At 47.9% G+C, this 144,179-nt stretch overlaps 1 protein-coding gene and 1 pseudogene across 1 annotated transcript; one reads left to right on the forward strand and one right to left on the reverse strand.

The window, feature by feature from the left end:
- Nucleotides 1-20,120: 20,120 nt before the first annotated feature.
- Nucleotides 20,121-84,241, reverse strand: LOC129381980 (uncharacterized). Its single transcript, XM_055065305.1, has 5 exons — nt 83,780-84,241; nt 69,961-69,987; nt 62,240-62,316; nt 46,101-46,190; nt 20,121-20,418 (listed from the first exon to the last, which is right to left on the reverse strand). Exons 1-5 carry the CDS (start codon nt 83,881-83,883, stop codon nt 20,186-20,188), a joined length of 531 nt encoding a protein of 176 aa, XP_054921280.1. The 5' UTR covers nt 83,884-84,241; the 3' UTR covers nt 20,121-20,185.
- A 49,055-nt stretch (nt 84,242-133,296) lies between these two features.
- LOC126519220 (uncharacterized) lies at nt 133,297-136,034 on the forward strand (annotated as a pseudogene).
- Nucleotides 136,035-144,179: the final 8,145 nt, after the last annotated feature.

The raw sequence follows: 144,179 nt of genomic DNA on the forward strand, positions 1-144,179 counted from the left end.
ATAGCGACCTTCCATAAAAATCAATTGTTCAGTGCCATCCCACAATTTTACTTCATTGATTTCTTCCGATTCTTCTTTGTTGGCCTGTATCGCCACTCTAGACAATGCATCTGCATCAGTCAAAAGGGGTCCAGGTCTGTGGGAGATGGTGAAATCGAACTGCTGCAAGTAGTTCACCCATATGGAGATACGTCCCTTAGGTTGGGTCATATTCAAGAGATCAGTGAGGGCCTGGTGGTCGATCAACAAAGTAAAATTCGCACCTTCTAGGTGTAGTTGACTTCAGATGGCTTGAGGGTGTAGTTGTAGTAACCTACTACGTGTCGCTTTTCTCAGCCGGATGCTTCTGGATAATTCTGGTACAAGACTGCACCTGTTCCATAGTGTGAAGCGTCGGTATTCAGTTCAAAGGGTAAAGTGAAATCTGGTATGCATAGAATAGGGTCAGCAGAGATTCGGTGCACCAGATCACGGTAGACCCTCTCACATTCATCATCCCACTCAAATGGAACTTTCTGCGTCAGGCGCCTGAGGCATCTTGTTTTTATGGCAAAGTCTTTTGTGAAAGGTCTGAAATGTACCGCTAATTCCGAAAACACACGCAATGAGTGGACATCATATGGTTTTACCAGTCGGGATATCCTCTCGACGGACACAAGTTTCGTGCTTTTGGTAGTCCCATCAAAGACTCTTCCAAGAAACACAACTTTTCTTTGAAAGAATGCACTTTTCTTGAAATTCCCTTGAGGTGTGCCAAGCTCAAGGCATTTAATATCTGAGACAGGTGTTCCTGATGCTCAGCCTCTGTTTTGGAGAAGACGATAATATCGTCTATGTACACGTTACAAAAGACACATAGGAAATGCTTCAGGACTTCGTTCATAATCTTCTGGAACCATGCTGGCGAGTTTTTCCAGCCGCAAGGAAGCCGGTTATACTCGATGAGATCGAAGGGCGTGACAAAAGCTGTGTACACTTTTGTTTTCCAGTTAGCAGGATCAGCCAGAAACCGTTGCAAAAGTCAATACTGGAAAAATTGCGGCAACCACCTGTCTCATCTATAATCGTGGCTATCTACGGCATGGGAAGTGGTATATATTCTGTCTGGCGATTGAGAGCCCAGCCCTGTAATCTGTGCTGTCTAAACGTTCCATCTTCCTGCGGTGCAATTGGTATGGCAGAGGCGAACGGTGACACCAAAGGTCGGATTATATCGGCGTCTAGCATCTCCTGCAATTCCTTTTTCAATCATATCTTGCGCTCTCATGACATGTTATAAGGTGAATTTCGGATGACGGTCTTGTCAGTTAGTTCTAAAGACACCTTGTGTGACTTCATCGCTTGTGGATAGCTTCCTATGCATACTAGTTCAGGGTCTGTTGTTGCAATATCCTTCGCGCACTTGACAACGCGTAGGTTATCTTTTCTACCCTGCCGTGTCTCTTTCCTTGATAGTCCTTCGACTAAAACCGCATCATTCCAGTACACGTTCGTGTTTAGTTTTTTTTTATATCTGGTCTGGATAGCAGAAAGTCGTACGTCACACCCTGTATCACCAGTATTTCACTATTTCATTGCCTTGGAACTCGATGTTTACTGAGGCCCATGATTATGAATTGTCACTTTTTCATCGTAACCTTACACCCGTAGTACTCTTCCACTATGCAGGTGACTTGCATCTACCAGCTTGGCATTTATTATAGATATAGAAGCACCGCTGTCAACCAAAGCCGTTATATGTCTGTTTCCCACTTTGACAGGAATGTGAAGTAGGCTAGAGCAAGTTAAATAAACAGTCTCAGTTGTGGTCATCGGGTCGGAGGGATCACCCTTGTTTATTAGTTTTTTGCTGTCGGAAACTCTTGAGCGTCTGAATGTAGGGGAACAGGGTCGTTGTCGACGTTATTCACCCGACCTCTGGGAGCGCGCCAACCCAACTTCTCTGTGCTGCCTGCAAGGCGGCTTGGTTCACGCTGATTACGGCTTTACCAATCCCCGCCGGTCCGTCTGAAGTGACTGCTTGAGTTAGCGATTATATTAAAGCGAAAACTTTACTACGCCAGCCAGCTAGCCATTTCGGCTCGTCGCGCCGTATGCCGTATGCAGGCAGCCGTATGCTGTATGCCATATTATGCCATATGACGTGGCCGACGGAGGACCTTTAGCCGCCGTTGCCTAGCAACGCCGCAGCCGTGCTCGAACAGATGGCGCTGCCGTCGCCACTCGCTCCACCCACATGCTGGAGTCGGTTGTCGGCTGCGCCAAAATAATAGAGACTTTTAGCTCAGCGGGTTTACGTTTCGCCCCGCTCGCGGTCTCCACCGTTGCGCCAGCGGAGCGGCTCGCGAAAAAAGAATTTTAGCCCGGCGGATCACTCACCCGCTCGAGCGGGGTAAAGAGCGGGGCGCTCTGCTGCCCCACCTAGTGGTCCGAATAGGAGTTACTGAGAAATGAATTTGAATTACGCTTGCTTTTATTATGCAAGAAATGTTGAATAAAGATATATTACATGTTCTCAGTACATCATTTGTTAATAATGTACTGAGTACTAATGTACGGGTCAGCGCCGCAGTCACCGTCGTCGATGCAGAACTACCGGCGTTCATGTTCGCGGCTGCCATCTTGCATTTCCCATGCACGCCCGCGCGCGCTTACGCACACTCGCGCGCTGCGTATACCCTCCGCTGGGGAGTGCTTTCCAGCGGGCGTAAACGCTGCTCCGTAAAACCGCTGGCCGCCTCAGCGTGGTGCGCATGCGCAGTCGCGTCCCCGCTCGCCCGCTCCGCTCCGCTGGCCGTAAACCCGCTGGGCTAAAACTCTCTAATGTAGCGTTCCTAGTTAAAGGACACAATAGACGTAAAACATTGCTGTGGAACTGGCGTCAATCTTGTCTGCCTTTATTGTAAGTTCATTCTCCCCTTCTCCTGTCCCCAGGTTCCTGCGCTTCTTCATCGTCTATTCGAAGGCTCATACTGCTTCACACACACACACACACACACACACACACACACACACACACACACACACACACACACACACACACACACACACACACATATATATATATATATATATATATATATATATATATATATAGAGAGAGAGAGAGAGAGAGAGAGAGCGAGAGATGGCTAGCCTTCCCGCTCGAAAAATACTTGGTACGCCACTGCATACCTACTAACATTTAGGTAGATACCATAAATTAAACCCAATTTTAAATAACTTCTGCCCGTCGTGCGGGTTCTGACCTTCGTCACCTCACGTAACATGGGAGTGCGACAAAACTGGTCAAACTATTCACTCACCTTTGGTACTCATTTTGCTTTGGATGCCCAGGAAGGTCATCCTCACTCCTGCTGACCTTAAGGTTCAGAAGGGCCTTTTAGATCAAGCTGGGCGGGTCGCAATGACCCCCGTAGTCCTGGAATACAGACCCATCCAGGAGCCCTCCCCTCCCTTGCTTATCATCAATAAATGTTCATTAACTAACTATCTAAATAATTAATTAATTAATTATTAATTATTTCATTATTCATTCATTCATTCATTCATTCAAGAGCATCTAAGTTTTAATACAAAGCTTTCTGTGCATCTACGTACTTTACAGATGCTTGTTTCTGTCTTGCCCAGGAAAAGCAAGCTCATTACCGAATATAGCACTACCTACTTAGGAGATACCCACTTGTATAAATGACTAAAATAATTTGATGGAATCACTGTGACATGATGGATGACACCAGTTTCGAGATATTTTTTTAACAAATTGTGTGACTAACTACATGAACGGGCCAGTTACTTTTGGAGTTCAGTGCATAAAAGAACGTTTTGTTTAAAAGGTTGGAACAGTGCAACTGGTGTCATTCTGGAAATTCATCACAAGTGGAAACACCTTGAAAAGCCACCGGCTACAATTCGGAACTTAGAATATTTGCCGTAAGGTAACTTATTAAAAAATAATTTGTGAATTTTCTTTAACTATATGAATATATGATTCGATTTTTCCTGCAATAAGGTCCGCTTGTCTGAATTATCCAGCTTAAGGACTAGAATTATGTTAATTGCAACCGGCGATCTTTTAGAATCCCGGGAAACTTAAAAGAGTTCACCGACGGTTACGATACTCCCTAATGCGAAATTTGAGGGAAGCTTGTGTGTTCTGTGCGCATCGCGAATGCACGGCCGGACTTTTCTTTCAAGAGGGGAGCCAGCCTTCATTACTTTTATTGCTTTCTCTTTCACTGGCCCCCCGCGGACTCCCAGCTGTGCGCGAAAGAAAGGGACCGCTCCCTCCGTTCGGTTCCTGGAAGTGACCCAGTGACGACGCTTCGGGGTGTCGGGTGTTGTTTCCCGGGCCTGGGGGCGGCGACGGGGATGGAAACTGCGGTTGGAAAAGCGCGGGACGGGCAGACTCGCCCCACCAGCCCTAGAGACCGGACCACTTTTTTACGGGGCTAAAACTGAACGTTTTGTGTATTTTTGACTTGCTTTTTTTGACCTTCTCAGTGTAATTAAAGTTTGTTTTAAATGTTCAACTGCGTTCGACCCGTTATCTAGCTGGACAGCGGACGCTTTGATCCCGTCAAGTGCGATCCGCGAGGCCAGCATAGTAAAAAAGTGAAGTCGACTGCCATCGGCCGCCAACTCAACGCCCGCTGCAGTGGAATACGTCGCACGGCAAGACCTCCGGTTTGACCATGACATCCGCCTACTGCAAGGACACGGCATCGCCTACAAGTTGAGCAGCTGACGGCACACAGGGCAACGACAAGGTGGGCTCGTTTCATATTTCATCGCGCAGCTTAGCAGGCTTCACCACATACGTCCGCTTTGAGTGAGATACGTCGTGAAGCACGCACACCAAAATGGATCAGGACAAGCTGACGCCTGAAACGTCTCAAATTATGACAGCAGAGCATGAAGCTTCCGCGGCAAATATTCGACCACAAAGAGCAACTACGTTTTCCATGAAAGCTAAAGAAACGTATGAAACGAGCCGCGAAGAGCACTGCCGGAGAATAGACGCTGCCTGGAAGAACGTGGAGACAGCTATCTTCAAAGTGTCATGTGCGAAAGAGGAAGACGTTAACAACGCCGCAACGCAGCTTCGCGCAAGCTATGAGCGCTACGAGCACGTCGCCGCCAGATACTCTACCTTCCTCGCCAAAACCAGCAGATCTGAAGCCCAGCAGGAATTAGAACTTCAGAAAGCAATCGACGCAGATCGTTATGTGACTGTAAGCGACAAATTACGTGAGGCTACAGAACGAGAACGCGACCGCTTACAAGAGGTAACATCGCAGCACTCTCTATCGGCCCACTCAAGCGTTTCTTCGAGGTCACGACGATCGGGCTCGTCAACAATCAGCCTAGCCGCCGTACAAGCACGCGCACAAGCCGAAGCCGTCCGCGCCAGAGCAGAGTTCAGTCGCAGAGAGGCCGCGATGCGTATTGAGAAGGCAAGGATTGAGGCTGAATTGGATATTTTGCAGCATGAAAAAGAAGCGGCAGCTGCAAACGCACAGGCGAATGCGCTCGAGGCAGCCGTGGAGCAAGATGGCGGGGAGCGCATGCGCACGCTCCCTCCTGAGGACCGAACGCTGCAGACTAGGAGTTATATCGATGAGCAGCAAGCCCTACGCAACTCTGCGCTCGTGTTTACTGAGGAGGCCGTTACCAACTCTAGCGACGACGTAAACAATGCTCACACGTTGCCGAGGGCCAACGCAGCTACGAATAATTCGATGTGTCTGCGAGCTGATGAACGTCCACCTGACTACAATGCTGCCCCTGACAACCCAAGTTATAAGCATGCTGGAGCTACTAGTCGACCTATGGACTTACGAGTTGATCCGCAGCCGCTTGTGTACGCCCCGGCACACAACAGTTCAAGCTCAGAGCTAGCCGGTGTCCTTAAATTCCTGTGCCGCAAAGATCTTGTTTCAAGCGGTCTTATCAAGTTTGATTATCGACCTGAGAACTTTCGTGCTTGGAAATCATCGTTCAAGGGTGTTGTCAGAGATCTAGGTCTTTCTGCCCAAGAAGAGCTAGACCTTCTCATCAAATGGCTTGGCCCTGAATCGTCACGTCAGGCTCGGAGGTTGAAATCAGTGCATGTCGATGACTTTTCAACGGGCTTGAACGTCGTGTGGAAACGGCTAGACGACGTCTTCGGGCGCCCTGAGGCAATTGAGGATGCACTTTTGAAGCGGCTGGAAGACTTCCTGAAGATATCTTACCGGGAAAATACCAGACTCCAGGAACTTGGCGACCTCCTGCTAGAACTCGAGGCTGCGAAAGCTGACCCGTATCTTGCCGGTCTTGGCTATTTGGACACCGCAAGAGGGGTGAACAAAATTGTCTCGAAGTTGCCATCTGGACTTCAAGAAAATTGGATGTCGGCGGGGTCGAAATACAAGAAAGATCATGACACTGCATTTCCACCCTTTTCTTTCTTTAGCAAATTTGTTAGAGATCAGGCCAGCATGAGGAACGATCCGAGTTTCATCTTGCATCCACAAAATGCCTTGCCTGATTTCAATCAAAGGAAGGAAGATAATGCTACCAAGACCACGCGGCAAAGATCATCTGTGTCAGCGAGAAAAACAGAAGTGGATCCTGCTTCTGCCAAGATTTATCAATATGCCACTGCTAACCAACAGCAACCTGAATCGGAGGACTTGAAAAGGTGGTGTCCATATCACAAGAAACCTCACCCTTTGGAAAGGTGTCATGCCTTCCGCGAAAAACCCTTGGAAGAGCGGCAATCTTTCATAAAGAAGCAAGGGATCTGCCTACGATGCTGCTCATCCAAGAACCACATGCAGTGGCAATGTCAGGCAGTTGTGATGTGCCTCATATGCGACAGCGCCGACCACGCCACAGCGCTTCACCCAGCATCACCAACCTCAGAGCCATCAAGGGCTAGTGGGTCTGATGACAGTACCACAGATGACTCAGAAAGAAGAGTCACATCTAAGCGTACTGAAGTGGCAAACGCTGGCAACAGCACAAAGTCGTGTGCTAAAATCTGCCTCGTAAAGGTGACCCATGAGACTCAACCTGACAAGACAGTCAGAGCGTACGCGATTCTTGACGATCAGAGTAATCGCTCGTTGGTTAGGCCAGAACTACTAAACGATTTCAAAGTGAAGGGGACGCCTACGCAATACACGCTCCGCACTTGCTCTGGCAGTACAGAAGTGGTTGGAAGAGTCGCTCATGGTTTTTTCGTGCAGAGCATTTCAGGCGAAGTTAAGTTCCCTCTTCCGCCTCTCCTCGAGTGCAAGGCAATTCCAGAAAACAGAGATGAAATTCCAACGCCTGACGCTGCAAAGCACTACCCGCACTTGAAGTCTGTAGCAAATCACATTCCGCCTCTTGAGGAGGCTGGAATACTGCTCCTCCTTGGCCGGGACATCCTAAGAGCTCACAAGGTTCGTCAGACAATCAACGGACCCCACGACGCGCCGTATGCTCAGAAGCTCGACCTCGGATGGGTCATTGTCGGCGACGTTTGCGTTGGTCGAACGCGGAAAACGGGCAGCGTCAACGTGTTCAAGACCCATGTACTGGACAGTGGGCGACCATCTCTTTTTGAGCCGTGCGCAAGACATTTCTTTGTAAGGGAGGCGCCGATTCTCTACTCTGCGGATAAGTTCTCAAAAGATTTACAATTGGCAGCAACATTGGATGACACCCTGGCCCCGAATCTTTTCGAAACAACAGAACTTGACAACCAGCGTGCTCTCTCCATCGAAGACAAGACATTCCTCAAGATAATGAATAGTAAATTCACCCAAGACAAATTAAACAATTGGGTCGCCCCTCTCCCCTTTCGCACACCGAGAAGTCGACTTCCGAACAACAGAGAACAAGCTCTGTCTCGTCTGCTCTCGCTACGGCGTACCCTGCGAAAAAATCCTGAAACAAGGGAACGTTTCGTGAACTTCATGAACGAGCTATTCATCAAGGGTCATGCAGAGGAAGCTCCACCACTTCACGTGGACGAAGAATGTTGGTATCTGCCCATATTCGGCGTTCACCACCCCCAGAAGCCTGATCAAGTCCGAGTCGTATTTGACTCCAGCGCTCAGTATGAAGGGGTATCTCTGAACAACGTTCTCCTGACCGGCCCTGACCTGACGAATAACCTTGTGGGGATCTTGATACGCTTCCGGCAAGAACCAGTTGCGGTTACAGCGGACGTCCAGCAAATGTTCTACAGTTTCATTGTTCGCGAGGACCATCAGAACTACCTGAGGTTCCTCTGGTTTAAGGGCAACGATATCTCCAGAGAAATCATAGAGTGCCGAATGAAGGTTCACGTTTTCGGCAACAGCCCATCGCCAGCTCTTTCAACGTATGGCCTTCGACGGACTGCCCAACAAGCTGCCCCACGATTTGGTGAAGATGCCAGGAAGTTCGTTGAAAGAGATTTCTACGTCGATGATGCGCTTAAGTCTCTTCCGAGCGAAGAAGATGCCATTAGTCTACTGCAAAGAACGCAGAAAATGCTTGCAACAGCTAACATAAGGCTGCACAAGATAGCTCCGAATAAGCAGAATGTGCTGAATGCATTTCCTCGAGAGGACCACGCCCAGGGACTGAAGAACCTCGACTTCGGCACAGACGCGTCGCTTACGCAGAGAAGTCTCGGTCTACTGTGGGACATAGGCGACGATAGCTTCGTCTTCAGGGCTCCTCGTCAGGACAGGTCATATACGCGGCGAGGAGTGCTGTCGACCGTCAACAGCCTTTACGATCCACTAGGGTTTGTGGCTCCAATAACGGTTCAAGGCAAGTACCTTCTCCGTGACCTCGTAACGAAGGGTTATGACTGGGACACGCCGCTTTCGGACGAGAAGAAGCAGAGATGGGACGAGTGGAAGAACTCTCTCCAGACACTACAGCACCTTCACGTGCGAAGAACGTATGCGCCAGTCTCGACGCTTGAAGCCGAAAGTAGGGACATTCATGTATTTTCAGACGCGTCCACAAGGGCCGTAGCAGCGGTGGCATACGTATGCGTGACTGACAAGCAAGGAAACAGACACGTCGGATTTGTCATGGGAAAGGCCAAACTTGCTCCACAACCAGAACACACCATCCCAAGGCTTGAGTTGTGTGCAGCAGTGCTTGCTGTAGAGATGACCGATTCTATACTACGAGAATCGGACTTCCAGCCGAACTCGGTCACGTTCTACACGGATAGCAAAGTGGTCTTGGGTTACATATACAACGAAACAAGAAGGTTCTACGTGTATGTGGCCAACAGGGTGCAGCGGATACGTAGCAGCACGCAACCTGAACAATGGAAATACGTTCACACTGACGAAAATCCTGCAGACCACGCCACTAGAGCGATTCCAGCGGCACAGCTTAAGAGCACGAACTGGTTGTCCGGACCTGATTTTCTCTCACGACGAGAAGAGGAAGCACGGTCGTCGAGCTTCATCCTCCTAAATCCTGACGAAGACAAAGAAATAAGCCCTGAAGTCTGCACTCTGGCGACGGAGGTGAGCAAGCGACAGCGACTCGGAGCGGAACGCTTTCGTAGGTTCTCGAACTGGAAATCTCTCACTCGTGCTGTAGCAAGTCTGATCCAGGTTGCCCATCGCGCAAAGAACGCATCACAGGGAGAGGTAGCTCCCGTTGAGGCGCTCTCCAAAGCCAGGCTCGTCATCATTCGCGCAGTACAGCAGGACGCATTTTATGAAGAGATATGCTGTATCCAGAGAGGAGAGCAGGTTCACAAGACAAGCTCGCTTCGAAGGCTTGACCCATTCTTAGACGCCAACGGCTTGATCCGCGCCGGCGGCCGCTTGAACAGAAGCGACCTTCCAGACGATGAGAAACACCCTCTCTTATTGCCGGGTCGGCACCATGTGGCGACGCTTCTCGTGCGCCACCACCATGAATGCGTGCAACACCAGGGCCGACACTTCACAGAAGGAGCCGTACGAGCTGCTGGGTATTGGATCGTCGCAGGTAAAAGGTGCATCTCATCTGTGCTGCAAGCATGCATTTCATGCAAGAAGCTGCGAGGGCGCTTTCACGACCAGAAGATGGCTGACCTTCCGGCAGACCGAATCAGCACAGATCCTCCTTTCACGAATGTTGGAATCGATGTTTTCGGTCCCTGGATGATTGCCTCTCGCCGAACGAGAGGTGGTGTTGCAAACAGCAAGCGCTGGGCAGTTATTTTCACTTGCTTAGGCATTCGCGCAGTGCACATTGAGCTGATCGAATCAATGGATACGTCGAGTTTCATTAATGCCTTCCGAAGGTTCCTAGCAGTGCGAGGGCCCATCAAGCTAACACGCTCTGACTGCGGGACCAATTTTATCGGAGCTTGCAGAGAACTTGGAATCAGCGCAGAGGGCATTCATCGCTCACAAATAGGCAGGTTCCTCAGCGGAAACGGCTGCAAATGGATATTCAATCCACCGCACGCGTCCCATATGGGTGGTGCGTGGGAGCGGATGATCGGCATTGCACGCCGCATTCTTGACTCAATGCTCATGCAGTCACGTCATCAACGACTCACGCATGACATTCTCGCAACTTTTTTGGCAGAAGTTGCGGCCATCATTAATGCCAGGCCCATAACTCCTACTTCGTCTGACCCCGAAGATCCCACAATCCTAACTACGGCGACACTCTTAACCCAAAAACACGGAAGCGCATCTGTAACAACTGGGCAGTTAGATACAAGCAACCTCTACAAACGGTATTGGCGTCTCGTGCAAAACCTGGCTGACGAGTTCTGGAAGCGCTGGCGCACAACGTATGTCACTACTTTGCAGCAACGCCGAAAATGGCAAGCAGCAAAACCCAACCTCAAAGAAGGCGACGTCGTTCTACTTAGGGATAAAGAAGCAACCCGCAACGACTGGCCCGTTGGAGTGATTACACGAAGCCTGCCCAGCGCAGATGGAAGGGTGCGCAAGGTCGAGCTGAAAACAGCCAAAGACGGGGTTGTGAAAACATTCTTCCGACCAACAACAGAAGTTGTGCGTTTGCTGTGACCGTGATATAGTGGTGGCGTCTTAACAACGAAAGACACCAGACGGGGAGTGTTCTGTGCGCATCGCGAATGCACGGCCGGACTTTTCTTTCAAGAGGGGAGCCAGCCTTCATTACTTTTATTGCTTTCTCTTTCACTGGCCCCCCGCGGACTCCCAGCTGTGCGCGAAAGAAAGGGACCGCTCCCTCCGTTCGGTTCCTGGAAGTGACCCAGTGACGACGCTTCGGGGTGTCGGGTGTTGTTTCCCGGGCCTGGGGGCGGCGACGGGGATGGAAACTGCGGTTGGAAAAGCGCGGGACGGGCAGACTCGCCCCACCAGCCCTAGAGACCGGACCACTTTTTTACGGGGCTAAAACTGAACGTTTTGTGTATTTTTGACTTGCTTTTTTTGACCTTCTCAGTGTAATTAAAGTTTGTTTTAAATGTTCAACTGCGTTCGACCCGTTATCTAGCTGGACAGCGGACGCTTTGATCCCGTCAAGTGCGATCCGCGAGGCCAGCATATTGTGCGTGTTTTTATTTCGCGATATATTTGCTGGCGCGGGCAATATGTTTCGTGCGGCAGGTTGCAAACGGAGCGGTGTGGCGCGATTGCTTCGCTAATCGGAAGAACGCGAGAAGCAGCGCGTGGGTGACATGTGGGCACAATTCAGAGCAACCGCCCTAGACAGACTTTCTAGACGACGCACTAAAGTTTCTTGATAATTTGAAAGTACCGCCACTCTATGAACCGCCGCGCGACCTCCTCGCCTCCTCCTCGCCCCTTGCGGTTGATGAAGGAAGACTAAGGTTGTAAAGCCTACTGCAATAAACTTTAATCCACGCTAATCCACCATTAACCTTAATCGGCCTTAATCTTCCTTAGTATACCTTAATCCATCTAAATTCACCATAATCCACCTTCATCCTCTTTCATCGACCTTTTTCCACGGTAATCCTCCTTCATGCACCTTAATCCAACCTAATCCTCCTTCATTCATCTTAATCCACGATAACTCTCCTTAATCCAGCGTAATCCACCTTCATAGACTTTAATTCACTCTGATCCTCCTTAATGCACCTTAATCTTCCTTAATCCACCTTAATAATCCTTCATTCATCTTAATCCACGATAATTCTTCTTAATGCACCCTGATCCACTTTCATCGACTTTAATCCACCCAATTCCTTCTTAATCCACCCTAATCCTTCTTCATTCACTTTAATCCCACCTAATCCTCCATAATGCACCTTTAGCCACCTTCATTTACTCTAATCCACCTTAATTATCCTTAATACTCCTTAATTCATCTTAATCCGATCATTAATCAATCAATTCTTAAGTTTGTTAATCAGTAGTCATCTCTTATACACGGCTGCACATGCTCTGGTTCGCGTCCGGACATCCTTTGGTCAAGCGATAATTTCTGTAGCTCACAACGCGACCTTGAAACAGAGAGGCTTTCGCTTAATAAGCCACACACAAAGTCATGTGCCACAAGCAACACTAGATCAGAGGCACAAAGTAAAGCATCTCATCATGTGGCAGAAAAATTGTCTGGAATGTACAACTCGCCTCAAAGCTCCATTTACATCAGTATAGCCCGTTCCCACGGCTTTAAGGAAAAACCAACCGCCTCATAAACGTGCCGTGCGCATCCGGCGGGCGAGGAGAATCGAGGAGGAAAGAGCCGCGAGGAGGAGAGTGTCGCTAGTTTCAAATTATCGTGGGGCTTTACGACGCACGCTACTTTAGCGCCATCTTGTAGCCATTGTCGCCGCAGTGCGCGTCTCGTGCGGCACCACGCTTTTCTTCTCACGCTTTCGCCACACCCTCGTCTTCCGCTTTCCGCCTGGATCATGCTTCCACTGCACTCTCCTCCTCCACTTTCCTGCTCGCGCTGTCTTCCCTCTCGCCGGTTTTTTTCATCCTCGCTGCGCTCCGCGTTCGCTCTTCCATACGCTGCGCTCGTTCGCACGGTTTCGCCGGAAACTCCAGCAGTCGACGCAGGAACAGGCGCCTAAGAGCTGAGCTCTAAAATGATCACTCCGTATATCATTATTACAAGGATGTAGATCAAAGAAGTTTCGCGTCGAGCCATGTTGACAGTGCGCAGATCACCATATGTCATTTGCTGTTACGGCAATAAGTTGTACTGCATGTTGAGATTACCGTGAAGTGTCGAATTTTTGCGAAATCCAGTGGGACATTACCTCGATTTATGCCTGTTAATTATTCTGAATAAACGTATTTTTGCGATAGCAACTATACGAGCATTCAATGCATGTTCGCGAGGTTACCGCCATCGTGATACAACGGTATTGACAGCGCATGCGCGGCCGTAACTTGGAGGGTTAAGAGGAGGTCTCCAGACACGTAGTGCTCTCGGCTGCAAAAACGACGAAGTGGGTGCATTTGCTCAATTGACTGTGGAGCGTTCTGCCTTCCGCTGCTGGTAGGAGCACTGTACGTTCGCGCATTATTGCTCCTGGTGAACAGTGTATGCACCAGGTGGTGGCGCATACACTGGTGCGCCACCACCTTATTGTTGGAATGCCGTACGAGGAGCTTGAGTGCCACAGTAAACCTTGCTGTCGCTTTCAATGCTTATGAGTTTATAAGCAAAGCAATGAAAATTCGAACACACAAGCAATGCGAAGTAGGTTTTAGTAGATCAACAGAGGATAAAACATTAACATTGAATGAAAGAAATGACCAGAGTGGACCCGCTTCTATCAAATCAAATGGCTTTCTCCTGGATGCAACAATGACACAGATTACGGCTGCATTTAATGGTATTAACTTGTTTCTTGTTACTCCTTACTTGCACAACGGTTAGTCGGAGGCTGTTTTAAAGATTTATTGTTTTGAGAGCAAAGTGATTTGCAGCGATGTCAAATGCACTCGCCTATTTCTTCGAAGAAAATTGCGACCGGTGCTAGTGTTGAAGATGCAGGAGAGGTACAAAGTTTACACAGGTTCACTATCATTTATTATTACATCTCCTATCATGTCATATGTTCCATTTCATCAAACAAAACTGACAGAATTGCAGAATAAAAAACTTGTTTTTAAGGAACCATTTCATCGCACGCCACCTAAGTCAAAGTCAAAGAGTTTATTCAGACAACGTATGGTACAGTTGCCTAGGGCGCAGACCAGAAGACAAGTGGATGCCTGACAAGGAGTCTGCGCCCTTCTTGCTCCCATTCAAGAGCACAAGACATTCAGCGCATAAAATAAACACTAAACGAGATGGAAATACAGAGTGGGTGGTTAACACTGAAAGAGGAGTTATTTCATATTGTCGCGGTACAACGCGGACAGAACACAGGGAGACGTTCTTCACGAACAATAGGACAATATGTTCAAAAACAAGCAGAGCAGAGACACGTCTTTTTGTCATCACTCAATCTCACTCTGACCCACTAGGCGTAGTCCGTTAGTGCTCCCATCGTCATCGTCGTCGTCTGCATAGAATACACGCGTCATTTGTCCCTCCCTACGACAGCATCGTCCCGATGCTAGACAAGAAATGTCACTTGCGGAAGTAAAGGCCGCTAGCATAGTCATTCGCTCACATACGGCTTCATGCGGACAACGTGCACAAGTTAAGGACGGTGTGTGCGGCGCCGCGCACAGTTGGGATTATCGGGAACGACCTCGCAGGTGACATCACTGAGTCGCCGCAATGCCCGATATGGTACGAAGTATCGCCTTAACAGTTTCTCGGAGAGGCCTCGTTTCCGTATGCGTGTCCAAACCCACACTCTGTCGCCGACTTCATAGGTTACTATTCTACGGTGAAGATCGTAGCGGCCTGCGTCGTAGTCTTGCTGCTAGCAGATCCGCAAGCGCGCGAGCTGCCGAGCTTCTGCGCGTTGCGTAAACACATCGGCGTCCGTATCAGTGTCGTCAAAGTCGTGCGGAAGCATTGCAACCAACATCATTCGTACAACCCGTCCGTCAACAAAGGTAAACGGAGTGATGCGTGTCGTCTCTTGTTTCGCCGTGTTATATGCAAAGGTGATGTAAGGTAGGATGTCGTCCCAATTTTTCTGTTCAACATCCACGTACATGGAGAGCATGTCTTTTATGGTTTTGTTTAGGCGCTCTGTTAACCCATTGGTTTGTGGATGGTGGGCGGTTGACTTTCGATGGGCCGTTCCACTTAGTAGCAAGACGTGATCTAAAAGTGCAGCCGTAAACGCGGTTCCTCGGTCTGTTATTACGACGGTTGGCGCGCCGTGTCGCAACACCACATGCTCAATGAAAAAGCGCGCTACCTCGGCTGCTATGCTGCTCTGGATTGCCTTTGTTTCAGCGTAACGCGTGAGATAGTCGGTTGCGACGATAACAAAGCGATTCCCTGCAGTAGAAGTAGGATGTAGGCCCAATATATCCATTCCGATTTGATAAAATGGTCTTCGAGGGACCTGGACGGGTTGTAGGAAGCCGGCTGGTTTCGTCGGAGGCGACTTGCGCCTCTGGCAGTCGAGACAAGTGCGAACGTGATGTTTCACGACGGTGGTAAGTCTCGGCCAGTAGTACCTCTGCTGCACTCTGGCTAATGTTCGCGTGTAGCCTAAGTGACCAGAAGTCACCTCGTTGTGGCAAGCTTGAAGTACATCCGTACAAAGCGCTGCAGGAATGACAAGCAGATAGGGGGACCCGGTCGAAGAAAAGTTTTTCTTGTAAAGGACCTTGACCCGTAAACAAAACGACAACAGTCCTCTTGCGAAAACTCTAGGTGGTTTCGCAGATCTTCCCTCCAAGTAATTGATTAGTTCAAGCAACTCAGGGTCGTCCCGCTGTTGTTGCGCGATGGCGGATGTGTCCATAACACAAAGAAATGCTGAGTCTTCTGCTTCGGGCGGAGCAGGTGACTATCGGCGATCGAGACAAGCAGACAGCATACGTATGTCGTTTCCTTGACTTGTACGTGACAGTCATGTCAAACTCTTGCAGCCTTAGGCTCCAGCGCGCCAGTTGTCCAGAAGGATCTTTAAGGTTTGCCAACCAACATAGTGAATGGTGGTCGCTGATAACTGTGAAGTGGCGGCCATACAAATATGGGCGAAATTTCATAACCGCCCATACCACGGCGAGGCATTCTTTGTCAGTTGTGCAGTAATTAGCCTCTGTACGTGAGAGTGTTCTACTTGCATAGGCAAGCACTCGTTCTGTGTCCTCTTGCCGCTGCACAAGAACAGCTCCCAAGACAACATTTCTGGCATCAGTGTGGAGCAATGTAGAAGCGGTCTCATCAAAGTGAGCAAGCACTGGAGGTGTCTGGAGACGTTGCCGCAAGTCGCTGAATGCACCTTGCTCTTCGTCGCCACATACAAAAGCAATGTCGTCTCTCGTCAGGCGAGTTAACGGCGACGCAAGGCGCGCAAAGTTTGCAATATACCGCCGGTAATAAGCACACAGGCCGAGAAAGCGCCTAACAGCCTTTTTATCGGATGGTACGGGAAACTGTGCGACGGCTGCAATTTTTTCAGAATCCGGCCGGTCACCTGCGTGGCTGACGACGTGACCGAGAAACTGCAGTACAGCGAAGCGAAAGTGGCACTTCCGCTGCTCAGGGTGAGGCCGGTGGACCGTATGGACTGCAGAACAGCTTCAAGCCGTTCGAGGTGTTCTTCAAACGTTGCGCAGAACACGATGACGTGGTCGAGATACACTAAGCAAGTTTTCCCCTTCAGACCCGAAAGTGCGGTATCCATGAGGCGTTGGAACGTAGCAGGGGCAGAACACAAGCCGAAAGGCAAGACTTTAAATTCGTATAGGCCATCTGGCGTCACGAAAACAGTTTTTTCACGGTCTCTCGTGTCTACTTCGATTTGCCAATAGCCGCTTTTTAAGTCCATTGAAGAGACGTAACGTGCCTGTCGAAGCCTGTTGAGTGAATCATCTATGTGGGGAAGCGGGTATACGTCTTTCTTTGTCACCTTATTTAGCTTCCGGTAGTCCACACAGAAACGCAAGCTGCCGTCTTCTTTCTTGACCAGAACTACAGGAGATGCCCAGGGACTCGTTGATGGCTGGATCACGTCATCTTCAAGCATTTTGGTCACTTGTTGTTGTATGGCTTCACGTTCTCTAGGAGCCATACGATACGGATTTTGGTGAATTGGTCTTGCCGTATCCTCTGTAATTATTCAGTGCCTTGTTAGAGGCGTCCGACCGACGCTGGACGTCGACGCAAAGCAGTCGTTGAACTTGGCCAATAGCGTAAGAAGCCGCTCTCGTTCGTGCTGCGACAAAGCAGAGCTAACGTCAAGTACAGGAGCTGGGTCTTGCGTAGGCGCTTCTTCGAGTAGTGAACGGTAGCCACGAACATCCGCAACGCCGTCAAAATAAGCCATAGCAGTGCCCTTGGGAAGGTGCCTTCGCTCTGTGCTAAAATTTGTTAGCAACAGGATTGTGCGCCCGTCGGTGACATTCACGATTCCTCGTGCGACCGAGATACCGTGAGTAAACAACAACGTGGTTATTTGGTCGGCAACTCCTTCGCAACGAAACGGTAAATCACATGCTACCGATACAAGAGCACACGATCGAGAGGGGATGACGACGTCATCTTCTGCTAGACGAAAGGAGTTGTGTTGCGGCGATAAACAATGGACTAAACCGGAGCTCTTATAAAACGTCACCATGCGGTCCGGGATGGTAATTACGGCGCCATATTCTTTTAGGAAGTCCATTCCAATAATCTAATCTTTGCAGCATACAGGAAGGACGATGAAAGCGGCCATGAAGAAGAATCCCCGATGTTAACTCTAGCAGTACGTCTTCCAGTAGGCATCAGTAATTGGCCGCCTGCCGTCCTTATGTAAGGTCCCGTCCATGGCGTCTTTACTTTCTTCAGGCGGAGGACGGGCTCCTGACTCATTATAAAGAAGTCGGCACCATTGTAGACTAACGCTGTCACCGGCTGCCCATTCAGGAAAGCATCAATGTCGGCGCTCACAATTTCTTCACTGTTTATCGGCTTCACGTCATTCTGCAGCGAGAATGTTAGGGGCTTTTTAGTGTCTTGCGGCGGGCCTGCACCTCGGAGCTCCGCAAAAGTACGTCCAGTAAATGAAGCCATCTGACATGGAGGGGTTGGAGAGCGCGACCGACGGCCGAAATCGGACCGATCATTGGGCACGGATTCGTCACTCGGGTGCGCTATATGGGGTCCCTAAAAATCAGCGTCGTTGCGGCGTAGCATGGCGTCGTCATTTGCACGTCGACCATAGGACCATGGACGAAGAGGTGGAAATGATGTGTCACGATGCCAGCAATGATGCGAAATACGGCAGGCGCCTCCACAGTGAAAACAGAGTGGGCGCCTATCGACAGTGCACCATACGTCGGTTCTCCGAAGTTGCGGCCGTCCCGTAGCGTCGTTTTGCGGCGGTGACCTAGACGTGGCGAACGACGGCTGGCGGTATGACTGGAGCGGCATAACGGCTGCGCGCTTCGAAGCCTCCTTTTGCGGCGGCGACCAAGGAGCGGCTGTAGGAGGCTGGTGGTACGGCGATGTGGTTGCAACCGGTGGTGGACATCGGACAGCGGCGGCGTAACTCAGGGGTCGCTGGTGGTCTTGAAGATCGGTTACCGGAAACGCCTGCCGGATTTCGTCACGCACCACTTCGGCGATTGACGCGACGGGTCTATCTAGTGTCGGTGTCAGAATCTTTTGAATTTCCTCTCTGATGAGCTCTCTGACCAACTCACGCAAGGAGTTCTGATACTCGGCAGTCACTGCGGCGGCATTGATTGTAGTGCTGGTGGGCAGTCGATCGTATTGCCTGCATCTTTGATGAAGGGCCCGCTCAATAGCCGTAGCCTCTTTGATAAACTCAACGACAGTGACTGGCGGATTGAGCACAAACCCCGCGAACAACTGCTCTTTTACACCTCGCATGAGGTAGCGCAACTTCCTATCTTCGGTCATGTTCGGGTCGGCTCTACGAAAGAGGCGGGCCATGTCCTTGGCGAACATTGTGACCGACTCATTTGGTTGTTGCACGCATAGCTCCATCATTCGCTGGGCGCGATCGCGTCAGTCGGCACTCGCAAAAGTATTCGTGATCCTCTGCCGAAAGTCATGCGAGCTCGTGAGGCTACCTTCACGGCTCTCGAACCAAGTACGGCCACTGTCGTCAAAGGCGAAATAGACGTGGGAGAGCTTTTGCTGCTCAGTCCACTGATTAATCTGTGCGACGCGTTCATACTTGTCCAGCCAGTCTTCAATGTCTTCGAAGACTGCACCGCGATGCAGAACGGTTACCTGTTGTGGACTGGGAAACTGACTGCTTTGGGGTGCTTGTGGTGGACTGGTTTTGGCCATTGCGAGATGTGTGCAGCTCCTGGAGAGAGGTGGTTGACGAGCGGAGAACTCCGGGGCAAGGCCTAGCAGTCGACGACTAAAGCGATGCACGGGTGTCGTAACTGGTGACAGTGCGTCCAGGCTAGTTGAACGACTCCCAGGACTCCGCCGCATCAGACGCGGTCAGTACCCCGCACCTCCACCAGTGTCGCGGTACAATGCGGACAGAACACAGGGAGACGTTCTTCACGAACAACAGGACAATCTTGTCTTGTCTTGTGTCCCAGACAATGGCACATACCCACTATGGGGGATTGGCCAAGAAGCAGGCGGTTTTTCGTATGCTTAGTAGTAAAGCCAAACTAGATTTAAATTGTGGAGCATGAGACTAGAACTGTAATTTAGACGTATGATGAAAATATTGTGAATTTTGAAAAAGTAAGTTAACGTAAATAAATGAAATAATAGACAACCTGTTCAAAAAGAGACAGAGCAGAGACACGTCTTCTTCGTCATCACCCAATCTCACTCTGACCCACTAGGCGGAGCCCGTTAGTGCTCCTATCGTCATCGTCGTCTGCATAGAATACGCGCGTAAATATTTAACATATATGTACAATTGGGAACATACTGTAAGAAACAACAGAAAACAAAAACAAAGGAGTGGTCATGCCTGCAGTGACAACAGATACATAGTGATGCTATTTTTGAAACCTTTGAATCCCCTACATGGGGATTCAAAGATCTCCGTGTAGGAATATTGGTACACTAAAAAGAAGCAACGTATATGCAGCTACAAATGATCGATGATATTAAATTTTAAAACACATCAAATAACACCGTGTGTGAATTATTATGCCGCTTGCTGTTGTTCTGCCAGCTCTTCTGCTGCCTGCGCGGAGTCCTCTTCCTCTTGTGCTTTTTGGTTGTGTCTTTTCTCACGCTCATCGAATTCTATGCAGGGCTCATTTTGTCGGAAAACGTCGTGTACATCCCGCAGGCAGTCTTTCTCGAGGATGTTGAAGCACTTGTGCTCGCTTTTATCTCCATCGCCAGCTAATCCCCATAGTATGCACTGCTGCTTTCCTGAAAATGTGACAGAATTTGTAATGGAATGAGTTGTTTTGGGTTTCAGTAAAAACGGAGACAATATAAATGTCTCAAGAGGAATGGGCGCATGATCCTCGTTTAAAACCACTGTTTAATAATATAGCTAGAATTTTTTAAACGGTAGCGGTTCCGAGAGAGACCAAAGATTGACTCAGCTCCCAGGTGGCAATTGTGCCATTGACCCTGACGCTGTTAAAATAATAAAAATGATCACTAAGAAATGGTGAGAGAATGCTTGCACAACCGCAAGAATCGCAGCACTTTCTCTGTTGCTACCAGGGCTGGCTGCTTAAGCGCAAGACAGCTCAGGAGCATTAATATCCCCAACGTGTTATGGCATGCGTCTGCTGCAAAATAAATACGGAGCTGGCACAGCATATTGTAATAAAATGCCGATATATTCAGCCAGCCACAGTTGTAGGGAACTTGCTCCTTACAGGAGCACTGAAATTGGAAGCTGAATGGATAGCTAACTTGTCAGCCGTCGAGTAAAGCAGGATAAGCTTAGAGTATTGGCGTTAAAGGAAGAGAAGAGATGTGACTGGGTACATTACAGGCAAATATAAGAGATAAGCCACATCAGGAGGCTGATTGGTTATGATATGGTTGCGAATAAACAGCTCGTGCAGGTTAGGTGACTACTTGGCGCCATACCGTCTCAAAAGGAATGCATTTAGAACTCATCACCATGACAAAAAACTGCCGTGGCTTAGCTTGGTTAAGCCTGGTGATTGCGAAGCAATAGTGTGTTATTCTCGGATTAGCTGGTAGTATGGCTGGTGGTAGTCTTGGTTTATGCTAGTGTTACGGCTTACAGTGAATCATCTAAGCACCAGCACGTCCAGGTGCATCTCGGACTTGAGCACGCCGTTGGCGAACGCCCGTATCGAGCTGAAGGACGAGAGGTCCAAGTAGCGCATGACGACGTTCTCGATGCTCGACACCCGCCGAACTTCGGCGGCTGTGAGGAGGCCGCTGCTGATGTCGCGACACGCGAGGATGACTCGGGCGCCGCGCCGCGCCCCTGGTGAGAGGAGCGGGAGTTAGGCCGCCGTTGGTGGCTACCGCCTCGCCTCGCGACGGCGTGAGATGGGGCCCCGTTTTTACACAGCTGGTGTGACGTCACTCTAGGTGACGTGGTGTGACGTCACGCAGCGAGGTCACGCTATAGGTCAATGGTGCCTACCACCGCCTCGCCACGGAACGGGCTTAAGTGCGACCTAAAGTTGTATTGCTTCGCAATAAAACAAGAAACAAGCAAAATGGCGTTGGAGGAAAAGATGGCCTGCTGCATGCTACTTCGGAAAACTGACTTTCGTCCCCGGTGAAATTCTGGCAGCATTCTTCTCCTAGAAAGAAGCGCTTCCTTAATATGTCTATAAATGGAGCTATTGTTGCTAACAAAGAAGCAATTGTAGAATTTCTTCTGCAATTGTTTCTTCTGCTCGGTGTTTACCGATGATGATGGTAGAAGACCATGTTCAATAACAGCTCATGATGTTCCACCAATAAGTGACATCTCGATATCTAACGAAGGGATATTGTCACTGCTCCTTAATATTCATCCAAAAAGTCGTCTCGTATTGATGGCATACCAAACGCGTTTCTTCTGAGGTATGCTGAATGGTGCTCGAAGTTCTTGCCCATTACTTTTAAGAAATAGTTGTCCCAGGGCAAGCTTCCAAACGATTGGAAGGTTGCAAAAATTATTTCTATGCCAAAGACATCTAACTTTTCCCTCATTTCTTCCTATAGGCCCATTTTCCGTACTGCGATCATGCGCAAATGTTCTGGAACATATCACATTCAAGCACCTTTCATGTTTTCTCGAGGAACATAATTTAATCAACGACCGGCTCACACGGCTTCCGTTAAGAATTCTCTACTGTTACACAACTTCTGGAAACCGTTCATGATATTGTAGCTATTCGAGATGAACAAGGCCAAATTGACAAAAAGCATTTGATCGCGAATTGCATCCAAAGCTTCTTGCAAAACCTAAGCTTATACTGAAAAATGATAGTTCAATTTGATGGATTGAGGCCTACCTTTCTTACCGAAATCAAATAGGTACTATCGATAACGCATTCTCCGATTCACAGCCGGTGAGGTCGGGAATTCCTCAAGGTTCAGTGCTTGGGCCACTCTTTTGTAAATTTTAATTGACGACTTGACCCATGAGATTTCGGTTACTACAAGGTTATTTGCAGATGACTGCATTCTTTACATAGAAATATGTAGTCTACGAGACCAGGCTCCTTTAAACACAGCTTTAACAAAAATAACTTCTTGGTGTGCAACTTGGCAAATGAAGCTTAACGAAAAGAAATCGGTGACTGTGACAATAACACGTAAACGACTCCCTTTACGGTATGAATACTCAATAAATGGTCATAAACTATCGTTCGTTAATACCTGTAAATACTGAAGTGTTGTACTCAGCGCAGATTTTAGGTGGAATGATCATATTGCCTACGTTGAAAACAGAGCTATGCAGAAGCTAGGATTCCTAAGAATGTCCTTGCATATTGAACTGAATTGAACGTGTGAAGTTCAATGGCGCAAGGGACAGGTACGGCGAAAGAGCGCCATGCTAGTGTTAATGAGTTCGCAGTGGACTGATGAGTTCTGTGAAGTTAATGTGATTTGGCTGTAAAAGGGCTTAAAAAAGTTGATGTAAATTGCACCATATCTACGTGCAATAAAATTATGGTAATGACTAATGACGTGTACTATGAGCATTAAAATACATTGCCATTGCGAAAGAATGATGCAAAGTAGAAAATCTGTGAGATGCTAAAATTGGCTAGAGCACTACTGCCTCACCAGAGCCCTTGTAACAAGGGCCCAGAGGCATGTGCTATACAAAACAAGCATCATAGCAGCACCCTCTGGAAAGGGTGTGCACTACGAATTTAAAGCGCTTATAACATGCAGCATAACATCATTCAAGAAAGCGAGGACTGCTTTGGTTCAAAAAAGCGTTTCTTCACCAAGAAACATAGCGGGATGAAGAGGGACACGATACCGGTATGCGAAAGAAAAATGGTTCTTCCTGTCTCTTTTGCCTTCCCGACACTCCAGGAAGACGTGGAGGACGGTCAGCCTGTCACCCACATCTACCACAGGTTGGAGGCTCGTTACCAGTCAGGAGAAAGTTATGACTGCCATATGTGTGTCCTATCGTCAGTCTAGTGAACTGGACATCTGTTCTTCGTGTTTTCGTATTTGGGGGCCAGAAACCTAACTTCAGCTTAATAACGCGAAGCTTATTAGTCATTTCAGCGTCCCACTAGCGTTGCCAGTGGCTTCGCAGTTCGTTTCGTAGGAAAGGCTTCAGATCTGTGACAAGGACAGCAGCAGTAGGAACAATAGCTAGCGATGTGAGTGACGTGGCCATTTTTTCAGCTAGTACATTACCCTCGATGCCTCTATGGCCAGGTAGCCAGCATATTACTACATGTCTATGTGATAAATAAATGTTGCATAAGAGTGAGTAAAGCTCTATAAAAACGGGATTTCTATGCTTTTGAAAAGACATTAACGCTTTTACAAGGCTTAACGAGTCTCTGAATACGATTGCTGTGTCGAGTTTTAATTTCTTTATGTTTTACCACAGACAGTACTGCATAGGCTTCTGCAGTGAAGATATTTTTGGGGGGGTTCAATGCGTCAGATTTAGAAAAAGAGAGACCAACAGCAGCGTAAGATACGCCAGCATGTGATTTTGACGCGTCTGTGTAGAATTCGGAGCAGGAGTACTTCCACTGAAGTTCACGAAAATGCATAGCGATTTCGAGCTCAGAAGCGTGCTTTGTGACCTCTACAAAGGATACATCACATTCTATCACCTGCCACTTCCAGGACGGTAATAGCTTAGCTGGAGGCATTAGGCGATGTTCGAGAATTGGGGCAACCCTTTCTTCGCTAAGTTTTTCTATACGCAGTGAGAAAGATAGTCTTATAGAGGGTCTACTACAAAAAACTGTTGCATGCGTCAAGTCGTTAACGGTTGTGCAACACGGATGTTCCTGATTAGAGTGCACTTTGAGAAAATACGTAAAACTGATGTTCTCTAAAAATGGAGTGGCCACTCATCTGACTCTACGTATAGGCTTTCGACGGGGCTTGTTCTAAATGCACCAGTGGCCAGACGATTACCCAGATGAAGGACGGGATCTAGCACCTTTAGCACGCTCGGGCCGGCAGAGTGATATACCACAGTACCATAGTCCAATCGTGATCGATTTAAGCTCTTGTAAAGATTCAACAAACACTTTCTGTCGCTACTCCATGTTGTGGGGGATATGATTTAAGGAAGTTCATCGTTTTCAGACATTTTGCTTTAAGATATTTTATGTGTGGAACGAAAATAAACCTGGAGTCAAGTATAACTCCTAGAAATATGTGTTCTTTGTACACAGGTATTTGTTGCCCATATATTTCGGCAGTGGGATCAGCAGCAAGCCCTTTCTTCCTGGTGGAAAGAACGCAAGAACTTTTGTTGGGGTCCACTTGGAACTCGTTTTCGTCTGCCCACTTAGAAACTTTGTTCAAGTACTTGTCTCTCATACACTGTTAGGTTGCAGGATTTGAAATCTATTGTATGTCGGTTACGTAGACGGAATAAAAAATAGATGGTGGTAATGATGTACGAAGCGTGTTCATTTTAACGACAATGAGCGTGCAACTGAATACGCCTCCCTGGCGTACCCCCTTTTTCTGTATGAATGCACGAGAGAGTGCATTGCCTATTTTCACCCGGAATGTACGGTTGTGTAGGCAGCTTTCTATAATGTCTAACATAGCGCCGCGGATGCCCAGCGGCGACAGGTCGCGCAGGATTCCATAACGCCAATTTCTATCGTACGCCTTTTCAATATCGAGAAATACCGATAAGAAGGACTGTTTATGCACGAAGGCGACGCGAATGTTTGCTTCGATTCGCACGAGATGGTCGGTTGTAGAAAATCTTACTCTAAAACCACACTGTTTTAGTTCAAGAATTTCGTTTGATTCAAGGAAGTGTAAAAGTCGATGGTTTATCATTTCTTTCAAAAATTTTGCGCATACAACTCGTGAGGGCAATTGGGCGGTAACTTGTTACTAATGTGGGGTCTTTGCCTTGTTTCAGAATCGGAACGACACGGGCATTTTTCCATGCGGTAGGGACGTACCCTGCAGCCCATATAGCATAAAAAGTGCTAGCAAAGTAATTTGACTATCACTGGGAAGGCGTAATCATGTCGCACATGATCCTGTCCGGTCCAGGTGTAGAACTCCGATATGCAGTCAGGGAGGCTCTCAACTCGGCAATGTTAAAATGTGCGTTAAAGGGTTCATTGTGTCTGCATTTGCGGTCAATAGCCTTGCGTTCTGCTACTTGTTTGTGTTTCAGGAATGCCTTGGAATGATGATCAGAACTGGAAATGCGCTGGAAGTGTTGGCCAAGAGCGTCAGCTTGGTCTTCCAGGGGGTTCGCTTCATCGTTTACTAGGAGCAACGGATGAATTTCTTGTCCCTTTAGCCTTTTCAGTCCGTCCCATACTTTAGCTTCTTGAGTAAACGAATTTATACCTGAAAGAAACCTCTCCCAGCTTGCCCTCTTTGCCTGTCGTCGCGTCCTTCTTCCCTGTGACTTAATCTGTTTAAATTCTATTAGATTTTCGGCTGTAGGACATTCACATAGTTTGCCGCAAGCTATATTTTGTCATTTCTGTGCCTCTCTACAATCGTCATTCCACCAGGGGTGGTGTCTTTTGAATGAAGTGCCTCTTGTTTGAGGAATGAACGTTGCAGCGGCGTCAATGGCAAAAGCGGTAAAGTATGAAACAGCATGATCTATACTAAAATTATCCATGAAATCATGTGATAAGTGGGTAGATTCTCTAACACGTTCCTAGTTAGCTGAGGCCCGTTTCCAGCGAGAAAACCACCAATATTTTTCAGGTTTATAAGGAGGTAGTTTGCCGCACTTACCAGTTGATTACAATCTGGAGCGGCTATAAAAATATTGGTGTCATCCACATAAAAAACATATTTTAGTGAGGTCATTGATGTAAATAATAAAGAGCTGTGGGCGCAGAATGCTCCCTTGTGAAACACCTCTAATAATGGGTTTTAAGTCAAATTGATATGAGACAATTTTTACGAACTGCTGCCGGTAACTAAGGTATGACTGAATTAGTTAAAGAAAATGACCGCGGATTCCATATATATCAAGTTTTTTAAGTAGTGTGTAGCGATGAATGCATCCTAAGGCTTTACGGGAATCCACATATGTACCCAGTACTAACATTTGTTTTTGAAACTGTGATAAAATAAATTCCTTCTGTTCAAGTAACGCCGATTCCGTTGACTTGTTTTTTTATGAATCCAAACTGTTATTTTGGCCGTCCTCACACCAAGTTTCAGCCAATATGACGACATCAAAAAAAAAAAAAAAAAAACCTAGAGATAAGTGTTGACCTCTGTTTCCTTGTAATACAATGAATGGGTGTTTAATTGAAAACGTTTGGGGGAAGTTTTGTTATAACTTGCTTCAAATGTGCTTACCTCATCAGGAAGAAGATAACTGCGATGAGCAATGGCAAACATAAAAAATGATTTTCAGACACATGGCATGGGCGTAACAAGGAGAACTATGTAGGAAGATCACGTGCACTGCGCACTACAATCACTGAATCACCATAGCCTTTCCGCATCAGAATTTTACCATTTCTGTGCCAGACGTATTGGTGCACGTTTTGCTTCGCCCAATCTTTAGTTTGTTGTAGCAAGCGACGGTTATGGTTTGTCAAGTTTTCTAGAATGGAGGTGCTGCATTTGCTCTCCTTCAGTTTATGCCTCTTTTCAAACCACAGATGCGTCACTGCTTGCCTGGCGTATCTGACAATAACTCCGGTAATCTTACCAGATTTAGATGGTAGTCTGTGAATAGCATCATTATCTGCATCTTCCAGCCTGGACAAACCGATCCCGGGGCGCAGAATTCACTTTGCTTAACAGATCTTCATCAGTGGATACTTAAATTTCGTTAAATTCAAGGTTCAGTCTCGGCTCCGTCACTTAAGGTCATTAATATCAATTCGTAGTTTTTCATTTTCTACTTCTGTTCTGTGTGCCTTTATTCAAGGGCCTTCAGCCTCCTAAGCATATCTTTTGCGTCCTTTTCTTGAGTGGTGATTCGCTCTAGAAGTTCGTCATATTTTCTGACATCAGCTGCACTGATATTTCTATGTTTGACACAGTCTCTTTTATTGGCATCAATTTGTCTAGCTTTCCGTTTATACAAACTAGGATTGACATTATGTCGGATGTCTCCTTGTTAACTCTCTTTTCATTCAGGTTCTGTTCCTTGCACTTCGTGTTTTGCACGTTGCGCAAACCAATTTCTGTTCCGCTGACTTGTTGTATTGTTTTTTTCTGTTAGCGCAGCACAAGTTCCACAATGGTATGGGTGGTTACAGTCACCGCATACTACAAAACTTTCACCTGACGCGAGCATATCGTTACAGAAAAAGGAGACATCTGTTGTCATTGTACGCTTTGGTTGAAAAAAACAAAAAGTACTTAAAAAAGCACACATAGCAAGAATAATAGGGTTGCAGCTCCGGCAGCAAACAGATGTTCAAAAACCAAGCGCGAGAAGAAACACCAACCTGCATTAAACAAAGTTGCAGTTTAGCGTGGTTCCTTCCCACCGCCGCTGCCGCCAAGTGCGGTATGATCGGCGCTGTAGACCCTTTATCTTGCCGGTCGTCGGCCTGAACCGTCACGGGTGGTTCGGAGCAGCTAGATGATTTGGCCCGGTGATTTGATTCTGCATAGATGGGTCCCAGGTCCCGCTCAGACTGTTTCAGTGAAGGAAGCGTTATGGCAGAGTAGACGAAGCTGCGAAAAGCAGCGTTGAAGTTTATCATGGTTCCTTTCCATTGCCGCTGCCGCCAAGTGTGGGATGATCGTCGGCGCTGTACACCCTTTATCTTGCCGGTCGTCGGCCTGAATCACCACGGGTGGTTCGGAGCAGCTCAACGATTTGGCCCGGTGTGTTGACTCTGCGCAGATGGGTCCCAGGTCCCACTCAGACTGTTTCAGTGAAGGCAGCGATGTGGCAGAGTAGACGAAGCTGCAAAAAGCAGCGTTGTAGCTTAGCGCGGTTCCTTCCCACGCCGCTGCCGCCATATGTGGGATGATTGGCTCTGTCCACCCTTTATCTTGCCGGTGGTCGGCCTGAAACGCCACGGGTGGTTCGCAGCAGCTCGATGATTTGGCGCGGTGTGTTCATTCTGCACAGTGTTGCAAATGGGTGGCAAACCCCATGGGTAGCGTTGGCCTGGCGGCCTGGGGCACGGCTGGAAGCATCCGAAGGTCCTGGCAAAGGATGAGTCGACTGCTAACAGAACAACTTGTTTATTCTAGCATCGCAAAAGAGCGGCCGGTGAGGTCGACCGAAGTGGAGAAACGGGAGACCACGTTACTCGACTGAATAAATCAAAGCTTCTCTCTTGGCGTCCGGGGGCAGCTGCTTTTATACTCTCGGAGTCGAGGGCAAGAAGGAACGGCCTGGTAGAGGCGCACGTGACGGCGCCGCACGGACACGTTGTGACAAGTGACGTATCCGCCGGGCCGGCGCCGGTCAGACCTCCTCGCTTCACAGTTGGGAAGCTCCTCTCCCCGGCTGCCGCGCCTTGACAAGCGTGGGCACCAACATGCACACACACACGCACGCACACACACGAAGGCACGTGACATTGAAACATGCCTGGACGCGCTTGGCAGAAGGCGCTGGGGCAGCGCTGAACTGGCCAAAATGTCCGCCGCTGTGAACGAAGCCCCGGCGTCCATTGCATCCGCGCCGGCTATACCGCTCGTCGGAGGCGAAACGTAACAGACCGCCCCGCCGGGAGGAGATCCCGATGGTCAGGGGACTGCATCCGCTGTCCGGAGGGATGTCGCTCGATGATGCTCATAACCGTAGTCGGTCGTCCCTCGGCGTTTCTTGAGCTCAGCGCACCGAGAAGGCCTCGTTCTCACGTTCAGGCTCGCACAGGACACTGCAAAGTTACTTCGGGAGAGTTGCCTTTTTTTTGTTCTCGTTCCCAGCAAGCGTTAGAACTACGCCGAAACTCAACCGCTCAGTCAGCAAGTACGACACAACCCTCACTAAGCCATGCCAGGCTCTTTCCTCTTTTGTACTATTGCCTAGTTCCTTACAGTAGTCTAGCAGCACTCAGAACGCGTCCACAAATTGGAAAATTGCACTAGAAAGCACGTCATGACTGTTAAACACTAAACAAAAGCAATATGTTAGAAATCCTGCCTCAGGAAGAAAAACATCAGTAACAAACAACTTTGAGGCTGATTCCTACGTTAGGGGCCTCGACTTAAGCCATCGGCGTTACCGTTGAGACTCCCCTTTTTGTAACGCACCTCAAAGGAATATTGTTGCAAAGCGAGGCTCCAGCGCAGGAGGCGGCCATTTTTGGAAGAGATGGTCTGCAGCCATTGGAGAGGGCAGTGATCCGTCTCAATGATAAACCTCGAGCCGGCTAGGTAGCATGACAAATTCTGAACGGCCCACACGAGACACGCACACTCTTTCTCGGTGGCGGTGTACACCTGCTCACGACTGGTCAGCTTATGACTAGCATACAGGACGGGGTGTTCCACTTCTCCATTTTCCCGTTGGCGCAGTACAACGCCCAGGCCTCACTCACTAGCATCGCACTGAACAACGAACCCTTTTGTGTAGTCAGGCGATCGTAGCACAGGCTCGCTTGTTAGGGCGCTCTTTAGGGCGCTAAAAGCTCTTTCCCTTGTCTCATCCCAGACGACTGTTTGGGGCTCTGTTTTCCTTAGAGCATCAGTAAGGGGAGCCGCGATATCAGAGTACCTGGGGATGTACCTCTGATAGTAGCCGGCGAAACCTAAGAACGACCGAATATCGGTCTTCGTGCGCGGTTGCGGGAAGTCTCGCACAGTGGCCACCTTTATTTCAGAGGGGCGGCGACGACCGCGTCCAATCACGTGACCGAGGTAGACAACCTCGGCCTGTGCTAACTGGCACTTGGGAGCCTTGACTCTCAAGCCTGCTTCGCGCAGGCGGGTTAGCACTGCCCGCAAGCGTGCCATATGCTCAGACCAGGATGCGGAGAATATCGCTACTTCGTCTAAATACGGTAAAGCGAATTCTTCCTGTCCCCGCAACACTTTGTCCATGAGGGTTGAAAAGCAGTATGGCGCGTTCTTCAAACCAAAACTCAAAACTTTAGGACGGAATGTTCCCATTGATGAAATGAACGCCGCATACCTACTAGCCTCTTCTGTAAGTGAAACCTGCCAATAACCCCTGACAAGATCTAGGGTGGAAATAAACTGAGCGCTACTAACTTTTCCAAGGCGCTCCTCGATGTTAGATTCGGATAAATTTGATCCTTAGCGATGGAATTAAGCCTGCGGTAGTCGACGCAAGGACGAGGTTGCTTGCCCGGTACCTCAACTAAAATCAAAGGGGAGGTATAATCACTCTCCCCCGCCTCAATAACACCGAGCTGTAGCATTTTCTTTACCTCAGCCTCCATAATATCGCGCTGGCGGGGTGGTACCCGGTACGCCTTGGATCGCACTCGCTCTGGGGAGATAAGTTCTATTTCATGAGCAAGGACAGAAGTCCTACCAAGCCTCTCAGGGATCTGACCTTGAAACTCTTGTAAGAGCTGGTGTAGTTCGGTTTTCTGCTCAGGCGACAGCGGTGCTTTACTGATTAAGTCACTAATGACTTGATCGGTGTCTGACCTGTTCGAGCCTAGTCCCGGAAGCTCGACCGGAAGCTCGTCGGAAACGTTTACCATCATACACGCCACTGCTTCCCATTGTCTATAGGGTTTGAGCAGATTACAGTGGTAAACTAGCTGTGCTTTCCGTTTTCCTGGCAGACTCACCACGTAGTTAACGTCCGACAGTTTTTGAACAACCCGTGCTGGGCCCTCCCACTGCACGCTGAGTTTGTTTTTCAGGGATGTGCGCAATATCATTACCTCATCGCCCACCTCAAAACGACGGGCCCTGGCTGTCCGATCATAATAAACCTTGGCCCTCTGCTGGGCCTTTGCCATTGCTTCACCTGACAACTCCTGTGCCCTTCTTAAGCGTTCGAGGAGCCTAAGCACGTACTCCACCACGACTGGGTCGTCGCCCCTGCCTTCCCACGAGTCTCGAAGCATGCGAAGCGGAGACCGCAGCGAGCGACCGTACACCAGCTCAGCTGGCGAAAACCCCGTAGCCGCATGCGGCGCGGTCCTTAATGCAAACATCACCCCAGGCAGAAACAGCTCCCAGTCAGTTTGTTGTTCAAAACAGAACGCTCTCAACACGCGCTTCAAGACGGAGTGGAGCTTCTCAACGGAATTCGACTGTGGGTGGTACACTGAGCTGTGTAACAGCTTTACCCCACACCTTTCGAGAAAGGCTGTCGTCAAAGCGCTAGTAAACACTGTGCCCTGATCTGACTGGATTTCAGCAGGAAAACCAACTCGCGCAAATATGGAAAGTAGTGCATTGACTATCTCAACTGAACTGAGTTCTTTAAGCGGCACTGCTTCAGGGAACTTTGTCGCTGGGCAGATCACAGTCAAAATGTGTCTGTACCCCGTGGCTGTTACCGGAAGAGGTCCCACTGTATCAATAACGAGCCGTCTAAAAGGCTCCGTAATGATAGGTACCAACTTCAACGGCGCCCTCGATTTGTCCCCTGGTTTGCCCACCCGCTGACAGGTGTCACATGTCCTCACAAAGTGTTCTGCGTCACTAAAACACCCTGGCCAATAGTACTCTTGCAAGAGACGGTCCTTAGTCTTCTTAACTCCTAGGTGTCCGGACCCCGAACCTCCATGCGACAAGCGCAACAGATCCTGACGGTAGCACTGAGGCACGATCAGCTGATCGAACTCCACTCCCCTGCGGTCTACATACTTCCGGTACAGGACCCCACTTCTTTCCACAAAACGAGCATTTTTCTTGGCAATACCTTCCTTGACATTGCAGCGCATGTTTTCTAGGCTGCCATCCTTTTTTTTGCCGGCTGACTTTTAGCAACCTATTAAGTCCATCTGACGTAGGCGCGATGAGCAAATCTGCAGATAGCTCTTCTAAGTTTCCCGTGTCAGCCATTTGCTCTCCAGTATCTGGTGCCTTCAACGCTACAGGCTCAATTTTATTCAGTTCGGACGTGCTCTGAATATCAGGTTGCTGCGCCTCCGACCCTTTCTCATTGTTCGACAACGTAGGCCCCGCAACTACCGCCTTTGCAGCGAGCTCCCGAACTCTCGATCTGGTTAAGGCCTGAACGCTAGCCTCACCAAACAAAAGCCCCTTCTCGCGGAGGAGGAGATCGGACCTGTTCGAAAATAGGTACGGGTACTGGGGGGGCAGCATAGATGACACTGCGGCCTCCGTCTCAAGCGCTCCGAAAGGTCCTTCAATAAGCACTTTTGCTACGGGCAGACACACGCTATGAGCTTCCACGGCTTGCTTGATCCATGCGCACTCGCCCATGAGCATATCGGGTTCTACGTAAGAGGGGTGAACTACATCCATTGTAGCTGCGGAATCGCGAAGCACTGGCACTCTTTCCCGTTCACGAGGAGGTCTCGCATGTAAGGCTCCAGAAGCTTCATGTTCTCGTCAGTGCTGCATAATGACAAAAACACGACTTTTGTTTTTGTTTCTGGACACTGCGCCGAAAAGTGACCCGGCTTCTGGCACGTATAACACACGCGCGCTTGCCTCGTCTCGAACCGCTTTCTGCGTTCGGCTTCGGCTGCCGCCGTCTCCTTACGTTCGGTCGGACTGCTTTCACTCGCATCGGCACTACGTGTGTCCCCCCTTGCTCTCATGGGCGTGAACTTCGGCCTCTCAAACTTGGAGCCAAATTCACCCTTTTGACCGTCCTTAGCTCCGCGAGCCCGACGCGTCACAAACTCATCGGCTAGTTCGGCGGCTTTAGCCACCGTACTAACGTCTGGCCTATCCAAGACCCAGTACCGCACGTTCTCAGGTAACCGACTATAAAGCTGTTCCAGCCCGAAACACTGCAGAACTTTCTCGTGGTCACCAAACGCTTTCTCTTCTTTGAGCCACTCCTGCATGCTTGACATAAGCCGGTAGGCAAACTCTGTATATGACTCACTTCTGCCTTTCTCATTTTCCCGAAACTTGCGACGGAACGCCTCCGCTGACAGCCTATACTTTTTTAGCAGACTCGATTTCACTTGGTCGAAATCCTTTGCCTCCTCTCTCTTCAAGCGAGCGACTACGTCGGCCGCCTCGCCGGGTAACAAAGTGAGCAAGCGCTGTGGCCACGTTTCCCGAGAGAACCCCTGCTTCTCGCACGTCCGCTCAATGTTAACCAGGAACAAACCAATGTCTTCACCAAGCTTAAACGGCCGCATCAGGTCAGTCATTTTGAACGATACTCGGTCTCCTGCACCGTGTGCGTGACTTCCATTATGAGCGCGTTCCATCTCTACCTCGAGACGCTTCATTTCCGAAGCGTGTTGACGGTCGCGCTCCTTTTTTTGCTCTCTACGTTCGCGCTACTCTTTCTCTTTTTGCTCTTTACGTTCGCGCTCCTGTCCTTTTGCCGTCTCCCTCTCCCCAATGGTCTCAAGGCATTCCTACAGCTCGTCATCCTCAGCTTCTAACTGAAGAATAGCCCTTAGCAGTCCTGGTTTTCTGAGTTTGAGACATCCAGACCCAACTCTCTTGCCGGCTCCAGCAATTTCGGTTTGCGCAACGACTTCAAATCCATGGCTGCTCTGAATGCTGCTTTCTCTACTGCCTACTATTGTCTTGCCGCAAACTAACCCGGCAGCAACGACAACCACAATTACCAGCTCTGTTTCTGACACTAACAAAAGCCTGGCAAAACTCAGAAGAAGAAAGTCCCGCACTCACCAAACTTCGCAGCCAAGAATTCAGCGCAGTCGTTCCGCTGCAGGCAACCAGTCATCACACAGGGCTCGTTGCACTGCTCCCGGATGGTCGTTGTGCTGCTCAGCATACAGTCGACCGCATATCTTCGCTGCTGGCCTCCGTCGTCGTGATCTCACCGCTGGCAACCAGTTGTTGCAAATGGGTCGCAAACCCCATGAGTAGCGTTGGCCTGGCGGCTGGGGCACAGCTGGAAGCATCCGAAGGTCCTGGCAAAGGATGAGTCGACTGCTAACAGAACAACTTGTTTATTCTAGCATCGTAAAAGAGCGGCCGGTCAGGTCGACCGAAGTGGAGAAACGGGAGACCACGTTACTCGACTGAATAAATCAAAGCTTCTCTGTTGGCGTCCGGGGGCAGCTGCTTTTATACTCTCGGAGTCGAGGGCAAGAGGGAACGGCCCGGAAGAGGCGCACGTGATGGCGGCGCACGGACACGTTGTGGCAAGAAGTGACGTATCCGCCGGGCCGGCGCCCGTCAGACCTCCTCGCTTCACAGTTGGGAAGCTCCTCTCCCCGGCTGCAGCGCCTTGACAAGCGTGGGCACCAACATGCACACACACGCACGCACACACACGAAGACACGTGGCATTGAAACATGCCTGGACGCGCTTGGCAGGAGGCGCTGGGGCAGCGCTGAACTGGCCAAAATGTCCGCCGCTGTGAACGAAGCCCCGGCGTCCGTTGCATCCGCGCCGGCTATACCGTACGTCGGAGGCGAAACGTAACAACAGATGAGTCCCGCTGGGACTGTTTCAGTGAAGACAGCGATATGGCAGAGTAGGCGAAGCTGCAAAAAGCAGAGTTGCAGTTTAGCGTGGTTCCTTCCCATCACCGCTGCCGCCAAGTCTGGGATGATCCTCGCTGTCCACCCTTTATCGTGCCGGTCATCGGCCAGAAGCGCCACGGGTGGTTCGGAGCAGTTCGATGATTTGGCCCGGTGTGTTGATTCGGCACAGATGGGTCCCAAGTCGCGCTCCGACTGTTTCAGTGAAGGCATCGATGTAGCAGTGCAGACGAAGCTGCAAAATGCAGAGTTGCAGTTTAGTGTGGCTCCTTCTCATCGCCACTGCGCCAAGTGTAAGAGTGGGGTTTAAGAATAATATGCAGAAGACAGAGATAATGACCAATAGCCAGGCAAGGGAACAAGATTTGAGGCTTGCCAGTCAGACTCTAGAGTCTGGGAAGGAGTACGTTTACCTACGTCAATTACTCACATGGACCCTGATCTTGAGGAGGAAATGTACCGAATAAGGAGTGGTAGGAATGCATATGGCAGACAATGTCAGATCGTGACTGGAAGCTTACCACTATCATTGAAAAGAAAAGTGCGCAATAAATGCTTTCTACCGGTACTAACACATGGGACAGAATCGAATCCCGGCCACGTGGCCGTATTTGGATGAGGGCGGAATGAGAAAACACCCTTATACTTAGATTTAGGTGCACGTTAAAGAATTCAAGGTGGTCCAAAGTTCTTGAGTCGCCCACTACGACGTGTCCATAATTAAATTGTGGTTTTGGCCTGTAAGACTCCATAATTTAAATATGGGGAGAAACTTGGAAATTAACAAAGAAGCTCGAGAAGATCTTAAGTGCCGGGCAAAGAGCGATGGAACGAAGAATGTTTGGCGTAACTTTAATAGACAGGAAGAGAGCGGTGTGAATCAGAGAGCCAACGAGGATAACTGATATTCTAATTGACATTGAGAGAAAAGAAATGGAGCTGTGCAGGCCACGTAATGTGTAGGTTAGATGACCCATGGACAATTAAGGTTACAGAATGGTTGCCAAGAGGAGGGAAGCGCAGTCGAGCACGGTAGAAGACTGTGGGGGGTGATGGAATTTTGGAATTCGCAGGCGCTAGTTGGAATCAGTCGGCCCAAGACAGAGGTAATTGGAAACGCAGACGTGTCTTCGTCCTGCAGTGGACATAAAATAGGCTGCTGCTGCTGCTGCTGATGATGATGATGACAGTAGACTGCACCACGTTCTGCAATTGTCCACATCTCATGGTATTCTCTCCATAGCAGCTAGCGCTACGTAGACGCTGTGTGACATTGCACAACAGGCTTCCATGCTTAGGGGAACCCAACCAGCCACTGCTTTCTGTTTCAGGATTATCTTAGTGTGAATGCAATTTAATACAGGTTTATCGGAGGGCGTTAGCATCGCGTGTGCGCCCTAACACCATAACGGCTGCAAAAGAAGATTGTACATATTTTGCTCGAGCAATAAAATAATGTAATGTTATTATATATAAGCTAATCACACATACACCTCTCTGTAAGGAGATAAATTGCAAATTAAGCCGAAGTGACATCAAGCCGAAAGCGGCCTCTGTGTTGAGCTAAGAAAATTTTGAATATAGTACACCATCTGAAATCTTCCCACTTTGGGCCTAGGTGTTCTTAAACCGACAACCGATTTCGAAAATAGCGGTGATTCATTCCCCAATACATTTTATTTTTTGAGGAGACAAAAAGCAACCACATAAATCAACATTTGTTTATTTAAACCTATGTGGTAATTAAAAAATCAGGTCGTAGTTGGTGCATGGGGACAGTCGACGCTTTGATTGGTTCCACTATGTTTGTTTACGCAAAGCATAGGGGCACCAATGCAATATTTAAAATTCCGGGGCTAGGGGTAAGCCCACGCCCAACCGCAAGGGAGGAGTTTGCGTGCCCCGCATTTGTTGTGGCGGGACGGAATTCGCAAAGTCACCCTCTGCTCAGGTGTCCACGTTTGCAAGCTGCGCATTGTTCCGCTAATACGATCGGCCTAGGTAGTAACGAACCGGTTGCAAAATTTCTTTACCAGAGCATAACAAATCAGCACTCATGCCATCGCCGTCGTCCTCGCAGTTGTCGCCTTGAATGAATGAATGTATGGTTTTTATTGGCACAAGGGCCAGATACGGCCAAAGAGCGCCAGGTCCTGGGTGATGAGTTTGCAATGTAGGTATGAGTTCTATGAAGTTGGTGTGGCGTGGCTGTAAAGGAGCCTTAAAATAGTCGCTCTAGAGTGCGTAAAATCTATCTGTTATAAGATTATGTCGATGACACATGACGTGTTCTATGAGCATTAAAATCTATCGTAACAGAATGATGCAAAATAGAAAATCTATGAGATGGTAAAATTACCTGGAGCACTGCTGCCAGGCCAGTGCCCTTGAAACCCAAGGGCCTAGAGGCATGTGCTATACGAAAGAGCTATCACAGCGGCATCCTCCGAAGAGAGGAGACGCTACGAACATGTGGGGCTAACAACGTGCAACAAAACATCTTTCAAAAAACTTAGGACTGCGTTGGTGCCAAATAGCGGTTCTGGGCGGAGTAACATTACAGGATGAAGGGGGATGTGCTGCCGGTATGCTAGGGGAAAATGTTTCTTTCTCTCAGATTCGGCTGCCCGACACTCCAAAAGGACGTGGAGGACGGTCAGCCTCTCACAGCATCTACCGCAGGTTGGAGGATCATTTTCAGTGAGTAAAAAGTTATGCGTGCCAAATGTGTGTCCTATTCTGAGGCTACAGAGTAGCACATCTGTTCGCCGTGATTTTGTTACGGAGGGCCAAGAACGTAACTGTGGCTTTATCACGTGCAATTTGTTATTTACTTCTACGTCCCACATACGTTGCCAGTGGTTTTGCAGTTTCCTTCTTAAGAAAGGCTTCAGGTCTGTGACAGGGACAGAAGCAGTAGGATTAACTGCATGCAATGAAATTGATGTGGCCATCTGGTCCGCTAGAACGTTACCCTCGATGCCCCTATGTTCAGGCACCCAGCATATAATCACATGTTGGTTAGATATATATGCTTTACACAGGACGGAGTAGAGTTCAATAATTACCGGATTTTTGTGGTTACAGAATGACATCAAGGCCTTCACAACACTAAGGGAGTCCGTATATATAACTGATTTCTGGAGTTTTGATTTCTTTATATGCTTTACAGCCGACAACAGTGCCTAGGCCTCAGCCGTAAATATACTAATTTCCGGATGCAGTACATCGGATTCCGAGAAGGATGGACCGACGGCTGCATAGGACACCCCGTCGTGTGACTTCGATGCGTCTGTGTAGAACTCCATGCAGAAGTGTTTGTACAGGAGTTCCCGGAAATGCATTTGGATATCAATCTCTGGAGCGTGTTTTGTAACTTGCATGAAAGATATATCGCATTGTATCAGCTGCCACTCCCATGGAGGTAGCAGCTTGGCTTGGTGCATTAGGCGAAGCTCGAGGAGTGGGACATGCATTTCATTTCAACCTTTCTCGCTGCGTGTGAGCTCCCTCACACGCAGCGGGAAAGGCTGTCTTATGGAGGGACGATTGCGAAGGAGTGTAGCATATGTCATGTCATTAACGGTATTAAAACACGGATGTTGAGGATTAGAGTGGACTTTCAGAAAATATGTTTGGCTGATGTATGTTCTCTGCAGATGAAGTGACCACTCATTTGATTCTACATATAAACTTTGTACGGGACTTGTTCTGAAAGCGCCAGTGGCCAGTCGGATTCCTAGTGGTGGACTGGTTCTAGCATCTTTAGCGTGCTCGGGGCGGCAGAGGGATAAATCACGGCACCATAGTCCAATCGTGATCGAATGAGGCTCTTATAGAGATTCATTAAACACTTCCTGTCACGACCCCATGTAGTCTGGGATAGAAGTTTCATTATGTTCATTGTTTTTAGACATTCTTCTTTAAGAAGTTTAATGTGTGGCAGGAAAGTGAGTCTGTAGTCAAGTATAACACCTAGAAATTTGTGCTCTTTGTCTACAGGTATCTGTTGTCCACACAGTTCTAAGCAAGGATCTGGGATCAGGCCTCTCTTTCTTGTAAAAATACCACAAAAACTTTTGTTAGGATTGATCTTAAATCCATTTTTGTCTGCCCACTTTGACACTTTGTTCAGGCCATGCTGTACCTGTCTCTCGCACACTGCGAGGTTACAGGACTTGAAAGCTATTTGAATGTCGCCCACGTAGACAGAATAAAAGATGGCCGGTAGTAATGAAGCACGAAGCGTGTTCATCTTAACGATGAAGAGCGTGCAGCTGAGCACGCCTCCTTGGGGTACACCGGTTTCTTGCGTAAAAAGACGTGAAAGTATATTGCCGACTTTTACCCGGAAGGTACGATTGGACAGATAGCTTTCTATTAGGTTAAGCATATTACCATGGATGCCCATTTCTGACAAGTTTCTTAAGATTCCGCAACGCCACATTGTGTCGTACGCTTTTTTCATATCGAGGAATATGGATAAGAAAAACTGTTTGTGTACAAATGCGTCCCGGATATTTCCTTGAATACGTACAAGATGATCAGTTGTGGAGCGCCCTTCTCTGAAGCCACACTGATAGGGATCAAGCATTTTGCTCAGTTCAAGGCAGTGAATGAGTCGCCGATTAATCATTTTTTCAAATACCTTACAAAGGCAACTTGTGAGGGTTATCGGGCGGTAGCTTGCCACTGAGGAAGGATCTTGGCCTCGTTTCAAAACAGGGACCACAATGGCTTCTTTCCATGCACTTGGAAGGTATCCTACAGCCCAAATGGTGTTGAAAAGTGTGAGTAGTGTAACTTGAGTGTCATTGTGTATGTTTTTGATCATTTCATACATGATTCTGTCAGATCCCGGTGCAGAGGTCTTGCACGCGCTCAACGCAGCTCTCAACTCGTCAATACTAAAAGGACGGTGTTAAGGCTCATTCTCTCGACTTTTTCTTGTGAATGGCTTACGTTGTTCTATTTGTTTATATTTGAGAAAAGATTGTGAATGATTGGTTGAACTTGACACGCTCTCAAAATGCTCCCCAAGTGAACGTGCCTGATCTTGCAGGGTATCGCCTTGTGTGTTTACCAAAGGGAGGGAGTATGTTTGTCGCCCTCTTATCCTATTAACCCTGTTCCAGACTTTGGCCTCATCTGTATACGAGTTGATACCCGATAAAAACTTCTGCCAACTCTCTCTTCTGGCCTTTCGGCGCGTTCTCCTGCCTTCCGATTTTACTTTTTTAAAGTTAATAAGATTCTCCAAGTGGGGAGGCACGTAGCAATCCCCACGCTTTGTTTTGTTTCTTACGAGCGATCATACATTCGTCGTTCCACCACGGGACGCGCCGTTTGCATGCCAAGCCATTTACTTCAGATATGCATTTAGATGCGTCATCTATTATGAAGAGTGTAAAATACTCCACAGCATCATCAATCCCTAACAAAGACATGTCAGCCCATGAGATACTAGTTAGAGTTCGGAATTTCTCCCAATCGGCTGTATCGACCTTCCACCTACGAGCCTGTGATGGATATTCGTTTTCTTTAAGTGTTCTTAGTAGTACGGGGAAGTGGCCGCTGCCGTAAGGCTTGTTCGTAACTTCCCATTCAAGTTCAGGAAGTATAGATGGAGAAACTATGCTAAGATCTATTGAAGAAGAGCTTCTGTTTGCAAGAGAGTAATATGTGTGTTCCTTCTTCAACAGGCACGCACCAGAAGAAAAAAGGAACTGTTCAACAAGACGTTGTCGTGCATCTATACGAGGGTCGCCCCACACGTAGTTGTGTGCATTGAAATCGCCACGAACAACATAGGTTTCTGGCAATTCATCTATAAAGGACTGAAATTCATGTTTGCTTAGCTTGTAATGCGGGGGTATGTAAAGCGAGCAAATAGTGATAAGTTTGTTTAGCAGACCAACTCGAACCGCCACTGCTTCAAGGGCCGTTCGTAGCTGTAAACGTTGACACGCCATGCTTTCTTGAATTACAATTGCAACACCGCCCGATGATGCAATTGCATCATCGCGATCTTCGCGATAAGTAACATACTGTCGAAGAAAGTTTGTGTATTTTGGTTTTAAGTGTGTTTCCTGTAAACACAGCACTTTTGGATTGTGTGTGTGGATGAGTTTTTGCACATCGTCAAGGTTTCTAAGGAGACCTCTGACGTTCCATTGAATAATTTGTGTATCCATATTGGAAATAAATAGGTGCTGTGTGTACGGAAACGGAAGTGATGCCTTAGATTACAGAGCTCTTTCGAGGCCCTGTAATCGGGGTTTTGCCCTTTCTGAAGCGTTCGAGGGAGCCTCGCCGCTCCTTAGGCGTTTGGTGCGCCTTGAGGACAGGTGTATTGTCTATTGTCTCTAGTGAGGCTCCGGACACGTGCTCTTGCGAGCGAGAAGTTACCAGAGAGAGTCTCGCTTTGGAGGGCAAGACACCTGCGCCCACCAGCCCGGAGGTCGATGGTCACATCCTCTGAGGGATGTGGCTGCGCCGGTTGTTGCCAGCGCTGGAAGGGGCCGGGGAGGTTGGGGCCGCCTCGGTTGCGCCCACCTTCGGGGTCGATGGTCCCTTCTGCTCGGTTGATCGAGCAGCGCTAGCTGCAACCACCGTGGGGGCAGATGGCGTAAATGCCGACTCACTGCTTGTGGTTCGGACAGCCACCGGAGGCCATTGTGACGCTGCCCCCTGACGCGCCACTCCGGCAAAGCTTTTCATTGGCAGGTATGCTACCCGCCTGCGTGCCTCTTTGAAAGATATATTCTCTTTTACTTTAATCGTTAGAATTTCTTTTTCCTTCTTCCAGGAGGGGCACGACCGCGAGTACGCGGCGTGATCCCCGTCGCAGTTTACGCAGTGGAGAGCGTTCCCACAAGCTTAAGAGGTGTGTTCGTGGGCACTGCATTTCGCACAAGTTTGGCGGCCTCGGCAGCTTTGCGAACTGTGGCCGAAGCGCTGGCATTTGAAACATCGGAGTGGACTGAGCACGTACGGCCTAACACGGAGCTTGATGTACCCGGCCTCGATTGACTCGGGCAGGACACTTGAACCAAAGGTAATTATTAGGTGTTTGGTGTGGATCTCTTTACCATCTCGCCTCATCTTAATTCTTCTGACATTGATAACATTTTGCTCACCGAAGCCATCCAGGAGTTCCGCTTCAGTCAGCTGAAGCAAATCATCATCCGACACAAAACCACGGGTGGTGTTCGTTGTACGGTGCGGGGTTACTGTTATGTGGGTCTCCCCAAATGAGACTAGTTTCGGTAGTTTCTCATCTTGTTTCAGATCGCGGAGCTCCAAGAGGAGGCCACCACTTGCCCTCCTCGACACCTTGTAACCTGGACCAAAAACATCAGTCAAGGACTTTGAGACAAGGAATGGTGAAATAGTTCGCACTGCTTTGGTTGGCATTTCAGAATGAATAACGTGGAAGCGGGGCAATTCTGGATTTGGTGCCTGAAAAACTTGAAGACATCTTCGGTGCGCCCTCGTTTCTGAGGGCGATCCTCAAGGGAGGGGAAAGAAGTTTCCATGAAAATATGTATGCATTCGGTAACAGCGCCGACGGCCCACCAAGGAGCCCAACGAGGGGACGCGGCAGAGCTTGCATACAAATCTGCACGACGCCAGTCGTACGCCGTCACTATAACCGAATATGGTGTACCCAAAGTTGGATAGCCACACAGGGTTAACCCTTGCCGCCAAGGAGAAAGGAAGTAAATAGAAGAGAGAAGGAGACAGGAAAGGTCAAAAAGTGAGAGATAAGGACGAAGATTCGAGGAGGGAGACAGGAAGAGGCGACTGCCGATGTCCTCCAGGTGGGTCAGTCTGGAGGTGCCGTCTATGTGAAGCCGAGGCCAAGAGGTGTGTTGTCTCCGCCGGGGGGCCTTAACGGTCCAAACACCCAGCATCGGCTCAACCCCCAGCATCCCCCTTTCCCCAGACACGGCTAAGCCGCGCACGGCTACACGCGGGAGGGTCCAACCCTCTTGTCCTCGGGTGCGTGGTGTCGCAACACACCAAACGCCTGCTGACGCAGACGCCCTTGCGTGGTGTCGGCGCCTTGAGGCGGTCGTCACACACACATACATGCTTGCAAATGCGCACACAAACACAGGTTCTTGATTTGCACCATCGTGTTGGTCAATGTTATAACGGTTTGCAATACCAGAAGCGATGCTGGATAGTCTGAAAATTTCTTCGCGTATATTTGATTCCCACTGTGCGTTGGATCTCAGTCATTTTTTCTTATTTCTGCGCATTCCAGCTTCACCGCTTAGAAACCCGCCGTGGTTGCTCAGTGGCTATGGTGTTAGGCTGCTGAGCACGAGGTCGCGGGATCGAATCCCGGCCACGGCGGCCTCATTTCGATGGGGGCGAAATGCGAAAACACCCGTGTGCTTAGATTTAGGTGCACGTTAAAGAACCTCAGGTGGTCAAAATTTCCGGAGTCCCCCACTACGGCGTGCCTCATAATCAGAAAGTGGTTTTGGTGCGTAAAACCCAATAATTAATTAATTAAAAATTCACCGCTTAGAAAAAAGACACTGCGTAAAAACAGATAAGCACTAGAGGGCAGAGACATGCACAAGTGATGTCCGTGTTTGTGCCCTCTTGTGCAAGGTCTAGTTTTTGCGCGGTATCCGTTTCTTACGCCACGAAATAGCTTAACATCTACATTTATTGAGCTTCATTGCTTTGCAGATCTTCACCATAAAACTTAGGCTTTTGAATGACGTATATATTTACGTATTTTAAATCTAAAGTAGGAAAACTCGGTTTCCATCGCCCAAAATTTAATAATCAGCACTAAAGAAAGTGAGAAAAGAACTGGCAGCAGAGACGGCAGAAGGAAAAAAGAAAAAGAATAAAAAAAGGCGGATTCAGCGTACATGTTGGAATCTATGTAAAGCGAAACTTTCGTGAAGCGCCTAATGCTATAAATTTGCCCATTTCATTCTTGCGTTTTTGGCGTAAAGGAAACTGGAACGCGCATGTACTATCGCGTACCCGTTGTAGGTAATGTGACAAGTCTTGTATATATGCTTGTGTTTCTTCATTTCTTCTTAATTATTTTTAGCTGTTTCGGCCGCCTCCTGGCCAGTCCCAAGTTGCGGGTGCGCACTTTAGTACGGAAATTATAATCACCAACATGCCGCAATCATCTTTAAGGGATATTTGGCATTGACACGACATGTACCACGGGCTTCTTAGCCAATCCGCAGTTCGGGGCATGTGCCATTATATGTAGAGATATTGTACGGCAATCATATGAAAGTTAGTTGGCGTTGGCGCGATATGTACCTCCCGTTTCTTGACTCTTCCGAAACCAAGCCCTATTTAGATCCTGGTTTATTAGCTGCCTGCGCTTTCAGAAGAGGACGCCTCGGTTCTGCTCGTAGCATTAGGTTTTCGACACATGCACCATCAAAATTAGATATAGGCACTGGAATGCAGTACCGTCGTTGGGTATTCTGCAGGTGCGGTGAGTTAGCGACCACAACATTCTGCTGAGCATAAAGCTAAGTGCTCCATTCCTGGCTGTATTGGCACCACTACAAAGGAACTCAACACAGTGATGTTTCCGCAAATAAGCGGATGTACTTCAGTACTATGGTAAGTACGGGTGGGATTTGTAAATGTTGCTTTTTTACTTCCGTGAACACATGTATACATTTGTTCATGCACATACATCAAAGAAAGTGAGCTGTGTATGCTAAAGCGAACTGCGAATATATTTTTGTCCCGTATTACAACGAAAGGCGTGCATTCAAATACATGATCAAGTTTACCGTATGCACAATTTCGATTGTTGTATCTGAATAATTTTGTATGATTTTAGGTTCTCCAGAACCGAAAAACCTTTCTTCTAATTTAACATATAATGAAACACGTACATCAGCTATTTTCTACAGATGCAGCCATGTCATTGCAGCTGCGCAATAAACTACATTACAGTGTTACATTGAAAATAACTTTGTGTAACATTTCTGGCAAGTAAAGCATACCTGAGGTATAATAGACACAACACTCTTGTCTCCTTCTAGGCACGTTGTTTTTATTCTCAACACAATCGAATGCAGAGGTAACGTTATACTTAAATTAATAAAGAGTCGTTGCCCTGTAGTTCATATGAGAATTCTCAATGGTTTTGGGTAAGGGTGTGGGAATATTCGTAACTTCAAAATAACGAATCGAAAAGTCACATTGGTAAATGTGAATATTTTTTGAATACCTTCCGAATATTTGAAAAGGCTGACTGAGCCCAAATAAAAATAAAGTGGGAGAAAAATTATGGTAAGTTTTTCACACCCGTGGGCCTAGTATAGAAATAAAACATGAGAACTTGAACTTGTGTAGCGGAGCACAGTACTTCATATTCATAGCCATATTTTACAGTCTGCACCAAAATCATTCGCAGCCTGAAGAGCCCTGTGCTTTTAATATGCAACGTTTCATAACGTACAGTGTAATGACAGAAATGTGCTAACCTTAAGAATACTGGGATGTGAACATCGTATTATAGTAATTGTTATAAGGGCTGTTTATTATTCAAAAGCTATTCGAAATGTATTCGATATTCGATTCACTTCTTGCACTATCCGATTCGTATTCGATTCGATCTCAAAAATCACTATTCGCATACCCCTAGTTTTCGAGGCCTTAGTCACTGGCGATTTCTGTTGATTCTGTTAAATAGATGAATATGCTAATGGTCTGCTGATCAGTAATCGTACGTTGCTTTTTAAGTTTAGGCGTCTTGTTAACCTAGGTGCCTAGAGGTTGCTGCTCTTCCAAGTGACGAATAAAAAAATAGAGCCCTACTGGCAACTTCTTCATGATGAAGGGTGTTACAAAAGCAAGAAAGTGCTCACCATTGTACTCTTCACCAAAGGACACAACCATGCAGTCTTTTTGAGCGCCCAGAACTATGTAATCCACAGGGATATCAATCTCATATCCTTCTGAAAGCCCAGCAGTGAAGACAGGAGTCAGTGACAGGCCATATAATTGCCTTGAAGAACGGCAGAATTATTAGACAATATTGTGGTCACGTCTATTATTTCTTACGCATTCACTGTTTTGACTAAACATTACGCGAAGCGTCAGTTACGAATGTGTATACATTTTTTTCTTGAGAAGTAAAAATGAAAAAAAAAAGAGTGTGTTGTCAATGTTTTACAATTAAAAAAAGAGGAACATGTTCCTGTCGGTGTCAATAGCTCCTTCAGTTATACTCATAGGTCACACGCAGTGGCGGATATTGCAACGCTGTGTTCCGGCGATTGCATTATACGCAAAACAATTAACTCTCCCAATGACCACATAATCCTCAATAATCCTCTAATATCACTGCCAGAATGGTGCACTAAGTGGCAGATGACATTAAACGTAGCAAAGTCAGCTTTACTAAGAATAGCGAGGCAACAAAATATATTTGTCTTTTCTTACACTATCGATGACGCCCAACTAACTAATTTTAAATAGTACAAACATCTTGGATAATTGATATTATATGACCTGAGATGGGAGGCGCAGGTAAAGCATGCAATATCGTCATCCTTCTAGAGAGTGTTCTTTTATAAAAGGCGTCTCTATTAAGCACCACATAAAAACATCTCATAACCAATAGCACTTTGACAGATCAATACTTGAATACGTTAACGTCGTTTGTTTCCCGTCTAAAAATAAATTATTTATTAAACTAGAATGTGTTAAAAAAAAGCTGTTAGCGGTATATTTAAAGAATAGCGCTTATCTGATACCCCCTAATAATTAACTGACAAACCTGTAATCTTCATCTTACGTAACCGGCCTAAGTTCGCACGCGAAAAAAAAAAGATATTTCAGCTTTTCCATAATCGATTTAACACTGATAGTTGAAGGTACCCATCTAACCCAGAAGCTAGGTGTTCACGCCACAAGGGTCCCCAAACACTATAGGAATACCGTTTCAAGATCGACGGCTTCAATGAATAATTTTCGTCGTGCAATTAGAAAATAGATTATTCTGTCCACATAACTGAGATAATTTCCTGTCTTTACTGAAAAGCCCTTTACGGGTTTTGTAGAGATGAACTGTAGCACTGTAATCGGTCGCGTACACTTGTGTATCAGATGTTCATTAAGCCGTGTATTACTGCTTCATATATTTGACCAATGTCCTGACCATATGCATCTCGCTTCGTATGAAGTTCAAATAACTGATTGAACTTATTCATAATAAAACCACTCGCCAGTTCTTGTAATATGTTTGTAACGTGTGTGCCGTTCTTGCTAAAATCCCGTTTTGATTGACACTATACCTGAAGTAAATAAATAAATAAATAAATAAATAAATTGTTGTTGCGGCTATCAGACACGTACACGTCCCTGTCTTTTCTGCAGCGCAATAATACTTCAGTAATGGATAACCATCTTGCCCGGAATGCTGCTCTCATTGAATAAATTGTGATGAAGAAGAAGAGCATGAACTGAAGATGATGCAGTCCAACAATTTTCCGAGATATTTAACGGCATGGATTTTTGAATTTCGAAGAAAGAGAAACTTTCATCGTTTTCAAAATGGCTTTTCTGCAAGAAAGTTCAATGAGACAAGAGGAGTGCCCCAGGGGGCTGTTCTGTCCCCTGTACTATTTAACCTATTTATGAGCTAAGTACCACTGCACCAGGATGTGGATCTGTATGTATATGCGGATGACATTGCATTTTTCGCGACAGCCAGAGACATCAATTCCCTTCACCTGTCTTTGCAAACGTACCTCTGTACTCTAGAGACGTGGCTTCACAATCTGCATCTGTCACTAAACGTAAACGAAAGTGCATTCCTTGTTTTTTCGCTTTCCGGGCTGTTGCAGTGATCATTAGTATATGAAGAGAACCATGCCTCAGGTAAAGTCGCTTAAGTGCTTGGGTATAATATACGACGGAAAACTGAACTGGCGTTGTCACATAGAAAATATTACAACGAAGGGGACACGAGCCGTATGTTAACTACGTAGAATCAGTAACCGGCGTGCTGGTGTGCGAAGTGACACACTAATTATGATTTATCGTATGTATGTACGACCGATCCTACAATTCGGCTGTGTTTTGTTCTCCGGAAGTGCACGATATAAAATAAGACCACTTGTTCTTTTAGAAAGAGAAGCTCTTCGACTATGTTTAGGTCTTCTTAAATTCGTTGCTAATAATGTACTATACCAGGAAGCTCGCTACTCTTCACACGCGATTTCGCATGCTTATGGTTCAAACCTACTTCAGAACTTATGAATCTTCTCTACGACGTAGACAATATGCATTTATTAGTGAACCAAAATCATTTTTTGAAAACACGTGGTCATGGTTGCATACCCCACAGGGTGTATTTGTGCAAGCACAATTGGAACCTTTAAATGTTCACCTCAGAGAAATAACTGCGCTTGATAGGTCTCCAGGGTCGCTCAAAATTGAATTTGCAGACATTTTTCTAAACAATGCGAAATTTCTGCCCTAAACGTATTTAAATTTCCGTTTACAAGAATATTTGGCCCATTTCACAATAACTGTAATAGCGACTGATGCTTCTTTGTGTGAAGAGAAGGCAGGCATGGGTACCTACTCCCCATCCCTCGATTGGTCTTTCACACATAGCCTACCAGATTACACATCACTTTTTCAGGCCGAACTTCTGGCAAAAGTTCTGGCCTTGCGCAAATTACCTCTTTATACTACAAAAGTTATTATCGTCATAGATTCTCTATCTGTATGCCACACACTTAATGCGTCTCCAAAATCGACAGCATTGAACACGTTTTCTATATTAGCTCCTCCTCACTTGAGATTAGTTCATTTGGTATGGGTTCCAGGCCACCGACACATTCATATTAATGAAATAGCCGATTCCTTAGCACGAAATTCTTTGACAGGTCCGGTAATATCTGTGCTGCCGGCACATCACTGCACATCACTGCAGCCAGATATAGGCAATTTTCTTTGTGCGAAGACAAAAAAAATTCCTGTCATAGTTGTACCGCCACTTGCAGATTGTGCGGAGGGCCACATCTGACCGGTGACAAGTGTTGCAAGAATAGGTTCAAGGTCCCATACGTAGTTACAAGGAGACAATGGGAGCGCAAGATGGCCGAACAACAAGCGCAGCAGCAACAACGAGCATCTCTCAGAGCTGAGGAATTTCCATCGCTGATGTCAGCAACCGCAACACGTGCCGGTCCAGCTGGTCGCCGAGCGTCACGTTCCGTCTCGAAGCGCAGGGCCAGCGAAAGTAGACAGCGTAGCCTTAGCCGTAGGCGATCGCAGTCACGTGACCGCGTGAGCTGGGCCGATGCAGCAAGGCACGGTGCCAAGAAAGCACAGGGGGTTGCCACCACCACCACCACCACCACCTCCGATACCGCAACGACCAAGACCATTAGCACCAGCAAGACCGTCGATGGCAACAACAACAGCAAGACGAGGGAAGAGAGGACGTTGAAGGAAGCCAACGAGGCACTCAGGCGCAAAAACAACGAGCTCGGGACGAAAGTCAGTAGGCAAGAGGCCACTATTAGCAAGATGGCAAACGAGATCATGGAAATCAAGAAGCTTCTGACGAGCCGTTCCACCAATAACGAAACGCCCCAAGCGGTATCATGTGAACCAACACCCAGCATCAGCAGCGCTGTACCATCAACATCCGCTGAGAAGGAACCGGCACCCAAGAGACGAGCGATCGAGAACCTGAAGGAGCGCAAGCTCAACGACCGGGTGGACAACCTGAAAGACAAGGTCGACCAAATCGAGGAACATCTCGACGGGCTCAAAGATTATATTAAGACAACGTTCACCACGATGATTAACGACAGGTTCGCCGCCATCGAGCGGACGTGTCAGCAGTTAACGAACGCAATACAGCAAATAATGCGACAGTACAATCAGCAACAATCATGGCCACTCCAGCAACAGCAACTACAGCAGTGGAGGGTCTCGTGACCTGGCACTGGAACTGCAACGGTTTCGCTAGCAAGAAGGCAGTCTTGCAGCAACATATAACACAAGTAGCAAGCAAGCCTGATATAATCATGATACAAGAGACTCGCACTGATGCAGTGTCGCTACCCGGTTATCGGGTATACGCCGTCTCCAAAGGTCAGCGGCGGTAGAGGGATATGCACATTGGTTCGCAAGGGACTCACCTTCATTGAGCACGAGTTGCACAATAGTAAAATTGAATACACTCTCATCGAGGTCGTTGCGGGCAAGAAACAAAAGAACAGCACCTTTCTGCTTAACGTCTACAGTAGCCCTTCACACTGGAAGCAAAAATTCAAGACGCTCCTTCACAGAGCCAGCCCCGTGGCGGGGACTCACAGGCTCGTCGCCTGCGGGGACTTCAACGCGGCACACCCGGCATGGGGATATAACAAGCAATTGGCCAAGGGGCGAGACCTGTTCCAAGACTCATTAGACCTGGGCTTCACCCTCATCACAGACCCGACTGATCCTACAAGGATTGGGAACTCTGTGTCCAGGGATACGACGCCGGACCTCACGTTCGTGAAGAACGACGAGAAGGGGAATATCTCCTGGCGCAACACGGGGTCAGAGCTCGGCAGCGACCACTACATCGTAGAGGTCATCATACCGGATGAGGTCAAGGCCTCGGAGGACACCAGAAAACATAATTTTACGGATTGGGATGCCTTCCGTAGCCTGTTACCAACGGAGATGGAGGAAATCGAGAACATAGAGGAATCGTCAGCCCACATATGGGGGGGAGGTCAAGGAGGCGACCAAAATCATAGAAACGGATGAGCAGGTCGACAAGGTTGACAGCCGCCTCGTGCACTTATTCGAGGCAAAGCAATCTATTCTAAACAGGTGGAAGAGGCAACGACTAAATCGGCGCCTAAGGTAGAAGGTGGCGGAGCTGAATCGCGCCATCGAAGTTCATTGTCGGCTGCTCTGTACGCAACAATGGAATGAAATATGTAATGCTGTGGACGGGCAGATGCATTGCGGCAAAACCTGGAACTTGATGCGGCATCTGCTCGATGAGACTAAAACAAAGTCCCACCAACGCGACCGCCTCGCAAAGATCATTCACAGAGCAGTCAAGGAAAACGGGGAAACTGAAGTAATCAGACGCATAAACAGCAAGTACCTTCCGGTTACACCCACGGAAAGGCATCCTGAGTACGGCGGTCAAGCCAACGAGAAGCTTGACCGCGACATCAGCGTCGAGGAGGTGCGAGCGGCCCTGCACGAACTAAACAGCAAGTCGGCGGCCGGCCCGGATCACATCTCGAACAGAGCGCTCAAGAACCTCAGCGATGTGGCCATCGAAAACCTCACCGGTTACTACAACAAGTGCTGGAGTGCGGCGTCACTGCCCCAGCAGTGGAAGACTGCCAAGACCATACTCATCCCCAAACCAGGCAAGCCGCCGAACACGGACAACCTCCGGCCCATCTCGCTCACGTCCTGCGTGGGCAAGGTGTTGGAGCACGTCCTCATGTGTAGGTGGCAGGATTACCTGGAGGAGTCGGGACTATACCCCACCACGATCATCGGGTTTCGGCGTTCCCTCGGCACCCAAGACGCGATGATTCTGTTGAAGAAAGATATCATTGACGATGACACCCTAACGAAAGACAACAAGGCCATTCTGGGGCTGGACCTGCAGAGCGCCTTCGACAAGGTGAAACACTCTGCGATCCTAGCCCAGGTGTCCAGACTCAACATGGGCGCAAGAACGTACAATTACATCAAGGACTTTCTGACGGGGCGGACTACCGAGCTCTGCGCCGGCGATCTACGGCTCCAAGAGAAGAGGCTCGGCAGTGTCGGGACCCCCAGGGCTCGGTCATCTCGCCGTTGTTATTCAACCTCGTTATGATCGGGGTGGTCAAGCGACTCTCCCGCGTCGAGGGCGTCCGGCACACCATCTACGCCGATGACATCACGCTGTGGGTTCCGGGAGGCAGCGATGGTCACATTGAGAGCACGCTGCAAGAAGCCGTCGACGCGATCGAAGACCAGCTGAACGGTTCCGGTTTGATCTGCTCACCGAGCAAGTCAGAACTGCTGGTGTTACCACCGAAGTACGTCAGACGTAAGAAGAGCGAAGCGAGGGATTACGAGGCCATCAAGATCGTGACGGGGAACGGCCACGTGATCCCGGAGGTCGACAAAATCCGGGTGCTCGGCATGATTATAGACAAGCGACGGGGCAACGGCGAGACTATTTCCCGCCTTACAGCCAAGATTACCAACGCAATACGTCTCATCAGACGGGTTGCCAACCGCAAGGCCGGGGTGAAGGAGGAAAGCTTGATTCGGCTTGTGCACTCCTTCGTAATCAGCCACGTCACCTACGTTGCAGCCTTCCACAACTGGATGCAATGTGAAAGGAATAAAATCAACGCCCTGATACGCCGAGCTTACAAGGCGGCGCTCGGACTATTCGAGTGTACGAACACCAACAAGCTCCTGAGCCTGGGGGTACACAATACCCTCGAGGAAATTGCGGAAGCGCAACGGACTGCCAAGCTAAGCGGCTCTCTATGACCGAAGCCGGCAGGCGCATACTCCAATACTTGGGCTTCACGCCCGGAGCGAAAGCGGCGAGTAGCGACGTTTCTGTCCCGGACGCAACCCGGCGCCGGATTCGGGTGGACCTCATCCCGAGAAACATGAACCCGGAGTATAACAAGGAGAGAAGAGCGGCGAGGGCCAAGGCCCTCATCGACTTTCACGCCAAGGACGAGCACGCAAGGTTCGTGGATGCGGCAGAATACCAGGGAGACTGCGCGGCGTTCGTAGCTACCGTCATCGAGGCGTCGTCCGGCGCGACCAGGGCAGCGGCGAGCTTACGGCTCCGCGAGGCGTGTCAGGCGGAGGAGGTGGCCATTGCCCTGGCCATTGCCGACCCCGGGTGCCAGACAGTGTTGTGCGATTCGCGAAGTGCAGTGCGGAATTATGCAAAGGGCAATGTGTGTGGTGAGGCTGTGCGCGTTCTGTGCTCGGCTGACCTGCAACGACAGAATCGGTATGTTAGAATCAAGTGGTTCCCGGCGCACGCGGGCAGCGATGCGTCCGAGAAGCACGATAACCACAACGAGACGGCACACGCAGTGGCGCGAGCGCTAACCAACCGCGCCGCTGCAACCGACCGTCCAACGTGGTGTAGTGCCAAGGATCGCATGACGACGTTCAACGAACTCACACAGTTCCACCGCCTGGCTCGAAGGACTTTCCCACCCCCGCACCCGGGGCTGAGCCGAGCGGAGGCGGTGCTGTTCAGACAATTGCAAACTGGTTCTTTACCCACCCCAGTGTTAATGACTCATCTATACCCTAAATTATATGCGAGTGATGTGTGCCGCGTGTGCCAGCGGGAGAGGGCCACCTTGACGCACATCCTATGGGATTGCACAAAGTTCCCCAATGAGGCTATGACAAGTACAACGATTCCGCCGCGACTCGCGGCTGCGAGTCGCGGCGGAATCAAGCACAAAATCAAGCACATTATCAAAGGTATTGACGATTACGTCTTTCAGATGTTGCTTGCGAAAAGCCCGAGCAGCTAAGCGGAGCTTATCAAATTGTGTCAGAGCTACTACGAAGCCCGGAAACAGCGGGCCTTGACTCGTCGCCTTGTTACAAACGACGAGAGCCTCGCGGGCCTAGCCGTCAACTCGGACCAGTCAACACTGCTGCCTCATATCAAGGCGGTCATACGCGAGGAAATAGCTCGGCAGATCTCGCTGGTGCAGTTTGCTCAGAAGCAGCCCTAGTGACGTCCTGCTCCTTACCTATCACCCACTCTCCGGCAGGCGATCGAAGCACTAATTGCCCATGCTGTGCCAGTGTCCCATCAGCCCCATCCTGTGGCAGCTCCTCCCACACGCACCCAGGTCGTCGTAAGCCCTCGAACACACTGTTTCCACACTGCGTCAGCCAATGAAGACGCAGACTCCTCCCGTGCCCCTTGCAGTGGCCCCGTAGCCGCAAACCCTTGACGTACTCCGGACGGCAAAACAATTTGCTTTGCCTGTGGCGGCCCCGGGCATATCGCCCGCTACTGTCGCCGCCGCATGCCGTTGGCCATCTCATACGGCTATGAACCGACGACTAGCTATGCCGATCAGCCACTCGAGGATCAACTCCAAGCACTCCTGATCGTCATGCTTCCTTCGACCGACGATCTCCATCACCACGTCGGCGCTCTCTTCCCAACGCGTCGTCGTCCCCTGCCTACAGAAGAGGAAGACTAAACGCCGCAGTTCATGAGGCAAGAACTCTGTCACCGTCAGAGCGTCCAAGTACTCACATTTCTCCGTCGAACGTCATTACTATTTCTGTCGAAGGTGCGTCAACTCTTGCCATTGTAAGCACTGGTGATGCCATTTGCATTAGGCATGAAAGTCTTTGTCGCTCCATCCGGAATGTGACGACGCCAGTTGCTGGCGTAGCTCACCGTACCGCAACAGCGCAGCATGTTCAGCCGTTAGCCGCTTGTACTGCCAGAGGACGTTAATTGAGGATGTTATGTACATCGTTGAGCTCATTGTGCTGCCATCCTGCTCTCACGACGTAATTCTTGGATGGGATCTCCTCTCACGACACGAAGCCATCACCAACCGCGCGCAAGCAGATGTCGAACTTTCTCCTTTACGCGACCTCCATTTAGACGATTCTTCCGAACATCACCTCGAAATAGTCGCCGATTAGGAGACCGACATTCCAGCGCAAGCCGCTGTTCTTTTACCTGTGTCCTGCGGAAGCAGCTCTGGTGCCACTGTTTTGTTCGTCCCTTCTGAGACTTTCATCGCGAAAAAAATGCAGCAGATCCCATGCCTTGTGGTAATCGATGGAATGCGAAGCAGTGTGCTCCTACTACATTAACGAAACGACCATGGAGCACCGAGACGTAGGCGGCCCTTTCATGACCTACATGAAACGAATGTCATGACATGTTCATGTCGCGACCTATAATTTATGTTCGCCGTACACCCTTGTCCTACTATGCAAATTTTGGTATATACCAAGACATAGGGGGCTGTTTCATGGCCTACATGTACGCATGTCATGACATTCATGTCGTGGCCTATAATTTGTTCGTCACACACTATCCTCATAGTATGCCATTGTGGTACTTACCAAAGACACAAGCGGCTGTTTCCTGGCCCGCATGACACGCATATCATGACATTCGTATCATGACCTATTATTTATGTTCGTCGTACACTCTTGTCATACTACGTCGATTTCGGTACCTACCAATTTATTGAAACAGCCACGAGAACACCAAGACGTAGGGGGCTGTTTCATGACCTACATGACACACGTCATAATATTCATGTCATGACTGATCATTTATGTTCGTCATACACTTGTCATAATATGCGAATTTTGGTACATACCTAGATGTAGGCAGCTGTTTCATGACCTACTTGACACGCACGTCATGACGTATCATTTATGTTCGTCATACACTTTTGTCATACACTCTATGCCAATGGTAGTACATCCCAGCTAGCACAAAAGAGATATAATCATTCTTATTCATGGATATTTCGTCTTGACCGTTCAAAATCGAGATTGAAGAAGTCAGCATCCAGAAGAATTCAATCAAGCTGGAAAATCAGGCTATAAGGCGGATTTTGGGAGACGAATAAAATCGCGTGTTCTAGCAGCCTCCAAATTTTTGTTTTCCTTCTTGGCCGGAAATTCTGGCTGGAATTCACGAACATAGGTTTTTGTTTTTACTTCGCGCCGCGGTTAGAAGAGAACGCAGTTAATCAAGGGGCGGGTGTTTGCATTGTGGGGAGTATGCGTTCAAGGGGCACCGCTAGTTCCTTTATTTTGTTATGAACTTTGCAACAAAGAAGAAAAGTTGCGCTGACCTTTCGGACCGTCAGTAGAGGCGAAGAATTAATGACGAATGATGGTACTTGCGAGCCTTGTGGCTACGATTACAACTATATACCTGTTATACAATCGTACGTACGTATGGTTATGTTACCTTAATGGTGTATATTAAAACAACGATATTACTTGTAGTCCGGCTAACAAATGTTAAAATATGATTAGCTTTCGCGATAATGAAGTAGGCAGAACGTCGCATTGTTTCTAGGTACTGTTTCACATGGCGCGATCGGCGCGAAAAGGATCGCTCTGCCGCGCATGTCGCAAAGCAATTTTCGCTGATAGTTTTCACATGCGACTACGACAGCGCGTGGCAGCAACGGCCAAGACTTCCGTCTGATCACGAAGTATCCCTGCCTTCATTGTCAAATAAAAGCAACATGTAAATTAGTCAAACATTATAATTTTGTTATTATTATCTCAAAATAGAATAAGCACACCATTTTTCAACGTTTAAAAACGTTCAAAATTTACGATGGCTTAGTCGGCGAGTGAAACGCTGTACAACACCGCAAGTATGATCGTGCGACTAGTGCGGCGTCGACGGGGTGGTTCCGTTTTCTGCACTCTGGTTTCGTTGTTGCGGTACTATGGAAGCCACAGCTCTTCTCTCGGAGGAATATTTGCTTCTGCAAAAGAAGAAGCTACTATTGAACGTGCAAGCACCTGGAACAATTTGTAGCGATGAAGTGGACGATGGTGACGATCGAGTGGGTACGTGCCGACTGTTAAACACGGCGTCTCCTCGCGACCTGGATAGCGTGAAGCTTCTCCTTTTAAATGAATTGTGTGAGCTGGAGAAAAAGAAATCGTTCATGAAGCTCCTAAGCCACCGGGGCTGGTGGGTCCGCCCTATTTGGGAGAATCGGAAGCAGGAGTCGGATGTTGCACAACGGTGAGTTCTAACTTGTACAGGAAGCTTTTGTTCCGGGGCTCCCATAGATAGACATGGAAAAGGAGAAATTATTTCTGTTGTGCAGATGCCCTCGCTGATGTCGCGAGACAAGGAATACTTCAAAAAGTGCTACAGAATGTCACCGGAGACCTTTGAAACCCTGCACTCACTTGTCGAAGTAGGTTTGATAAGGCTTCACGTCATGCGGGAACCACTGCCCGGATGTGCACGGCTCGCTATTGCACTCAGGTAAGTATGCTATACCTAAGCAGAATTGGTCTCACTCAGTGCCTGGCACCACCTGCGAGGTAGTTATGTGACCTTACTATATATTTAACCATTTTGACGCTGTATGTATTTTATTTTACTCACACAATATTGCAGGCCAGTAATTTGGCCCTCGCAGGAGGGGATACAAAGGATGCCCTCCATTAAGTTATTAGCCCATCAATCTCTTGTGAGACCTAAGTTGGAATGTGCATGCGCCATCTGGGACCCTCCTAAACACAACCTTAGCAGGACACTCGAGTCGGTACCAAATTGTGCAGCCAGATTCATCTTTTCTGACTACTCATGTCATACAAGTGTCGCTCAGTTAAAATCAAAGGCTCATCTCCCCGAACTAGATAGGAGCCGCAAAACATTCAGACTTTGCCTTTATCATAAACTCTACCATACCCTTCCTCCCGACAACACCCTTATCAAACCAGCACACCGTCATTCAAGCCGCGTCAGCCACCATAAAGCAGTCTACCCGCCACATGCTCGGACAACTGCTCATCTTCATTCCTTCTTTTCTCAAACAGCCATCGCTGTTTGAAAAAAATCGCAAAATATTTGTTTCATCTGAAATATACAATGTTTTTCTTGACATTGCTAAGTGCTCAGTATATTATATATGGACTGATGTTGGTGGTATACGCTCAACTCTTCACCATATTTTAATTAGCTATGTCATCTGTGTAGTGAATGGAGCTTTCAATTTACCACAGCAAATAAAATTGGGGTGGTGCAACAATGCAACATCATTGCAGCTTTGCATTTGCAGTGCCGCGTTTACCTAATTCCAGGTACAACTTTACCTGAAACGCATTCTGTATTACTTTGAATGAGATACAAACGCCCTTCGTCGGAGAAAAGGTGCTGGGACACTGGCCGAGACCGTCCTCAGCACAGAAACCTTTAAAGCGTTGTTGCGCTTCTTGCGGAGGACAGGTCTCAGAGACCGACTTTAGGCGGTGCCGTATTCTCCTTTCTTTTTTCTCTTTTATTTTTGCTCTTGCTTCATTATTGCCTTTCTTTTGTAATATCTCTTTTCTACTATCTTTTATTCCCTTTGCCCCTTTTCCTGAGCACAGGGTAGCCAGCCAGTCTGAAAACTGGCTAACCGTCCTTTATTTCCGTCTATTTCTACTCCTTCCTTGAATGATGAGTGGTACCTTCTTTGGAAATTTTCAGGAGGATGCTGTCATATGCCAATCACGAACTAGCCAAGACAACAACCTCCTGAAAATGTGCAAAATAGGAAACTTTACCCTGCTGGTGATTTCTATGGGCAACACCTTCAGTTAGATTTAATGTATGTCTTCAAGAAAAACAGAGAAGCGAATTTCACTTGCGACCTGTCAATGTTAGAACAATGTTATAAAAGTGTAATGCTCAAAAATTGTGCGTTGGGACCGATATAGCGTTGCAGTATATTATTGCAGTATTGCAATATTTTATTGCCAAGTCATATTGAAAAACGAGCGCGTTCACTAAGAAAAGTTTGCATCAATTCACATGCACTTTCTACATGCCTACAGTATCTACAGAAAGAAGACCTGCTGAAGGAACTAGCCCAGAAACTTAATTTCGTACACAAGGAGCCCACAAGAATTTTGGTGCTTTCAGTGCATGAAAAAGCCAAGATGAATTTTGAAATGCAGGGAGGGTGGAATCTGTTTGACATTGCGTAGAGGCAGATGCGTCATACCTGAGAACGTGCATCGACAACATCGGAAAAATTCAAGCCTTATTCCCTTTGCATACTCTTCACAGTACCACCATAGTGCACCAGGATCTGCTTGTGTGTGTTTGGGTGGTGGTGGTGGTATTTTTTTCTTTGACGTTCAAGTGGGCATCTGTATTAACGGACGACTACAGTACAAAAGAACACAAGTGGGGAGAACTTCAAGTTCTGCGTCCCATGCCTCAAGCGACTGACAAAACTAACATTGTGGGCTGTTTTCAGTAAAGTGTGCTTCTACATAAAAAAAAAATGAGACTGATGACCACAATTAAGATGAGAAAACTGTCGTGCGTTGAGTGCTCTGAATGGTGTTGACCATTTGCGAGACTGGACACCTCTAGGGACTGGTGAAGGCATGAGCATTAATCTGTTTTTTTTTTTATGATGGTGCATCTAGAAACAATGAAAACGGTTAACATCCCCTTGCTTCTTTAGACTGTGTGATCATGGAAGTATGACTCATCATGTCTAGCCTTTTTTGTGGTAGAACATGCAATTTCGTCAGACTGTAGTTGTAAGCTTTACTTTGATTATTGCAGCTATTGTTCCCGCAGTGTGCTGAGCTGGGCTAGTTGGTGCGTGTATATAGTGGAATTGAAGAGTGCTATGGAAGAGATGAGGTCTGCTTGTCATCTTCACTTAGTCCTCTCTGTAGCTCTGTCCGATTCCCTTCCGAGTTATTTACTTGTAGTTTCTCTTCAAATGTCGTATAGGCTTTCACTTTTGTCTCCCCACAAAAGGGAAGGCATGTTTTGATGTCTTTTGCACGAGATGCACAATTATTTAGTCATCTTTACTTTGCGTAATTTATTCATGTGTTAATTGTTTATTGGTTCCCCTTACTTTTTTATTGCTGGCACATGGCTTCCTTTTGTCCACTTTTAGTGTATAAGGATTTTCTTACTCATATTAGTACCTGATTTCAAACTCTTCTGTGCAATATCATTCTTGTGTTCAAAATGTCAACTTATTCGTACAATCAGTATGAATGCAGTTTTTTTCTAGAGAATCCATAACGCGGAATTTAATTTATTTATTGAAGCGTTTATGCTAAGTATATTGTGAACTATTTGTGCATTTTAATTAATTGGTGAGCAGATTGCTTTGATACTGTTCACTAAATTGCAAAGATGGTTTGCACGTGTGTTATCAAAAACAGCTGTTTATGCTGATTATCTGTCTCCGTACATTCAGCCAGCACGCAATATCCACTATGTCACAGGGATTTGTGAATAATTGTAGTAGTCTCTGAGCTTCGCATAAATGCACCAACAAACTCGTATCGCTACGCTTCTTGTTTAGTGGCCCATTTTATAATAAAAATCTTGTTGCTGCATGTGTTTCGTGTATTGCGCAAACATGCAGGCTAGTGTGCTTCGATGTCGTCCTCGCACGCCACTCCGTACGTAGTACGGCGCAGCGGGCGAGGAAGACATCGAGGAACCCTACTGCAGGCCGTCGGCTGGCGAAAAGTCGCAGAGAAGAGGGTAAGTAAAGAAAGACGGGAGCGGAGGGTGGGGAGGGAAGCAAAAGAAGAAAAAGAAAACGTCTATCAAAATTCGCATTGTTAAAGGGTTCTATCCAGATAGTGAAAAGCTTGTAATGGTCCTACAAAATCCGCTTTCAAGAGAGCATTTTTCTAACGTGATTTAAGCAAGATTCTAGAACTTCGTGGAATAGTCACATCCACGGGACATGAGCAACAATATACGACCGTTTATCCCATTTTAAACAGACTGCACGGATCTTTTAGTGCGTCTTTGAGACGTTTATTTCATCTTGGCAAATCGGTATGGAAGCAGACTTCTATCGCTTTTGTGCTAGCTGGGATGTACCAAGTTAATGAAACGACCATGAGAGCCCCATGGCGTAGGCGGCTGTTTTATGACACACATGACACAAATGTCATGCCATTCAAATCATGATCTATCATTTATGTTCGTCGTGCACTCGTGTCATACTATGCCAATTTTGGTAGATACCTAGTTAACAAAACGACCATGAGAGCACCAAGACGTAGGCGGCTGCTTCATGACCTATATGAGAAACACGTCATGACATTCCTTTCATGATCGATCATTTTCTCAAACACTGTTGTCATAGTATGCCAATTTTGGTAGATACCTAGTAAAGAAAACGACCACGAGAGCACCAAGACGTAGGCGGCTGCTTCATGACCTACATGAGAAACGCGCAATGATATTCATTTCATGATCGATGATTTATGTTTCTCATAGACAGTCCTCATACTATGCCAATTTTGGCACATACGAAGTTAATGAGATGACCATGAGGGTACCCAGATGTAGGCGGCTAGGTAGATAGATACTGTCAAAGTGGCAAATGTTCGCCAAGAAATGCTTCGCATTTAAAAACTCTACAAGTATTCATAAAAAGGACTAATTCCCTTGATCCTCGCTGTATAATCTCAGTCAGTGCCAAGTTCAAGGTGTTTTACTAGGATTGCTAATGTACAGTTCAACTTCTGTGTAACATATTCCGGCATATAGCTTCTTGTTGTCAAGCTTATGTGTCAAAACGTAAACGCGTGCATTATTTACAAGAACAGTTATTTGCTTCTTAAATCAGTTTTCTTTAGTATACCCCTTGTATAAGACATACATAGTGCTAGCTTTAGTGACTGTTTAGTGCAGTATTGAGTGTCTTTTTTATTACTGAGTCTGTTTGATGTGACGAAACGTGTTGTTTATAAAAGGCGCCATAGTTAAAGATAATGGCCGGAATACATCTAACCAACCAGAACTATTTTACCTCCATCAAAATGAATGCTCTACGAACACATTTACATTCCACAAATCCGGGAACTCTGCTTTTCAATGCTGTGAAAATCAATTTACTGAAAGTATATCTTTCACCATGAAATTTGAGATACGCTAAGACATGTACAACCGATTAGGATGTTAAGAATAAACTGCGTATACTCGAAATTGATGTCGACAAAATTGGTGCGCTTATTGAATATTATTCAGACTGTTTGATGTGATCAGAGCAATCTGCCTAATTTATTAAGGCTTCTGTATTTTCAATAGCTCCTAGCACGATTGTGTTGTTGCGATTTGATTATTTTAACAAGATTTGTAACGTACGCTGGACGCGTAGAAATTGTGACTATTGTGTTGTGGCCATTGTGTTCAGTCGCGACGAATATTTATTTAGTTTTTAAAGCGCCTTCTTACCGTCTTTAAGCAATGGGTTGAGAGTGACCTTTACCTCGTAATTCTCCACAGTAACGTTAAATTCCACGAAGTGCTTTCTGAAAAAAAAAGTAGTGCAGGATTTTTTCAATAAATTGTTGCTGTTGTGGTGATGAACAACCACAGGGGCTCAACGCAAGCCACTAAACTAACTATTTATTGTACTCAGCACAATGATAGCGACAAGCACACCCGTCGAACGTCCAAATTTGATTTGAGGATCATACGCGCCGGCTATTTGTGAGGTTTGCGACAGGGCTAGTTGGTGTGGCATGTTGCTTTGGCTCCCAGCGCACACGGGGACAAAGACAGGGTAAGACTAAGACAAGCGCTGTCTTCTTCAGCGCGTGTCTTCCTCGTTTTCTGTCTGCGTCCCAGTGTGCTCTGTAAGCCACCGGCTATATACATATCGCTTAATGAACACTCCAACGTAATCGCTTGTGGCCTAAGGTTTAGAATGTACGCCAGTATTTAGTATTCACGTCGCGCACAGAATCTGATTACAGAAGGCTCGACGACAACATATGCAACAGATAGGTACCAACCGAGTCGAATCCGCACTTTTTAAAAGATAGACTCTTCAATAGCATTCGAGAAACTTCCGATACACAAAGGTGTGAACTGCGCTGAGCGATAACCTTTTACATTTGATAGGCGAAGAAAGACAGTCACTAGAAAAGATAGATAACTACTCGTACTCGACGTACGTCGCCCACATGTCTGCGAGGGCCTTGTTAATGTGTTCCGTAAGACCACTGGTCTAGACGATCGCCTCTAGAAGAAGTGAGACGTGCGGTCAGCATGAAATGTGTTTGCGCAAGAACTTTTTGGGACAATATTACTTTTTATATGGACAAGATTATTCTTACGTGTATTGCGTCTACAGTGCGCATCCGCATATAGGACAACGTTCATATAGTATCTCATTGTACCATAACATAATCACCCGCCACCTACCTTTCCCTGGGTATGGACAAGATTACTCTTACGTGCATTGCGTCTACAGTGCGCATCCGCATATTGGACAACGTGTGTATAGTATCTCATTGTACCATAACATAATCACCCGCCACCTACATTTCCCTGTATTTCCCACTTCCCCTTTCCCCAGTGAGGAGTAGCAGGCTAGAGACACGCTCTCCAGGCCGACCTCTCCTCCTTTCTGTTCATTAAAATCTACTCCTCCTCCTCCTCCGTAAGACCATTCGTCTACGGAGGGTAGGCCGTGGTACTGTGGTGACTTGTCTGGCTACATCGTAGGATGGCTTGAGTAAACTCTGCCGTAAATGCCGTTCCAAAGTCGGTGGTGAAAATTTCTGGGGCACCATGTCATATCAGGACATACTTGCCTAAGAATTGCGCCACTTCAGCCGCACTACCTTTGGGCAGGACTCTCGTTTGAACGTAGAGGGTAACGAAGTTGGTGACTACGACGGTCACTGATTCTCAGATGCTGAAGTCGGAAAGGGCCCAAGTGAGTCCATCTTGATCTGTTGGAGTAATCCGGGAGGAGGCTCAATAAGTTGCAACAGCCCTGCTGCCCTTGTCGGTGGTGCCTTACGCCACTGACAATCTCGGCAGGTCCTGATGTAGTGAGCGACGTCGGAAGCGAGAGGCGACCTTTAATACTTCTCGCACCCTGGGTTCTCTGACGCGCTATCTTCAAGAGTGTGCAGGAGAACCCAAGGTGTGCAATGGCCGGGCCGTCTGGCAGGGCGTAGAATAGCCGCAGTGATGATGGCACATCGATAAGGTAGGTGGCACAGGCCGGTAAACCCTTTCTCGCAGGGGCGTCGTTTCGCGAAGAACACGAAGACAATACTCACCTAAATACCCTCGCGACAATGTCGGTTTGGCCTTTCAAGTATTCGGCAATGCTTCTTAGCTTTGTGTCTGCACGCATCTGTTCGTCGAAGTTGTGGGCACTTGTTCCCAGGAGGGTGTCCTTGTTTTGGTCGTCATGCGGCGAGGGGCCGACGGTGGCGCGACACCGGTAATTAGTGTCAGAGTGTTTCCGTCCGTACTTGTTAATAAGGGTGATGGAAAATTCTTGCAGCCTGAAGCTCCATCCTGTAAGGCAGCCTGAAGGCTCTTTTCAGTTTGCTAGCCAAAATGCGTAGTGATCGCTCACGACCTTGAAGGGCGTATCGTATAGTTAAGGCCGAAATTTCGCAGTAACCCAAATCATGGCAAGACATTGCTCTTGCGTAGTAGAATAATTGGCTTCGGCTTTCAACAGTGAGCCGCTAGCGTAAGCTATGACCCTTTCAAGTCCGTTTTTCCTTTGGACTACCAACGCGTAGAGGCCTACGTTACATGCGTCTGTGTGAATTTCGGTATCGGCGTGTTCGTCGAAGTGTGCTAGTACTGGCCGTGACTGCAGGCATCGTCGGAGTTTTTGAAATTTTTATTTAATAATTTATTTATTTTCGAAAAGTGTTGGCCGTCTTGGCCGTAACGGGGTGGGTACAGCAAGTTTGCACATAGCGTGAAAAATGTAAGCACCTTACAAACATAAATTGGACATGAAGCAGTGAATGTTGCAAATACAATGCAATAACCACCAAAACAAATAACCAAATACAAATACAATATTTTGGCTAAGAAATACGTGCTTGTACCATTGTGACAGTGATATCGGAAGCAGCATAAAATAAAGACTATAGTATGTATTCTAGAACAGTGTGACAACGTTTGCACGACACCAGTAAGATTCAATTTCATAAAAGGTTTTTAACGCGTTCCTCAACGCCTTTAGTGCTACTCGACTGCAAAACAGACGCCGGTAAACTGTTCTATTCCTTAATCGTTCGCGGAAAAAATGAATAAGCGTACATGCCCAGATTTGCTTTTGTAATTGAGAACATGCAATGATTGCTTAACCTGACGTTGCTAGCCTGCCTGGGAGCAAGATAGATTGCGGTTTCAATATTGAAGTGGTCTTTTTATATATATAAAAGAAAAGAAATTTCAGTCTAGCCAACTTCCGCCGTAGAGCCAGTGGAGGTGAATCAAGCAACTCAAGCATTTCAGAAACAGAGTCAGTACGATAATACCAGGAAAGAATGAACCTTGCGGATTTTCTCTGTATCTTCTCAATGCGGTTTATTAATCCTGATTTAAACGGACCCCAAATGATACTGGCATACTCTAACGCCAGTCTAATGTAAGTTAAATATGCAATTAGCTTGACGGGTGTGGTGACTAGCTTTAATTTTCGGTGAAAGAACCATAACTTTTTTTCTGCAGCTTCAGAAATTCTGTCTCCATGCGATTTCCAACTTAAGTCTTTTGAAGATGTTAAACCTAGGCATTTTATTGTTTCAGTTTCAGTTAAAATTGTTGAATTCATCTCATAATTACAATCAAAAATATGCTTTGTTTTGTTTTTAACTCTGAGCATGACTGATTTAGATTCGTTAATTTTCATGTTACATTTCGCGGCCCAGACTTCTACAGCGTTAAGGGCTTGACTAAGTGACGCCTGATCGTTTTGGTTATTGATTTCACGATCTAATAAACAGTCGTCTGCAAATAACTGGATGGTTATGTCGTTACTTATGTGATGAGCAGTATCATTTACGTAAACTAGAAAAGGAAGTGGTCCTAAAACGGATACCTGTGGAACACCTGAGGTTATTTTTAGTTGGTTAGATTTGTTGCCCTCTATTTCAACGTATTGTGTCAGATATGTAAGATAGGAGCGGATCTACATAGCAACATTATAATTTATATTAATTTCCGTCAGTTTATAAATTATTTTGTTATGTACGACCAGATCGAGAGCCTTCGAGTAATCTAAAAGTATAGCGTCAACCTGCTTTCTATTGCTTAAGGAAGCTGAAGAATGCTTCGACATGTGGCGTTGTTTCTCAGTTGAACTCGACGTCATATTCTGTTAGATGGGTGAATGACGCGGTGATGTGCGAAACGTTTTCAACAAAGCGCCTGTAAGTGGCACTCAGTCCAAGAAATAAATGCACCGCCTTTTTGTCTACGGGCTACCGCAACTTTCCGATAGCAGCAGTCTTCGGTCGGGAGGAATTCAAGACTTGCTGATGACGTGATCTAAGAACGGGAGCTCTTCGTAGGCAAAGCAGCAATTTTCCTGTGTTACGGTGAGCCTGAATGGCTTAGTCGTGTCTAGTAGTGTTCCGAGGTGCGTCAGATGTGCTTCGAAACTGGCGGAGATAGCGACGACGTCATCCCTCAATACAAGGTCGGTCTGTCACATCAAGCCAGCCAACACTGTGCCCATAACGCTGTAGGACGCTCTAGAACGGTGCAGGTACTGAGCGAAGCCCGAACGGTATGACCTTGAACTCGAAGAGACCGTCCGGCGAAATAGAGGCCGTCTTCTAAAGATACCTCGTGTCGACTTCATTTGCCAGTAATCTAAAGAAATTAATTTATGGAGTTATACGTGCCAAAACCACGATCAGATTGTGAGGCACGCCGTAACGGGGGATTCCAGAAATTTGGACCACCTGGGGTGCTTTAACGAGCACGGAAATCTAAGTACACGGATGTTTTCACATTTCGCCCCTATCGAAAATTCGGCCGCTGTGGCCGGGATACGCAAGTAACCCGTCCTGAGATCCTTTGACAAAAAAAAAAAAAGAAAAACTTTGTATTATAGAGTTGGTTTAACGCATCGACTATCCGTGTGTTGGGATTTGGTTTGCCTAGGACTATGCGAGGTGGTTTGCCCAAGAGTACATTTAGAGTTGCACTGTTCAAATTATTCTATGCACCACTGAGGCGATTCCACAATGGAAAAAGAGACAACGAAGCTGGTTCTTAACGAAACATGAAAAGATACCTAGAACAAGCCGTCACACATACAGATCCACTAAACAAGATGAGAAGACTAATACAAACGTTCATGCAGCTCTATATGTTCTTATACAAATAAGCTGCGTACAAGAAAAGCTAGGTTCATGACCGTTTACAATAACTTGACATACGCCACTGCAGCTGCGGGGCGTCGGTCATGTGAAGAAGAGTCGCTGCTTTCCTCTTGAGGATTATCCGCAACTCGGCCAAGGTGTCGCATGACGGGCGGGTGAAGTTCTTGCCTTGAGTCGTACGTTTCTAGGACCAGCTAAGACCACAGGCTAGAGGTAGGGCGGAGGCCGTATCGTAGACGGTTCTTCCAGTCCCGCTGAAATCTTGAAGCACGGATCCTTGGCTCGACAGCTTCGCTTCTGCACTCGTTACTCCTGAAATGGAGCTCGGCCCCGCAACCCGAAAGCCTCACTTTTTCTGCTCAGAACAGCAGCAGTCTTCCAAAAGCCTTGCTTTCTTCGTCCTTCTTCTGCTCCCTCTTCAAGAACCCATGTGATTTCGTGAATGGATGAGGTGCCCCGTCTTGCGAGCTCTTTCTCTTGTTTTATAGCCATTGGCCGGCCGCCTCATCGCACACACGCGCACATTAGCCTTTATACATGACACCGGAGAAAAGACATACGCCTTCCTCCGTGATTTTCTTCGTGATATATGACGCACAACCGCACAGTTTCACACTTCTTCGCCAAAACTACAGGAGATGCCCACAGGCTTTTCGACGGCTGGATGATTTTATCGCGCAGCATTTTGTCAACTTGTTGCTTTATAGCTTCACGTTCTCGTGTCGAAAATCGGTAAGGGCTCTGACGGGCTCTACAACATGTGCGACATACGTAAAATAAGTGCGGATGTTGACAATGACTGCTCTGCGCACCGCATGTGCACGAGACGAAGTATTCGTATTTGGACAGTTCCGTCAAAGTCAATGTATTTGGTTCAAGAATGACCAGTATGAGGGAAGAGATTTGTAAAAGTTAACATACGGAACTCAGACCTACGGCACTTCAACCTTCTGACACCCCCTGGAAGTTCGCGGCCTTTCTGACTTCAATATAAAAGGAGGGCAGTGGCCGAGTGATGCTGTTTACCGAAGGCTTTGCAAAACTGGATTAGGAATATCCAGTAGCTGTGGAAAATTTCGCGCTGACGGAGTCTGTAGCTTATCCAAGAACATGCCAATGGTATGTATAAGAGACCGAAGCATCGCCGCATGTTTCCGGTATTCTTCAGGCAATTAGTCGGCACCCAGAGCTGTATTCGACTCTGCCGGAGTGGGCTATGTTCATTCAAGTCACTGTGGCTTTAACTGTAGCTTTGACTGTAGCTTGGGAAATGTAGGTCATGCTTCAGCATTTATGCACTCCGGCGCATTCTTGTCCTCAGGGATTGACTCAGCGGAACGTAGCCTAGGGGGCAGAGGAGGAGGTTTTGTGAGATGTGGCGTGCTCTTCACAAAGACATCGGTATTCAAGTCCGACGGTGTCGGGAACATCTCTTTCTAACGGCGGAAACAGCTTTCCTGTGAGACGGTCTATCGCCATCTGCTTCAAGTTCGCTTTTACCTTCTTTATACTGGGACTGTCCTCTGAGGATGCGTCTTGGGACCCAAGGAAATTGGCGCATTTCATGACAGTGGCTTCACTGAAAAGTGCAATATGGGGCTCGCCCCAGCGCGAGCAAACTGTCGTGTTCTCGCACACAGCGCTGACGTGTCCTAGCTTCATCCAATAAGGTCAATGTATTAGCCTTGGCATAAATGGTTCACATTGAAAAGTGGTCGATCGTTACGCAGCAGGAGAAAGCGTACACTCGCCAATTGAAATCAAGCGTATAGTGACGTTTCGGTGGCCATAAAGTGCATTTGTTTTGCGAACAAGGAAAACGGACGGGCGTCGAAATGTCAATATTAGTTATATTTCAAGTGGCAATTGTACGTTTCCTTCTCCTTCGGCCTTCCCTTGCCAGGCGATTTTTTGACATGCACTTGAATACGCCCCTTGACGCGTGAGGGAAGAGATTCGCCCTTGAATGTTATCTACAGACAGCGGGATGTGCGCTCAGCGGATGACACATCGCAGATAACCGGTAGAACAGTAGAGTTACAGAACAGGTGCCAAGGGAGTGAAAGTGCAGTCGAGGCCGTCAGAAAAATAGGGGAGGTGATAAAATGAGGAAATTTGCAGGCACAACTTTTGTCACGCAAGACAGGCGTAAATGGGAATCGCTGGGAGAGACCGTCGTCCTCCAGTGGACGTATAATAGGCTGATGATTATGATGGCAGCGGGACGTGACGAGGAGAGATAGCTGGGTTATAGCGACTGGGAATCCATTGCAATGTCATGTGGCGCCCGTTCTGCTTCGCTGGAGTTTGTAACTCGGTAGCGTAAAAAACATTTTGTAGGAGCATTTTTTTATTACTCTTAAGTAGTGTGAATCAAACTTACCGTTGAAGAGGACAACGAATATGTGCGACATAATACGAATAAAGTCAGAGTGAGATGATTTATTTTTCTTGAATTTTCTCTTCCAGAAAGGTACAGAAGCTAAAGGTATGGAAATACTTGACAGAGGCCTCTGTACCGGTTATACAGTATTTATTAGTATAAGTTGCAAAATTACTAGTAATTTGCTGATACACCTTTTTTACATTTTTCTTGCAAACAGCAGTTATTGCGGAGGAGTGTATCAACGGTGCACAAATTCTACAATATCAAGAAAACAAGTCAAGCGCACAGGGTGCTTCCAAATACATGAGTAATAAAAATTAGCCACCGATGCTGACGCCCTGCTGCAGTGTAGCATCATCAAAAAGTAAAACGCCATTGTACCAAAGCGAGAAAAAGAATTTACGTACCTCTTTATCATAGCTTTCTCACCAAGCCTAGAAATAAGACAAAAATCTTTGTTTAATGTTACTGCGCATAACGTCAACAAGAAAATAAGACATACTGTATGTGTCACATCGGAGTAGTATTGGTAATAGCCAAACCACTGTCGGTCACTGATGCATTGTTCATTGGGATATGTGCTGTTAAAGTGAATCTTTCTTGGCCAACCCTTCTGGGTTTGGCAAGGAAGCTAATGGCTATAGGTGGGTCGTTCTGTTTCTGGGGGGATATGTTTTTACCAGTCAAAGGGCATGTACAGGTTGTCCCTGCTAACAGTATTGTTTATTTTTATTTGTTTATTTTTATTTGTTTACTTACATATATTTAAGCAAGCGTTAAGCCCTCCCCATACGTGGGCCGATCCCGAAGATAGTGTAATGCTGGGCCGACCTGCGGCGGAGGTGAAGCAAGCGTTAAGCCCTCCCCATACGTGGGCCGATCCCGGAGATAGTGCAATGCCGGGCGGACCCGCGGCGGAGGTGAAGCAAGCGTTAAGCACTCCCCATACGTGGGCCGATCCCGGAGATAGTGCAATGCCGGGCGGACCCGCGGCGGAGGTGAAGCAAGCGTTAAGCACTCCCCATACGTGGGCCGATCCCGAAGATAGTGTAATGCTGGGCCGACCTGCGGCGGAGGTGAAGCAAGCGTTAAGCACTCCAAATGCGTGGGTCGATCCCGAATATACTGCAATGCCGGGCGGACCCGCGGCGGAGGTGAAGCAAGCGTTAAGCACTCCCCATACGTGGGCCGATCCCGAAGATAGTGCAATGCCGGGCGGACCCGCGGCGGAGGTGAAGCAAGCGTTAAGCACTCCCCATACGTGGGCCGATCCCGAAGATAGTGTAATGCTGGGCCGACCTGCGGCGGAGGTGAAGCAAGCGTTAAGCCCTCCCCATACGTGGGCCGATCCCGGAGATAGTGCAATGCCAGGCGGACCCGCGGCGGAGGTGAAGCAAGCGTTAAGCCCTCCCCATACGTGGGCCGATCCCGAAGATAGTGTAATGCTGGGCCGACCTGCGGCGGAGGTGAAGCAAGCGTTAAGCACTCCCCATACGTGGGCCGATCCCGAAGATAGTGTAATGCTGGGCCGACCTGCGGCGGAGGTGAAGCAAGCGTTAAGCCCTCCCCATACGTGGGCCGATCCCGGAGATAGTGCAATGCCAGGCGGACCCGCGGCGGAGGTGAAGCAAGCGTTAAGCCCTCCCCATACGTGGGCCGATCCCGAAGATAGTGTAATGCTGGGCCGACCTGCGGCGGAGGTGAAGCAAGCGTTAAGCACTCCCCATACGTGGGCCGATCCCGAAGATAGTGTAATGCTGGGCCGACCTGCGGCGGAGGTGAAGCAAGCGTTAAGCCCTCCCCATACGTGGGCCGATCCCGGAGATAGTGCAATGCCAGGCGGACCCGCGGCGGAGGTGAAGCAAGCGTTAAGCCCTCCCCATACGTGGGCCGATCCCGAAGATAGTGTAATGCTGGGCCGACCTCCAGCGGAGGTGAAGCAAGCGTTAAGCCCTCCCCATACGTGGGCCGATCCCGAAGATAGTGTAATGCTGGGCCGACCTGCGGCGGAGGTGAAGCAAGCGTTAAGCACTCCCCATACGTGGGCCGATCCCGAAGTTAGTGTAATGCTGGGCCGACCTGCGGCGGAGGTGAAGCAAGCGTTAAGCCCTCCCCATACGTGGGCCGATCCCGGAGATAGTGCAATGCCAGGCGGACCCGCGGCGGAGGTGAAGCAAGCGTTAAGCCCTCCCCATACGTGGGCCGATCCCGAAGATAGTGTAATGCTGGGCCGACCTGCGGCGGAGGTGAAGCAAGCGTTAAGCCCTCCCCATACGTGGGCCGATCCCGGAGATAGTGCAATGCCGGGCGGACCCGCGGCGGAGGTGAAGCAAGCGTCAAGCACTCCCCATACGTGGGCCGATCCCGAAGATAGTGTAATGCTGGGCCGACCTGCGGCGGAGGTGAAGCAAGCGTTAAGCCCTCCCCATACGTGGGCCGATCCCGGAGATAGTGCAATGTCAGGCGGACCCGCGGCGGAGGTGAAGCAAGCGTTAAGCCCTCCCCATACGTGGGCCGATCCCGAAGTTAGTGTAATGCTGGGCCGACCTGCGGCGGAGGTGAAGCAAGCGTTAAGCGCTCCCCATACGTGGGCCGATCCCGGAGATAGTGCAATGCCAGGCGGACCCGCGGCGGAGGTGAAGCAAGCGTTAAGCCCTCCCCATACGTGGGCCGATCCCGAAGATAGTGTAATGCTGGGCCGACCTGCGGCAGAGGTGAAGCAAGCGTTAAGCCCTCCCCATACGTGGGCCGATCCCGGAGATAGTGCAATGCCGGGCGGACCCGCGGCGGAGGTGAAGCAAGCGTTAAGCACTCCCCATACGTGGGCCGATCCCGAATATAGTGCAATGCCGGGCGGACCCGCGGCGGAGGTGAAGCAAGCGTTAAGCACTCCCCATACGTGGGCCGATCCCGAAGATAGTGTAATGCTGGGCCGACCTGCGGCGGAGGTGAAGCAAGCGTTAAGCCCTCCCCATACGTGGGCCGATCCCGGAGATAGTGCAATGCCGGGCGGACCCGCGGCGGAGGTGAAGCAAGCGTTAAGCACTCCCCATACGTGGGCCGATCCCGAAGATAGTGTATGCTGGGCCGACCTGCGGCGGAGGTGAAGCAAGCGTTAAGCACTCCAAATACGTGGGTCGATCCCGAAGATAGTGCAATGCCGGGCCGACCCACGGCGGAGGTGCAGTTCGCCATTAAGGGGCTCCCATACACAGCTTCGCTGATCATGCTTCTTAGCATAGTCGCTCATCACGTCTGCCGCTTTCTGCATTCTGGAATGAGGACGCCTCTCCAAAGCTGCATTCACCCAATTAAAATGTTTATTCTCTTTCTCTCTCTGGTCATCCTTCTTCACAGAGTGGAAAGGCACGGAGTTTTTTCTGCACAAGTCAACTTCAACACCTTCGCAATCATGACAGCTTCAAAATAAAAGATTCAATGAGTAATAATAACGCTCTATGAACCAAGTTAACTTATACAAAAATTACTATGAAGGCAGTGACCTAGTTTAACTTGGGAGTAAGTTCCATTTTTCAATTGTAAGAGGAAAGAAGCTATACTTAAATAGGTTAGTACGCCGTTGAAATGGTGCAATGTTAAGTTTGTGGTTATGCCTAGTAGGCTTCAATTGATCAGGAGGCAGATAGTTGTTCTATAATGAGTAGCATGGGGTGTTAATGATATTATGCAACAATTTAAGACCTTCTCAATCACGCGTCTCGGAGAGATGTTGTAGACCTAGTGCATGAAGCAGAGATAAGGGTAAGAAGGTTTAGCTATAACAGTGGTAAATGAAACGGATTGCTTTCTTTTGAACATATTCGAGGGTGTTAATGTCAGATACTTTATAAGGGTTCCAGATGGGGCATCCATAGTCGAGAATGATTAGGATGAGCGATTTATATGACAGGAATTTTGTTTCACGCGGAGCTTTTCACAATGTACGGTTTATATAACCTATTTGTTTTACAGCTTTATTGTATGTATATTCAAAATGCCTTGACCATGACTTGTTAGGTGTGAAGGTGAGGCCAAGGTACCTGTATTCAGACACCGGTCCAAGGGAAGAGCCATTAAACGAATAGTTAAACGAAGAAACGGAAGTGCGCTTACGAAAGGAAAGTGACTGTTTTTACAAAGTTTATATTCATTTGCCCTTTGTCTCACTACCTGCAAAATTCTGTAAAAGAATCCTTAAGTGAAAGGCGGTCAACATTCATGTTAATTGCGTTATACAGCTTACAATCGTCAGGATGAAGGCGAATTTTTGCGGACATATAATTCGGCAAATCATTTATATACAATAAGAACAAAAGTTGCCTCAGCCCTGAACCCTGGGAAACTCCGGACGTCACACTTACTACAGACGAATTTGAGGAAATAAACGAAACATTCTAGGAACGGGTGTGTAAAAAGCTAGCCATCCAGTTAACTAAGGAAGAGTTACCAAGTATAGCGCGAAGCTTACGGAGAAGTTTTGATGTGTAACAGTGTAGAATGCCTTGGAAAAATCCATGAAAATGGCATCCACTTGATTTTCAGTGTCGAGAGCGTGTGAAATGTCATGCGAGAATTCTACGAGCTGAGTTATCGTACTAAAACCACGACGAAGGCCATGCTAGGCATCACTCAAAATATTATTTTCATGAAACTCCATAATATATTTAAATATTATATGTTGAAGAAGTTTAGATGATTGACACGTTAATGAAATTGGACGGTAGTTTTATGGTTACAGCTTGTTGCCATATCTGTACAAGGGAAGAATATTTGCCAATGTTTAAACTAAAGGAACTGTCGAAGTAGATAAAGACTCTTGAAAAATTACAGCCAAGTACCGACTACTCCAAGCACAACATATAACAAGAAAGTCGTTGTTAATGCTATCAGGGCCACAGGATTTTTTAATTTTAAAGCACAAAATTCGATTCAGAACACCTTCGACAGACACGGTAATATCGCCAATTGAATATTGTGAGTCATGAATGAAAGTAGGCAAGTCAAAGTTATCAGTTGTGAATACCGATTGGATATATTCGGTGAATGCGGTGGCGATAATTAATGGATCATTGGAAGGGGCAGTATAACTGTATTTCTGGAGGCTGAGCAAGGTGCTTGCTCTAGAAATCCTAGAGCAAGGTAATCCTAGAAAAGTTAGGGTTCCAGCCCTAAATTTTCTAGGATTACTTTTCAATAGACCATGCTATGTAACCCTGAAATAGAAGTTCTCTGATGAAGTAATTTTGAGGCGGAGTTCCGCCGTGGCTACGTTAAATTCGGCTATTTTAAGAGGGCCACCGTTTCCTTTTAAACGCCTTAACCTAGTAGCGCGACGTGACAGGTGACGTATCTCACGCGAATTCAAGAGAAGATTAGGATTTCAATTTTTTTGTTTTCATAGGGACGAAGTGTTGGACGCAGCTTGCCACAATCTTTAAAGGAGCAACCAAAAAGTTCACATCACTGGATTCGCTCAGACGTTCGAAATCACCAAGAGAATCACACAAAGATCAATAATAGATCCGTCGTCGGCGTGTGAAAAATCAGGGAAAATAGAATAAACAAAAGGGTTGTTACAAACCAGGACGGAAATGGATAGGAGAACGGCCTTGTGGTCTGAAATACTATTAGTAACTTCAGATTCGAAACCATTGTCTAAAAGGCGGGAACTAAGAAAGTCTAGCTGCTGCGACTCTTGTGTTCGATTCAACAATTTGTTTTAAACCACAATATAATGAAAAAACCTAACAGTGCTTTGCTAATTTCCACATCATAGCCGGTGAGCGATAAAGATGCCCAGAAAATATCGGAGGCATTAAAATCACCAAGACAGATCTATCTTGACGAAGACAAGACGCGCTCGTGCACGAATGTCGTTAAAGCGAGGAGCTGCGCAATGTTCGATGATGGCGGGCGGTAGATAACGCCAAATATTACAGAAATTCTTCGGAAGGAGATCTTGCACCATACTGATTTGGTATGAGGTGACATAGGGGCTATTGAATATTTAAGGTCAGATCGCAAAAATAATGCAACGCCACCTCCTCTTCCATGATATCTAATGGTTCTAAAGACTGCAAAACCTGGAGGTGCTAATTGCCTTATCATGCAACCATGTTTCTGTTACGCCAGCAATATGTGGCGAATGGGCGGATATCAGTGAAAGAAAATGTGGAAACTTCCTAATTATGCTTCTGGCATTAACATTTAAGACGCGTACGAGTTCTTGTGGTTGGTTACTGAGCCGTCAGAGGGTAATAATGGAGACGTTGGAAAGAACTTTTGCTGGGCGAAGAAGAACCTTAGTGAGGGTGTTAGTATTATCGTCCCAATTGTACCTAATTTTATCAATAAGTGAGTGGTCAAAGCTTAAGTGAACGATGGAGCCATTATCCCGAAAGTGCTTAGATGCTTTCCATATCTTTTTTCGGATTGATCGTATGCGCATTGAAAAATCCTCGGAAACAGGGAAGTCAGAACCTTTAAGTTTGCAAAACTATTTAAGGACGTTTATTTTTTCGTGATAGTCGAGCGTTTCATGATAATGAGGTGTGGGCGATCGGCATGCCATCGACCAATCCTGTAGCACCTCTCAATACACAGGCAATTGATTTGAAGTTTTTCTTTGAACCACGTGGAAGCTTTAGACAGCGGAAGGTCATAGGTTTCATCAGATGTCGCAATGAAGACGTGCAGCAGCAAGTTGTTAGGGCGAGATCGATATTCTAGATCACCATCCCACTAAGCAAGTTCGTTGATTTCAATTTGTAGCTGCTGAAGTTCGCTATTCATGTTACTATTGTTTGCGGTAGAAGGAAGTGTGTCTCAGGGTGATTCTAATACGGAGACACGCGCTTCTAAGGCAGCAAACCTTCACATAACAACCTGATGGAACTCCCTGATGTCTGTTATTTCTTGTGAAATACGTTTCTGACACTTAATTCGGCAAGCATTTGAGACACAGAAGACAAATCAATATCCTTGCCATCCGTGGTACCGATTTCATCGGCAGTGGACGAGCTTCGCAAACGAGTATCAGCTACCGGGCAATCTTTACCTTTATCGATCTGGCAGGTCCCTAACAATGATAACAGACTCTCAAGGAGCTTGCCATAATTATACAAACGGCTGAATTGGGCGCAGAGCACGCCACATACTCTGCTCATGCGACCCGGGAAACATAGTTCAGCATACCATTATCTGGGTACCAGGGCACACTGGCATAACAGGGAACCAAGAGGCGGATAGGATAGCTCGAGGGCATACCAACCGGGCGTCCGACACATTCAGCCTTGAGGAATCCGAGTCAGTACCCATGGGCTACTCAGATATCCTAAATTATTATAAAGGGGTCAGACTGAAGTACCCACCCCCAGATAAGGATCTAAGCAGAGAGGATGCTGTTGCATGGCGACAACTGCAGACGGGTACTTTCCCGAATCTAAACCTTCTCAATAAAATTTTCCCTACACAGTATGAGGCTAAGTGCCCATGGTGAGGAGAGAAGCCAGATCTATACCACATATCATGGGCCTGTCAAAATATTGAGTCCCCAACTATCTATAAAATTAAAAACCCGAGTGCGGAACAGTGGGAGAGTATGCTTTCCAGCGTAAGCTTGAACGGCCAAAAGCGCTTAGTACAGCGAGGTCGCGCGTTGGCCATACTCAGTGGAGCCTTGGACTAGGGCACCAACCCTGTGATTGCAGACAGAAGAATCCATCAGAAGATGGAAGAGGCCGTCTGAAGCCGCGAAGATCTGTTTTCTAGAGCCCAATAAATGTTCTCCGATCCGATCCGATAACTTTGTTAGGATTTGGAGGCCCCGGATTGAGTTCCACGTCACCGCTCAAGAGGAGACTGTTCATACAGTAAATAAGGTCAGAGCACAGGGACACAAAACTATAAGCACATATGGAATTGTGTGGGCGAGAAGATAGCAGCAGAAAGCGATTATCCGAACGAATGCACTGGGCATGTTAGAGGTAGCCTAGGTGCGTGAAAAGCAGAAAGCGGCTCACCATCCCGCTAGCGCTGCTGTGAACTCGCCAACTGAAGAAGGCAGCTGCCGACGACGTTTTTATATGTCCTTCTGGGGAAGTCACCATGCCAGACTTGCCGACGATTGGAGGAGCCAGGATGACTTCACCGAGGGTGATGTCATGCAGACTATCAGCTGTCGAGGCGATGAACAGGCCAGGCTATTTTCAGCGAGACAGAGAGGGCCGTCCATATCCCCATTAGCCGAGTCATCCACGTGCTGAAATCTAGTCGAAGAAGGGCTGCCGGTGCCATTGGTATCGAGGCGAAGAAGTCGGGTCAGGTCAGGGACAGGATCGGCAAAGTAAGCCAAAAAGTGCGTAAAAAGCAGAAACCGGTTCAGCATCCCACTAGCGCTGTTGCGAACTCTCCCAATATCATTATCCAAGGTCTGAAAATGTGCCGCAGTTCTCCGGGACACCACCAAACACATGTTGTCTGGTAATGTATGGAGAAATCACAATATTTTAAAGCAAAGCGATATATGGCTAGCCGATTCCTCCGTCTGTCCGTCTGTCGGTCGCCTGTACCCCGAAAACTCCTCCTGCGCAACCCATGCGCAAAAAAAGAAAAGATAGAGAGGCGCGCGATTAGCTAACATCACCTAGATGGTGGAAGGCCTATTTACTCCGATCCATGATGTCACGTTATCTGGCCCAAAATTTCCGTCGACAAGGCCGGCGTGATGAAAGCGATGACGTCAAAATCCCTGCTGCATACTCAGGAGCATCCCCATTAGATTATATGGCAGTCGGGCCAGGTAACATGACGTCATGGATCGGAGCGAAAAGGCCTTGTGCTATCTAGGTGGTGTTGGTTCAGCTGCGCCGGTAGTGACGTCGTTGCTCACCATCGCAGCCGCACGCGCACGCAGCAGTTTCTCTCCGGCTCCGGAATGGGTAGGCCACGCGTCATGCGAACTCCTTAGGAGCAGGCAGCGTTCGATCAGCAATGCCACGAGCAGGACCAGGAACGAGCTCGTCTACGCCGTGCCGATCCTGCAGCTCAGGAACAAGAACAGGCTCATGCAGCCAAGCGCAAGCAGCAACTGTGTACCGAGGGTCCGGCAGCCTACTAAGCGGTCGTTTGATGAACCATCGAGTTTAACCCACGGATAAATACCGGGGCTGCACGTTTCAGGTTCGGTGGTTAACCCTCTGTACTGAGTGCTTGGACGGTAATTTTTTACAGCGAAGTTTTCGTTACCTTTTCCTTCAACTTTCCCACTGCTGCTGCTGTTGGTGCTGCTGTTGCTGCTGTGGCTGTGCTACCCGGCACAGCGCGTCAGCGGGTGGTTCAGAGCGTGGCAGAGAAGAAAAGAGACGCGAGGAACTCGTTTGGACCACACCGCGTCGAGTGTGCACAATGCCCCCCGGAGCTTCCGGGTCGTCGCCACATTAGCTTCTTGACGGCTGTAATTATCCGTGACCCTCCTCAAGCGCTTACATTTCTACCAACGTGCGACTCCAGAGGGAAGCTAGATAGAATGGAAGAGAGGAGGGGAGAGGAGGCAGAGAATAGGTAGAACCGACGCAGTTGCGAAACGATTGAATAACAGCCTTGCCACTCTTGGCTCGCAGTTCCCGTACAAATACAAGGGTGCGGGGATAGGGGAAAGGTTAGGGAAGACCTATAAAGCGAGATATAAGAAGAAAGAAGTAGCATGTGCTTGCTGCGGTAAAGCTAGGGAAACTAAACGATGGAGCATGTTTTAATAAAATGTGAAGACAACTGACCAGCGGTCAATTTAGGCACCACTGGCCTCTTTGAAGCTCTTGGGTTAAGCGAAAGCAGGGAAAAGCAAACATGTCCGCAATAGAGATTAGCAAGAGATGATTGGAAGATTGATGAAAGAAAAGTAGGGAAACGCCAAAAAACAGAGACGTAGGAAAGCAAAGTTCACAATAGGTGGTCAGAAAACTTGGTTGTGAGAGTTCATCGCGTGCTTTTTTCTTTTTCTTGTTTTTAACCTAGGTAGGACATTAGGCAGTATAATAGAAAGAGTTCGTGGCGCAACCCACCACCCCTTTCCAAAGGGGATGCTTATACCATCCATCAATCCGTGACGTGAGAAGGGAATGAAACGCTGGCTAACATTAAGTTCAAAGTACGGTAGGTTGCGTTTCTGCTATTTCTGAAAAATAAAACCATGCAAATATGTAGAGCGAACAAATTACGCAGGGCGTGCAGAAGCAGAGCCGCAATAATTAAAGCGCACCGCAGGGTCTAGGCGACACAACTGAAGCGGTCGCACGTCAAATCAAGATTTCTATGCCCGCCGCGACAGATTTGCAGCTATGGCATTGCTCGAGGTCGCGGATTTCACCGAGACAGCCGCATTACAACAGAGGCGAATTCAAAAAAGCGCTCGCGCACTTTGATTTACGGACAAGTTGAAGAACACCACGGTACTCAAATTAATCTGGAGTGCGCCACTACGGCCTGCCTCATAATGCGATTGTGGTTTTCGCACGTATAGCCCCATAATCCAATACAAGTTTAATGCTTCTGCCACGATGCAATGTGCCATCTGAGGCAATGACAATGCTCAACCCTCTCAGAGGTTATGAAATATGGCGCACAACAACGCCTCAAGCTGACACCTCTCCCTTTGTGTTTTGTGTACTACGCAGACAAACAGCAGTGGTGCACCCAAGGTAACGTTTAACATCTACTCACCGCCCTTGTGTTGGAGAAAACGTTGAAGAAATTAAACATTCGCCGTCAACATCACCGCTAATTATCGTCAATCAAAGCAAACAGCACAGAAAGCTGAAGCAGCAGAAGCTTGATGTGGGCGAGTTGGTTTTGCATACTTGATGAAAAGAGCGCTACGAAGACGAGGACTAAAAGAACAGCGCCGTGTCCGCCGTACATGTTGTTCTTTTAGTCCTCGTCTTCGTAGCGCTCTTTTCATCAAGCACAGAAAGCTTCGCTTACATCGATTCCCAGAGTGCGTGGGGTCTGGATAATTTTTTAGTCTTGTCCTTCTAAATTGCTTGGGAATCAGTCAAGCACACTCAGAAACATTATATGGGAGTGTGTCAGCAACTTAGATGTACCACCCTCTTCTCCGTCCCATGAGCAGTGGGAGATATTGCTTGTTCAGTTCCATACTTCAAGATCAACTCCTGCTGTTCGAGAGGGCCGGTCGAGCCAAGGTGGCACATGGTTACTTGAAATATGGATCCATTCCACATACTAAACTGCTCAGTATATATGGTTCCGAGTAGAGGAAGTTGACATAAAAATCTAATTTTGAGCACCATCATGCTAACCTATTTCGCGATTTGAGGCAGGGAGATCAGGCAGGAATCTAAATTTGAGGCAGGGAAAAGGTAATTTTGTAATAACAAACATGAGATGTACTGTGCCCATGTACCTAGAGTTGTTGCCTTGAGCACCTAAGCTGTGTACCTAAACAGCAAATGAGTTTTTTGTGTTTATATCATACCTATAGCTAATAATGTCTGACTTGGAAGGCGAATGAGTCTGCTCTAATGATGAGCTTAATTCTCAACTCGCCGTGTTGGAACCCTTTAGTCCTTCACCAACATTACAACGACACAACTGGTGGAGTGTCTCTTTCGTTGTGTACCGGAAACAGACAACCAGTGAGCCAAACCCAGCCGTGACGACTTCAACGTCACTACGGACCAGGAGACTATCACTAGACTAATGATTGAAGCCGGAGTGATGACCTCCACCCGAGGCGACAGTGGAAGACTATACCCAATCTGAATGTATGATTGCTCGAAAAACGGAAGAAGGCACACGCGCTATTCTGCCAATTTCTGTTTAGCATTGATTTACTATCAAAATGCCCTGCAAACTTCCTAAACAGGCACCTCGCTGAGTCATGCCAAAGTCAACAGCCACAAACACAGCTAGAGTGTAGCTCTCCATGATCGTGCTGCATGAACCCAGGGAGCCACTGTCTTTCAGCGGAGATTCGTCGGATTTCCATGAACCCTGGACTGGAGACGTATAAAGGGGTCTCTACTTTAAACAACTGGAACTCGAAAGAAAAGTTGTGTCACGTCTATTTCACCTTGCGAGACACCACCAGGACTTGGTCAGAAAATCGAAAGTCAACCTGAAGAACCAGGGACACGTTGTGCATCAGTTCACTACACACCTTTACGGCCATCGTACGAAAGAAATGGTCGAAGTCATGCTAGAAAGCTGAGTGCCGCTACCGAATGAGAACATGGCTGTCTTTATGGAAGAGATGACCAGCCTCTTCCACCATGCAGACCATGACCTCTAGGAAGGCAAGTCGTGGTCGCAAAAAAAAGAAGGTAATGTTTATTTTATGAAATGGGGATTGCAACGAGACCGCTTCACCAATACACGACCCGTCCAAGAATGTGGTAGACGTTTTATCAGAAAGCGCTACTATCCAGGAGGAACTGTAATTTTAAACCTGACAATATAACCGCAGCATTATGATACTAAACTGCTCCCGTATTTAAGCATAGCTCCCCAGATCTACGGGAGGCTATCACAGTAGTTGCGAATGAAGAGCTACGGAATGCATTCGAGGAATTCGAGCCGCAGGCGACTTCTAATGCTGACATCATCAAAAAAGGCCAGCAGTTACTTTTCAGACATTTTCAGACTGCAGTCCGAGTCCGAGTCCGACTGGAGTAGGAACGATGACATACGTTGCCCCCACCCGTCGTTATCTTCCCCCTCGGCACCTATTCCAGGGCTGCTTGAAGCCGCAATTCCATCGCTAGCTACCACAGACACCAGCACACCCGCCCGTCACACCACGCCCCTTTCCAAGGAAGAAATACGCTTCGCGTGCCTGCAGTGCTGTCCCTGTGAAAAACCAAGGTGCGTCCAGTGCCGATATCCTTACCGCGACGTGGGTCTGGGAGTGCTCGCCGTCAATGCACCCCGCCCATAATAATGCGAACAACTCGCAACAATGCGGAATACCTAGCAGCGGCTCAGTGAAGTCGGGCGAGTTGGTTTCCGCATCGCTTCGCACTCTTAACAGTCGTTATGAACTCAGCTGAGACCTCGACGACCCTTCCGTTCACTGATGCCAGATGCCTGCTCCTCGGCCTAGCGCCAGCCGTTTGCTGTCCCAACCCGTGGTCGGTCTGTGAGACGATGCTCGGAGAACTAACGGCCGCCACCCATGCAGTATGACTACTATTTGTGCAAATGCTGAAGATCGCCGAATGACAACTCTGTATGTATTGTCGTGACGACGTAGTCCGGACACTCCGGCATCCTTGGAATAAAGAATTGCTGCTCCACAAAGACCTCACAACGCAAAGAATCCACATCTTCGACTAATACCAAGCCGGGGGTTTATATCTCACCTGCGGGCAGTTGCTTTCTTTTCCACTTTCATTTCCCTTTGTTCATCATTTGTACATTTTAATAAGAACAACTCTGTTATTCTATGCTAATTCTTGGTATCATCTCCTGATGGCTTCATATGATTGTGACTAACAATGCAAAAACCTCTCCGTTTTCGTTCTTCTCGTTCATTACATAGCGAGGATCTCGACAGGGATAGATTCGATGTTTTTTAGGCAGCGCACGAGGCTTTATTGGCGAGTTACGTTTTGAAAAGTTCAAGTACCACGTGATGGCTGCCGAACAAAAGGTCTTGCGCATCCGCCGCCACGGCAGTAAGTTGTGGTACCTGGCTAACACTCTCAGGCCTAGAGTGTCCACATATATGACAACAAAGAAAGTAGATGGAAAAACAGTGACGTGGTAGCTCAATGGTTAAGAGTGTCGAACGCGCAAAGCGATGACGTCGTTTGGTATCCCACCCGCGACCAGCTGCTTTTTCGTCCGCTTTCAATTGCATTAGTACTTGTCAACAAGAACACATAATTTACCCTATGTCTTTCTTGGCGTCATTTCTGATGGATCTCTATATAAATATGGTGAAAATGAAAACGACGTACCATGGAACCCGTCTTTCGTATCCAAATGTTTCGGAGTGTGGAACATTTCATAATTGCTCTACAAAAAAGCGTGCTACGCTTACAGCAGGGAACCTTCCTTTTAAGAAAATATTGAGTGAAACACATGAAGAACAAATGATTTTAGGAGTGCTGTAGTGGGAATGCCGCAGGCACTAATGTTCCCGCATTTAGAAATGTACTTCCCTTACCAGTCCTTAAGTAATAGCGTAGTTAAAAATGTACTTACAGATGTGTAGCCGTGTCCGGAGCTTGTCTGAAAGCATGAAAAGAAAGAAATCCGGCCACGAAGGCATGTATATGTCCTTTGACACAGTACGCATACGTGAACATTAAGCTTAGTCACAGAAGAATGCAAGCATCGGTTTAGAATGTACAAGACACTTCGGTGTATGCTGGCTTCATCGCAAGAAAAAAAAGAAACTTGCGCATGCGTGGTTACTTATATTGCTAGTCAATTTTAAGCACAGAATGTAATACTGTGCTGAGAAATGTAAATCCAGCGTTACGAAAGTGTGCGAAGCTGTAGGGTAAAATTGTGTACAGCAGTGTAATAAACGCTAGAGCGTATTAAACTCTAATTATTGTCTTGATCAGGGCACTCTAGGCACGGACATAAAGACCGGATATTTTAACGCGACAGCGTTAAGGAATCAATCGTCACTTACAGCGCATACATAGACCATGGACCAAAAAAGACAGGACGACGAAGACAAGCGCTGTCTTTTTTGTCCCTGGTCTATGTATGCGCTGTAAGTGACGATTGATACCATGGAATATCAACTAGCCCGTACCGAACCCTTGCTTCAGCGTTAAGGAGCTCATGGCGCAGAAAAAGCGGTGTGGGTGGCGTTGGCCCTGAGCGAATGATCTAGGAAGGCAATTCAGAAATAAATACAACTTGCAAGATGGGCTGAGTGGGAATCGAACTAGGGTCTCCGGAGTGCGAGACGGAGACGCTACCACTCAGCCAAGGGTTCGATGGTTCAGATCAGGACAAAAGCGCCTCTAGTGAATGCGGTGTTGCCTTAGAAACGTGCCGTAGAAAGTTGTACTGCGGTGTATATAGGTAATTATTAGCATGTAAATTACATAAGTCGCAGTTAAACGAGAAGCGAAGTACGTTTCCGCTACATTTCTTCTGTGCTTGGCGCACACGCAGAGCCATCTTGCGACAAATGCAGAAGACCCCCTCCTCGCAATGTACGGCGCTACCCCGACAGGTGGCGCGCCACTAGCCCGCTTCTCCCCTTCGTCTCTTCAAGAGCATGCCGAGCGAATGAGTGGGCGGTGTGAGCGGGGTGCAATAATGCTATCGCATCCCACTCTTGAAGGCGAAGCTTAAGCGTCCTCCAATTTTTTGGCAAGAAAGTGCTATGGCCATCACACAGCGTGTGGCCGTTGAAGCAGTTATGGTCATCGCGGTCATTGCAGTACGTTAACAGCGCTGAGCAGTAAACCACCGTAAGCTAGCTAAATAAGCTTGCATTTTCACATGCAATAAACTTGTACAAATAAAACAGTAAAAGGGGCGCTACTTATAGATGTCAGCAATAAATTTCACCGACGATATTCCCTGACGCAAATTTCGAGCGCAGCTCTTTGGGTGTTCTGAATTCGGGATATATTACGGCAGAGAATTTGATTGTGAAAGACAGATTGCTCTCTGGGACGGCGGTCAGCCTCTCCTCGGGCAGCTCGTTTAGCAGAAACGGCAGACCAAGCATTTCTACAGGTTGGGTCGCGCATTGTTCAGAAAGAAAGCGTAAACATGGGATCGCGTGGTTCGCGCGGAGCGCATTCTCTTGGGGCGGCGGCGCTGCAGGCAGAGTACCGCATGCGCAGTGAGTCCGAAGCCCCCGCCAGCGCTTTGTTTCCTGGCCGCATGCTTAGTCGTGCCGGCACACCGCTTTTCACTACACCCTTTTCGCCATACCCTCCTCCACATTCCACATCGCGTCTTTCACCACGCCGCGACGCTCCACGTTCGCTTTCATCTTTCGCTGTGCTTGTTCGCTCTCTTACGTGACGCCGAGGCCGACGCTCACCGTAAGAACGGAGAGCTGCGCTTCAACTGACAATAAATGTGTGCTAAATCTGCCAGTGACCCTGACTTAAAGGCGTCTCACGAGAGGTATAACATTAGCGATTGCGGACAAAATGAATAATAATGACGGCTCGTTATACAGTTTCTCATTTTTATTAGCGCTGAAGCTTTTCGTACGTTGATGGTTTAAATTCACCTATTTCCGCACCGAAATGCTCAGAGGGTTTATAGATTCGCGTAAGGGAATGTTTGTGTATGAAAATTTCGCAAATTTGCGTCATTGGCTCTTGCACATTCTTGTCTTGTATGGAAATGCACAAGAATAAATATATAGAATAAAACGATCAGTGTAGACATTACTAGATATTGTCACGTGGTGGTGACGTAGAAGAACACAGTAGCAATACTGTGAAAGACAAAACTAACCTTTATTGGGCGAACCTGTGCCCACAAAAACAGGCTACACTTATAGCACAACGATAGCGGCGAACACGGTCGGCGATCGTCGAAAATCTGATGAGCGGGTCAAGCGCGTCGGCATTTATAGATCAGTCGTCCAATGTTCCAAAGTAATCACTGGGACCCGCGTGCCTTCCACAAAGCTCTGCGCCATTCGCGTCGCGCTTACATGCAATCAGATTACACATGATTCGGCGACAACAGACAGCGGATAGAAGCATCGATAACATTCTAGAAACTTCCGATACATGTAGACGCGTCCTGCGTTCAGCGATAACCTTTCTTAGACGTTCAAAGCGCTCACCCGTAAAAGATAAACGAGTTCACGTGTCCATTCCACCCTCTCAAAAGGCGCCGTCCCGCTGCTACAAACATAACAGGAGAGTAAAACACAAAAAGGACACTTGTTAACCAAACTAACAACAAAGAAACAAAGTCCAAGGTGACACAGTAAAAAAAAAAAGTTCAGCTATCCGACGTCCCCAAACTTCATTAGCGCTGGTGAAACGGCTTAAACGCATGAACTAATTCAGGCCGTGAGCGGCGCCGCTGTGAACGCGAAATGCCGTCTGGCACGACCTCATAGTCCAGTTCGCCAACACGTCGGATGACCTTGTAGGGTCCGAAATAGCATAGCAATAGTTTCTCACTGAGTCCTCGTCGACGTACTGGGGTCGAAACATAAACGCGGTCGCCAGGCTGGTACTGCACGTAGCGTCGTCGGAGGTTGTAGTGTCGGCTGTCGCTACGCTGCTGGTTGTTGATCCGTAGGCGTGCGAGCTGCCGGGCTACTTCGGTGCTCTGGAGATAGGTAGCGACGTCAAGATTCTCTTCGTCGGTCACAGGCGGCAGCATGACGTCGAGAATCGTCGTCGGGTTCCTGCCGTAAACCAGTTTGAACGGCGTGATCTGTGTTGTTTTTTGCACCGCCGTGTTGAAAGCGAAGGTTACGTACGGCAGGCCGGCATGCCACGTCTTGCGCTAGACGTCGACGTACATTGCTAGCATGTCGGCGAGGGTCTTGTTCAGGCGCTCCGTGAGACCATTTGTCTGCGGGTGGTAGGCAGTTGTCCTCTTGTGACTTGTCTGGCTGTATTCCAGAATGGCTTGGGGGAGCTCTGCTGTAAAAGCCGTTCCTCTGTCGGTGATGAGGACTTCTGGACCACCATGTCGCAGCAGGATGTTCTTGACCAAAAATTTCGCCACTTCGGCTGCGCTGCCTTTCGGTAGAGCGTTAGTTACAGCGAAGCGGGTGAGATAGCCTGTCGCCACGACGATCCACTTATTTCCGGAAGTTGACGTCGGAAACGGTCCCTACAAGTCCATCCCGATCTGCTGAAAAGGTCGGTAAGGAGGCTTGATCGGCTGTAGTAATCCCGCTTGCCTTGTCGGTGGTGCCTTGCGCCGCTGATGGTATCGGCATGTCTTCACGTAACGGGCGACATCGGCGGTTAGGCGAGGCCAGTAATACCTTTCGAAGATAGCGTCCGGGAGAAACCGAGGTGCCCAGCGGTCGGATCGTCATGTAGGGCGCGCAGTACTTCTGGACGTAGCGCCGACGGAACAACAAGAAGGTAGTTGCCCCGGACTGGTCAGAAGTTCTTCTTCAAGAGTAGATTGTTTTGAATCGTGAACGAAGACAATCCGCGCTTAAATGCCCTAGCGACAACGTCGGTGTGCCCTTCCAAATACTCGACGACGCCTTTTAGCTTCGGCTCTGCTCGTTGCTGTTCAGAGAAATTTTCCGCGCTTATTATTTGAAGCAGCAGAAGCTTGATGGGGCGAGTTGGTTTTTCATACTGGAAGAAAAGAGCGCTACGAAGACGTGGACTAAAATAAGCACATGTACGACCTTGTGCGTCGTATATGTTCTTCTTTTAGTCCGCGTTTTCATAGCGCTCTTTTCTTCAAGCGCTTATTATTCCAAGGAAGGCGTCGTCATCCTCGTCATCTTGCGGCGGCGGGTCAATGGGGGCGCGTGATAGGCAATCGGTGTCTGAGTGTTTTCTTCCGGACTTGTAGGTTACAGTGATGTCGTATTCTTGTAGTCTGAGGCTCCACCGCACCAGCCGTCCTGAAGGATCCCTTAAGTTAGCTAGCCAACACCACGCATGATGGTCGCTGACCACCTTGAATGGCCTCCCATATAGGTAAGGGCGGAATTTCGCTGTAGCCCAAATGATGGTAAGGCATTCCTTTACGGTTGTAGAATAATTGCCTTTCGCGTTTGACAGCGACCGGCTAGCATAAGATATCACCCATTCAAGTCCGCCTTTCCTCTGGACCAGGACGGCACCGAGACCTAGGCTACTGGCGTCAGTGTGGATATCGGTATCGGCGTCCTCGACGAAGTGTGCAAGTACCGGCGGCGACTGAATGCGTTGTTTGAGTTCTTGAAATGCATCGGCCAGCGGCGTTTCCCACTTGAACTCGACATCACATTTGGTTAGATGTGTTAGCGGCTCCGCGATGCGTGAAAAGTCTTTGACAAAGCGCCTGTAGTAGGCACACATGCCGAGGAATCTACGCACTGCCTTCTTATCGATGGGCTGCGGGAACTTAGCGATGGCAGCTGTCTTCTGCGGGTTGGGGCGGATTCCAGATTTGCTGATGAAGTGACCTAGAAACAGAAGCTCGTCGTAGGCGAAGCGGCACTTTTCCGGCTTCAGAGTGAGCCCTGATGACTTGATGGCCTCTAATACTGTTGCATGCTGCCTAAGGTGATCGTCGAAATTTCCGGCGAAGACAACGACGTCATCCAAGTAAACGAGACAGGTCTGCCACTTCAATCCTGCTAAAACCATGTCCTTCACGCGCTGAAACGTTGTAGGCGCCGAGCATAGTCCGAATGTCATAAACTTGAACTCGTAGAGGTAGTCTGGGGTGATGAAGGCCGTCGCTTCGCGATCTCTTTTGTCGACTTCTATTTGCCAATAGCCAGACTTGAGGTCCATCGACGAGAAGTATTTAGCGTTGCAGAGCCGATCCAATGCGTCGTCTGTCCGTGGGAGGGGGGTATACGTCCTTCTTCGTGATCTTGTTCAGACGACGATAACCGTCGCAGAAACGTAGGGTTCCGTCCTTTTTCTTCACCAAGACTACAGGAGATGGATGGATGGATGGATGAAAAACTTTATTAGGGTCCTTTAGGGCGCGCACTAGCGCGCAGTGGGCCGCTCCCACGTCGGGACAGAGAGACCGAGTCTCTCCGCCGCGTCGGGGGCCCGTTGGACAGCCCATAACTGTTCTTCGAGGTTGGGGCTGTGTAGGACCGCATCCCAACGTGAAGAAGTGTTGTTTTCATCGCTGTGTAACGCGGGACATCGCCAGAGCATGTGAGGTAAATTCGCTAAATCATTGCATAGTGCACATGCATTTGTTGTCTGAATTTCGGGGTACACCTGGTGAAGAAGTAGGGGGTTTGGGTAAGCCCCCGTCTGTAGAAGCCTTAGTGTCAAAGCCTGAGGTCTATTGAGTTTGCAATGCGGGAGGGGGTAGATCCTCCGAGCCAAGTAAAAGTGCTTAGTAATTTCGGTGTACGAGGAAGGAGAGTCCCGATTGTCAGTACCCCCAGCGTCACGCTGCCCGGTAGGTACGCGGTTGATGATCCCTCGCGCAGCTCCGTGTGCCGACTAGTTGAGGTTGGGCGGGGCACCCTCGATCTGCCCCATGTGGGCTGGAAACCAGATCAATGTGTGTGGCTTGATCTCCTTGCTTCCTAGTATCCTTAGGGCCAGCTCGGATATGGTTCCTTTGGCAAATGCCCTAACAGCTGATATGGAGTCACTGTAGATTGATGTCCTCTTGTTGTCCAATAAGGCCATCGCTATTGCAGCCTGCTCTGCAATCTCAGAGGACGTCGTCCGAATCGAGATTGCGTTCGTTATCTGCCTTTCATGATCTACGCTAACTACAGCGAAGGCTTGTCCATCGGCGTAGCGCGCTGCGTCTACGAAACTGTTCTCCGAAGCCCGTTCACGAGCCTTGTCCAGGAGAGCCTTCGCGCGCGCCCGACGTCTTCCCACGTTGTGCTCTGGATGGACGTTTCGTGGGATCGGGGCGACAATGATGCGGTCCCGCTGCTCTCGAGGGATGCTACAGAACTTTGTTTTGATTACTGTTGGGGGAACGCCCAGCTCCTGTAAAATGTGTCTTCCAGCTTGTGTGGTAGATAGCCTGACGAACTGGGCCCTCTCCTGTGCTTCCGCTATTTCCTGTAGCGTGTTATGCATGCCAAGTTGAAGTAAGCGTTCCGTGTGAGTGTATATGGGGAGGCCGAGATCTCTCTTGATTGCCTTCCTGATTAATGCGTTGAGCTTATCCCGCTCCGATCTTTGCCAGTTGTGCATAGCCGCGACGTAAGTGAAATGACACATTACGAACGCATGTACCAATCTCACGAGGTTATCTTCTCCGAGGCCTTGCTGCCGGTTGGCCACTCTTCTGATTAGTCTGATGGCATTGTCCGTCTTCTTAGTGAGTCGCAGCACTGTCTGGTTGTTTGAACCATTCGACTCTACCATCATGCCGAGAATCCGGATAGCATCCACCCTCGGAATATATCCGCCGTCGTTTGTGCGCAGTTTTATGTCGCATTCGGCGAGTGGTTTCCACCCCTTTGGTTTCGGGCCTCTGCGCTTAGGTCGATAAAGTAGCAGTTCCGACTTGTGCGGTGAGCACCGAAGGCCCGTGGACTCAAGGTATCTCTCGGTAGCATCAATCGCCTCTTGCAGGGCCGTCTCTACCTGTCCGTCACTACCTCCCGTACACCAGATGGTAACGTCGTCTGCGTATATGGTATGACTGATACCGTCTATAGAAGAGAGTGTCCTGGATAGTCCAATCATGACGAGGTTAAAGAGGGTTGGGGATATGACTGCCCCTTGTGGCGTACCCTTAGACCCCAGCTTGATCATGTCTGAAGTCAGGTCCCCGATCTTAAGGGTGGCTTCTCTGTTTGACAGGAAAGATCTCGTGTAGGAATGAAAGTGCTTCCCCAGGTTGAGACTCGAGATGGTGTTCAAAACGAACGAGTGAAGAACGTTATCGAAGGCCTTTTCCAGATCAAGACCTAGTATGGCTCTCGTGTCCCGCGTATTACAGTCAATAATGTGATGCTTGATGAGCTTCATCGCGTCCTGCGTCGAGAGTCCGACCCTGAAGCCGATCATATTGTGTGGGTAAATGTCGTGGTCCTCCAGGTAGCGTGAAAGCCTGTTTAGGATTGCGTGCTCAGCAACCTTCCCCACGCACGATGTGAGCGAAATTGGGCGGAGGTTATCGAGGCTGGGCGGCTTGCCTGGCTTGATGCCCACGGGCTTTTTGACGGCTGGATGATGCCGTCGCGCAGCATTTCGTCGACTTGGTGCCTTATAGTTTCACGTTCACGCGTAGAAACTCGATAAGGGGTCTGGCAGAGTGGTCGAGCACTCTTCGGTTATTATGCGATGCTTTGCGACTGGTGTTTGTGGAATCCTTCATGACGTCGAAAAGCACTCTTTGTATCGTTGAAATAGACTTCTGAGCTGTTGCTGCTTAATCATGGGGAGACTTGGATTTATGTCGAAGTCTGGTTCGGGAACTACAGTCGTCGGGATAGATGCGGCATAATCCGAGAGGACCAACGCATTGCTGCTTTCCAGAATTTCCTCGATTTATGCGATCGTCGTGCCCTTGTTTATGTGCTTGAACTCCTGGCTGAATTTTGTCAGCAACACTTTCATGCTTCCTCCGTGCAGTCGAGCGATCCCTCTTGCGACGCAAATTTCGCGGTCGAGCAGTAGGCCTTGGTCGCCTTCGATGACGCCTTCTACGTGAGCGGGTGTTTCGGTGCCGACCGAAATAAAAATGCTGGAGCGAGGCGGGATGCTCACTTGATCTTCGAGCACACTCAAGGCGTGGTGACTATGATGGCTCTCCGGCGGTATCGCTTGATCTTCCGACAGCGTTATTGACTTCGTCTTCAGGCCGATGATTGCGCCGTGTTGGTTCAGGAAGTCCATACCGAGAATGACGTCTCGTGAACACTGTTGGAGGATAACGAAGATGGCAGAGTAAGTCCGGTCATGAATGGTAATTCTTGCTGTGCACATTCCAGTCGGCGTTATGAGGTGTCCTCCAGCGGTGCGAATTTGAGGGCCTTCCCATGCGGTCATAACTTTCTCCAACTGCGGGGCGATGGGTCCACTCATGACGGAGTAATCGGCTCCTGTGCCTAATAAGGCGTTGGCTGCGTGGCCGTCGAGAAGCACGTCGAGGTCGGTAGTTCTTTGTCTTGCGTTACAGTTAGGCCTTGGCGTCGGATCGCTGCTGCATCGCGTTGACCTGTGGCTGGTACGTGGCGTCGTCAGGTAGTCTTTCATCGGCTGTCAGGACTGGGGGCTCAATCTCATCGCTCGTGATCCGTTGTCAAGATTGGAGTCCGGCATGAATTCGAAGGTAGCTGGCCCATGCCGTCGTCCAACTTATGCACGCTGAGGACGTTGATGAAGGGAAGGACTGCTTCTCATCGAGAACGAGGAATATGGGTTTATTTACAGTATTTACATGCAGTTCATCAGTTTAGCATGGCTGCAAGAGAAAGTACGTCAGTCAAACACGACTGCTTGAGAGAGTGTCTCAGTCCAACATGACTGCTTAAGAAAAGTGTGTCGAGCATGCGCACAACAGCAGTTTTTAAACGCTCGGTCCTCCCGCGATACAAGGTGACGCGAACATTCGTTTAGTTATGGTAAACTAGCCGCCCCTCTGCGGGACGGTTTACACACACACACACATGCACACACACACGTGTTCACGGTCCGAAACCGACACCACACCAATTTCGTAGAACTCGGAGCCATCCGGGTAGCGCGCCCGGGTAGCACATTCTCTTGCGTCTTGGTCGGCGCGTGGGAAGGAGCCCACAACGACGTTCCCGCGGCAACTCCCCCACCCGTAGCAAATCAGGCCTGCGTTGTCGTGTTGCGCACAAAGCCTGCTTCGTCGAACTCCTTCAGTGACAACGGCGACGAGGCTAGAGCGTAACGGTGGCGGTTTCAGCACAAAGCCTGCTTCGTCAAACGCATCCTAGCTGAAGCGACGGAGAGTGGAGGATGCGCGTATTGTTGCCGACACAAAGTCGACTTAGTCAGGCCGTGGCTAGAGGTTGGCGGCGGCGTCCCAAGATGAGGTTGCCACCGCTGGCGTAAATGGCTGGCAAACTTGCACTGCAGCTGGCCGTTCTTAACAGCGCCTCCATGGCCCGGAAAATCTCGACTGTCTAGCGCAGATAACCGCTGGGCAGGAAGAGAACGGCTGGTGGCCAGGGGGTGAGGCCTTGGCTCGCAGCGATCACTTGTGTAATGTCACCGCCCCAAGGCACCCAACAAGGACAGGCAACTGCAAAATGAACCCCACAACACGGCTCTGCGCCGAGATGACGTACATTGGCTCTCACTTTAGACCCCCTAGGCTTAAAAAAATAAGTGCAGCAACAAAAAAATGATGCATTTCGCTATGCCAATTTCTGGAGCAATGTCGTGCTGACAAATTCAGCAATATGGAGGGAATCCTGCTAAATGAGAGGGAATCTTCTTGGCTTAATAATATAAACACCAGTAACCCTAAAATTTAGGCAGGACCCTCAAACGCAGAATTCAAATTAGCCTGCTCAAACCATCCGCATTGCTATGCAACTTTCCCTTCTTATATCTAATGGAGAAGTTGTACTCTTGGAGAGTGAGGCTCCATCGGAGCAAGCGGCCATTTTTGTGTGACATTTGATTGAGCCACGTCAGAGGACAGTGGTCCGTCTCGAAGATAAACTTCGCTCCGTACAAGTAACACGACAACTTCTGGGCGGCCCAAACTAAACAAGCGCATTCCTTCTCTGAAGCGCTGTAGGCTTCCTCTCTTACATTTAGTTTACGGCTGGCATATAGGATAGGATGCTTCTCGTTATCGTCGCCGACCTGACTAAGTACCACGCCCATACCTCTGTCGCTTGCGTCGCATTGAACTATGAATTCCTTTGTGTAGTCTGGCGCGCGAAGCACAGGACGAGAAACCAATAGCGTTTTCAAACTTTGGAAAGCGTTCTCTTTGTCCTTATCCCAGTGTACGCTACTCGGTGCTCCTTTTCGGAGGGCGTCTGTAAATGGACTAGCCATTTGCGAGTAATTCGGAATGTACCATTGATCATACCCCCCAATATTGATGTCTGCTTTGCGTGGCTTCTGTGGCATTTTTAGTTGTCGTTCTAGCAATCAGCCTTTTTGGGCACTATTAGGAGTAGTAATGTCTCAATAAATAATAATCATCATAGGGAACATAATTGACATAAAATATAAAATATTTGGGAGCTGCATGGTGCAAGTGTTACAATTTCCTCATTGGAATGCAGTGCTTATGTGCATGCGGAGCAAGGAGAAGTATTACTCACATTATTGGAGCATACGTGTAACACTCCAACGTGCGCTCAGCTCCATTGACGTAGGCTGCATAAAATATTGACCGGACACAGTAACATTCACTGTCGATCCATGCTTCTTCAGAAATCTCCACGAGATCAAGTACTTCATGCCGCTGAACAAACTACATGACAAAAAAGTAGTTTCATGAACATCAAAATAATATTACATCTGAAGTGAAACAACCAAGCAAAAAGCTGAGATACACATTTTCACGAGTTGCTGGTTCGAATTCCTTACGTGTGTCTTCCTTCACCCGAATAATATTATTATGAAATTGTAGTTCATTGCAAGATGCACCTAAAGCACCCAAAATGTCCAGTAAGTCCTCGCGAATTCTTAAGCTAAACTTTTACTTAATCATACTACGAGCCCGTCAACCACATCGCTGTACTTTCTTGAATGTATGCAATCACCAGTGATTGCTGTGAATTGTACATCGACACTTGTCCAATGCGAATGCGCTTGACCCGCCTGATTAGATTCTGTGACCGATGACATAGTTTGATGCTATTGATATGATATGAGGGTTGCTTGTCGGCTTGCGAACAAGAATGCTCATAGAAAAATTGATTTTTATTACTTTAGTTGTTGTGGTTCTTCTTTGTCACTAAAATAAATAAATTCTAATATCCAGTGGAGGTGCTTCTTCGCTGTGCACTGGAAACGTCTGGAAAGCCGTGGCAGATCACCGATCGAGAAAACAAAATCACCATGGACCAGCCAGTGAGCCTGATGCAGCAAAGATTACCACCACAGTACAGAGACGCCTCACGAACAATAAATAAAAAAAACATCACAAGATCAACATACACTACAATAACGGCTTCCGTGTTGTTTGCAATGATCTTGACGCAATAACCGAAGCAGTCGCGGACCTTATGCAAATCTTTGACGAAGACCTTTGACGAAGCTGGGTGGATATATTTGTAATATGAACTGTAACTACGAGGACAAGTTGCGCCCTCTGTAGTTGTTATTGACGTGTGATGCTCGGGCACCGTTCGAAAACGGAGAGTAAAGCCAAACTAGATTCGACATATTGACGCGAAATAAGTTTGCGCGTGATGACACGGGACCCTTAAGGCGAGAACGACAAAGTTCGTGGTTGCGCGCGTGCTCTCCGAGGACCAGCCATCGCTAAAGGCAGACGTTTTTTTTTTTGCCAATCTGTCTGTGGTAAACTGTTTTAGTTGTAATAGCTGAGTGACATTTCTGGTGGAGGTGCGGGGTACGGTCGATGTTAAGATCTCCGGAGCATACCCCTGACCTAAGCCCGGCGAGTAGTTCAGCCGAGCTTACCCCTGTGCACGTACGTGCCAGCCGACGTCTCCAGGGACTCCAGCCACAGCACGGTCTGCTACCCGAACGAACTAGAATGACGAACCAACCACCACCTACCACTCCTGCAGCATCGCACGTTGTCGTCAATCACATCGGGACGCCGAATCTGTTCCGCGGAAGTGCTTCAGAGGACGCCGACGACTGGCTTGACCATTTCGACCGGGTTGCCAACCTCAACAAGTGGAACCACGAGCGTAAGCTACGCTACGTGTACTTCGCTCTTGAGGATTCCACGAAAACATGGTTTGAGAACCACGAGGCGACACTGACGACATGGGAAGAATTTCGTAGGCAGTTCCTCAATGCCTTCGCCAGGGCGGACAGGAAGGAGAGGGCGGAGTTAGCGTTGGAGGCAAGAATTCAAAGCCCGAATGAGCGAGTGACGGCGTACGTAGAAGACATGAATCGGCTTTTCAGACGTGCGGGCCCTTATATGACTGAAACAAAGAAGGTGCGCCATCTCATGCGCGGCGTCAAAGAGGAAATCTTTGCTGGCTTCATTCGAAATCCGCCGACGACACTTGCAGAGCTCCACCACGAAGCCACTACTATGGAAAAGGCCCTTCAACAGCGGGCCAGGCAAAACAACCGCGACGCCATGATTTCAAGGGAGCTCTCTGCCGTTACCCTCGGTAACGACGTTGGCGCCTTGCGAGAACTCATCAGGGCTGTTGTCAAGGACGAACTGCAGAAGATGCAGACGACCACTGCCCCTGTGTGACAACTTTCCATTGCGGAAATGGTGCGCGCCGAGGTCCGACAGGCCGTCCATATTCCTGGACAGTACGAGGCACCACAGCAGGGACCGCACGCCGAAATGAGTTACGCTAAAGCAGTACGCCGTCCGCCATCCTCCAGTGCGTGCAGCATGGTACACCCCACTCAACAAATGGACGTAAGCTTCAGGCCGCCTCGCAGCCCACCGCTCATCGCCGAAGCAAGGACTAGGAAGAGCGACGTCTGGAGCACCACAGACTACAATTCCTTTGTTTTCATTATGGCGAAGCCGGACAAATCTACAGAATGTGTACTTATCGTCATGTGGGGCCCCGTGGATTCTCGCCGAATGCACCTCGTCTACGACCTGGTGAGCGGCCGCCGGAGATAGAGAGTTTTGTCCCGAATCGTCACAATCTTGATCAGCGATGGCAGGAGCCCCGTTCGTCGTCTCCTGCTCGTTACAGGTGACCATCACCAAGCCAAGCCTTTACTCGCGGCGCTCTGAGACGCCTCTCGCCTATCCTGCGGGTCGGGATAACTAAGTTCAGCGACCTCCGGAGGTGAGGCCGCTGACGACGACCGTACGCAAGATCCTCCACTTCGACGACAACGACGAAAACAGATCGACGCAGACGTACAGACGGAGTCAAACACCTTACGAGAGGTAGTAACGTCGAAAATTCCCGTCACCATAGACGATGTAGAAATAACGGCGTTAATCGACACAGGAGCGGGCACCTCAGTTATGAGCATGGACCTTGCCTGCAAGCTGAAGAAAGTTTCTACCGAGTGGACTGGGTCGCAGATTCGCACTGCAGGAGGCCATCTGCTAACCCCGGTAGGAAGATGCACAGCGCAAGTGAGCATTCGTGGGTTTACGTACCTCGGAGATTTCGTTATCCTCCCAAGCTGTTCGAGGGACCTAATTCTGGGAATGGACTTTCTGCAGGCTAATGGAGCTGTGATTAACTTACAAAAGTCGCGGGTAACGTTTTCGACGGCGCAGGCCTTCGCAGAGAGCAGCACTGACGACACGTATGTCAACGCCTTGAGGATTGTTGACGAGAACATCACGGTGCCGCCAAGGGGCAGCGTATTGACCCTCGTCACCTGCGACGCATTCGGCGGCTATGAGGGTATTGCCGAGGCAAATATCCCGCTGCTGCTCGAAAGACACATCTGCATCGCCCGGGGCCTTGTTCGAATACAGCATAAGGGCTCGCAAGTTTTGTTGCCAAACTTCAGCCATGAGTATCAGCACGTCCCTCAAGGTACAACTGTGGTATTCCTGAACGACATTGCTGACTTCTCCGACATCGGCACGTTACAAGTGACTTCACCGGATGCAACAACTCACGCCAGCCTGAATACCCGAGTCCACATTAATGCTGACTTATCAGATGTACAGAAGGATCAGCTGCTGGGCCTACAGATAGAATTCTCCGGCTGTTTTTTCACGGAATCCAAAGTCCAGCGCACTTCCGTTACGCAACACCGGATCGTTACAGAGGAGTCGGCGTGGCCTGTTCGTCAGCATCCGTATCGCGTGTCACCTATGGAGCGGGAGGCGATTAAGCGTCAAGTTCGAGAAATGCTAAATGATGACGTCATCCAGCCGTCGACAAGTCCGTGGGCATTGCCTGTCATACTAGTAAAAAAGAAAGACAACACACTCCGCTTCCGCGTTGACTACAGACGGCTTAACCGAGTCGCCAAACGCGACGTTTATCCCCTGCCACGGATCGATGACGCTTTGGACCGACTGCGTCATGCTGAGTTCTTTACTTCGTTAGACCTAAAGTCAGGCTACTGGCAAATCGAAGTGGACGAGCGTGACCGTGAAAAAAACCGCTTTCGTGACTCCCGATGGGCTGTACGAATTTAAAGTGCTGCCTTTCGGTCTCTGTTCCACTCCTGCTACGTTCCAACGAATGATGGACACTGTACTCGTTGGAATAAAGTGGCAGACGCGTCTAGTGTACTTAGACGACGTTGTTGTGTTTTCCAGCACGTTCGATGAACATCTCGCCCGGCTACGAAGTGTCCTTACCGCAGTACGCAAGGCCAACCTCACCATCAAGCCTGAAAAATGTTACTTTCGCTTCCAGGAACTCAAGTTTCTAGGCCACGTGGTCAGCTCCCAAGGAGTACGACCAGACCCAGAAAAACTCGCTGCCGTTGCCGAGTTTCCTTGTCCTAAAGACAAAAAGGCTGCTCAGCGGTTCTTGGGCCTCTGCGCTTACTACCGTTGTTTTGTTGAAGGCTTCTCAAGGATTGCTGAACCGCTCACGAGACTGACGCGAGAAGATGTGCCCTTTGCGCGGACGGAAAACCAAGAGCAGGCCTTCACCGAATTGCGTAAACACCTTCAATCCGCTCCAGTGCTGGCGCATTCTGACGACACCGCGGCAACTGAAATACACACCGATGCCAGCAACGTAGTACTCGGGGCCATTCTGGTTCAATGGCAAGATGGCGCAGAACCTGTAATTGCGTACACGAGTCGCAGTCTGGCAAAAGCAGAAGCTAATTATTCAACGACCGAAACAGAATGCTTAGCAGTCGTGTGGGCCATCAGCAAGTTCCGACCCTACTTATACGGCCGGCCAATGCGAGCGATCAGCGATCACCACTCGCTCTGTTGGCTTGCCAATCTACGAGACCCGTCAGGTCGCCTCGCTCGTTGGAGCCTCCGCCTCCAGGAATACGACATAACTGTTGTCTACAGAACGAAAAAAAACCAGTCAAAAACACAAAGGACAAGAGGAGAGGTTCACACCACAACTACTGGACTATCAAATGAGGTTTATTAGAATCGGTGTAGTCCTAGCAAGGCCAGCAGAGCATGCGCAACTGCATCATCGCTAATCACATAGCATGAAAAGACAAGAAACGCTTTTATCGTGGCAAGGGCAAAGAAGAGCGAGAAATCTTGGAAGCGTACCACATCGGTTTATTAGGTGATGACTGCGTTAGTAAAACCTCGGTGCGCTTACTTGAAAAAGAATTTGAATTTCTAGGTCGGTCACGACAGAAGCGTTTCTTGTCTTTTCCAGTCGTTGTGGTGTGAACCTCTCCTCTTGTCATTTGTGTTTTTGACTGGTTTTTTCGTTCAAGTATGTACCAACTGGCCCAGATTTCAACCCTTCTGTTGTCTACAGATCCGGCCATAAGCATAGCGACGCTGACTGCTTGTCACGTTCTGCTATTCACTTGACATCCTCCGACTTGGAGCTAGATTTGCCGTTTCTTGGTGTCGTCGACGTGGTGCGCATGGCTGACTATCAACGTGCAGACTCTGAGCTGCTTCCAGTCATCCGATATCTCGAGGGAGGTGACGTTGTTGTCCCACGCCCACTTTCACGAGGATTGACGTCGTACTGCCTGCGAAACGATGTCCTGTACAAGAAAAACTTCGAGAACAGCCAGGAAACGTTCCTTCTCGTTGTTCCGACGGCAATGCGCGAGGAAGTTTTACAGGCGTGTCACGACGATCCCTGTGCCGACCACTTAGGCTTCGCGAGGCCATTAGCGCGCATACGGCAAAAATACTATTGGCCACACCTATTTTCGTCGGTTCAGCGCTATGTGCGAACGTGCCGTGATTGTCAGAGGCGTAAAGTTCCACCCGTCAAGCCTGCCGGCCTCCTTCTGCCTTTGGATCCGCCTCCGGCGCCGTTCCACCAAGTGAGGATGGACCTTCTTGGGCCGTTCCCCACATCATCCATGGAAAATTTAACTCGCTATGCGGAGACGAAAGCTGTGCCGCGGGGAACTGCTGCTGAAGTCGCCAGCTTCTTCCTCCACAACATCGTGCTTCGCCACGGTGCACCCGCTGTACTCATTACTGACCGCGGTGCAGCGTTTACAGCGAAGTTATTGCAACAAGTTGTCACACTGACGCACAGCGACCACCCAAAAACCACAGCCTATCATCCCCAAACTAACGGCTTAACAGAGTGCCTGAACAGAACATTAGCCGACATGCTCTCCATGTACATTGATGCGGAACACAAAACATGGGATGAAATTTAGCCATACGTCACGTTTGCTTACAATACCGCTGTGCAGGAGACCACCGAGTTTACACCATTCGAGCTTGTTTACGGACGTCGCGTTACAACCCTCTTAGACGCCATGCACCCGGTAGACCACAGAACCACAAGGAATGGCACCACTGAAGATTTTGTCGAGAAAGCCGAGGAAGCTCGCCAGCTTGCTCAGAATCGCATCCGCACCCAGCAGAATACCGACGCCTACCGTTACAACCGGACCCGACGGAATGTCCAGTACTTACCAGGCGACCGCGTGTGGACACCTATCCGACAACGTGGGCTCTCAGAGAAATTGTTGCACCGCCATTTCGGCCCCTATGAAGTTGTGCGCCGCCTCAGTGATGTGAACTACGAGGTAGTGGTGCCTTAAAGCTCTGATCCTGGTTCGAACCGACGCCGTCCCCATGCTGAAGTCGTCCACGTAGTACGAATGAAGCCGTACTACGCAAGCGAGGGATAAGCAACCCTCACAAATCGCTTCAGCATTGTGTACATTGCTGTATGTTTTTTCTTTAGTCTTTTCATGTTGGCACTCTTGCCCATAGTGCACGCCCGCTGCCCTTGAAGCGACCGGGCCGGTCGCTTTTGAGAGGGGAGAAATGACGCGAAATAAGTTTGCACGTGATGACACGGGACCCTGAAAGGGAAGCTGAAACACTTTTCGACAAAAAAAAAAAAATGAGTTCTCTGCGGCATTCTACAGTTTTGAGTCCCCTGAACACGAATATCTGGTTCAAAAAGGGCGGAAACAAACGCAAGCGGCTGTTTTTTCAAGAAAACGCGCACCAGCGCCTCAGGGCATCGCGCGAACGCCGCTGTTGGCCGTGATTGGTCGGGGCCGCTGTGACGTCATTCGCGGCAGTCGCCGGTCGGCGCCGCCGTTTCAGAGCGTAGCACGCTGTTCTGTTCTGGCTTCATAGCTGAGTTGTAAGCATTCTGGAACGTTCTCGCTGTCTTGGACAGCTTGTATTTTCGCCGTACATGTTCGAACCAACAGCCGATACGGAAAACGATGGCGGCAACGGCGGCAACGACGATATTGGGTGCGCCAACAGCGAGAGCGATGTGTGCACCTTCTCGCGCGTTGGAAATCTTAGCTGGTACGTATGTATTTTTTTTTTTTCATGTAGCTGCACGTTCCAATGACGGGAGAAAAAATGCGCTAAAGTGTCACTGGGAACTTGCTGCTGGAAGAATGCCGAAGCCCTAACTTCTCATTAGATTATAAACACGGGTGCAATTCCGCGATGTCAAGCACCTTGCCGCTGCTTGTCTAAAGTCTCGTGGTTTTTTGAGTGTTGATACACGATCGCGAACATAAGTGCCACGTTTCAAAGCGCGCACATGCAGTGCTGCGAGGTACAGTCATGGAAGTTGCTTATCATACACATCCAGAGATGGCCAGAGGTATTATATGTGCAATATTCATACTATGGTTCGACGACTTTGCGATTGTGGCTCGATAAAGAATTGGTATGCGCGCTCCATGCTAGTGTTGACATAAAGATATTAGGCAGTTTTAGCACCGCCTTGTGGTAAACATGATAACGTCGGACGTCACTAGGCAAGCCTATACTCCATTTCATACCGCAGATGCAACGCTGTAGAAGCTACGCACGAAGTCCGGTCACCAAAATTTATTACTGCGCGCGTTTCCGTCTATGCTTCGCAGTGTGCCAGCGGCGTTTGCTCGCGCGAGCATGCACGTGTTGGTGCCGCGACGGGCTGCAATTAAAAAATGCCGAAAAGAAAATTGTTTTAAAAGAACGTGTTAGCAGCCGTATAAGTACACGGATTCTTTCTATGGGTAAATTCTTTTTTTTTTTTCATTCAGAACTATGCTTATATATGGAAAAGTTTGTCAAAAATCGGGTCAAGAAATACCATACTTTTTCTAAGTGCGAACGCAGCCACTGCATGAAGTATCTCAAGCCTCCACAGCGTTGCACCTGATGTATGAAACGGAGAATAGCAACACTAGCAACAACGCGTTTCCGCATTTGTCGTAAGGCTATCCGGCTATCGCGGAAATTGTCCGAGCACAGCACAGTTGATTTCGTCGGCACGAACTTATCTCTCCTCACCGCACGGACCCACTGCGCTGCAAGCTTCCGGTCCTTCGGGAACCTGTGAAACACCACATCGTCTCGTTCGCCTGTGTTCGCGCAGCCGAATGCTGCACAGAACGAGGGCATGTTGGGCGCCTTTGGCTGTAGGCACTCACGCAGCACAGAAGGAAAGAACAGTTTACGAAAATCGCAAAAGAAAACAAACGTGAGCGGCGGCGGCGGCAGATCTCTCGTAGCATAGTTCAGTAAAGCGCAGGACGGAAAGAGGCATGCCAGTACATGCCAGCACGCCGGTTCGGCAGCTCGGTCCCCGCGAATGACGTCACTCTCGCCGGTTCACTCCTCTGTGGCAACCACCTCACCCGGCGCTCCGGGAAGTGATGGGGGCGTGTCCGCGGGGGTGATTTAGAAACCGATTTCCGCCCCTTATATTAACAAAACGAGGAAAAAATTTCGGAACCGTAAATTATTAGGTCGGTTCTTCCCAATCCCAGCAATTCATGGAAATTGAAAACCGTTTCAGCTTCCCTTTAAGGCTAGAACGACGAAGCTAGTGGTTACGCGCGTGCTCTCCGAGGACCAGCCATCGCTAGAGGCAAACGTTTTTTTGCCAATCTGTCGGTGATAAACTGTTTTAGTTGGAATAGCTGGGTGACAATATTTTGGTCCATGTTCCTCAATATCTGTTTAAACTAAGGATTTATTTGCCAACCTCGCAAATATTTGGCGTGTCGATCCAGGCTCCAGGATCAATAATTTAGTGTGGGTGCGAATAAATCACGGCAAAAAGCCGGTTGTGATTAATTGCAGACTGACACTTTCAAGACGGATCTCAAAAGCGGAACAGAGAAGATGCGCTGGCTTGCTCGAACGCCGACGTTCGGAAGGCCAGCAACTCTCAGAGGAACTCGGTTGACTGCCAGCGCACCAGGAGACTTCGAAACGACGTCTTCCGCTCCCTTCGTGCCGCAGACACATAGTAGTCTGCAAGCGCCCGCCTTCATTCTCCTCCTCTCGAACAGTTAATCAAGCGGCACTTTAAGGTCAGCTTACTGGAACGACAAACTGCGATGGCGCTGTGCCTGTACGAACGTTGTGTAGGGACACTTTCGCAGGCCAAGTGATGGTGGTGGTGTTGCAGCAGCCTGGTATACATAGCCGGCGTTGGCTCCGTCTGAGCCTCCTATGAGTGTCACTATGCGTGTCACTAGGTGTCGAAGAGCCCCGTGTCTCGCATGAAGGCAAGCAGCAGTCGTGGCGCTCCTTGCCTGACTGCCGCAGGCCCTCCGGAAGAAACGACGTGTTCAAAGGTCCTGTGCGAAAGACCATTCTTTTGTAGGCTGTGGACGATCACTTTACTTTCTGTGTCGAAGTGCTGGCACATCAAAATGAAGTGTTCGATGTCGCCGATATCAGCACAGAATGCGCAAGACGGGGAAGCCCATCGTCCAATCTTGAATAACCAAGCGTACGTGGAGTCGATTCGGATGCGGTACAACAGCGTTGCTTCTTCCTGAGCAAGTCCATGGGTATGGCAGGCTTGGTGCGGAGTCTGGGGGATCACCCTCAAGTAAATGCGGATTGCATCCTTGGGGTTCTGATAACCTTTGGCGCTCTTTTGGGACACATGCCAGTGCTAGGCGTGCAAGAGCGTCAGCGCACGCAATTTTTTTTGTTCTTGTAATTGTTCTTTACATGTTGGAATATATTTCTTGTCGCCATGCATCTCGCCATTTTTTCCTTGCTGCCCTCTGAGGCGTCTCATTGCCCCCATTAAGGGTGCTTCATGAACCAAATCATAGCAACCGTACGTATTATGTCAGCTGATAGGTACCTCAAGAATACCGGCCTTACTCGAGTGGAGCATGATTTCACCGGTGTCATTACTTTTCGTAAATACCTATGGGCTACACTGTTCTAGGGGAACTGGGTATCATCGTATGCTCTGGCATGTAGAGCACGAAATTTTGGCCGACAAAGTACCGCCATGGAGAAAGCCTCTGTACGGTCTAATAAAACAAATATACATTACGGCACAAAACGTGTACATATATTGCCGGCTGATACGTATGACCCGTGTGAATGTACGGAAAATACACAGAGTATTTGCTGTTTTTATCTGGGGTTCCACTTGGGAAAGGGTCAGCCGTACCAACTTGTTTCGTCCTGTTCGAGATGGTGGTCTTGGATTGTCGCATTTGTTCTTACGACAGATTGTTTCTCGTTTTGTCTTCTTACGAGATCAAAGTGATTCATTCTTGCGTACGATGATCCAGATCCGTTTGAAAAGCGTTTTGCCTGAATTTATTGTGTCTAGTGCACAGCCTATACACTATCGCCTTAAAGGCTACTTGCGAGAGGTAGTCGACTCCCTTCGAATATTAAAAGCTCGGTTTTCCCTTCAGTACCTGAGCACAGTAACAAGAAAGAAACTTTACAAGGATTTAGTTGAAGTTATCATGCCAGTGCCATTGTACCGAATGAAATACTATGGAGGCCCAGGACAAGATGTTTTAAAAAGAGTTAAAAGGATGCCAGTGAGAGCAAGCGTAAAGTCGTTCTTCTTTAAATTGCATACATCTACCCTTCCGGTCAAAACATGGATAGCCGACAAAGGAATATTTGTACCATGGACGACAAACTGTGCGCTATGTAACAAGCCGGAGACCATTGAGCACGCTTTCATTGAGTGCTGGGATGCAATTTTTTATTGGGACGTCTTGCAAAGAACTCTTAAAAAGGAACTGCCGATAACAGCACAGGGTATACGTTTCCTGCCGGTAGACAGCCATCAGGGCTTTCCGTACGACATGATAATGCTCCTGGGCCTTCATAGTCTTTGGAAGACACGGATGGCGGTAACGCACGCCGATGTGAATGCGCGCTCAGCACGAGAAAACTTTGTTGAAAGCATTATCTTCATACGCGAGATATATCGTGTACAGGCAGATCCGCCTGACTGGTTGGGTATTCTTGATGAATTAGTGAATTTCAAGAAATTTTAGCTTGTCACGTTGGTCCAAGTAGCCCAACGGGTTTTTATGTATGTATGTCATTTTGTGAATAAAGAAAAAAAAAATTATGCGGCACACAACCTCTTAATGGACAAGTGCGCGGTGTTAACCAAGTTCTTTGATTTTCATGATTTTCCCATATTTGGGCAATTCCACTTTCGAGTCAATGAGTATGTGCCGCTTCATATGTGGTGAGGAGTACGAGTTCATCACTGACCCATCCTCCAGAACGGTAATTCGCCATCTTATGAGAATGGGTAGAAAAACCTTAAACCTATCGTAATATCCCGAGTTATCGTTCACCTCTCGGCCAACTGATATTCATGGCGAAGGTTGGGTGGCCTATGTCTCGGGGAACAAACAAATCATATAATATTATATTAAGTCGATGAAGCGATGGAGAAGTAGGGACGTTAGGCAGTGCATAAGCCGGCTAGCTACCCCTATTATCAATATATATGTAGTACATTTGCGGTCCACGGTGAGGATAAGAGGGGGCAGTGTTGCCGGTACAGCCCCAATCTACCGTAAACTCCGCACAGCGATTTCCTATTAGATTTTCCTATTGCGCTGCTCAGGAAGTGCATGTATCGTGAGGCTATGGCACAGATGGTGGTCACGTACAGGAGCAGAATACCCCAAGATATTGGCACGCGCTACGGCTCGGTCGGTTGTCTGTTATGTTCCTACATCTGGCCACGCGGACAGTAACAACGTATGAGACAACCAAACGAGCCGGAGTCCGAAGCCCTCGCGATGTCCTGCCTCGTACGCCTTCGAAAAACCTAAATGAAGTTTGGTTGGTAGGAAAGCTATTACAGCAAATGATTTCAGGCGATCTGTTTCATGACCGTACTTTAATTTCGAGGTAGAACGCCTTTATTTGAGTACTTGTTTGTAGGCTGTACGCGACAACATGTCCTGTTTAAGCCTTCTCTGTCGCTCTTTGTTGTTTCTACTGTCTTGGGGCATATTCCCCATTAACTTCTCTGTGATCGTCATTCTTTAGCGTTATGCGTTCCGGCTTATTCTTTACTTCTTTATTTGCTTGCTGTCCTCTTAAAATAATGAACCATTTTTTGCATGCATAAATGTTAGTAGCTTTTACCGCAAAGAAACGCACGGAACGATCGCACGACATGACACGCGCTGTGTCCTGTGCACCTTCTCTCGTGTCGTGCGTTTCTTTGCGCTAATAACTATTACCATGCAATACCAACTAGCCCATCCGTCTGTTTTCTTAATGCATAAGTGCCCGTGTCCACCTTGAATCGTAATTCGTCCCCCTTATGACACCACATGCGCGTCACCGAACAAGTCGACCTTATAACGAACGAAATTTGCAATGCGCCAATCGGACATTTATTGCGCAGCAGGCAAAAACCTAAAATAGGAGAGGCATGCGCCTCGCAGCTGCAGCGAACAGTGGGCCCCGCAGTTGCGACATATTGGAAAAATTGTTTTTGTACTTGGTTGTGCACGCTGCAAGTTGTAGAATTGGTTCCTGATTGACTTTGCTGATGACGCATGCATATTGCTTTAATGTTGCAAAAAAGTAGGCATAATTGACGCAGGGCTGCCTCACCAGAATGAAATTGCACGCAGCGCGGATGTGCTCGACCTGCGTGTCAACAAATATCACAGAACCAAGCACCATGTATTGCAGCCCCAGTTATAAGCGAAAGGTATACGACCTTTGAGGAAGCCAGACGCTTAGCCATACAAAATATCACAAGTACTATCGTATAAGAGGCCCCTGTCTGGAAATGCTAAAAATCGGGCATATATAGCCATATCTGGCAATACGAGCCGCATAAACCGTTTATATACCATATATGACAGTGTCTCCATATACACGGACATATTAAACATGGGGCAAATGTGGCCATATAAGGCAAATATGGTCCCTTGTATGCCACATATGGACGTCTCTGCCCACTTTTTAATGTGTCCATATATGAATTTTTTTGTATATCAGTCTAGATATGAAATTTTCGTAAGAGCAGCAGCCAGTGGAGGCGTGGTTACTGGCCATCGAAATAGCAAATATGTTCCATCGCGGATGACGAAGGTGCAAGTAGCATTGTGATGACATAGCGACGACATGCCGCCATTTACAAAATTTTAAACAAACTTAAAACCAAGTCCTACATTACCACGTTTTTGCTGCAGCGCAGTGGTTATCTGCAGCTTTGTTTTTTAACTAACCACGGATCAGTGAATGGTGAAGTAGATTCCGGCTCAAATGCTTTCGACCAGCGCCACTTGGCAATATTGCGGTCGGTAGCGAAGTAGTGATTTATTTGCGTGAATATTATAGAAATAATTTTGATATGACTGCTTTGATCTACGCTAAAAGCACCTTCAACCGCGAGTAGACGCAACCTGCAATAGAAAGACTGTGACTTGAAAAGTGTTTAAGGGCCCCTTTAGGCCGTTGGTGCGTGACTAGAAAAGAACGGGACGGTCTGCAAATACAGACACGGTCTGTGTATAGCGCAAAGCAACGAGTATTGGCAAACAGCTCATAATCTCAATCAGTATGAAGCTTAGATACGAAGAGTTGAAGGCCACAGCATGAGGTAGCCATTTTGGTAGCACTCAAGGAATTTAGGCTGAGGTGGTACTGTTTAAAGAAAGCGTCCTACTTACCGCTAAAGTCTTGTTAAAAAGTCTATCAGCTGCTCGTTGTTTTTGCTCATGCTCTTTCTTTCGTAGTTTTTCCTGAGCTGTGCGCGTTGCACCTTTAAAAAAATGCACAATCCGAACAATTAGGCAAAGTGCTTAAACGCAGTATCTCCTAGGAAAGAAAGTTAGCAAGCGCCCGAACTAAGTGGCAACTTACTGCTTGAACGACAGGCGCTCTCCTGAGCTCTATGGATGTGCTATTGCACACATATAGTAATGGTGTATAAAAATTCCTCCCCGCGAAAAGCTGCAGCGAAAAGGGCATTCAGATAGCGCATGCCTTGCGAGTAGCGTTTTGTATTCTGTAGTCTGCGTGAGCCCCAACGAATAATCTGAAATATGCAGATGCATAGCAAGCGGACGAACTCAGCCAATATTATTTCAGTCCGCCACCGATGGCTCTACTCACCATCATCGCTTGGATTTAAACATTAATAATATTTCGAGCACAAGAGACCAAAATAAAGATTTGCATTTCATAACTCGACGCAGAGCATGTTTCGCAGTACCATCCTGATGACCTTTACGAACATCGTGCGAATAGACTTTTAATTGGCCAAAGCCCCGTGTGCCGCCAGACCAACAGAACATCGTAATCTTCAAGTGAGATCCCTCGTATGCATCGCCACTCTGACTTTCACACGACAGAACAAGCGCAAGTTGAGGTCCTCATAGGAGGCGTGAAGTAGGAGCTGGTTCGATTAACATGCAATGCATCCGAGACCATATCATAATTTCGGTTTGAGGCGCCGACGATATTGAAGACACTATAAGTACCCACCGGGACAAGATGTCCCCCCAAAAGGTTGCCGAACGGGGAAGTTAACGCACTACACTTCTAAAAGGTGCGAGAGACCACCAGGAAAGTTGATTTGCGAGGCGCTGCAGGAGATGTGGCCTGCGTCACTAGCCTCGTATTTCCTTAATCACAAGCGTCCTTCCAACGAAGTTACTGCTATCCCCTAAAGCTCGTAAGTTGTAGCCCGAGCTGTCGCAGCATGATCAAGAAGCGGTGATCTACGTCAGCGTCACGTGCCGTCTTGTTCCGCGACCGCACCAGGCCGCGCCAGCACCGAAATGCCATCGTCAGATGCCAATGCGAGCCGCCTACCAGCTGCACTGCGCATGTTCTCAAGGAGGGCGAACGTTTGGAGCCCGCCTGATTACCATCCGCTTTGCTATCACTGCGGAGAAGCGGGGCATGCCTATCTCTGATCTAATACCCCCGACACAGGAGCTCTCTGTCAAGACACGATGCATGCCTGCAACAGGGAAAGCGATCACGTAGCACCGTCGATTATCTAGCTTCACTTCAGTCGAAAACCAGGCGACCCTTCAGTTCAAGCTGTCACAAGATGGCTACTTTTAGCAGCAGTGCTCGCGGAACACCAGCACAAGACGCTGCCAGTTCTTTAGCCCTTGTCAAATCCCTTAAGCTGCCAATGAGTGGAGGTGCTTTTCCATTCGTAGAAATTTCGTAGGTCGTCCACCGCCGTCGGTGACGAAACGCCGCCATTTGTAGAGTGAACCTCCAAGATGTAAATATGAAGTGGTAGCGAAGCTGCCATAGATGCCCATACGTTCTGAAATGGCGGCTTGTGGAGACAGAGCAGCGCCATTATGCATTTCGCGGGCAAACTTCTCGGTGGAAAAAAATCAACGCTTGCCGTTAGAGACTGCTTGTGCCCAGTCGACTACTGCGCTAGCTCACATCACATCACATATACAGAGCCCACAACCGTATAAATGGAGCATAAGCAAGTGAGAATATTCGCCAGAACATCGCATCACACTCTAACCTGAATGACCCATCTGCATTTACAGCCCTCGTTCTATAACGGTACACATAGCACTGGTGAGCTTTGAGAGTTTTGCATGAATTGTGAACTAAGTAGCACATGCAAGCGCCCTTATTACCAAAACACACAGGTTATTTCGGTGTAAAGATAAAATCAACTAGATAAAATCAAATTGTAATATTTCCCCAAGAGGACACTTTAATCATCACTAAGACACCGCGCGTGCCACTTGTAGCTTTCCCCTGGTACTGAACACATAGCTAAACCTTCATATTTAGTGAGAAGGTAGTTAAATATAAAGTTAGTCATCGAATCATATGAGGCTAATACTATATATATTGCCATTATTTTTTATGGCTACGCATACGACAGTTTTGACGACATTGCAGTGTTAAAAACAGCAATGCCCGGAATCTCGGCATATCTTAACGCGCAGATTCACGAGCGAATTTCCGAAGGCCCGCTCTCTTTTGTGCTCGCAATTATACGTAGATGGAACCACACAGCCTGTGACGTCACATTTTCCTCTTCTAATGACATTGTCTCTATTTTTTCAAACGTTTCCATTGGTGACATACTGGATGCATTACGCTTATCAGCTAGTATTTTGCCCCGCGAGATGTATTTGCGCTTCAATCGCCCGACCATAATTGATGTAGCTGCTCATTGGTTTGGAACCGCATTTCGGCGTCACCTTCGTGACCGTGTAAATTTGGAGCCTCAAAGCAAAAACGGTGTTCGTCAAAGACTGGACGACAAGAGATAACAGCAGCGGGACTTTGTGCTGCAGCCGTGACCGAACTGCGCGTTCTAGCTTCAATGCAAAACGGAAATCGGCTGCGCTCGAGTTTCTTATTGACCGTCGCTAAGCTAACGCTCCAGTGGTTACTAGAATCGACTACTCTGTGATATGTGGACCTTCCGCCGCTAAGGCGAGGAAAGCAAATGGGAGGCCGCTCAGGTACGGACAACTGGAGGTCACCTATTATCGCCGACTGGAATCTGAACTGCAAGGATTACCGTTCATAACATGACGCACCGTGCATTAGTAATCGTGCAGCATTGCTCAAGGGACGCAATTTTGGGCAGGGACTTCCTGAGCCAACACGCCGTCAGGGTGTCTACCAAGTTGACATTTCCAAATTCCCTGAGTTTTCCAGGTTTTCCCTGAGCACCTTTGCGAAATTCCCTGAATGAGCCAGAACTTTGTTTTATGTCAAGACAGGCTGACACCACGTTGCCCGATGCTGTCACTCTCTAGTAAGCATGCTGAAACAAAAAAATGACTTAATCCAGTTTGAATAGTAAGGAGTAATATCTATTTTATTTAAAAAGAAAACAGAAGGAAGGTGTTAGTAAAATGCACAGCGAAAGAAATGGTAAGGCCCATTCCAAATTGAGTCGAACATTTTCAAATACGAATGAAAAGGAAATGCATGCATAAGTAAATATTTTATTAATATCAGCTATTTCTATCAACTGATAGCAAGCTCATCTGTATGAGGTCCTGAACTTTGTCACAACTAAGGTTCTCTCTCAGCAGCTGGGAAGTCAACCTCAACTGTCCTGACATACTCTCAGCCCGTACACAACATCTCAGTGTTGGGTTTCACTGCTTAAACAATTTATTTTGGTTTGGATGAGGGACACCTGTGTCTCAGCGTCAGCCAACACTTTGTTTTTTTAGCTCAAGCTCCTTCAAAAAGGCGGCGGCACCCTTCCTTTCCCGTTGATTCCTCAGTGCGTCGGTCCTTTCTGTTCTCATCCTCCTTCTAACACGCTTTTACCACATGGATCATCTGAAGCATCCTCTTGGTCAGTTGTACAGTCAACATTTGATTTTTCGGACTTCCGAGGGGCCGCAAAAAAAATTGAAAAAAAGAACGGGCAGTCTGAAAAACATTATTGCATGTCTTTAACTGCTTTTAAGGGATAAAATTACCACAGGCACGTCTGAAAAAGCTCTGAAGGCCTGCCAGTACGCTTATTAGGCATATCAGGGCTTCTACTGTGACAGGATACGGGGTGCACGCATGTGTAATTAAGGAATACATACTGTGTCCCGTGACAATTGCCCCCTTCCCACGCTTGTCATGCTTCACCGCCTAACACAAATGTACTGAGGCGAAGCTAACTTTCAGAGACTGGCATTACGCAACGCGCTGTGCTCTGCGAGCTTCAAAGCCAATCGCGAGGATTACAAAGGCGGAGTCGGTGCAATTGGTGATAGCGGCGAATTCTTTCAATGAAAAACACGGCACCGCACGGCAAGAAGCTTAATAGCGAACATAGAAGCAGCTAGGCCTAACGTTGCCGCGGTTACGGCTGCCAGCGGATCTGCCTGCGAGAGTGCCGGTTCGAGGCGGCGAGATAATCAAAATAGCGGCGGTGGCGGCTTTGATTAATGCCATTTCAGACCTGCAGTCAGGGCAATATACATTGACTATATGGAGTAGGTGGTGGTGCCGCAACACCGTGCAAATTATCGGGCATGTCCGAAAAATTGGGCGTCTAGAAAATCGGTCGTTAACTACTCTGGCAATACATCGTGCCGATGACACGGAGTCAATGACGATTCGTTGCGATTCCTCTGTTACTGGAGCCAGCATTAACACGACTTTCGTTCCCTTTCAATAAAGTTACAGCTAATTTTCCCTGATAGAAGCACAAATTCCCTGAGTTTTCCCTGAGTTTTTCCAGACTGTTCAAATTCCCTGCGAATTCCCGGTTTTCCCGGTTTTCCCGGTTGTTAGACACCCTGCGCATACTTATAGTCAAGGTTTATAGCTCTGTCTACGAATGAAGCCACAGTTCGTTTGGATTGTAATCATCGTGGCTACCACCTTAGCGAATAGCAAGTGGAGAAGATGTGAAAATAAGAAGCGTGACAGCGTGATAGGCGTGTTTTGCACCCATCAATAAACTGATAACAGCCATAATCCGGTGAAAAAGCGTCACCTCAAAGAAAGTCGCTGTTTCGCATTCAAGGCGAAGCATCGGTCGTGATAGCAAATTATTATACATCTATAAGAGGCCAAGGTAGTAGTATTGTTAGTCGTACGAACTTGTAAATATTCGCTTACGAACTGTTGTAGAAAGCATGGTGTCGCGTGCGCACAGCCAAACACAAACAAATGTCACTCAATGACTGCGAACACTTGCTGTAACAAACGGTGCCGTGAGGAACAGTTGCAGCAGCAGCGAGCAAATTAAAGAAATAAATTTTGAGTTTTACGTGCCAAAATCAATTTCTGATTATGAGGCACGACGTAGTGGAGGACTCCGATAATTTTGACCACCTGGGGTTCTTTACCATGCACCTAAATGTAAGTACACGGGTGTTTTCGCATTTCGCCTCCATAGAAATGCGGCCGCCGTGGCTGGGATTCAATGCCGCGACGTCTCCTGAGCAGCCCAACAACATAGCCACTGAGCAACCACGGCGGGTTAGCGAGCGCATTGACCTTCCTGCTGTCTCTCACTTGTAGGCGAATAAAGTGTCGAGAATACAGCGCAAACGAAGCTATCAGCGATTGGCGCACTTATACTCTGTAGCCATAGCAGATCGCTTTCAAGATAAGACCCGCGCGACCACGCTCAGCCACGCCATACGCAGCCGCCGCCGGCGTAGAACGCGCTCCCCTTTTCTCGGTGCCTCGCGCGATAGAAGACGGCGTGCTTCCTCTCCAGGTTCCTCCCTTGCGCGCGTGAGATCGAGCCAACTATCATCGACACCACCTCGCACGCTTTCACTCGCACCCCCAGTATACGGCGAATGGCCATGACGTTATTGCACTTGCAAATTGTACAGAACATCAAAGCGACAGCGACGTTGAAAATGCAATTGGAGTGTCCATATTATTTCTATCGCAATAAAAGGGAAACGATGCGCGCGTGGTGATATGGTGCCGCGACGTCATGGTGGCCGCTATGTTTGAGTACTAGCACTATGAGAAGCGTACCGGAATCTTGGAAGAACGCTAACATAATCCCCCCAAAAAATTATGGGGTTTAACGTGCCAAAACCACTTTCTGATTATGAGGCACGCCGTAGTGGAGGACTCCGGAAATTTCGACCACCTGGGGTTCTTTAACGTGCACCTAAATCTAAGTACACGGGTGTTTTCGCATTTCGCCCCCATTGAAATGCGGCCGCCGTGGCCGGGATCCGATCCCGCGACCTCGTGCTCAGCAGTCTAACACCACAGCCACTAAGTAACCACGGCGGGTCCCGCAGGAGTTGTACGCCTCATTTAATATACAGTGGTGCCCTATTTGATCAGTCAAGGTGGACCAATCTGAGCTCGGTTATACCGCACGGATGGCACTCGGCTAGAGAACCTGGTATTTATGACCTGCACATGTTAGGCCATACATATTTGAAGATATATATCTTCTTTTTTTTTTATTTTCGGACGTACGTACCTCCACTGAAAGGCTAATGCTTGCTGGAACTTTCAACACACTTACTGAACTGACAGAAGCCCACCTCACATGCCAATATAGCAGACTTTCTAACACCGCAACAGGTCGCCGCATTCTACAAACTATTTCTATCACTCCGGCAGCCATCATCAAGACTAAATACACCATTCCACATCACATACACGAGAACCTCTGTATCTCATGGACCCTGTGCACCACAAACAGCGCAGGAGAGCGCGAGCAAGGGCTCTCCAAAATCAATTCTCCACCTCAAAAGACGTGCTCTATATTGATGCCGCCGAATATGGGAATAGAAATCATTACGCAATATCAGTCATTAACTCTTACGGGCAGGTCACTGCGGCTGCCTCCATTCCTGCCTCTTCCTCGGAAGAGGCGGAGGAAGCAGCTATAGGTCTGGCCCTCACAATCCCAAATTCATCAGTTATCGTTAGCGACTCCAAAGCAGCCATACATAACTTCGGAGCGGGTAGGGTCTCTAAGCCAGCCCTTTCTCTCCTCTTGGCCCATCCTTTCCATCAAACTGTGGCATTAATCTGGCTCCCGCGCATGCGGGCCTTGCCGGAAACGAGGCGGCTCATGCCAGTGCCCGAGGATTTACAGTCCGGGCTCAGGCATCAGATGTGACGGGCCTCGCCACGGAGGAAGCGCCATTTACGGCGCGGGATCGACTTATTACCTACCACTACATCTGCACACACTACCGATTAGACCGTTTAGCCTTTCCGCCACTCATGGGCAAATCCCCGCGTAGGTGTGAAGTTCCGTGACGACAGCTGTAGACTCGCACCTTTCCGTCCCCTTACCTCCTCCACCGCATTCATCCCGCCATTTACCTTGCTCTCTCTTGTAAATTGTGTCTCTCTCTGCCAAAGCAGACTCAAACCACATCATGTGGGGGTGCCCTAAATACCACCTTCCCCCTTTCCTCAAGCAATTAATTTGTAGTGAGGAGCAGTGGGAGGCTGCCTTGCGCAGCTCGAGGTTCGATCTTCAGGAGGCCATCCTGGAGTAAGCCGAGAGGATAAAGGAGGCCTACTTCAAGTAGTTCCTCCCCCACCCTCTATTCTATTGCCCCCTTCCCTTTAAAGAGGGATAAATAAAGTTTTTCATCATCATCATCCAGCTTTCCACAATGCAGCTATCGGCGACAGTGTCATGAGTCAATGATGGCTGACAGCGGTACTGTTTTAGAAAGGACACTTCTTATGTTCGTATAAAGAAAAGGAATGTGGCCTTGGGCGTCATTATTCCTCAATATCGGTCCAGCGGATTGATGGTTAGTGTAATTACATGACACTCGTCATTCTGTAGCTTTAGACACTCGCTTCGCGCGTTTCTGATCGCTATCGCGCATATAAACGTCATTATTAACAAAGAACTTGTTGAAGACGAGTAGCACACGATCACCTTCTTTTGTATTGTTTTGGAAAATAGCAGAAGATTGCGGCGTTTATTTCGCACTGTTTCAGAGTAGTCACGGGAAATGCCAAATGGTTTATCTTTCAGTTTGTAACCATAGCCAAGTAGTGCTTCAATTTCTTTGTCATTAGAAAACTTTGAAATACTCGGTAGCTTTCTATCGTTAGATAAACGACTTAATCTGGGCGCTCTTGCTATGGAGGGCACTTACATACAAAGATGGTTCTCGCAAAATTCCTGTAACAGGCACTCAGAAGTTTCCCATCTCTCATTCTGTTCAGAGACACAAAGCCCGTAAAATGATAAATTGCACCTGCGGGAGCGGTTTTCTAAATCGTCGACCTGATCTTCTATTTTGGAGATGCTCACTTCGTGGGTTGGAGGGGAGTGCGCATTAGCCTTCCCTGACAATAGCTTTGAATTCATCTTTCTCTCGAAATCATCGAGTTTTGATTTTGCATTTTAGAAAAGCGTTCTTCGCAGTGAAGTGCGACTTTCTCAGAAGCATTGGACAGAATTTTAGCTTCCAGTTCAGAAACACATCGACTTAGTTGGTCTAGGTCACTTTTTATGCTGACATGGATTCGTAGCACCTTATTGACAGATACTAAGATGCTTATACTATTAGAATCTAGTCTCTGAACAGTGCAGAATAGAAAACCAAGTTTTTCTTCTTGTAGTTTAGTCATGGGACCTAGGTTTGTCTCTACGTCGCCCCAAATCAGTAAAAGGCGCCATAGATGCAAGACACAATCACGAAAACGCTTCATTGAATGGGGTGGCCATGGCACCACTAATTAGAACACATCGTTGTTACGAAAAGAAAAAGCGTCATTTAGCCCACAAAAGCATGAAAAGTGAGCGTGGCACTACAGCTGCGGTGTCTTGGCCCGAAGTGCTGTCGAAATGGGTGTGCCTTAGTACTGTGCTTGTCGTAGATTAGGTTCCATGTTGCCAGCCGAGTAACGCAGTCGTAGCCAGAACTGGTAGTTGATCCGGAGAGGGACTCGACGATTGACTGCGCATCTAACGTAAACCTTTCAGCTAAGTGTCTTCATTACGTCCGGTATTTACCGATGGATAACCCAGGCGCTGCGGTGCGACGGCCGACGGTGAACCGAGCATCGCCAACAACACCTGCACAAGCATGAAAATTGAGTGTGGCATCCAAGCTGCGGTGTCGTGGCCATCGTCATCAGGTTCCTGCCATCAACCGACTTGAACGTCGGAATCTGGGTTGTTTCTTGCACCGCCGTGTTGTAAGCGAAGATTATGTACGGCAGGACGGCATGCCAAGTCACGTGTTCGACGTCGACGTACATTGCGAGCGTGTCGGCGAGGGTCTTACTTAGGCGTTTCGTAAGAACATTTGTCTGCGGATGGTAAGCAGTTGTCCTCCTCTGGATTGTCTGGTGTATTACAGAATGGCTTGGCTGAGCTTCGCTGTAAAGGCCGTCCCTCTGTCGGTGATGAAGACTTCTGGGGCGCCATGTTTCAGCAGAATGTTCTCGACGCAGAATTTCGCCACTTCGGCTGCGCTACCTTTCGGCAGAGCTTTAATTGCGGCGAAGTGGATGAGGTAGTCCGTCGCCACGACGATCCACTTATTTCTGGATGTTGACGTTGGAAAGGGTCCCAACAAGTTGATCCCTGTCTGCTGAAAGCGTCAGTAAGAAGGCTCGATTGGCTGTAGTAATCCGGCTGGCCTTGTCGGCGGTGTCTTGCGTTGCTGGCAGTCTCAGCATGGCTTCACGTAACGGGTGACGTCGGTGGTAAGGCGCCTTTAGTAAAACTTTTCCTTTATCCTCGATAGGGTCCGCCAGAATCTGAGGTGGCCAGTGATCGTATCGTCATAAAGGTCGTGCAGTACTTCTGGACGTAGTATTGAGGGAACAACAAGAAGGTAGTTCGCGCGGATTGGTGAGAAGTTCTTTACGAGTAGGTTCGTTTTAAGCGAGAATAAAGACAATCCTCGCTTAAATGCGCTAGGGAAAATGTCGACGTTCCCTTACAAATACTCGACGAGGCTTTTTAGCTCCGGGTCTGCTCCTTGCTGTCCAGCGAAGTCTTCCGCGCTTATTATTCCAAGGAAGGCGCCGTCATCTTCGTCATCTTGCGGCGGCGGGTCAGCAAGGGCGCGTCATAGGCGATCGGGATCAGAGTGTTTTCATCCGCACTTGTAGATTACAGTGATGTCACATTCTTGCAGTCTGGGGCTCCCCCGTGCCAGCCGTCCTGAGGGGTCCTTTAAATTCGCTAGCCAACACAACACGTGATGGTCACTGATAACTTTGAGTGGCCTGTCATTTAGGTAAGGACGGAATCTTGCTGTAGCGCAAATGATGGCGAGTCGGTCCTTTTAGCCGTAGAATAATTGCCTTCCGCTTGTGACAGCGACCGGCTAGCGTAAGCTATCATCTCTTCGACTCCGTCTTTTCTCCGGACTAGGACGACACCGAGGCTTAGGCTACTGGCGCCAGTGTGGATTTCGGTATCCGCGTTCTCGTCAACGTGCGGTAGTACCGGTGGCGACTGCATTCATCGTTTGAGTTCTTCAAATGCGTCGGCCTGCGGCGTCTCTCACTTGAACTCGACATCACATTTAGATAGACGTGTCAGCGTCTCAGCGACGCGTGAAGAGTCCTTGACAAAGCGCCTGTAGTAGGCACACAGGCAAAGGAATCTAAGGGTCGGGGCGGACTCCAGATTTGCTGATGACGTGGCCTAGGAACAGAAGCTCACCTCAGGTGAAGCGGCACTTTACCGGCTTCAGATTGAGCCCTGATGACCTGATGGCCTCTGAAACTGTCGCAAGCCACCTAAGGTGATCGTCGAAACTTCTGAAGACGACGATGTCATCCAAGTAAACAAGCCATGTCTGCCACATCAATCTTGCTAAAACCGTGTCCAATTCGCGCTGGAACGTTGCAGGCGCCAAGCACAGTCCAAATGGCATAACCTTGAACTCATAACTGCGATCTGACGTGATGAAGGCGGTCTTTTCGCGATCTCTCTGGTCGACTTCTATTAGCCAGTCACCAGACATGAGGTCCATCGACGGGACGTATTTAGCGTTCCAGAGCCTATCCAATGCGCCATCTATCCGTGGGAGGGGGTATACGTCCTTCTTCGTGATCTTGTTCAGTCGACGATAATCGACGCAGAAGCGTAGGGTTACGTCCTTCTTCACCAAAACTACAGGAGATGCCGGCGGGCTTTTCGACGGCTCGATCTCGCCGACTTCTTGACTTATAGCGTCACGTTGTCACGTTGAAACTCGATAAGGGCTCTGGCAGAGTGGTCGAGTGCACTCTTCGGTTATTATATGATACTTTGCAAATGGTGTTTGTCGAATGCCGATGACCTCGAAAAGCAGTCTTCGTATCGTCGCAGAAGGCTTCTGAGCTCTGTTGCTGACTTTGGTTTATGGCGAAGTCCGGTGGGTAGATGTGGCTGAATCCGAGAAGGTAAACGCATTGCTGCTTTCCACAATATCCTCGATGTATGTGATGGTGATGCCCTCGTTGATGTGCTTGAACTCCTGGCTGAAGCTTGTCAGCATAGTTATCGTTTTCCCTCCGTGCAGTCGAGCGATCTCTCTTGCGACACAAATTTCATGGTCGAGCAGCAGACCTTCGTCGCCCTTGATGACGCCTTCTACATCTGCGGGTGCTTCGCTGCCGACGGAAATGACAATGCGGCCGCGAGGCGGGATGCTGAATTAGTCCTCAAGTACCCTCAAGGCACGCTGACTGCAAAGCCCCTCCGTCAGTATCTCTTGGTCTGTGGACAGCGTTATCGACTTCAATCTCAGGTCGACGATGGCGCCGTTTTGGTTCAGGAAGTCAATGCCGAGAATTACGTCTCGTGAGCACTGTCGGAGGACAACGAGCGTTGCAGAGTAGGTCCGGTCATGAACCGTAATTCTTGCCGTGCAGATTCCCGGCGGTATTATGAGGTGTTGTCCAGCTGTCCAAATTTGAGGGCCGTTCTATGCAATCTTGACTTTGTTCAGCTTGGCGGCGAATAATACCCTGATGAGGGAGTAGTCGGCTCCTGTGTCCATTAAGGCGCTGATTGCGTGGCCGTCGAGAAGCACGTTGAGGTCGGTTGTTCTTTGTCTTGAGTTGCAGTTAGGTCTTGGCGTCGGATCACGGCTGCGTCGTGTGGACGTGTACCTGGCACGTCGCGTTGTCAGGCACTTGGTCGGTGCATTCTTTGCTTGCAGGCTTCGTTGGGATGGCAGCGTGTCGTTTTTATGTCGTCGAGATAGTCTCTTCGCCGTCTTCTTCGGCGGCGGAGGATCTTCGTCAGTTCGACGAACAGCAACCAAACCTCCATCGGTTGCTGCTTTTAGCTTTGCAGATACGGGCTGACGGACCGGGCACGGGCGGGGCCAGTGAGAGTATGGACGGCGTTGCGCAACAGGTGTCGGGCTGGTGAACGCGCACGGTCGTTTGTCGAGGGCTCCATTGAGTGGAGACAAATTAGACGGCGATATCACGAGGGTGTTCACTTTTCTGAGGGTGCAGTGCGTTGACTGCAAACCCTCGCAGTTCCATGTCGCAGCGAGGAGGTCGGCGGTTGATGTGGCGGGCTTCTCCGCAGTGATAGCAGAGCGGAGGGTGGTCTGAGGGGCGTCAAATGTCACTCTTCCTCGCGTAGCTGCGTTGGGCAACGGGTGGGCGTGCTGGCGGCGGCGGCAGTGGACGACGGAACTGCGGCGCTAGAGGGCCCTAACGCGGTCGCGGATGGGGACCTGGACGGCGGGCGACGACAGCGTAAGTTATCGCCTCTGGCTGGGGCTGCGGTGATTGTGGTTGCACCTCAGGAATTCCAAGCTATCTCTGAACCTCTTTTTTGATGATGTCGGTGATTGAGGCCACTTGAGGCTGTGACCTTGGAAACAGCTTCTGCAGACACTTGCGAACGACCGCTCTGATGGTATCCCACAGGTGGTCACTGCCGAGTGCTTGAACGGCGGTGTGGCTTGCGGTGAGCGGTCGGCGATTATATTACCTGCTCAGCATATCGAGCGTCTTCTCAATAGTTGCGGCCTCGGAAATCAATTTGGCTACGGTCTTAGGCGGGTGGCGTATCAATCCGGCGAAAAGCTCTTGCTTGAAACAGCGCATCAGGAAGCGAAGTTTCTTTTTCTTTCCCAGCATGTCTGGGTCGGCATGTAGGAAGAGGCGAGTCATCTCCTTCGTAAAGATCGCGATGTTCTCGTTCGGCAGCTGCATGCGGATTTCCGATAGACCTTCGGCTCGCACTTTGGGCAGGACGCTCGTGAACATCTGCAGGAAGCCGTCGTGGAACAGGTCCCATGTAGTGAGGGTTGATTCCCGGTTCTCAAACCAGGTCATGCCGGCGTCTTCTAAGGCGAAGTACACATGCCAGAACTTGTCGTTGGAGTTCCAATTGTTGAATGCAGCGACGCCTTCATGTTTCCAGTCAGTTATCCGTGTCTTTAAATGATGATCCACGGAAGCTCGGTGGCTCCCTGGGCTGTTGCAGCACGATGGGGGATGCTCGGGCTGCCATCGTGGTCGTCTCGGCGACGAACTTCCTGGTCGTCTCATGCAAATGTCCATGCTCCGGGGGCAGTTCTTGCAGCCTGCCGCTACCTCGCTGCATCTTGGCAACGTTGGTGTTGTTCTCCGTGTTCGGGCTTGGGCCACTGCTTTGTGCGGCGTCCGGTGCATGAACGCAAAGCACCTCCACCAGATGCCACGTAGTAGTGACGGCAAAGGACACACTAGCAATAATACGCATGAGTAAACCAGCTTTTATTGGGCGAACCTGTGCCCACAAAAACAGGCTACACTTAAAGCTCTGCGATAGCGGCGAACACAATCCGCGATACTAAAAGTCTGCCGGTCAAGCGCATAGGCATTTATACACGATTTATCGAAGGTTCCAGAGTAATTGATGGTACCCGCGTGTCTTCCAGAATGTTCTACATAATGCGCGTCACCCACGCAATCAGATTACACAAGCTTCGCTGACAACAGAACCATCAATAACATTCGAGAAACTTCTCATACATGCGGGCGCGCCCCACGCTGAGCGATGACATTTGTTGACGGTGACAAACGCTCACCCGTAAAAGATAGACAAGTCCACGTGTCAATGCCAAGAAACGTCCACCTAGCATGCAACCAAGGTTAAAGGAAATGCGGAGCAACGGCCCTGATGTGCTTTTATGGCAAGGGGGATAAAGTGCGGTTCGTCGACACCGCCGCATACTCAAATCGACAGGCCGTTTCCGCGGTTAGTCATAGACACTAACACTCAGATCAAAGACGTCTGCACCATTACCTCGGAAAACCCAGAAGTGGCGAAGGAAGTGGCGATTGCCTTAGCCCTAGCCAATGAGAATGGTCAAATTGTCCTGAGTGACTCTCAAACAGCCATCCGTAACTTCGTCAAAGGCAGTATATCTGCTATAGCGTACAATATTATCAAGGGTTAAGATAGACCCAAGCACACTCGTATGGTTCCTCGCACACATTTCCGCTGAGAGAGAACCCCCCCCCCCCCCCCCCCAACTTCAACGATGCAGCGCACAATCTCGCGCACAACATGACCGACCGCGTGAATTCGGGCAACAGCGGGGAGGACGGGCTGAGCGAGACCATATGGCTAGGTACAATATCACCACAATGTACTCTAACTCCAGAAGAAAGCTTCCACCACCTCACGCCAAGCTTAACAGGGCGCACGCAGTCGCTTGGCGCCCGCTACAAACGAATTCTTACCTCAACCCAGTCAATCTTCCCATAAGTATACAGCACAAATATATATGCGAGATATGCAGATCGGCCCCGGCGACGATAACTCACATTTTACGGGAGGTTATAGGCGATAAGACTGTCACTGCACCCAAGACTCTTCCGTCAAGGTGGACCACAGCTCTGCGCAGCTCCAGCCTTAACGACCAGCTTTGGGACGTCCAGCAGGCGCGCGAGGCGACGCTGAGGCAAAACCTCACGTCGCCACGGGGGAGATCTAGGCCCGATGGCGCTAAACCCTGCAGGACCAAATAAGAGCTGTGCAAATCCGCGAGGTGCTTACGTTCCTTCCTGAAATTTCGTGGTATACGAACAATGTTTACCTTTATCTGTGAATGTATTGTGGCTTATTAGGAAAATCATAAACAAAAAACGCTATTTGTGCCACTACCCCGTACATACTGCAGTTGCCCGGTTAAAAAGGACAGCAGAAATTTCTGTCGTACGACAGAAGTTCCTGACGTATGACTTCAGTTTTTCTAATTGCGACAGACATTTCTGAAGTTACGACAGAAGTTCTGACGTCGCAATAGAAGCATTCTGTCGCGACGACTAAGAGTTCTGGAATCGAAAAAAAAATATGTGTCGATACCCCGTTCTGACTTCGCAATAGGGACTCTCTATCGGGGCACTCCGCGTTATAAATGTACCACTTTATCTGGCAACGACATAAAAGTTCTGACGTGAAGACAGGAGGGCTTTTCTTTGAGACGCTAGTTGTTCTTTTAAAATTTTATGTCAGTTTCAAATCAGTGGCATACACTGGACTTTTATCTTCCCGGTACTCAAAGGCGTGTTCAACGAATCCGGAGAACACGCCTTTACTTGCAGAAATAATCAGGTTAGAACCTTCAATGTCCTTCCTGAGTGGACTTCGCACCTCGACACTTGTCTTTGTTTGCCCGATTTTTGAACTTTCAGTGGACTGCGTTGCATGTGTGCGCTTGTTTTTCTCGTGTATGTCTAAATGTAATGTAAATAATGTTGGCATGACATTACTCTATTTTCATACAATAGAGATAAAAAGATTTTAGCGTTGCACGGTAGTAAGGTACTGAACTCGCAAGCGTTAGGTAGTAATATTGAAGCTTCACCTTGGATGATTTTCAATGACTTTTTCTTTACTTTTCACTCTTACCTTTTTGCACTAATTAATTTATGTCGCCTTAAAGAGCTCTCCGTCTTGTTTTTCATTATGCAACCATGAATAAGTACAGGACGTCAGACTGCACACCTCAAACTGCAGACTTCAGAGAACAGGAAATTCCAAACTACGACAAACTGAAATTGTCTCTAGTGTTGGGCTGCTAAGCATGAGGTCGCCGGTTCGAATCCAGGCCTTGGCAGCCGCATTGCGATGGCGGCGAAAAGCTGAGACACCCGTGTACTTAGATTTAGGTGTACGCTAAAGAACCCCCCGTGGTCAAAATTATTCCGGAGTTCCTTACTACGGCGCGCTTCATAATCAGATCGTGGTTTTGACACGTAAAACCCCATAGTTAATTTTTTTATTATCTCTAGTACTTTTCAACTCGATGTGTTGAGCTTGTGTTTCGTTACCGAACGAATAAATTTGTAGTCTAGGCATTACTGAATTATATAATGGGTCGCATCAGTGACCAATTGAAAGCCGGCCATTTCAGTTTGTGTCTGCGAGCCAGAACGCTATTCCTCTAACTCAGTTGTTTTCTCCCGATTTCGGCGTACTATCAGCTTCAAATGAAACGTGAACAGCGGAACACGTGGCCCAAGCATAACTGAAGGTATAGTTCATGCTGTCTAGTCATCAACAGGCGCGCACATCCAGTTTGGCCGCACTGCGGAAGTTTGCCGACCGAAAGAAAGAATCTGGTGCGCAAGCGGCAAGCCGGCATGAGCGAATCAATTTCCTAACTATGACCGTGCAAACTGCACCACACTCACCGCTGTTCGCGTTTCAGTTTACGCCGATGAAACTTATAGTTTCGGCGAACTGTGCGACAATACTCGCCATAAACTACAATATTTTCTCTTCTGTTTTCTTGTATTTTCTCCCTTCCAAACATAAGCACCAGAACAGAAACGAAAATATCTCACTATAGGGCTAAGGCGCAGTGCGACCAAACAGGATGTGCATGCTTGTCACTGGTGATGACTGATCGGCGCGCGCTATGCCTTCACTTATGCTTGGGTCACGCGCTCCGCTGTTGACGTTCCCTTTGACGCTGAGAGTACATCTTCGGAGAGTCGCTATGGCTCGTGGTGCAGATGCAAGTTGACGCCCCCGTGCCTCCGCCGGGGATGGCGACTTCAGCGGCGGCTGCGTCTAGGAAGCGGTCCGGCCTCCAGAGCGACACCGACGGCGATGACACCAGTCTCTACTCGCTCAGTAGTGAGGACTTCTCCGATGACGCCTTCGAGCTTGTGCGGAGCCGCAAGGCGAAACGGACACACCACCAGTGCATCCATGCCTTCGAGCACGCCAACGGTAGGACCAACTCGGAATACCGCAGTCAGTACGATTCTCTTTGTACCAGAACTCGCTACCGACAGCTTGAGGCGACTAATCAGGCAGTCTGTCTCGGTGCAACTTGAAGCAATGGCGCCAGATCAAATCACAGACGTCAATCAACCCACGAAACGATGCGTTGGCTATTGACGTTACACATGAGACTGCGCTGAGAAATTTGAGTAAAGTTATAGAACTTGGGGGCATAAAGCTCCGCTCATACATCCCCCTGGACAGTGATTATACTACTGGTATCATCCACGACGTGGACGCCTCCATCTCCAGCGCTGACTTGCCGATTCTAGTGAAGCCTTCCGTTGATGGCGTCGCCATAATCCATATGTATGGCCTCGGCACATACCACTGTGTTAAAATAATTTTGAAGGGTGAGACTCTCTCTTGGCACGTCAAGGTGGGCCACTTTAGGCACCCTGCGCGACCATTTATCCCAAGGCCACTCCAATGCCGCAACTGTATGAGACTGGGACACGTGAGCACCGTGTGCGAGAACACGAGAGTTTGCTCACGCTGCAGCGAACCCTACGCTTCAGACTCTTGTGCAGCCACGGTTCCGAAGTGCACTAATTGCCTTGGGTCCCATGATGCTTCCTCGAAGGACTGCCCCAAAATGAAGAAGGAAAAGGCGGTCTTGAAGCAGATGGCGATAGACCGCTCGTCTGATCGGGAAGACGTTTGGGCCGTTAGAAAGCGACGCTCCCTGCGCCGTCGGACTTCAAAGAATGCCGATGCCCCTGTGAAGAGTACGGCCCATCCGACAACACCTCCTCCTTTGCGTCCCAGGCATGGCGGAAAAGAATCTAAACCTGACAAGGTCATGGCAGAGGTCAATACAACTCGGTCTGCACTACTAAAGCCACAGTCAAAGCCAGAGCCACAGTGCAAGTCGCAACCGAAGCCGCAGCCGATGCCACAGCCGGAGCCGGAGCCACTTCAAGTGATACAGCGGCGCACCGCTGTAGAGTGCACAGCGCGGGTTCCTGTCAAATTGCCCGAAGAAGTCCGGCAAGTGGCTATGATGCTCCGGTCTCTGATGAATACTTTTCGAATGCTCTTGAATAACCTGCACACTCCGCCACCGCGAAATGTAATGCAAGTGCTGGATGCTCTCAATTCAGTACTTGCAAGTCTTGAGTAGGCATCATGGCTCACCGGCAGCATTGTATTCGCAATTAAGTAGGAAAAGCTGGATTTTACTTTAACGATATAGTGGCATGTACTGCAACGTACCGTTGACGACCAGTGGCTCCTTGGTCTTCCCAGGTGACCTCAACGTGCATCACCGGCTATGGGGAAGCACCAAAATTAGCTTCAGACAGCAGAATGACGGCTGCCTAATGTATGGGCGGGGCACTTGCTTAGACTTGACTGATTTCAAGGCGCTTTGCTGCAAGCACACAGCGATCCCTCTATTCCGCTTTCCTCTTTCTGTTCCGCCTTTCATTTCCCGCAGTTGAGAGTAGCAAACCCGACGCTCGTCTGCTTAACTTCCCCTGCCCCGTTTCCTCTCTTTGCTATCGCTCTCCCTCTCCCTGTCTATCGAGTTTAGGGATGCGCATACAGTCGACTCCCATAAATTTATCCTTGGTTGATACGACTTTTTTGCTTTATTGGAGTGCACTGAAAGGCTCGTAGAGAAACCATACATCGCTTTGGACGAAAAACTCGCTGAGCGCAAACCTGGAAGTATGTCATTATGGTTACTTCCATTCCCACTGACCCGTACTGGCACTCCTGTCAGTTCCACAGCGGTTACTACCAGCTTGAAAAAATTACAGAAAATTTAAGAAGATGATGCTACGCTTCCCTAAGCGGGAAGCTGTTTTGTATAAATTCAGTTTTATTTGTTAGTCGCCGACGCTCTTTCAGCCAATCAAACAGTCCGTTGTCACTTGTTTGGTGTCCACGTCCCGCAGAGCTTCGCCCCAGCGCACCAACGTAAATAATTAGACAGCATTAAAAAAAATATTTCAGAAGGCCCTCCCAATTTACAACTTCCGGTTAGCAATGCTGAAACGTTATCATTAACATGCATATTTACGGCACACAATCTTTGTGGCGTTATAGCAGTGTTTTAGCCAGGATTAGAACACTGCTTTAACGTAGCAGGAAAGTTGCGGATGAGGGACTTAAATACTCGTGTTCATAAAAGGGCGGGCCCTCTTGACGTTTCTAACGAAAAGTCCTTACAATTTAGGCAGCCTTTAGAAATATAATTTTTAAACAAGATTCCCACTGAGTTACGCTGGTGCGCTGCTGTGAAGTTCGACAGATGGCGGCAGGAGCAATGCTCAAAATTCCTGGGTATGATGTCCCACTAAGCCAGTGTTTAAACGTGTAAGCGATCTTCGCCTCACGTTGGTTGAGTCGCCCTCGGCTTTAAAAGCAAGATACAGAAGCACATTGCATATTACTTCAAGAAAACATGATTGATTTCTTTCATTCGGCTGCCGTTTGCTAAAACCACCTTTCGAATAATTCGACCAATTCTACTGGTCCTGCAAGGGCCGATTTAACCACCGTCGACTACATTTATCTTCTACATAAAAATGAGTGACACGAATGAGCGTGACCAGTGTTGCTAGGTAATTCTCTTCACGTGTTATGTGGTAGTTAATTTACTGGAGAACGCAAAACACAAAACCCGCATGAAAGCTTTTTCAGGGACACATGACAGTAGTCAACAATGCTTACTAATTATGCACGAAAGGCGTCACTTACTACATTGGCTTTGAAGCACACACTCTCCGTCATCCCTGAGGTACGTTTCGGGAGTGCAAGCACATTTCAAAGCCCACAATGTGCACCGTTCACTCTGGACATCGTCACAGGTCTTTTGTAGTATATGGCCTGCGAATCTGCAGTACCCAAGTCTTCGATTTTTTCCGCAACCTAGACGAAAATACAAAAAGTGTTAAACAGTGTATAAGTCAACCTTGCTGCTCGACAGGAAATGATGGCAGTTTTGCAAAAAAGGCTGAACATTGACATCAATAAGAAAGCTTTACGCTGTTGGAACGGTGTTCCAATAAGATACAGGGGTGAAATGGTGGTGCAAGAGAGTACTTCAGACTGCAATTGAAGAAATTCAATGCAGAAAATAGCAACTATTCTGTAAATTGGACCCTTTCCAGACGCCCTTATAGATAAACATTTTTGTGCGGTGATGCTAAAGATTACATGTCGAAGGGAACCACGGTATGACTGAAGCACGCCACTTATATTTTACGGCCTGTGTGATGAGGTATGCGCAATATACGGTATTTGAGTGCCCGTGTACGTCACATTATCTATATTGGCGGTGCTTGAGTATTTATTTATGCCCGTGATCACAAGAGTGGTCTTGGTAAATTGTGTTCTTGTGTTACCTGCGAGGATGGTGTATGCTCTGTGCAAGCACATTATGCTTGCGTGGGTCATCGCTCTCGTCATCTGTATGATACTTACCATCTGAAGTCGCCTGCGCTGTGCGATAACATTTGTTAGGCGGCGAAACGTGGTCACCCGATAAATATAAGTACATGTGTCAATACCCCCCTCTTAAAAAGCAACGACGCGATGCTGCAAACGAAAGTAATAAAGAAAAGCACTCGTAGCAAAGAAAACAACAAAATAAGGAAGTTCGTCAGCGCCCGTAAAAGGGTTTAAGGCGCACCACGTGGACCACTTCAGATCGTGCGCGGCGCCGCTGTGAATGCGAAATGCCGTCTGGCACGACCTCATAGTCCAGTGCGCCAATACGTCGGATGACCTTGTAGGGTCCGAAATAGCGTCGCAATATAGTTTATCACTCAGTCCATGTAGGGTCCATACCCAAACACGGTCGCCGGGCTGGTACTCGAAGAAGCGTCGTCGGAGGTTGTAGTGTCGGCTGTCGGTACGCTGCTGGTTTTTGATCCGTAGGCGGCCGAGCTGTCAGGCTTCTTCGGCGCGCTGGAGATAGTTAGCGACGTCAAGATTCTACTCGTCAGTGACATGCGGCAGCATGGTGTCGAGCGTCATCGTCGGGTTCCTGCTGTAAACCAGCTTAAACGGCGTGATCTGTGTTGTTTCTTGCACCGCCGTGTTGTAAGCGAACGTTACGTACGGCAGGACGGCATCCCAGGTCTTGTGTTGGACGTCGACGTACATTGCTAGCATGTCAGCGAGGGTCTTGTTCAGGCGCTCCGTGAGACCATTCGTCTGCTGGTGGTAGGCAGTTGTCTTCCTGTGGCTTCTCTGGCTGTATTGCAGAATGGCTTGGGTGAGCTCTGCTGTAAAAGCCGTTCCTCTGTCGGTGATGAGGACTTCTGGGGCACCACGTCACAGCAGGATGTTCTCGACGAAAAATTTAGCCACTTCAGCTGCGCTGCCTTTTGGTGGAGCTTTAGTTTCAGCGGAGCGGGTAAGGTAGTCCGTCGCCACGACGATCCACTTATTCCCAGATGTTGACGTCGGAAACGGCCCCAACAAATCCATCGCAATCTGCTGGAATGGTCGACGAGGAGGTTCGATCGGCTGTAGTCATCCTGCTGGCCTTGTCGGTGGTGTCTTGTGTCGCTGACAGTCTCGGCATGTCTTGACGTAACGGGCGACGTCGGCGGTCAGACGCGGCCAGTAATACCTTTCCTGTATCCTCGACAGCGTCCGGGAGAATTCGAGGTGCCCAGCAGTTGGATCGTCGTGTAGGGCGTGCAGTACTTCTGGACGCAGTGCTGACGGTACAACAAGAAGGTAGCTGGCGCGGACTGGTGATAAGTTTTTCTTCACGAGCAGGCTGCTTTGCAGCGTGAACGAAGACAACCCGCGCCTAAATGCCCTGGAGACAACGTCGGTGTTCCCTTCCAAATACTCGACGAGGCCTTTTAGCTCCGGGTCTGCTCGCTGCTGTTTAGCGAAGTCTTCCGCGCTTATTATTCCAAGGAAGGCGTCGTCGTCCTCGTCGTCTTGGGGCGGGGGATCGATGGGGGCGCGTGATAAGCAGCCGGCGCCAGAGTGTTTTCTTCCGGACTTGTATATTACGGTGACGTCATATTCTTGCAGTCTGAGGCTCCACCGCGCCAACCGTCCTGAAGGGTCCTTTAAGTTAGCTAGCCAAGACAACGCGTGATGGTCACCGACGACTTTGAATGACCTGCCACAGAGGTTAGGGTGGAATTTTGCTGTAGCCCAAATGATGGCGAGGAATTCCTTTTCAGTAGTAGAATAATTGCCGTCCGCTTTTGACAGCGACCGGCTAGCATAAGATATCACTCGTTCATGTCCGTCTTTCCTCTGAACTAGGACGGCACCGAGGCCTAGGCTACTGGCGTCAGTGTGGATTTCGGTATCGGCGTCATCGTCGAAGTGTGCAAGTACCGGCGGCGACTGCATGCGGCGTTTGAGTTTTTGAAATGCGTCGGCCTGCGGCGTTTCCTACTTGAACTCGACATCACATTTCGTTAGATGTGTTAGCGGCTCCGCGATGCGTGAAAAGTCCTTGACAAAGCGCCTATAGTAGGCACACATGCCAAGGAATCTGCGCACTGCCTTCTTGTCGATTGGCTGCGGGAACTTTGCGATCGCAGCTGTCTTCTGCGGGTCGGGCGTACTCCAGATTTGCTGATGAAGTGGCCTAGGAATAGAAGCTCATCGTAAGCGAAGCGACACTTTTCCGGCTTCAGAGTGAGCCCTTATGACTTGATGGCCTCAAATACTGTTGCAAGCCACTTAAGGTGATCGTAGAAATTTCCGGCGTAGACGACGACGTCATCCAAGTAAACAAGACAGGTCTGCCACTTCCATCCTGCTAAAACCGTGTCCTTCACGCGCTGGAACGTTGCAGGCGCCGTGCACAGTCCGAACGGCATAACCTTGAACTCATAGAGACCGTCTGGCGCGATGAAGGCGGTCTTTCCGCGATGCCTTTCGTCGACTTCTATTTGCCAGTAGCCAGACTTGAGGTCCATCGATGAGAAGTATTTAGCATTGCAGAGGCGATCCAATGCGTCGTCTATCCGTGGGAGGCGGTATAGTCTTTCTTCGTTATTTTGTTCAGTCGACGATAATCGACGCAGAAACGTAGGGTTCCGTCCTTTTTCTTCACTAAAACAACTGGAGACGCTCACGGGCTTTTCGACGGCGGGATGATGTCTTCACGCAGCATTTCCTCGACTTGTTGTCTTATAGCTTCGCGTTCTCGCGTCGAAACTCGGTAAGGGCTCTGGCGGAGTGGTCGAGCGCACTCTTCGGTTATTATCCCATTGGACCACGAATATCCTCTGGACGTCCCAATTAGATCCCAAAGTTAGGACGTCCACTGGATAACATGAGGACATTAATTTCTGGATGGCCTATTTAAAATATCCTTCGCACATTCACAGGATTAAAGTTCTGGGATCTAAACGAATCCCAAAGCTTTGATCCTATGGATGTCCGAAGGATGTTCTCAACGGGACGTCCCATACTGGACAATAGTGGGACCAACACACAATCGAAGATATGTACTACGTGATCATATCGAAGAATGTTAAGTCTCTTCCACGGCTGCCCTCGGCGCACGCTCTTCCGAAAAGACATGTCAGACAGCAATATAACATATTGAGACGTGTACTTATCTGGATCGGGCAACCACGTTTCGCCGCGTAACAAATGTAATCGCACAGCCTGGAATGCGCCTGCATGTATCCGAAGTTTCTGGAAAGTTATCGATGCTTCTATCCGCTGTCTGTTGTCGCCGAACCTTATGTTATCTGATTTCATCGCGTGACGCGAATGGTGTAGAACTTTGTGGAAGGCACGCGGGTCCGAACGATTAGTCTAGAACATTCGACGACTGCTCTATAAAAGCCGACGCGCTTGACCCGCTGATCAGATTTCCGACGATCGCCGACCGTGTTCGCCGCTATCATTGTGCTATAACTGTAGCCTGTTTTTGTGGGCACAGGTTCGCCCAATAAAAGCTAGTTTTGTATTTAACCGTATTGCTGCTTTCTTCACCGTCACTACCACGTGACAATATGAAGCTGCCACACTCAGATGCATGCAGCCACGCGGGCTTTATCTTGAAAACGATCTGCTTTGAGGGCACAGTCCAGGTGGGCCGATGGCTTGTACCTTTGCGTACGCTGTGTTCTCATCGCTCAGTTTGCGTTGGAAGCGATCGACAGAGCACGAATCTTTTTTTGCCTGCGTCGGCACCGTGACATTCGCCCTGCTGCTCACCGTGATCCGCGATTACAAAGAGCGAACTGAGAGGGCGAAGAGCGAGGAGGGCGGGATGCTTATAGGCCTCACTTGACTATCCGCGCCTCGCCACCTACGTGCCCCTCTCCCCTCGATATGCGCCTCGCACTCCTTGCAGCCACGTGTTGAGCCACGTGACCCGGCGGACCCGGCGCCTATAGTTGGATCTTTATTCTGTGCCTATATGTGCAGCATTGTAGCTTCTGTAGTTTGTCATAGGTTTTGCTGCTGCGTACGTTGGCCTCGAACAGGTGTTCTGTGGTGCCGTTCGGTGGCGTGCGAAGAGCTCTCTTGCAAAGATGTGAGTATTCCTTTGTTACCTTCGTCCGATTAAGGTTCGATTTTAAAAATGGACATACCGCCATTGGGCGTGTTAGAGTTTGCGCGCGCTTGGTATAGTTTCCATATCGTCTCTTGTTAGGTGACGCCCGCGCCACGCGTTTCGGCGCGAAGTGTGTTTATTCGATGTCGCGTTCTGTAGAACTGTACGTCTCCGAGAAGGCGTGTCGAGAGGCGAAGAAATCTTTGGCGCTTCTTGAGTGCTCAAACGAGCACCCGTTGCAGGATCAACGTCCGCAAGAACAGCCGCAGAAGCACGTAGCCGGAGGTTCCCGCGATGTTCAGAATAGAACTGACGCCGTCATTTGCGATGCAGTGGACAGTGGCGAGTATCGGCGTGCCGATTTTCATACACGCTCACTAGAAACGTATGCTGTCGACACTGCTTCCTATGCGGTTGTTCAAAGCAGCCCACTTTCTACGAATCCTATCGACAAGGAGGAGACACACAGTGTTGACAAAGTGATCACGGAAGGCAACTTTCGAGAAAAATTGCGAATGTGGGCTGTTCACCACAATATCAAAAGAAGGGCAGTTACAGATTTACTGAAGTGGTTACGAAGCCATCCCTCTTTAGCAGAACTACCCGAAGATGGTCGTACTCTTCTCCGCACACCGCGCCAAGCGCAAGAGCGGTGCGGGTTAACACCGTTAGAGCCCGGGGAATATTGCCATTTTGGGCTTAAAGCTGGGCTGCTGCGCATACTGTGTCATGTCGAACACCCGCCTTCTGTGATCCCCTTGTCGTTCAACATACACGGTCTTCCTTTATCGAAAAGTTCGAAAATGCAGTTGTGCCCTATTCATTGTATTGCCCATGCCTGTGGTGATGGAACACCGTTTCTTGTTGGTGCATTTGCTGGGCTGTCAAAGCCAGCATCCTCGAGGGAGTTTCTAAGGCCATTCGTTGTAGAGTTACAAGAATTGATTTCGGAAGGTATTGCTGTAGATGGCAGCGTTGCTCAAGTAAGTGTGAAGGCCATCATTTGTGATGCTCCTGCACGAGCATTTGTAATGACAACTAAAGGGCATGGTGGCTATAGTGGCTGCCCAAAATGTACTGTGGAGGGGACATATATGAACGGAAAAGTTGTGTTTCTTGAAATGGACTGCCCCCTACGTACAAACATGAGTTTCAGAGAACAACATGATAGTGAACATCACAAAGGGGATTCCATTCTCCTAGATTTGCCAATTGACTGTGTGGATGATGTACCCCTGGACTACATGCACCTTGTGTTGCTAGGTGTAGTTAAGAAGCTTCTGACGTTGTGGACTTCAGGACCACTAGCTGTACGCTTTGGGCCACTCCAACGTCAAACTTTCTATGAAGAGCAGCCTTGTGCGAGCTTCTGTTCCCAGTGAGTTTCATCGCAAACCACAAGGTCTTGATGAATTAGACCGCTGGAAGGCTGTTGAATTCAGGCTTTTTCTTTTTTACACTGGCCCATTTATTCTAAAATTTTGTTTGACAGACCGCCTGTACCAGCACTTCCTCGTCCTTCATACCTCTCTCTCGGTACTTGCTAATCCGCAGCTCTGTCGCCAACATGCTGTGTTTGCTGTTGAACTCCTGCGTTGCTTTGTCAGAGACTTTCGTGATTTTTATGGAATGAGCACGTTTCCTTCAATGTGCACAGCCTAATACACCTTTTTGCCGATGTTCAAGGATATGGGCATTTAGATTCCTTTAGTGCATTTCCCTTTGAGAATCATATGCAGACAATCAAGCGACAGCTGCGAAAACATGGCAAGCCACTGCAGCAATTGTACAACAGCTTGGTGGAGTCCCAGTCTGAAGCAAACATCGTCCATCCATTGGATGAAAAGCCCGCACTGCTCCGTCAACATACACACGGTCTGCTCCTGCTGGGGTGCTGTCCTCCTCAGTACAAGATGCTATCATTTAGGGAGTTCACTATTTCTCTAAGTGACAAGGACTGCTGCTTTCTGCAAAATGGACATGTTGTTTTGGCTAAAAACATTGCCCACTTGAAGGCCTCAAATGAACCATGCATTATTGGTCCAGAATTCCTAGTTAAAGAAGACTGGTACACTGTACCCTTCAGTTCACCCAGACTTTGCATCTGTGTTGTGTCTTCTCTATCTCATCCCAAAATATGGCATGTGCGCAACTTGCAAAAAATGGTGATATTCCCTTTCGGTAACAAGTATATAGTGTTGCCACAGCTGCATACTGCCTAGAAACCAGACATTGCACCTGTGTAGGAGATTTTAGTCTCATTGTTACTACAAGTAGCTTCTATTATACATGGTTAGTGCATTTTGAGTGCTACTGCTATTGTGTGAATGCAACCATTAATAAGACATGACGTAAAAAAAAGTCTAAGCATAGTTTTATTTTCTAGATGGCATATGCAATCGTTGAGTTTTTGGCCCTGCAAGAAGTTGAAGTGTTACCATCAACATGGATAAAAGGGAATCGGTGTGCCTGGCCACCAGAACACATTAAAGGAGACAAAATTGTCACAATGGTAAAAAAAGCAGCAATGCCGGATGCTTCTTGGAAATGATTTGAGGTGTCCGTAAATGGGCTGTTTGGTATGTACCAATTGCTAGCTGTGGAGTTTTGTGTAAAAATACAAGTACTCACAGGGGGTGTTCTTACATCTCAGGAACCTATGAGTTGGCAAGGAGAAAGCTCAACCGAAGTGAACGGGACTCAGATTTGAACACAGACTCAGATGTTCCACGGAAGAGATCAAGGAAACCACCTCAGCCGTGGTCAGACTCTGATGACTCCGAGGCATCACAAACACCAGCTAAAACGCAACAAAAAGGAGCAGTGCCTGTTCCTAGGAATTTCCCACTGGGTAAACTTTCTCGTCATTCTGCAGGTGGCACAGGGCAGCTCCCCTGTTTGTGATAAATTGTAAGTAGTATAATATTTTGTATATTGATCTCCCAGGACTGGCCTCTGCTGAATGTGGAGAACAAGCTGAAGGCTGCAGTGAAAGTAAGAAGCTTCATTTTTTTTTCTATTTACTAACAACATGCTGGCAACATTTGTTTAAAATATCGCTCCCAGCGCTGTTGGCCAGTACAAGCTGTATCTGCCTGTGTTCAATGCACGTTTTATCTTATTCGTGTACTGCGTCTTTTTTTTAACACTCTGAGTATGCCAAAATGCCCCAGCGAACTTGCCCATTTTGCTGCCTTAAATTCCTCTCTCACTTATTTTTTGTGTGTGTGTGGTAAAGCACTTTGATCTGGTTCGTGGGTATTGCAGCTACCCAACTGGCGGAAGGCAATCAGTGCAACAAATAAGTAGATGCAGGCACGCACAAATAAGACCACGCTGAGAAAAGGCGAGAATCATTTATTATGGGGAGGCATGGTCTGAGCTGGCAGAGCACCCCATCTGTTCGTTCTTCTCTCTCGCTTTACAAAAGAATCTTTTGGCTATGCCACCGGCCTTTATGGTGTCTCTCTTTTGTGCTAAGAGCTTATGGTCATGTAGTGTAAGAGAATTAAGTAATTAAATCCAATGAAGAAAATTTGCAAAAAGTTATGGCCTTTGTTTACTTTCCTTGGCTACTATCGGGGTCAAGTGACAAGCAAACATCAGAGTGCATGGTGGCAGCGTAACTTAAAATATAGACCGCGCCGTTCAGTCATTGCCATTGACAGACATGCACATCGTTAGACCGCACTGCGTGATGATGCTACCCGTATGCTGCAGTATTTTCATGTTTCTTTCATTTGAAGGTGAAAAGAGGTGACTTTGCAGTAATGATGAGGTGCACACTATAGCAGGTGCATTGCTCTTCACGTTTCATTTGATGCCCATAGCCCGTAATGTTTTGCCGCACCATGCAATAATACCCACCCCATACTGGGGCATTATAGCTTCTGTTTTCTTCTTAATTTCTTTTCTTGATTTCAACTAATAGAGAACCACAACAGAAAAACAAAATGCAGTATAGGGGGAGCATCATTGTGCAGTATAGTCAAACGGGGGTGTGTGCCTGTTAAAGGTGATGACTGGACAATGCACACTATACCTTCAATTGTGATTCTGCCACGCGCTCTGCTGTTCGCATTTCATTTAACCTCAGTAGTACAGCAAACCACCATTTCCTGCACCTTGAGGGTCCAGTGTAGATGTTGCTTAATAACAGTACTTGATTAAAGTGGCAAGTAGCAAAAATATAATGTATAAGCAGACTTTCAGAAGCATTGAGGTTCAACCTTGCTTGTAGACGTACGTACTTGGGATATATTAAGTGCAGTGACAGAACGTGGACAGGCACATACACACACAAGCACTGACATCAACAAAGACTTGGTGACTGATAAGCATATAGGCATGAATATGTGCACCTCTTTCTAATAAAGCCTTGCGGAAGTTAGTCGTGTGTCTACTTGGGCTTGACCCTGTTCTGTCACCACACTTGCCTTATTACATGGCATGATTGCAGATTTTAGTACAGCTGTGAGCAGGTCTTGTTGCTTATGCAGGTGATTTTCAGGAATTGGCATCACTTTGTGAGAAGGACACCTCTTGTGTGGGTAAGTATGTTTTGCCTTCGAGCTTGTTGTCAATACTTATGTAATGCCAGTGCATGGTTGTAGCTGCATATGTACCATCCCACAGTACACACAAGAAGTTCATTTTTCGTCTTGGCTAGAAGCATTAAATAATATTTAATTGGAGAGGAATACTTCATTATATTTGTATGTTGCAGCTGTGAACTACAAGACCAGAAAGATAGGGAACTGTGCAGTAACTAATCTAGAAGAACTAGGAGATAACTTCTTCTTTAATAATAAACTGTCATGAGCTATTCTAGGTACTTTCTGATACTTGTTTCCCCTTATTTATCACTTAGAAATGTTCGTTCTGGTTGTCACTATGTATGCAAGCATATTCACTTTAAATGAGTGTATAAGTTATCATTATCACAATTGTTTAAAGATCACAGCATGTCAGGTCAGTTCACAAGAAGGAAATAAGGCACATCAAGAATTGGGACAGCCAGATGATTGTTACATATTGCATGGGACTAGTTTGAAATGTTGTCCTAGAAGAGTTTATAAGTTGTAGTGTTGAAGGCATTATCATACATTTATTCTGCTCTTGATCTATATGCAATCTAAAGCTACTCAGTTCGTCTAAACATATTATTCATTTTTTTGTCACTGACAACACTTATTGCACCATCATTCAGCTCTAGCCTGTCACCTTACCAGATAATATATGCAAACTTTGTTTAGTATTGTATTTTTTGTAAACCAGAATAATGTACAGAACGAACTGACGCAGACACAAAGGGACGACAACACTTTGTAGACACCTTGTTAAAATCCCCCAGAGAGGGTATTGCAGTAATAATAAAGTGATTCTTAAGTGCCTCTGGAGAAAGCATGCTGAAAAGATGATGTTGAACTCATATGTTTACTTATTATTGGTCATTCAGTAGTATTACAATTCATCATTATATTACAAGTTAAATGTAGAATACATTATAGTAACAAAAAATTGCTTGTGACCCTACCTGAAAGTTACGCAATAATTTGCATTTTCTTCTGAGGCCATTTTATGCATAGAAGTAAGGACTTTGTATGCTGTTTGTGCATACTTCTCAGAGCAATGTAGTTGCAAATTTCTTATTCTATGTCAAGAATGCTCGAGACCATTTGACTCATCACCCGCGAGAGATCAAGGTAACTTATTGATAAAACACTTTTTTATATAAAGGAAACATGGGGGATGATCGTGTAAACCAGTCAAGAGAGAGTAAAATGTTTGCTCTAAAAGGAATCTTCCAAAAAGAGGAGTCATTATAAACTAACAATTATCTAACAAAATTACTTTAAATGGCCGCAAAACACGTCTATTGGCAGGTGGTAAAAACGTTAAAATATGTTACACTTTCGTTCTAGAAAGTAAACACCGATTTGAATACAGTAGGTTTACCAAAAGTCTCTTGTAGACTAAATGGTGCATTGGGAGCTTATGTGAACGGAGCACATGAGACTACACTCTTAAAACGGTTGCACCCTTTGGGGTGTATATTTGTCCCACAACAATAATCGTCATCTGCCTTGCTTGCGTTTCCTTTCTTGAAACTCGGCGCTCGCTACTTTCCTGTCGAGAATGCTGCGTCACACTGATAACGCGCATGCCGTTCCTGACTGGGAAGTACCGGGCTCGCAGCGTTAAAGAAAGGAAACGCGGGCAAGGCAGATGACGATTATTGTTGTGGGACAAGATACGCCCCAAAGGGTGTAAATTTTTCTAAGAGTGTAGCAATGATCCCTGTAAAGGTATGTTTGGTGGTAAAGAGGGTTGTTTGAGCGTTTGGTTTTGCTGCTTACTGTATTCAAGTTTCGTTTTGTGACATGCACAACATTCATTTTCGATTGGTGCTGCTGTTAGTAAATACCTCATTATTATTCAGTTAAAGCACTTAACGAGGTGCCGCTATATTAATATAGTGAAATTATTTTCAACTGTGCACACAAACAAGATTTCCTAAGGCTGATGCATACCGTACCACTTGTGTGAAAGAACTTGTTTATTGTATCTTTGTCCTTACATCCTAGTTGAAGGACGCTGAACAGCAGTAAGCTGCAATATTGTGAACGGAGCACATGAGACTATGAGGCTATTTTTAGGTAACATTGTTTTTCTTGGAATGCCATGCTACAGAAGCTAAATTAACACAGAAAGCTGGGCGAGTTGGTGACTGAACATATGCCTAGGGATGCACAGTGCAACCCGGACGAAGGACAAAAGGAAGTATGTTCGGACGAAAGGAAGCGCACTTGTATCGTCCACTTCCTTTTGTCCTTCGTCTGGGCTGCGCTTCCCACCTCTAGGAATATCTACAGAACCTGTCACTTTGTGGACAAGTTAGCTTGATGCAGAACACCATTTTTAATATAAGGCGTATTGCTGCAGCATTTGGCAGTTGCCTCTGTGCCACGAGTTTATTTGACACCCTTTTTGTGTAGCAAATAATGCAATATGATTTAGCATGTTTTGTTGCTTTATGCTTTCGTCTTTCTGTTTGAAGACTTCAAGCAACACGTTCTTAGGCTTCTCAACATCGTCCGATTTACACAGCAGCAACATGGAGAGATGCTTAGCAAATTATGTGAAGTATTGCCTGCCCATGCAGTGATTAGAACGTCGCCACTTATTGACAAGCCATTTGATTCCTTGGATAGGCTGTTAGCCTTCAGTGAGCAGCTTGACAAAGAAAAAGTTGCAGTACTGGTAAGTATCAGCATGCATCTTTTAAATTGATATGTGGGCTCCAATAGTCAAAACTGATGGTAGTTCCAGGGAAAATGACCAATTGAAGCAATTGTCTGCTATTAAGGGTGTGTGTGTGTGTGTGTGTGTGTGTGTGTGTGTGTGTGTGTGTGTGTGTGTGTGTGTGTGTGTGTGTGTGTGTGTGTGTGTGTGTGTGTGTGTGTGTGCGTGTGTGTGTGCGTGCGTGTGCGTGTGCGTGTGCGTGTGTGTGCGTGCGTGTGTGGTTGACATAGTATGCATTTTTTTTATTAGCATAGGAAGCTTTAATACAGTAGAAATATCAAAATATCTTATTGTCTGTGCTCAAGAAATCGAGAATAATGTGAGTTATAGCCTTACCATTTCCTACAGCTTTTTCCAGTAGTCTGGGGAGTTTATTGTGTATTGGCTAGAACAATAAACCATCAGTGCTATAAACAACTTGTATGATGCCACGATTTTACTTGCCGACTCTGAACACGGGTGCATTGCTAAAAGGGCCATGTCCATAGGGTGCGCATTCTAATTGAGGGTGCACAAGAATTCAAAGATATTTCAGCACTGATAACAGATGAGCTTCTACTTAAAGACGTGCAAAGTACTTTTTGTCAAGATATTCTTTCATGACGAAGTATGCAAGCTGTTTTTTCAGTGGTGTATAACAAATTCTAGGTTGTAAAATATTAAGATAACCATGTGTGGTCCACACTGCATTTTCTTCAAATTCCGTCACCTTGCAGGTGCGTGAGCTCATGCAACTTGGCGGAAAGAATGCAAACGCTGCAACCAAGCGCATGTTGGCACACCTTTTATCTGACGAGCTGGCTTCAAAGTTTTCTTGGGTTGGAAGAAAAAACAAACTCAATTTCTCAAACCTCAAAGCTTCAAGTGCAATCATCGATAAGCCTGATGCTGTGTTTTTTTCTGCTGTTAAAGCGTAATTTGAGACCGTTGCAACACTGCCCTGCTATTTCACACGGTTATGGGTACTTTAGGAAACTAATCAGAGAATGTGCATTTATTGTGTCCTGCTTCGTGACCAATTTTTCTAAGCAGCTCGCTGTGTGCAAGCACTTCATAGTGATTCTTTATTATTCCTCTTGAGTGCATTTCTGCCAAGTGCTTGCATTGTTTTGTGAATTTGTTTCAACTGGTATGCTATGTCTGAAATTCAAGCTACAGCAATGCCAACATGACTCATTTGTGGCCAACTACTGCTACTTTAACATAGCCTCTGACCTGGCACATGTTCTTTCATAGCAGCGTCACTTTCACATATACCTTTGAGAAATAATAGTCCAGCAGTCGGATGCAGTTGATGTCAAATTTGTTCGGCACATAGTTCAAATACTGCACACTAGACATGTTACACAAAACTGACCATCAATGCAATATATATGCAAATTTTGAGTGCTACTGGGAATATGAGATTTCCTTAGCAATGTGGCATTCGCTACATACTGTTACATGAATACAGATGAAAACAATTGGTTTTGCCTTTACACGATGCATTGTGGTTTGTCAATGCTGGCAGCATTCTTGTACATGTGTTGACACTGTTGAAGAAAATGTGGTTACTACACTAACAATATATATATGTTGCTGGATTTCAGCTGCTGCAACACAGTTTCCGCAAGGAACCACAACGATTGTTGAAGATGCCATCAAGTCATGGCTAAGACATGTGCCAGAAAGGGCATCAGGTGCCCTGAAACAACAGCCTGCAGCATCCATTGAAGACTCAAATGAAGGTACATTTCTTTAATGGAACTATTGCGGTAGTTTTCATCAGCCTCTCACAAGAGCTCGTAATCTGAGGTGCGACCTTCAACTCAGTGTTATATGCCACTATGAAGTCCTTCGGTGCCACGAATTCAAATGAATCCCTTATTTTTTCTTTGGACGTGTTTTATTCTGTACAAAGTGCGCACAGTTCGAAAACAGGTGATAGCTGGTGTGAACCTCCTGCCCGACCTGCAGCCTTCTACGCACAATTTTCTTTGCCTTGGTTAGGTGATAGCATACGCACAGGGTGTCATAAGAGCATATGTGTCTTGCCGGGGAGTATATTGACACGCGTTATATTTAGCGTGTCGATAAGGTGGCGGTATAGAGGGAAGATTGCATAAGGTGTGTGCCTAGTGGTCAGCAGGGTTGGCAGTGTGGCCTAGAATACAGTGTACATTGACACCTTGAAGCTAGGTTTTGCGCTGTAATTGTGTTTGTATCACCTCACAGGCTTTCATTGCCTTGTGAACCTTTTGGAGTTCCTAATGGCCATGAATGAGTCTATGCTTTTAGGTACTAACTCATTATGGGAGCAGAGGCAACACAAACGAGAGCAAAGGAAGAACATGTTATAGGTGCAATTGTTTTACTGAATGTTGTATACTGGCAACAAGTAAAAATGGATTTCCTTCCCGTTTTCGCATCAGATGCTGAATGAGTACCCTCCTTGCCAGCTGTACTCCAATCCCTTGCCACTGCCATTGTATTAGCGTGCCCGATTACAGCAGCTACCAAGTACCTGAATGTCTTCACAGCAGCACTAAGTTACTTTTACTCTTCTTATTTCAGCATTGTCTTCTTTCTAATTTTTTTTCTACTGATGCTGTGACCGTAAAATCATTCCATGTCGAACTCGGTAGAAAACTCCACCATTTCAGATTTTTTTTATTAAGGAATTGTCTTGCTAGGTATAAAAAGATGAGCTAACAAAATTTCTTGGGTGAAATATTTTGTAAATGAGAGGGCCACATAAATTTCATGTCTAAAAATTTCTTAAAATATTTTTTTAGGAATTCAAGCTTTCTTCAGAGAAAGTGTACAATATTATATCCAAATAAAATTTCAAAAGATGGTATGCCTAAGGTGCAGCTCTAATGTAGTAGTTCCATGTTTTCCTAAGCTACCATTTTTGTGCAGTTTATCGAATTTAGTCATTGTTAATTTTGTAAGGGAAGAAAAATTTTGTTTATGCAAACCTCCTTCAATGAAAGCATCAGTTTATCTAACCAAAATTGCATGTCTTACAACAATGCACAAAACATTAAAATTATGGCTGTGCTTTTCCTAACGCCTGGATTTGCGCCATTCAATGAAATTTAAATTGCCCTCTCATGTCGAAAAAATACTTTCACCTAAAATGTTGCGGGACTGTATTCCATTTCTTTAAACCTAGTAGAAACTCAATTTTTTTAGAGAAGGATGCATTGCTGTGGATTGACCCTAACAATCTCGCATTGCTGCACTCGTGCTGTTCATTTAGCTGATGTATCGCTGTTATTTGCGAGTTATTCTGTTAATTCATTGTTGTGTAAAAAGCTCAACTTCATTGCTATCACTCTGCAGATTACTTTTAATGCATACCCATCGTAGGTTCTTGTGATTAATGCTTCTTACCACAAGAAATGACAGATATTTTTTCTGCTTCAGAGCTCTAGTGGTTAGTAGTAGACAAAATTGAGGCACTGATTTGTGTGCTTGCTCATTATCCAGGAAACACATTCATGTCTTTAGTACTGATTAATTTCTCAGAGTTTTTGGCTTTTTCACCTGCAAAAAGCTCTAGTCAGTAGTGGTTTTAGTCATAACAGGTCGTTGTTTTGTTTATGCTACAAGCTACAAATTGAGGTACAAATTTGTTTCCTTTTTTATATGCGCTAAGCAATGTGTGTGTGATCAATGCTCATTATCCAGGGAACACTTTCATGTGCTTGAGAAGATTCATTTCTTTGAGCTTTCAGCTTCGTTAACCTATAGCAGGCTCTGATCTGTACCAGTTGCAGTCATAACACGTGATTTTGTTCTCTCTATTAAGCTCTTATCATTTTGTTGTGGGCAAATTAAGATAGAAATTTGTATGTTGCCGTTCATGTATTAAGCGACACAGTGTGTTCATGAAGTTTCATGTTCTTAATAGGTTGATTTCTTGGAGCTCTTAGCTTTATCTTTCACCCGTGAGCTTATTATTCAATCACATTCATTCCCTTCATATAGATTTAATTCTG

Source organism: Dermacentor andersoni, chromosome 10 (assembly GCF_023375885.2).
Source record: "Dermacentor andersoni chromosome 10, qqDerAnde1_hic_scaffold, whole genome shotgun sequence".
In the NCBI taxonomy this organism is placed as follows: domain Eukaryota; kingdom Metazoa; phylum Arthropoda; class Arachnida; order Ixodida; family Ixodidae; genus Dermacentor; species Dermacentor andersoni.

Coding starts and splice junctions, on each gene's coding strand:
- LOC129381980 (XM_055065305.1), bottom strand. CDS start 83,883: ATGTTCACGTATGCGTACTGTGTCAAAGGACATATACATGCCTTCGTG. Junction 69,988..83,779: donor CCGGACACGGCTACACATCT/GTAAGTACATTT, acceptor TCTTATTTCTAG/GCTTGGTGAGAAAGCTATGA. Junction 46,191..62,239: donor CAACCCATTGCTTAAAGACG/GTAAGAAGGCGC, acceptor CTGGGCTTTCAG/AAGGATATGAGATTGATATC.